The sequence below is a fragment of the Sarcophilus harrisii genome, chromosome 3 (genome assembly GCF_902635505.1).
Source record: "Sarcophilus harrisii chromosome 3, mSarHar1.11, whole genome shotgun sequence".
In the NCBI taxonomy this organism is placed as follows: Eukaryota; Metazoa; Chordata; class Mammalia; order Dasyuromorphia; family Dasyuridae; genus Sarcophilus; species Sarcophilus harrisii.
The window spans coordinates 65,371,988-65,516,166 of record NC_045428.1 but is presented as its reverse complement, the minus strand read 5'-3'; the positions used below and the strand labels follow the sequence as shown (position 1 = coordinate 65,516,166).

Genomic DNA, 144,179 nt, shown 5'->3' with positions numbered 1-144,179 from the left:
AATCCCCCTTTCCTTCTCCTCTTTCTTAATTTTCAGTACTTATAAAATGAATTTTCCACTAAAATTCTTTTGGTATCTTGTTAGGTTTTCAAATGGTTATATTGCTATAAATAGTGCAGAGCATCGAAGCAGTAGATGTCAGAGTGGGTACTGGCTAGAAATGGAACCCCTTGCAATGCCTGACATACCTGATGGACAAGAAATACCCATTTCTCACCTCATTCCCTCCTGAGAGAACTGCGGCCTACTTTATCTGGTTCAGTCTTTAGTAGGGGTTGAAAATCTGGCCACTACTTCAATAAATATTTTCAAAGCGTATGCTCTGGCTAAGGCACTGTGCTCAGCAAGCAAAGGCAGTACAGGGTATGGGAATAAGGGAATTGCACTCCCGAAGGCATAGGTTCAAACTATCCTTGATGCTCATCATTGGCAAGCTGCCCAACGTTTCTAAGTTTCAGTGTCTTTATTGGTAAAATGGCGATTACAATATGTACTTTACAGGATGATCACGATGTTCTGTCATGAAGTTTATCGGAGATTCTTGCAAAAGTTCAAGCTCTAGAAAATGTCATTTTTTGACTTTTTATAATTGACTTTATTTTGAACTTAAATAAAACGAGCATTTCTTTAGTAGAACAGGGGAAAAAGAGGATTACATATGAAATTGCAGCTCTATTATGCACACTTGCTATTCTTTTTAAGGATATAATAAAGTTGTTATGTAGCTTTTTAAAACTTCTTTCTCTTCCTCCTCACCATAAAGATGGTTACCATTAGCCACAGATATTTGTTTGTATATATGTATAAGTATATATGAATGTGTATATATGAGCTAAGCCTCAGACTCTCCTCAGTCCCCCTCCTCCTCCCCCAGATGTCACTTGCCGGAACAAGAGCAAGAAAGCCGGGGATTCTGAAGAGCCGCCGGGCCAGCGGCTCCTGGCGGTCCGGCCTTCTGGCGATCTCCCGCGGACCTCTCCGCGCTCAGCCTTCTCATCTTCTGCAGCCCAAGCAGCGAGTTCCGTGAAATTCCTTCCCTGCTGCCGGTGAGTCACTGGCCGAAGCCGGGGACCAGCCCAGGGGAGGACGTGGGCCTGCTGACAGGGAGAGAGCCCCGGGCCAAGTTCTTGAGGCACTCGCTCAGTCCCCGGCAGAGGGATGACATTTTCCCCGAGAGAAGAGCCAGGAACAGTGACAGGAGGGAGCATGGAGGTTAGTGAATTCCCAGTAAGGTAGATGCGGGCCACTCTGGGAGAAGCAACTGGAGGGAAATCCACGTCTCTTTTCTTAGCGATTCTCTCTCTATCTCTCTGTCTCTGTCTCTGTTTCTCTCTCTGTGTTTGTGTCTGTCTGTCTGTCTCTCTCTCTCCTTCTCTCTTCTCTCTTCTCTCTCTGTCTCTCTCCTACCCTCCCTCCCCCCACTGGAGACATGCTCGTGGACTGGGGAAAATTCAGTGTGGTATAATGCACAGGATTTGGGTGGAGAAAGACATGGCCTGGAGTCCAACTGGCAGTTCCTACTATTGACAACCCCCTGAATTTCCCCAACTGAAAAGTGAAGGTAATCATCCCTAGGCACCTGGCAAGATGTTGGCAGAACCAGCTTGGAAGATGTGTAAAGAGGGGTTTATAAATAATAATAGACCGCTTCTATTTTTTTAAAAAAAACATTTTCTTATTTCATAGGAACATAATTATAGAATTAAGGGATTGGGCCTGATAGTTGGCTTCTGAAGTCCCTTTAAACTCTGTCATCCGATAAAGACTGTGAAATTGGTGGGCTATTCCCATTTTACAGATGAGGAAGTACTATGGAGCAGGTATGTATGCATCTGGAAAGGAATCCAATTCCCTATCCCCTCCCCCCCACCTCTCTCCTCACACAATCCTTAGTCCTTTACTTTCCTTAAGGCCACCCCCATTTTCTCTCCCTTAGGGGCTGGTCTATTCTACTCTGGAGTCAGTGATATATTTTTGTCCCTATGATCCCCACCATGAAGGGGGGTAGAATTTATTCAATGTGTGAGAATGAAGAAAAAGAAGAAAAAAATGAATTAATTGGGTTACTCCAGGCCTGCTGGCGATGATACTTAGGGTTCCATTTCCTGGGATAAGAAAGTCCACTATTTTTTCCATAATACAATGATGCCTTAAAGCACTGTATTGCCAACTCTCATTCTTATTCAGCACAAAGGAAAGGTAAATCAATTCAATTCAAATCAACAATGTTCGTTGGGTATCCATCATATAGCAAACACTGTGCTAAGGATTGTGTGTGAATGTGTGGGAGGTGGACAAGGAGAGCAATCAGGAAAGGTAGGAAGGGTCTTGTCCTTTAGGGACTAAAAATCTAATTGAGGAGATAGTATTTACACTCATGAAATAGAGGATTTAAAGTAGTTCTGAGATTTGATGATTCTCAAGAACGGTATGGGCAGAAAGAGGGTAATATTCAAATCTTTTGTGTGTGGGGAAAAAGAACTGATGGAGATAGAATGGGATGGAATTAGTTTAGGACCCCCATAACTGATTTAGTGCTGTAGAGGAAACAGATTATATTTGATAGAAATCTGATAATGGGCCTGATAAGAATTCATCCAATTATCACCTTGTTTTTCCTTTGCTTTTGGTATTATTATTATTGTTATTAATTTTTCTTGGCTAATAGTAGAGGTTTGGAGAAATAGGATGAAATCAAGGACAACTGGTACAGGTAGCATGCAAAAACTGTCCTACTTGATAGTGGTTCTATCCCTCTTGGAGTCCTGATGCCATTTTCTAAAGAGATATCATTGAAAGGATGGTAGAGACTATCTAGTCCAACAACCTCATTTTATATATGAGGACAGTGAGAGCCAGAGAGGGAAGTAATTTTTTTCTGATTCATAGCACTAATAATAGCTGAAGTGGGACCAGAACATGAGTCTTTTGATAATCAACTCAAAGATTAACAAACTTGATTGAGGTACACTACATATTTACTTCTATTTGTTTCCCTCCTTCCTCTCCTTTTACATTTTCCAATTCTGTAATTGGGTCACACATTTCTCCCCAACTGAAAAAAGTTCATTCACCTATATGAAAGGTATGCAGGGGTCCTCAAACTATGGCCTGCGGCCACATGCAGCCGCTGAGGACATTTATCCCCCTCATCCAGGGTTATGAAGTTTCTTTATTAAAGGTCCACAAAACAAAGTTTTTGTTTTTACTATAGTCGGGCCCTCCAACAGTCTGAGGGACAGTGAACTGGCCCCCTATTTAAAAAGTTTGAGGACCCCTGGATAAAGTTTGGTCTATATTTCAGGCCTGTTTTTTCTATTGTCATTTTTTCCCATTTGATTTCTATTTTATTTTTTTTTATCATAACTTTTTATTTACAAAACATATGAGTAATTTTTCTTTTTTTTTAAAAATAACTTTTTATTGACAGAACCCATGCCAGGGTAATTTTTTACAACATTATCCCTTGCACTCACTTTTGCTCCATTTTTCCCCTCCCTCCCTCCACCCCCTCCCCCAGATGGCAAGCAGTCCTATACATGTTAAATAGGTTACAGTAGATCTTGGATACAATTTATGTGTGCAGAACCCAACAGTTCTCTTGTTGCTCAGGGAGAATTGGATTCAGAAGGTATAAATAACTCGGGAAGAAGAACAAAAATGCAAGCAGTTTACATTCATTTCCCAGTGTTCTTTCTTTGGGTGTAGCTGCTTCTGTCCATCCTTGATTAATTGAAACTGATCTAGATCTTCTCTTTGTCGAAGAAATTCACTTCCATCAGAATACATCCTCATACAGTACCGTTGTTGAGGTATATAATGATCTCCTGGTTCTCTTCATTTCACTCAGCATCAGTTCATGTAAGTCTCTCCAAGCCTCTCTGTATTCATCCTGCTGGTCATTTCTTACAGAACAATAATATTCCATAACATTCAGATACCACAATTTACCCAACCATTCTCCAATTGATGGGCATCCATTCATTTTCCAGCTTCTGGCCACTACAAGCAGAGCTGCCACAACCATTTTGGCACATACAGGTTCCTTTCCCTTCTTTAGTATCTCTTTGGGGTATAAGCCCAATAGAAACACTGCTGGATCAAAGGGTATGCACAGTTTGATAACTTTTTGAACATAGTTGATTTCTATTTTCACACTTATCTTCTTGTGTACTTTTAAAAAGAAATCTCTTGATAGTTTCTCTGTTGTTATTATCCTTGGCTGTTATATTTGTTCATTTTTTTGATATTTCTATTATCTGGGTGTTTGGAAGACAAATACTTTGGTCAGGTATGATTTTCTTTGTAGGACTGCCTTGGATGCTTCTTTTTTATTTTTTAATTGAACATCTGTCATTTTTTATTAATGCTTAGGTGCAGATCTCTAGATAAGTCATCTTGGGTTGCATCTTAAATTGTTTTACTTTTCAGAATACATATTTCCTTTCTTCTGGAAATTTCTGGTGGCTTCAAGATAGACTAGTTTTATTCAAATTTTCTTTCCTTTTTATTCAAAAGTCTATTCACTTTCTGAATTTATTGTTAATCATTGAAATTGTTAAATTTAAATGTTGTGTATTTTGGAATTTATAGCCTAGGTTTTTTTCTTTCCTTTTTCTTTCTGGAGACAATCTTGTCAATTACTTTGGTACTTTGTTTTCTGTATTTAGAAGTTCTAAAGAGTTTTCTTGTATTACTTTTTGCATTATTCAAGTTTTTTTTTTTACTTTTTATGTGCTTCTGGGAGATGTATAATTTCTAAATTGTCTCCAGGCATCTTGTATTACAAATCGATATGTTTTGTTTGTATGCACATCATATTTTCTTTTACTGTTATTGCTTTTTGCTTATCTTATTCTAAATTGTCTTTTATTTCTGTGCATTTCTATTCCTAATTAATTGTTTTCTAATTTTTTTCCTTTGGTGAAGCTTACATTCTTAGAGTTAGGTTTTTCTATTTTGACAATTATTTCTGCTGTGTAGCTCAAAAATTCTTTCACAATTTTAATTTCACCTTCAAACTACTCAGAAGCATTCTTTGTGGTTCCAGATCTTTCATATCTTTTAGGAATACACAATGTCCTTTGCCTCATCAAGTGATGACTCAATTTCCTTTGTTTTATAACATTTATTCATAGCTGTCTGTATTATTTTTACATAATTTGGAGGGCATATGTTTTTTCTGTTTTTAATATCTTCCCGTTAGTTTAGCTACCTCTAGGTCTCTGAGTATCCATTCTCTTGAAATCTTTGATAATTTCATTCTTTTCCCTTAAATTTCCATATTGTTCATTTTCTGACCCCTTCCCCTTTGATGGAAGTTACCCTAGGGGATGGATCTTAAAGCTTCCTCCCCCACTGGGAAATTTGTTTTTTTTTTTCCAGGCTTGGCCTTTAAGTAAGTAATTTCTGGGAACACAGCTGGATCCTGGGCCTCAGGCTTAGTAGGCCACCACACACACTTGTTTCCTGCTCCAGTTCTTTCTGTTCCTCACTTCCTTGGCTGTGCTTCTGTCTTTTAATTTTCTGTGGCACTGGGGGTGGGAAAAGAAAGTTTAGCTCTGTTTTAAGTCCATGGGCTAGTTGAACATGCCCTAAGAGCCTGTAGAGGCTGGTGGGAGAGAGAGGGGATGCTCAGTGAGCAAGTTAGGGATTAAGTTTTAGCCTTCTCCGTTTATAGTCATCTCATTAGGGTTCTTGGTTGCCTAGTGGAGCAGTGGAAATAGTCAAACTTGCTTTAATTGTCATGCATAATTCTTTGTTTGGAGGGATTTGAAAAGATTTAAAATATCAAGTACTCTATTTTAACAATCTTACGACTTCTTCTCTCCCTTCCAAATTTTCATTTCCTAGGCTCCTTTTTTTCCCCCCTCTATATATTCAAAATCTAGAATGCCTCTGGCCCTGTGAAAGGTCTGGAGTGAAATCAGTAATTACCTTAGAATTTAGTATCCAGTCCCTGATTAGAGGTAATAGTGAAATTCTTTAGACTGCAGAAGGCCAGGCTCAAGACCAATCAGGGAGTCAGGGACAGGGATGTATTTATTAAATAATTAGTATCAATTTAGAAAGCTTAGTTCATTTGGGTGGATGACTTTTTCTAACAGCTATTTATTCCATTCTTTCTGTTATCTAGAAATTTGCTGTATTCTAATTCTATCCCTGTGGTTACATGGCTAATGATTTGATTAGTTGAGATTGAACACTTTGGCTCAATTCAGTGCTCATTCCAGTGTATTCCCAGGGTTTTTAACTTGGCATTTGTCATTGATGGATTTTTTGGGGACTTGTGAATTTGGATGAGAAAAAATACATTTTTGTTTACATAATTTTTAACTGAAATTTAAATTTCCTTCAGTTGTGAATTTTAAAAATCCCATTAGTTGGGGCAATTAGGTGGCACAGTGGATAGAGCACTGTCCTTGGGGTGAGGAGGACTTGAATTCAAATCCATTCTTAGACAATTAACTCTTACTAGCTGTGTGACCCTGGTCAAGTCATTTAACTCCTATTTCTACACACACACACACACACACACACACACACACACACACATCCTAATAGGTTGAGAAAAGGTGCCTAAGTTTTACCACACTTTCAAAAAGGTCTATGATATATAAAAAGCTAAGAATCCTTGCTTGATTATTTTATGTCCTTAACAATAGAAAATTACAGATGGATTTGAAGCCCTTTTTTTGTTTGTGAGGCTAAAATGAGACGATGTGTGTATGTATGTACATATACATGGAAAGGGAGAGAGGAAGAGAGAGAGAGGGAGAGAAGGAAAAAGGGAGAAGGAGAGAGAGAGGGAGAAAACTTTGTAAACACTTGTCAGTTATTATGTTAAATATAGTCCTATTCAGATGTGGAGATGGATAAGTGACACTTAGATATCCCTTCCTATCCAAAAATGATGAAAGTCATTGAGAAAAAAGTTCCCTATTCAAAAGTAAAGAATTTTAAAATGTCAGTTCACTTCATAAAGTAGTATGGGAGATCCCTGATCAAATGGATGAATTTGGGTGCCTTTGTGTAGGATTTTGTTTGCTTCTTGTTCATTTACAATTGGCTCAGATTATTGTGAGACCAAGCTGTTCCTTCATTCAGAGACTAAAACAGAGAGTCTTCATAGTAAACTTGGTCCTTTTTGGCTCTTTTCTCGTTTAGAACTATCTTGAGAGATCAGCAGAGTTAATTTTGGGCCTGGATTCTAGGTGCATGTGCATTTCATCCTAATTTTGCTCCAAATCCTCAACAACTACCTGGAATCTCTCACCCCCACCCCATGGAAGCTGCACCAGGGTAGAGGGTCTTTGCAGTTGCATGGTGTTTGTCTCTAAAGGAGAAATCTTGAAGTTTTAATTTCCTGGATAGAGGAGGATAAAAAGATTTCTTTGACAATTTTGAGTTGCTGGAAAATTCCTGACCTCTAGTCTACTAGATAGGAGGGATACTATTTTCTGGTAGTGCCAGGCTATCAGAGAGAAGACATTCTATTAGCCTCATCTTCTAGAAAGAGAAAGAGAAGTTCCTGATTAGTTTTAGTCTCAGAATCACCTATTTAGCAGCCCCAAGTTTCAGAGTCTCAGGAAAAAGTCTTGTAGAGAAAATAGCCTAACTACCCAAGAGTTAATTAAATAAGAAAGAGTGAAAAAAGAGCTGCTTCCACAGATTTCCTCTTATAGAACCAGTAGGATGGAATGGACCTGATCTATAGCAACATGAGTCAACAGTTTATCACTGGGGAACCAGACCATTCAATTTCTTCCTAAATCATGATTTGGCCCCAAATCTCACCATCTTAGTAAACTCACTCAATTTCTACTCTAACTGATCCACTTTGATTTTTCTTGTACCATTGTTTGTGCTTGATCCTTCCCTGCTACTTCACTGATTAACATGTAGCTGTAATGGAATAGTATTGTAATGAGCAGTTTTCCTGAAGGAATAGTAGCAGTTGATGAAGAATTAAATAATGCACTTGATAAAGATTGGGTCCCTAAGAGATGAGCTTCAAGTGACAGGCTTGGGGTTACTTGAACCATGTGGATTCCAACAGGGACAGGTGTTAGGCTGTTGTTAATTAGGAGATACTCTTCACCAACCTGAACTCTGAAGGCAGGATAGAAGAATACAAGTTTTATGAAAATGTGACCTATTAGTAAAAGGGACTTTTCAGATGATTTTGAAGTTGGTCCCTGACTTTGTATTCCCAAACACCAGAGTATTCTCAAACAAAGCAACCTTTATATTTCAACAAAGCCATTCAAGTGATGGTTTAAAATTTTAAATTTTTATGGGTTGATTCTATACCTGGCTCAAGAGAATATTCTCATATTCATTCATTCTCTCTCTCTCTCTCTCTCTCTCTCTCTCTCTCTCTCTCTCTCAGAAAAAGCCTAATACCCCAGAATGAGCCAGGCTAAAGGTTAGTGAAGGAGAAAAGATATCAAGTTTCTGTATTTTCTGTTTCACTGAGCCATGATTCCACAGCTATTTGTAAAATCCGATGTCTTACATTGTATTTCTTTGCTTAAGACCTTACTATATCTCAGGGACTCAACTCTTGTTTTCTGAGTCAGTTTAACTCTTCACAGCCCCAATTCTGGCTCCTAGGTGTTTCTACTAGTCCCTTCAATTCATTTTTCTGGCCCCTCAGATTTTCCTCTATCTTTAAAATTTTCCTGGCACCTCCCCCTCCCTCACCAGTGACTCAGTGCTCAAAATCTGTCTTTTGAGAATACTTATTCTCATCAGACCTTACTCTAGCATGGAAATCTCCACTTTCCCCAGATCCACCCATTTCTCAAAATCTCCATTTTCACTTTCTTCTTCATTAAATCTCCCCTTTCCCGAAACTTTTCTCTCAATTCTCATAATTTCTTTTTTTATCTCAATACTTTACCACCTCTTTCCAATATAGTGTGATTTTTTTCTTCAGCTGGATAGTTGTCATTAAAGGGTATGGTAGAAACAGCCAAATCAGAACAAGACAAGACCAGACTAAGGGGAAAATGTAAAGTAGGGAACATTTTTCTACTCTTGTTTTTTTTTTTTTTTTTTTTTTTTTTTTTTGGCTTTTGTTTTGTTTTCTTTCCTGCCTCATGGATATTCTACACTCTTAGTTTACCCAGGTCTCTCTAACCTTTTCTTATCTCCCCCAGGAAGATCATACAAAGCTCATTCATATTTTGATACTTTAAGATTTTGTGATTTTTATTGATGTGGGCATTTTTTCCAATGGATCATGTAGCACAGCTGAAGGTGAACCTCTCAGAAATAAACTAGGGTCTTTTATGGCTGAAAGAGCTACTATAGGATCCATACTAAAAATCTTACTTGTAAAAGTAAGAAATAGTATTCTTACTTCTACAAATTTCTGCTAGAAATTGGATTTCATTGACAAAACCTTCAAGGATATAAAATTGCCTCTCTTCTTTGATATAAATAACTGGAAAAACTTAGTGTCTTATCCCAGTATTCATGAGGTCAAAACAATTTCCATAATGATATTGACATTTTAACTTTTTAAAAAATTTATTTGTAAAGCTTTTCATTTTCAAAACATATGCACAGATAATTTTCAACAATACCCTTGCATAGCCTTGTGTTTCAGATTTTCTCCTCCTTCCCCCCACCCCCTCCATAGATGGCAGGTAATCCAATATATGTTATACATGTTAAATTTATATTAAATCCAATATATGTATACATATTTCCACATTTATCATGCTGCACAAGAAAAAATCAGATCAAAGAGAAAAGAAAATGAGTAAGAAAACAAAATGCAAGCGAACAACAACAAAAAAAGTGAGAATGTTATGTTGTGATCCACACTCAGTCCCCAAATTTTTCCCTCTGGGTATAGATGGCTCTCTCCATCACAAGATCATTGGGACTGGCATCAATCATCTCGTTGTTGAAGAGGGCCACGGCCATCAGAATTGATCATCATATAATCTTGTTGCAGTGTATAATGATCTCCTGGTTCTGCTCATTTCACTCAGCATCAGTTCATGCAAGTCTCTCCACGCCTTTCTGAAGTCATCCTGCTGCTCATTTCTTATAGAATAATAATATTCTATAATATTCATATACCACGATTTATTCAGCCATTCTCCAACTGATGGACATCCACTCAGTTTCCAGTTTCTGGCCACTACAAAAAGAGCTCCCACAAACATTTTTGCACATGTGGGTCCCTTTCCCTCCTTTAAGATCTCTTTGGGATATAAATGCCCAGTAGAAACACTGCTAGATCAAAGGGTATGCACAGTCTGAGCATAGTTTCAAATTGCTCTCGAGAATGGCTGAATCTGTTCACAGTTCTATCAACAATGCATCAGTGTCCTACTTTTCCCACATCCTCGCCAACATTCCTTATTATCTTTTCCTGTTTTCTTAGTCAATCTGAGAGGACACTAATTTCTAATACAGTTACTATCAATAGATCTAAATCATATAGATAAGCATTCTTTGTGGGTCTTCAGAAACTTTTAAGATAGTCAAAGGGTCCTAATATCAAAAGGTCTGAGAATCACTGATCTATTCTAACTCTCATTTTAAAGATTTGGAAATATCTGAAGTAATTGGTTCTCTCTCATCTTTTTCATTCTTTCTCTGCCTCTCTCTGTCTCTGTTTCTGTCTCTCTCTGTGTCTCTGTCTCTGTCTCCCCACTCTCTTTTTCTCTCTTCCTCCATGTCTCTTTCTCTTTCTGTCTCTTTCTTTGTCTTTTTGTCTTCCAGGAGAGTTTGCATTTTAATTTAATAAATCTATATTTATTTATTAAGTGTTTACTCTGTGCCATTAGAGTGTAAGCTCTTTGAGGACAGGGACTGTCTTTTGCCTCTTTTTTGGGTCCCTAGATCTCAGTACAATGCTTACCAAAGAGTATGATCTTAATAAATTTTTGATTGATTGATTGATTGCCAGGCATTTTACTTGGCTCTGAGTATACAAATACAATCAGAAACAAAGAATTTAAGGAACTTTAAGGAACATTTAAAAGAGGGACAACAATACATAAAAGGGACCTAAAAAGCAGGGAGAGGAATTCCTGCTGGAGTTCAGTAGTAAAATCTTGAGAGTCAAGAGGGGAATGGAAATAGGATGATTGTCCTGGATCCTTCTTCCAAAGTGAGGCTCCAGGAAGAGCTCATTAACAGGAGAGGAGGAATAGAGGGTCAGAAGAATCTTCCGGGTTGAGGCCATAGCGTGGGGAGAAGGAAGGTGAGACTTGGTGGCGAAGTCCAGGGAGTCAGAAGCAGAGTTGGGAGAGGAATAATGTAATTTAAAATACCTTAAGCTAAATGAACAAATCACAAAAAGGTGGACTTCAGGGCCCAACTGTCTGTTGGAATAGGCTTTGTTTGTTTGTTTGTTTACTGTTTGGTTTTTGGTGATAGTGTTGGTGGTGGGAGATCCTGTGATCTCTCCTCCAGAATTAGATTTGAAATGCAAAATTTGCAGTCTTGCTTCTGATGCTTACTTCAGAACCATCTCTAGAGACATGAGGGACAGGCCCACATCATACTGCATTCTTCCATATATACATCCTGAGGAATGCTGCTGAAAAAAAAAATCCAGTAACAGGAGTCAGGACATTCTATTGGGTGGAAGGAAAACCAAGGGGTGACTGGAAGAGATACACGGAGTGTGGAGAAGGCTGCTGTTGTTGATTCCTAGAGCAAGAAGAGTGTGTGTGTGTGTGTGTGTGTGTGTGTGTGTGTGTGTGTGTGTGAGAGAGAGAGAGAGAGAGAGACAGACAGACAGACAGACAGAAAATTCAGAGAAAGAAACAGAGACAAAGAGAGAAGACAGAGAGACAGAGATAGACTCAAATATGAAGAGATGAAGAGAGACAGAGAGAATGAAAGAAATTGAGAGAGAACAAGTCACTTCAGAGGTTTGCAAATCTTTAAAATGAAGGAGTTAGAATATATCAGTGATTCTCAAACCTTCTGGTATTAGGACCCCCTGACTGTCTTAAAAAATTTCTGAAGATTGTCCAAAGGGTGCTTGTCTATATAGTTTAGATCTATTGATATTTACTGTATTAGAAATTAATGGGTTTCTTTCTTAGTGTCATTAAAGAAATTGTTTTGACCTCATGAATGCTAGTAGTTTTAGGGCTCCTTAGGAATTCTTGGATCATACTTTGAGGACTGCTGGATAAAATGATTTCTGATTCTCTCCAGTTTTGACATACATGTGTTTTATATATTTGTATGCACAAAGACTATGCCCATAGGTAGATGACTCTATCTCTTGTGATTCTTTAGAATCCAAGGAAAATGAAACAAGGGGAGCAAAATAAATCCAGATGGAGGTTGGAACAAATAGGAGAGATTAGATGAACTTAAATGCTTATTGAGTTGAATCGAAAAGATCATGGGACTGATCGGGTGCGTGTTGTAAAAAGTTTGGGAAGGCTGTAAAAACAAATCAATAACAAAAAAAAAATCAACTTTTTGGGCAGGAAAAGCATGGATGTTGAAATATACCCAAAGGAGAGGCTAAACAATGGGATTCCCAAATAGAGGTAAGATCTGTAATAGCAAAATCCTACAAACTGTCTCAGTATATTTTGCTTTTGAGTGTTCTGAATTTCTGTGCTCTTGGCTTATTTAGGAAACCCATGCCTTAGCTCCCATGTCCCAAATGGATCCAGTCATTCCTATCCTCTTCTTTAAGAGAAAATGACCTCTCTTCAGGGGCAGGCTGAACTTTGCAGCTTATGGGAAGGGGAGGGAGATGCCAGGAGATGGGTTCACTTAGGTTTCCCCCAGAGAGATAGGGAAGTCACTTGCCCAAATCAGAATTGTCCTAGAAAAACTAAGGACAGCTGGTGCTTCTGTCATCCAGGGAAGGATCTGAACAGCTGTGGGGCCAGGAAAGTTCAGTGCCTGAGATTGGTTTCAGAGGAGAGGGATCAATGATAAAGACTTGGAAATGGGCCCAGTGAAGAAAACTTCAAGACTCTGAGATTATTTAGTTTAGAGAATAGAAGACTGAGAGATGAACTTAATAGTCTGCCAGTTGTTGAAGGGTTGTTGTGTAAGGAACAGAAGCAGCTGCTTACCATTACCAATGTCAGAATGAGAGAGGCTTCCCAGTTTACTGACAAGCTCACTTGGCAGAAAGGGAACATGGGTTCTAGTCTGTATGACCTTTGATAAGCCATTCTGAACCTCATTTTTCTCACCTATAAAAGGGGATCACAAATTTGCAGGAATTCTAATCTCTCTGCCTCGTTACTTCTCTGAGCATCACAAACAGGACAAGGGAAGGATGATAATGAAAGCTAATGTATGTCAGAACACTTGCAAAAAGGTTCACATTAATTTACAAATTATTTAGAGGGAATGGACTTAAAAGATGGGCTTCCTTTTAAACAGAGGAAGAACTTTCAAAGGGGAAGAATTATCCAGCTCAAGGGACGACTATAGGATATTTCTCAGTCTCCTTTTATGGAGATTCTTAGAGAAAGTATGGATTGCTCACTCTTTCTGGATTAGGATGATCCAATAAAGAAGACGTATAATATAGTAGATAGAAGACAGAATTGGTAATCATAATAATATATAAAACATTTATGTAGGTCTTTAAGTTTGTAAAACTTTTTTATGCTTTTTAATTTATCAAAATTTAAGATGGCACTGAGATTTTTGGGGATACTGTGGATAGTTGTATTCATATAGTATCCAGGACCTTTCTCTTGTCCTGGAATGATGGCTTTTGTATGAGGCTTCTGGGCCCTAAAACTAGAAGCCAGAAGCTGTCTTTGGATCACAGAAACCCTGTTTTAACCCTGGTATGTCCCTTATTCTACTCCCCACCTCCCATGCTTTTCTCCTTTTAGGAGGCATTTGGCTGGCCTCCTAAGTGGGGTATATCTGGCTAGTTTTCTCAGCAGAGCCAAGACACATGCTTTTTCTGCTGAGAAATGACTAAGTGGTTTTTTTCTCCCTGCCCTTGACTGGCAGCCAGGCCAAGAAAATGCCTCAGTAAGCTTATATCTATGGTGATTGGGAAAGTAGGGGTTGCCGGTATAGGAGGGGAGTGCCTTTCAAATGAGATCTTTTAGTTTTTCCCTGCCCTTATTTATTATTCGTTAAAAATCAAGCAGACACCACCATCATTATCATCTTCATTTTATTCAGTGCTTGTTGTCTTGCTCTGGGAAGGGTTGGTGACAAGGGTGTCCTCCTGCCAACAGGAGGTTTGCCAGATCATTCAGGCAATGCTGTTGCAGGTGGGCTAAGAGAGCATGTATGAATGACACAATCAAAGCAATAAACTGATATTCTTTCAATGGCTTTTAAGGTGAGGAACTCACTTTCCTGTTTCTCTGACCATTGCTTTCTTTGAACCTTTTGGCGGAGTCAAAGCATCTAGTCATTGTTTTTCTGCACATCCCTCTGAATTCACCAAGCATTTATTAATTGCCTACTACTACTATATAAATGCCTACTACCATTGGGAATAAAAAAGACAGATCAAATAGATGTATTAAGTGGTGTAATGGAAAAACCACTGCATCTGGAGTTCAAATGCAGTTGCAGACACTTACTAGCTGTGTGATACTTGCATTGTCATTTAATTTGTCTCCCTCAGTTTCTCCATTTGCAAAATGGGAATCATGTAAACATGAACCTGGACAGACTTTGGGAGATAGCGGGACAGCTGGTGTGCAATGGTCCATGGGGTCATGACAATTTGTATATGAGTTTCAACAACAACAATGTGGGAATATAAATACCACCCACCTCCCAGAGTTGTTGTGAGGAATGAATGAGAGGATATTTATAAAGACCTTTATGCACTATATAAATGTTAGTTGTTATTTTTGTTGTTATTCCTCTCTCTATATCATTGTTTAAGCTGAGACCATGGAATAACATATCCACCTTTCCTTTGTTTATAATAAAATCCTACTCATCCTCTAAGCTCTGACTCAGTCCTACTGGTTTCCCTGGCTTTCTTTAACTCCCAATTGAAATCTAGTCTTTTACAGGAAGTTTTTCCCAATTCCTTTTAATTCAAACGTCTTCTTTCTATTAATTTTCCCAACTTATACACATACATAAATATATATAGGTATATGTATATATGCAGACATGTATATTTATATCTTTATACTATATATACTTACCTACATATCCTTATATATGTTTTCTTGTCTCACCCAGTAGATTATGAGCTTCTTAAGTGTAGGGGCTGTCTTTTACCTTTTTTTTTTTTTTTTTTTTTTGCATCCTCAGTGCTTAGGACATAGTAGCTGCTTATGAAATGTTCATTGACTGACTGAATGAAAGTTCTACATTCTCCATGAAGCCTTCCCAAATACTCAGGGGTATTGTGAGAATAAAAGGAAATAACATTATATAAAGCACTTTGCAAACCTCAAGGTGCTATATAAATGCCATTTATTGTTATTGTTATTATTAATATTAACCAATAGTCACCAGATCTTCAGTTTGGTAATGGCTTCATTTCCTGAGCCTTCCACTGTGGTTCTGTTGAACTCAAGAAATTTTTATAGAGTAATAGAGGGGTATGTACTAAATGTTTAACAAGGAGGTTCTTCATGCTCTTATAAGCTTCATTTGCATTATTAATGCTTTTTAAAGGCTAATCAGCAAAACAATAAATCAAGACCAGATTTACTGATGACACAGTGGTTAGAGTGATGATCCTGGAGTCAGGAAGACCCATCTTTATGACTTCAAATCTGGCTTCAGACACTTACTGGTATAACAAAGGGAAGTCAGTTGATCCTGTTTGCCTCAGTTTCTTCATTTATAAGATGAGTTAGAGAAGGCAATATTAAACTACTTCAGTATTTTTGCCAAGAGAACCCCAAGCAGCATCACAAAGAGCGGGACACAACTGAAATGACTTGGCAACAATTACAAAATAACATGACACTGAAAGTTTGACCATTATTTTCAGGCCAGCTGAATTAGGCTCTAATTAGAGCTGCTTCCAGTATCCTCTGCAAACATCTCTATTCAAACTTCTCTTTTCTACTTTTGTACCCATATAAGCTCTTATTGCCTATTATGTAGGAGATAATGGTTAGCCATTGGAAATGAATTCCCAGAATTCATGAAATGTGAGATCTGGGAAGGATTTTAAAGTTAATTTAATATACCCCATTTATTTTATAGATGAATTCCAGAGAGTTGAAGGGAGGTGTTGTCATAAGTAATTAGTGACAGAGTTTAGATTAGATTGCACTTTTAATTTGGTTTTTACCATTTTACCATTACTATTACCTTTTAATACATCTTAGACTTGGTTTTCCAAGTAAATTATTAACTTCTTGTGGTTAGGAACTATGTCTTTCATTTATTTTTAATCCTTCAAAGTGCCTAGCATAATGTTTTGTACAAAACAAGTAACTTACTGAGTGTAGTGGACTGACCTAAGGTTTGTAAGGTGTATTGAAAATCATAGTTGCTATGGAAGAAAATTTGATTCCTGACATTACTATCAGCCCTATGATAGTAGGTTAGTTACATAACTATTAGCCCTATGATCCTAGATAAGTTACATCAACTCTAATTCCTTATCTATAAAATGGTACTGATAATATTTATGCTACCTATTTAATGTAATTGCTCTAGAAATGTGTCATATTATTATTATGTGTATATGTGTAATATGTAACACATATTATTATGTGTAATAATACACATTATTTTGTGTATTATTATGTATACAAAAGGTAAGCTTCATTTTGTAGTGGAGAGAGGAGAACTTGTCAAGGAAGTTCCCTGGTCATATGTTTCATGGTTCGTGGGAATCCTGTAATGCCCCATTGCCAGTTGGACCATTGAATTTAGAGCCAGATTATTTTATTCATTTTACTCATTTCACAGATTAAGAGACTGAAGCTATTACAGGGAATCTGAGTTAGTTTTAGTCCATATGTTTTGATTCTCTGTTAGGTAGAGAAATGAGAACATATTAGAAATCATCTAGCTCTGATTTTTCATTTTACAAAGAAGACAACTGAGACCCTAAGACAAGGGACTTGCTTCAGGCCATATTTGTTGCTGTCATTTTTCAGTCATGTACAAACCTTTGTGACCCCATTTGGGGTTTTCTTGGCAGAGGCACTGGAGTGGTTTGCCATTTCCTTCTTCAGCTCATTTTACAGATAAGGAAACTGTGACAAATAGAGTGAAATGAATTGCCCAGAGTCACATGGTTAAGTAAGTGTCTGAGATAGGATTTGAATTTGGGAAAATGAGCTTTCCTGACTCCAGAACCAGCACTCTAGCCACTAAACTTTCCTTTCCAAAGCATATAGTTAATATCAATGCAAGGACTAGAACCTAGACCTGCTGACCCTTAGCCCAATACTCTTGTGCCATTCTGTCTCCCTAAATATAGGGGATGTTGAAGCCATTGCTATTAACATTGGAAGCTGTAGAAGCTAGGTCTTCCAGCTCCAGAGAGAGCCGAGCCCAGACCTGTTCTCTTGGGAGTAGTCTGGAAGGTCAGCCTTACTGGCCCATGGGCTCAAGACCTAAAATAAATCAAACAACAGGTCTAATGGAAACCAGGCATGGTGCCCAAAAGAAATCAAATAGTCTTCCTACAGCCAGAGGGGCAAATCACAAGCAAAGAACTCTCAGTGTCTTTTGGTAGAGTGCCTAGTATGGTGTCACATGAAATTAGGGGCTTAAATGCTTTTTTTGAAGATGATGAGTTTCTGTCACTCTGTTTATAGACTTGCAGGCTGGCAGAAACCAGAGCTGACACAAATCCTACAGACCCTTTTGCTTGCAGACAGTAACTCATGATCTGTAAGGCATCATTCTTCAATGCTGTCTGGGTTTGCTGGACCAATTGATTCTCATATATTGACCCCTAACCTCATCTAGAGTCTCCACTCTTTATGACATTTTTCTTTGGAACATTCAGAGTCTTTCAAATCTATTTTTTAAACAAAATGTAACTTATAAATTATGGTTAAAAATTTAAATTTTATTTAAATGGAAATAAAATGTTAATATTTTAAATTTTATTTACATTTAAATAAAATGTTAAGATTTGTTAAATGAAAACCTATCATAACAAGGTGACGTTAGAAAAAAATCACTTTTAAATTCTTTTTAAAAACGTATTTTCTGTTGAAATTAAGATATATTATGAGATTTTGGCTTTGTTAATTAATAGTTACATGTCTTTAAGGAAGTGATTTTTGCTATTTGGGAACTTAGTTTTCTTATTTGTAAAATGAAAATATTGGAAAGAGAAGATTTCTGAGGTCCCTTATAGTTTGATAGTTTTGAAGTGTTTGGCTTTAGTATATAGTTACCATTTCTTTTAGATGTTAGTTCTAGGGAATTCTCTTTATTAAGCAGTTTGTAACCAAGGCAATCTGGAAAAGTTACAGGTTGCCAAGAGTAACCTCAGCTGCCAAAATCTGTTCTATTGTTTACATTTCATGTGATATCTTTGTTAGCATTCCCTGGGAAAGAAAGTATCTGCCTTTGTCAGAAATGTTAGAAAGTTACCTTCTTCTGAGTAGGGATATATACATGTGTGTTTAAAATAAGTCATGGCCTCATGTTGGAATGACTTACATTTTCAGTTCCTTAGTATGTAGAGAAAGAATGAAGAGTCAAATGAAATTGTAGACTTGTCTAGTCCATGAGAAGGCGAGAAAGGCAAGCTAAGTAAAACCAATCTAAGCAGGTGGCATATATTGCTTGTGATGAAAACAGACCAAACTTCTTGGCAGTTTCGAAAAGTAAGGACTCAGAGATGGAAGAGACATGAGAGATATCACACATTAGAGAATGACCCACAGAGATTTTAATTGTCCACTGACTGCCTGGGGATACTTCTGCTAATGTCCTTAAAAGAAACTGAAATGGGAATTTTTTGGGTGCTGGGGGATTCATGGAAGATTAGCATTAATGTCTTTTTAAAAATGAAAGCTTTTTATTTTTCAAAACATATGCATGTACAATTCTTCAATATTAGTCCTTGCAAAACCCTGCGTTCCAATTTCCCTTCTCCTTCCCCCACGCCCTCCCTTAGAGGGCAAGCAGTCCAATATATGTTAAACATTGTAGAAATATATGTTAAATATAATATATATATATACATATTTATACAATTATCGTGCTGCACAAGAAAAAAAAAGAAGCAAAATAAAATGCAAGCAAACAAAAAGAGTGAAAATTCTATGTTGTGAACCATACTCAGTTCCCACAGTCCTCTCTCTGAACAACTGGAACTGGTCATTAATGTCGTTTAAAAGCTTTTGTTCATAACTTTTGTTTATTACATTGTAGTAATGTTCTGACGTATTTTCTCCTCACCATTAATGACGTTGCTGAATCAAAGAGTATGCACAGTCTGGTAGTCTTTTAGACATAGTTCCAAATTACTCTCCAGAATAATTATATCAGTTCTGAATTCTTTTTAAAGATTGTATTAATGTCAGTGGCCACAAGGACTCTGACATTAAATTGAATAATGTTATTATGAGAACTGAAGTCTAGAGTATGTGTTTTATTATTTACCATGACTTTAATCACTAATAACTCCATACCTGTGTGCTTTATGAATCTGGTTTTATATACATGTTTGATGTGGACAGAGCTAAGCTATGATCTACAGACTCTCTTCCCTTTTTTCCCTCACCCTACCTACAATGTACACATCTCTTATACCTTTGGAAATTTCCTTGGAGAACTGGAGTCTTGTGATTTTCCAACTAAAGGACTAGCTAGGGGTGGGGAAGGGGAAGCATCAAATTCAAGACTTTTTGGGTCCATGTGCTTTGGCAAAGCTTTTAAGTGGGATTCTGGGATCTTTGTCAAGTGTTTCAGCTTCTCTTGGCTTTCCCATGGCCTATTCCAAGACAACCACTGCTTTGCAGATGTTTCCCACATAACTGAGAATGTGGGGGAGCCCCACTGCAACAGCTGTGGCTGCTGCCACAACTAAGACTGCTAAGAGGTCAGCTTTTAAGTCAGTCCCAGTGACATGCCTCCTATTCCCAGGCAGGTTATTGAGAAATCCTTCCAGTTAGTTTCCTTCTTTGCCTTTTCTTGGACACAGAAGTGTGAGCTCCTTCATGGAGTGGGGGCAGATAATCTCAACTGAGTCATAGAAGATGAATGGTTAAGTCAGTGTAATGGATTGGTAAAGTAGGTTGGGATCATTTTGTCAATATTTGACTACTAATTAATCAATCTTTAACCAAAAACCATGTACCAACTATGGATTTATCTCTATTCCAGTCATTAAGACAAGAAGTAGGCAATAACAAAAAAGTATGAGCTTTGATCTCTGCTATGATTTAGCTGGAGAGATAGAATATATTTATGTATGTATGTTTATATCCATGTGTACACACATTAATTTATACATATGTACATAATTATATATAGAATATTTGAGATGTGCATATATATCTAAATATCAATTATTGAATATAAGAAAACCCTCAAAACTCTGTTCATATTCCATCTTCCCTAACTTGTGTATCACCCCATTCTGTACCAATTCTGTATTTTTCTTCCTTTATTTCCATTCCCTTTATTCAGCTCAGGGACACTCAGTATTTACTTATAGCCCACTCATTATGAGTGACCTCTTAGTCACTGAAATCCAGGAAAACTCAGGATGGTTCCATGAATTTTTATTAAAACTCTTAACTAGCAGAAGCTTAATAAATTATTGTGGACTTGCCTTGATAATTCAAAATCCTCTCCCAGGTATACATACTCTATACAGAATTCTGAATAGTGAGAAATATAAATCAACTATATTGACTTATATTGTCTTTGACATATTTATTATATCTCAACTGTTAGATATATAAAGAAAAGCTGAAAAATTCTTTGTCCTTAAGTAGCTTATTTTACTATCTACTGGGAGGCAACAACAACCCAAGTAACACTCTTTGATTCTTGTTCATATCTTTCCATAATTCAACAAATGCTTGTTAAATCCCTCCTATGTATAAACTACCATCCTAGGCCATGAGGTATACGCAACAATTTGCACAGTACTTGTAATCAAGGGTATATGGGTCATAAGCACATCACTATGATTCATAAATACACTATGCAAGATTTATATAGATGCAAAGTGTTCTGTGACATCTAAGTAGGGAAAAAAAAGGTTTGATAGCAATTAAGGACTTCCAGGAAAGACTTCCTGAAGGAAATTGCATCTGGTTCTTGTTGTTTGTCCTTTGTTCTGGAAGAGGACCATGATATCAGGGAGGTGGTGCCATGACACATACTTTAAAGGGTGTGTTGGAATTTAACAGGTAAAAATGGGAAGAGAGGATATCCAAATATCTAAGGAGGCAGAGAATAGTTTGGTCACAATGTAGAATCTGTGGAGGTAGTATGTGATTAAGTAGCTTAGTAGTAGAAAGTAGTATGGAAAGCTTTCAATTCCAGGCTAAGAAATTTGGACGTTACTCAGTAGGCAGGAGGAAGTCAGAACAAAGGTTTGTTTTATCTATTTCTTTATTTATAATTAATTAATTTTTTAAAGCAGGGGAATGATATATCTATGTATGATAAAGATATCCATAGCAATAGCTTGAAGGATGGATTATAGGGCTAAATTACCTGTTAGACTATTATAATATACTGATGGACAACAATGATGGCTTAGGCTATAGAAATAATAGTATGCAATAAATGATACATTTAAGCACTATTGCTAAGGTACAATTTATAGAATTTTAATGACTGACCAAAATAACCAAATTTATGTCATAGCAACAGATTTAGCATCAGTTTTCAGAGATTATTCAGTTCAGTTCTTTCATTTTCAACTGAGAACCAGAAATAAAGTGAAAAAGAGATAAAGTAGATTGCTCAATATCACATATATAGGAAGTGGGACAAGCCTGGGGTAGGAAACCAGATCATCTGCTTTTCTTATTCTACTATACTGCAGGTATTATTATTTTTATAAAGAAAGCAATCTGCATTTGAAAAGATTAAATAACATGGCCACCTAGATGGACATTTATTACAGAACTCTTCCCACGACCTAAGACATTCTATTAAGTCGTTGGTGAGAGGGGAGGGAGAGAGAAGAGTTAAAAGAGTTAAAGTTAAAATGTGAATGAAGCAAGACAATGAAGTAAATGGCTATTGCACAGTCAGAAGGTGAAGCAGGTTTAAGGGATAATGAGCAAACTCAAAAATGTATCAATACAATGCCATATTTAAAAAAAAACAAAACAATGATTTTAACCAGAATATGGGTCAGTGACCTCACATGAAGGTGCTGATTTGCTGATTTCTTGCATGTTTTGACTGTTGGCCTTGTGAGTGAAAAGTAAGAAGCAGGATTCATTTCAGCAAGTTCAGACACATATTTTCTTTCCTTTTACTTGGCTACAAAGCATGGTGCAGTAGGAAGTACATGAGGCTCTGGAGTCAGAGATCCTGGATCCATAATCTGTCTCTATGTGACACAAGGTTCCAACCCACCTGAGATTCTGTTTTCTCACCTGCAGAATGAGAGCATCCCCCTGGATGGGCTCTGAGGTCCCTCTTGGTCTTAGATCTAGGACTATAACTCTTTCACTGGAGGTTCCTTTTCTGCCATCTGTACCAATTCCTTTGGATGATGAGCAAATCTAAATAGAGAGTCAGCTTGACGTCACTGGTGTGATGAGGCTGTTTGTTGTGCATGTCTGAAATGTCAGTTGTGAATTTCATCCAGTATTTGTACTGGATCACACTTGTGAGCTCACAGATGTGGACACTTCCTTCCTTCACTGGTACACTTTCAACAAGTATTTATTCAGTGTCTATCATTGAACGCCAAATACTAGAAAAATAACCCTAAGAAAAATGTAGTCCCCTTCCTTAAGAAGTTTACTTTCCACTGTGGGAAGCTTGCAAATCTGTTCATACTTTGTGCTTCCAGTTCATGGTTTTCCACAAATGCACCAAAGAAGTCCATCTGATATATTGGATGCTGGCCTTTGGTTCTTTTAATATTCAGTATTGTTATTGTCTAGTTGTTTCAATTGCATTCAATTCTTCATAACCCCATTTGGGATTTTCTTGGCAAAGATATTGGAGTGGTTTGTTGTTTCCTTTTCAAGCTCATTTTACAGATGAGGAAACTGAGGTAAACAAGTCTTGCTCAGGGTCACACAGCTAATAAGTGCCTGAGGTTGGATTCGAATTCGCTTTCTGATTCCTTGTCTACTACTCTATGCACTACACCAGTCAGTCAATTAACATTTAGTAAGCACCTGACTATGTACTAGAGACTGTGCTTAATGTTGGCAATATAAAGAGAAGCAAAAGATAGTTCCTGCCCTTGTGGAGGTTACAGTCTAATGAGGGACACAGCAAGTAAACAAATATATACAAAAAGCTATATATGGTATAATAAGAGAGGAGGCACTAGAATTAAGAGGGATTAGAAAGGAATTTTTGGAGAAGATAAAATTTTTGTTGGGATATAAAGGAAGCCAGGGAATCCAGGAAGTGGAGAGGAGATCTGGGGACAGTCAGTGAAAATCCATGCCTCTTCTTTAGTTCATTAGTATAGTCTTCTATTTTGGGGATGCTTCCAGGTCAATTATCATTTAAATTTATTCTAATCCTGGTTGTGCTTCTGGTTCTCTGGCTCTGTCATCAAACACCCATTGTGGTCCCCTCTCTTTCCTACTGCCACCCCTTCTTTTTAAGCTCTTTTTTGGCGTGTTTTCCCCATTAGAATGTAAGCTCCTTGAGGGAAGGATCTGTTTTTATTTGTTAATTCCCCAGAGTTGGTCACAGTGCCTAGCACATGGCAAATTCTTAATAAATGCTTGTTTTCCTTTCGTGTCAATAGTAGCAAATATTTCATTAGAAGGGGAAAGTTCCAAACACAATATATTATGTCATGCATTACTTAACTTGCAATGTTTATGTTAGTAGGGTTTATGATGGCTACCAATTAATACTCTGAAGATTATTATCTAGCATGTGGACGACTAGCTCATTTTAACCTCTCTTTCTTGCTTCTTGCCCTTGGAATATTTCTTGGTTCACTAATCCCTTTTCTTATGGTCACCTCTGAATGAGCAGAGGCAATTTTTCAAATATTAAGTTCATAGGAACCCATTGTAATAATGGAAAATAGCTTTGATTTAAGAATGACTAAGGCAATATGTAGTTCAGAGTACTGGACTGGTCACAGACTTATCTTCTCCAAGCTGATTATTCACATTAACAAAAGTGGTAGCCCACAAGGCAAAAAAACTACTAGAAGAATTAATGTCAAAAGATTAGAGTGCTTCTCTGAGAGGGAACAGTTTCTTGCCAACTTGGATAGTAAGTTGAGCCAACAAACAATTGGCAACAATGGAGCAGAAAAGGAGTGGGAAGCTTTCAGAAATTTGGTGTACAGCACTGCATTTGCTTATCTGGGTCAGAACACTTCCATACATCAAGATGGGTTTGATGAAAATAATGGGGAAATTCAGAAACTGCTCTATGGAAAAACAAGAACTCTGCAGCCATACCAACAAGATAGTACATCTATCTCTCACTGCAGGTGAGAAAACAATCCCAGGTGAGTTGGGACCTTGTGTCACAGAGGCCCTGGGTGTCAGAGACAGATTATGAACCCAGAATCTTTGACTCCAGAGCCTTGTGCACTTCCTACTGCACCATACTTTGTAACCAGGTCAAAGGAAAGAAAATATGTGTTTGAACTTGCTGAAATGTGTCCTGCTTCTCACTTTTCACTCACAAATCAATTCCATTAAAGGTAAAGTATAATCAAAACTTAGAGACATACAGGATTCTTGGTACAGATGAAATTAAGTTTTATATTGATAGTAATAATCCAAAGTGTTTTTTTATAATGCACCAAAGGCTATTTTTGGGTCAAAGATCCCTCGTGCATCTCAACTACTTAATGCTATAGTGCCATACTGCTTAGGGATAAGGACATGGTCCTGGAAAGATGACTGAACACTTCCATAGCACTTTCAACAGACTATCATCAATCAAGCTGAAGCTTTTGACCATTTACTTCAAGTTGAAATCATTCACTTCCTAGCTGAAGTTCCAACTGAAGAAGTTTTGAATGCTATTAGGCCACTTTCATGTAGTAAAACACCTGGTGCTGATTCTATTCCAGCTGATAACAAAAGTAACTGAAATTTCCCACATTATATGGCAAGAAGAAATTATGTCCCAGGAGTTCAAGGATGCCTCCATTGACCATTTTTATAAAGGTAAAAGGAATAGCTTGTCCTGTGACAATCACAGGGTAGGAGTCTTTCTCTTAACTATTGTTGGCAAAATTCTTGCCAGAGTCCTCCTTAAGAGACTGGCTCTACACCTAGAAAAAGACCATCTACTTGAGGGCCAGTGTGGCTTCAGAAGGGGCCAAGGAACAATTGATTTGGTGTTTACTGCCTGACAATATCAGGAAAAATTCCAGGAGCAGAACAGAGGTCTGTTTATAGCATCTATAGATCTGACTAAGGTCTTTGATACTCTCCATTTTGAGGGCTTATAGAAAATTATGTCAAAATTTGGTTGTCCAGAGAATTCATCAGTATAGATCATCAATTCCATTGCTTGAACAATGGGCAAGGCTCTTGAGCTTTTCCAGTCACCAATGGAGTGAAACCAGGCTGTGGGCTTGCTCCCATGCTTTTTAGCATGATGGTTTCAAATGCCTTCATGGAATCAGTCAGCTACTTCACTGATGGTAAATTCTTCAACCTGAAAAGGCTACAAGCTAAAACCTAAGTGGAGGGAGTGTTAGTGCATGATTTTTTGTTCTCAAGTAATTGTGTATTCAGTGGAGCCTCCAAAGATGCAACAAAAACAATTAACACCAAGAAAACAGAGGTCCTCCATCAGCCATGTCATCCACATGTGAAAGCATCAGTTACAGTAAATAGTGAGCCATATTGTTCGAATGCCAAATGTATGATTTTTTGTGCACATAGGGCAAGTGCTCACAAGGTGGTCAGAAAAGTAATACAAGGACACTCTCATAGTATCTCTTAAGAATTTTAGAACTAATTGGATGACATGAGAGACACTGGCACAGGACTGCCCCGCATGGCGTGCCCTCAAGGGAAGGGACTGGGCTCTATGAGCAAAGCAGAATTCAATTAGCCCAAAGAAAATGTGAAACATGCAAAATTAGAGAAGCTACCCCAAATGTTCATAGGGACTATTTGTATCCGATTTGTGGCAGAGCCTTCTGAGCTCGTGTTGGTCTGATCAGCCACAGTCAGACGCATCATAATTCGATTCTAACATAGTGATGTCATTTTGGTCCTTTTTGAAAATGAAGAACAACAATAGTTAATGACCTCCTACCATGTATAAGGACCTAATTTAGTGTGATATGGGGATGCAAAGAATAATGATGGAGAAATATAGTTAAATGAGAAATAGGATCCAGAACTCAAAGGGAGGTTGATTCATTTTAGACTTTAGGAAATAGGACCTGAGAGGTTAAGACAACTTAGGTAGAAAGTAGCCAAAAGGGGACTGGACTGAGGTCCTGAGTTCCTGTTCTTTGGAAGGCTCCTAGTCTAGCATTTTCCTGGATTTGGAGCACTCCAATCCTGCAGCCTTTTCTGCGGTTTCCAGCAGCCTGTGTCTCCAGGAGCCCAGGCAGGCTTAGCTCCCTCAGGGGTGCTGCTCACTGGTTCCCAGGCAGCAGCCCAGCCCCTACACTGTAGAGGAATATCTACAGAAGGACAAGAGGTTCAGATTCTACAGTCTTCTCTGGCCAGTTCTGCAGCTGCCCCAAGCCTGTTTTCCTTGGCAGGAACAAACTCTCTAAGTCACTGCTTCGTCTCCCATTTATAGGCATATATGTATTGGGTTGTTCTTTTAAAAACTCAACTAGTGATCCCAGCTTAGGATAGAGTAAAAGAAGAGGGAAGCTGAACCCATGGGAAGCTAGGAAGCTGACTGGAAGCCTCCAGTCTTCAGAATACTCTCTGACCATCAACAAGTCAGGAATAAAGGGCTCTTTCTTCCCAGAAATGGTTTCTACAGCCAGTATCAGGTATTCTGTAGCATCTTCAGCCATAAAGCGTGGGGCAAGTCCCAAAGGATGCTGTAATTTGCAGCAAATACAAGCACCATCCCTAAAAGGTACACAGTCTTCCATTTGAAAGGCACCTCCAAAACCATGTGGGCTGACCCATAACAGAACAAGAATTCCCTGTACAGAACATCCAGCCAGGGCTCATCCAGCCTTCTTGGCTTGGAATTTTCCACCAAGAGGGGACCTGCTTCCATTCCCTTTCTAAAAAGCACTAATTGTTAGGGAACCTAAATTTGCTGCTTTGCAAATCCCACTTGCTGTTCCTAGTTCTGCCCTTTAGGACCAAGCTGAATAAATCAAATTCCTCTTCCAATTCAATCCATTGTTTTTGGTGTTTATCAGGTGGAGGGCATTCTGCCAGAGATACAAAGACTACATGAAGAAAAGTCCCTTCCTTTAGAGAGGATTCATACTCTTCTACATGGCAGCCTTTCAGATACTTGAAGGATGTTATAATTTGCTGCTTCCAGTCCCTCCCAAGCTTTTATTCTCTAAGTTAAATGTTGACTTGCTTAAATTAATCTCATATAACACCTTCCTTCACCATCCTGATCGACATCATTTGGAAATGTTTTGAGTTTATTGTTGTCTTGTCTAACTTATGATGTGTAGAAGTGAATGTAGGTGCCCTGGACCTGATTTTCCCCATCATAAAATAAAGGGCTCAAACTAGATTAGTTGATCTCTAAGGCAGTTAGATTGTATAGCTGCTAGAGGGTGGAACCTGCCATATTCAGGAATATGAGTACAAATCCAACTTCAGATACTTAGTACCTGTGAGATCCTGGGTGAGTCACTTAACCCCCTTTGTCTCAGTTTCCTGATCTGTAAAATGGAGATAATGATTATATTATCCCAAGTTATTGTGAGGATATTGTCTCCTTTGAAGGCCAGGACATTCAAATCCTCAAGTGGAACTGTGTTTATATCCATCCAGAAATATGGATCATAACCTAAGTGGTCAGTTTGGTCAATCTGCCTTCTATTACAGTCATATAAACATCTCTAAGAAATGATTCCATTATTACAAACAAATAGGGATAATCTGTTGTTATAAAATATCTGTAAAGTGCTTTGTAAATCTTAAAAGGACTATTTAGGGGTTCTCAAACTTTTAAAATAGGGGGCCAGTTCACTGTCCCTCAGACTGTTGGAGGGCCAGACTATAGTAAAAACAAAAACTTTGTTTTGTGGGCCTTTAAATAAACTTCATAGCCCTGGGTGAGAGGGATAATTGTCCTCAGCTGCCGCATCTGGCCCGCGGGCTTTAGTTTGAGGACCCCTGATATAAGTACTAGTTATTGTTCCTATTAGTAGCTAAGGAAGATCTCTAAATTCTGAATTTTTATACTTCTGAGTTTATAGTAGCAAGAATCAGGAGGAAAACAAAACTAGGGTCAGAAGCAAGAGTAGAATGGCAAAAATACCCCTATTGGTTCCAATTCAGAATTTCCCAAAGGCTGATTTCTTGGATATTTCAGGCTTCTGTCTCATTTTTAAGGTAGATTTAACAAGCAGATTTGCTGATCTCCACAGGTCACTTATGACCAGGAGCATCCTGATTCCCTATACCTCAGACTGAATCTGGACATTCCATAATGCATTGAGAGTCCATATATCTCAGACATTTTCCAAGTTTGTTCCAATACCAATCCTTCCTAGTCTTACTTCTCCAACACACACACACACACACACACACACACACCTAACATACAAAATTCCAAGTGTATTACCTATACTATTTCTTGTGGAAAGTATAATAGCCAAAAGTGCTTGTTCTTCAAACCAATGATATATAATCCAGGGATTGGAGTTGTGGTATTTGTATTATGTGTATATGAGTATTTCCATTTAGGTTCATATGTGAAACAACTCATGTGCATGTGAAGTCCTAAACAAGAATAAATGTAGAGGGATTTATCTGTCTGTCTGTCTGTCTGCCTATTTGTGTCATCTATTTATTTCTGTTTGTAGCCATAGAATCACATCTTAGAGATGTTTATATGGCTTTTTTAGAAGATCGATACAAGGCAGATTGATTAGACTGACGATTCAGGTTATGATCCATATCTCTGGATGGATATGAACATAGCTTGATGATTTGAATGTCCTAGCCTTCAAAGGATTCAAATATATATTACCATGCCCCCAGGTCACCATAGAAGTGAAACAGATGCTAGGGCTAGGACATGGAGGGACTCCCTTAGGTTATTTTTCAGTGTATCAGTCCTACACCTCCAACATTTAGTCATCTCAAGAAAACAGTAATGTCTTTATTATTCTGGCAAATTCAAAAGAGTCTAAGGAATAAGGTCATCATGACTGTCAAGCCATCAGAAGAACTGAAATAAATTTCATAGACACAAATCTTCCAAAGCCTGGGCAAAGCAGAACCATGATTTATTTTATTTTCCCTGCTTCATTCCTTTTAGATCTTGTTGACTTTTAAAAATTACTATAGCTAATGGGGTTATAATGATCATTTTAAAAAAAATTCTAGCCTACAGTGGCAAGCAGGAGGAGGATCTTTTATTCCCTAGAAGTTGAGACCCAGAAAGAATAAGAGTTATTTTACTTGATATATTCAATCCAGTGGTACTTTCCAGGTAATGACCTGGAAGTCTTGATTCCCTGATTCCACAATCTTCCTTCTTCATTTGAGGCAGCCAGGAAGCCTTGAATTCAAATGTGACCTCAGACACTTGCCAGCTGTGTGATCCTGGGCAGTCTGCCTCAGTTTCCTCATCTATAAAATGTGGACAATAGTAGCACCTAACTTCCAAGGTTGTCACAGGAATTAAATGAGATAATACTTGTATGAAGCACTTTGCAAGCCTCAAAGTGCTCCATAAATACTAGCTACTATTATTATTCTAATTGATCAATCCATGTCTCTGTGCAAGTCTGTTGGGCCACCTTTTCCTCTTTTCAACAAAACCAGATGTTGCTCAAAAAGTATTATGTCAACATTTTAGACAGAAGGAATTAAACTGCTGAGCCTCAGGAGGCCGTATTAGCTGGACGAGTTGTGGGGCCCCCAGCCTTGGTCCAGATGCTCTCCTTCTAAATCAGGTGATAGGTTCTGAGGGGCCTCTCAGAGCCACCCCAGTGGGGTAGCAGAGGAGAAACAGGAAACAGATGTTGGGCAGGTCTGATGGAAACCAAAAGAGGAGACCATGAGGGGGTGGTGGTGGTCAGGCGGCAGCAGCAACCTGGACCATACAATGGAAGCAATTAACCAGGGGAAACCTAAGCTTCCCTCCCCACCTCCTCAATCCCTTCTCAGCCAGGGTTCAGTATGGGGAGTGACAGCTGTCATCTGGTTCCTCTAGGTTGATTGAATTCAGGCTATGGCCCTTAATCCAGTAAAGATATTTTTTCCTTCTCAGGAGGAGCTGATGTGGGGGATACTGGCAGAACTGCCTGAGAAGCTCAACGGACCAGATTTGGTTGTGCATTCCTGCAGCTCCAACTGCGGGAGGAGGCTGAGACTTGAACATCCCTTAAGATCAGGGGCTCTGAGATGCAGGAGCATGGAAACGTGTGGGGTGTACACACTGTTTGGCACTAACATGGTGATCCGTGAAGAGGGAGAGGGTACCAGACTGCCTATAGAGGAACAAAGTGACCCAGGTCAGAAGATGGAAGAAGAATGAGCTTTTGAGCTAGTCAGGCTGAGTCCTGGAGTATTGGCCACACTGTCAAGTTGGGAAGCCTGGTTTTGAAAATAGGAAAGAAGGAAGAAGGGAGGGATAAAGGATGGAAGAAGGGAAGGAAGACAGGAGTGAGGAAAGGAATGGGAGAGAAAGAAGAAAGAAAAAGAAGAATGGAAGAAAGGGAAAAGGGAGAGAGGAAAGGAAAGAAGGAAAGGAAGAGACAAAAAGGAAAGAGAGAAGGAATGAGAGAGAAGGAAGAAAGGAAAAGAAAAGAATAGGAAGGAAGAAGGAGGGAGGAAAGGAATTGGAGAGAAGGAAGAAAGGAAAAGAAGGATGGAAGAAAAGGAAAAAGGAGGGAGGGAAAGAAAGAAGAAAAGGAAGAGAGACAAAAAGGAATGAGTGAAGGAATGAGAGAGAAGGAAGAAAGGAAAGGAAAAGAAAGATGGGAAGGAAAAAGAAGGGAGGAGGGAGGGAAGGAAATAAGATGTGAAGGAAGGAAGGAAAGAAAGAAAAAATGAGTGAGAAGCAAGGAAGGAATAAAGGGAAGAAGGAAAACTCAACTACCTTTTATATAGTGTCCTTTAGATCTAGGACCTATTATACTGCCCTTGTGATTTTCTTTTTTATGGTGGTCTTTTTCATCATTACATGGATTATAGGGGAGGACTTGACCATAAATTTTGGGGGCAATAGTGGAGTGCAAGATTTAGGGATATAAAATTTCCCCTTATTACTGTTTTGGCTGCATCTCACAAATGTCATGGATGAAATTATTGTGTCTATGATTTGTTGTTTCACCCATTCATTCTTTATGATTATTTAGTTTTCAATTACTTTTTGGTCTATTTTTGAGTGCAGGACTTAGGGAGGTAGAACCATCTCTTTAGGAGATATTTAGGAACTGAGGACCCCTTCCACATATTTGCCTACACTTCTACCCAATTCCACTCTCTACAGCATGGTTTTAGATTGGGTTCTGGGCAGTAGTAAACAACTCTTGGCTGCAATCTTGTGCATGGATCCCACTTTACCTCCTTCTGCTCATCCGCTGTAGCATGGCATGGAGGGCTTAGCTGAGGGCCTCCTTTGCTGCTGCTACCCTTCATATTGAGGTCCTAGGCCCTTCTCCATCAGATAAGTGCCGTTACCCAGAACCCTCAACCACATGCGAAGGCCCACTGGCTCATCTTCACCAACTTGCCCAGCAGATCAGGTAGCATCTAAAATTTTATTGACTCATATTCTCAAGGAAAAGTCTTCCTGGCCATCTCTCACAGCCATGTCACCTGCACTCCAGTCTCTGCTCTGAAACTTCACAAGAGAACTTTATGCCTGAACCCAGACTTGTTTACCATTTCCAACCATCTCCATGCCTTTCACCACTTCTCTTCCCCCCTTTTCCTCTCCCCAAATTTTCAACTCTGTCTCTGAAAGTAGAGCTAAAATCACATTATATTCCTGGAAGGGGGCATGTTCATTAATTGCTCTATGAATCCAAATACCATTCTGATTTCTCTATGTAAAATGTTTCTCTCTAGGGCAGTGCAAACCAGCTCTGGAGAGAGATTGAGCCAATTCTTAATTTTCAATGTGAATTTATATCTCATAAATTTCAATTTATTATTTTGTTTATATTATTTTTCTGATTGTCTATACTTAAAACGATGGAGTTAATAATGCAATTACTTAAAAATGTGCTATGTATATATTCATTTTTTTCTTTTAGACAACTGATTTATATATATATATATATATATATATATATATATATAATAAATGTTTATACATGTAGCAATATAACTCTGCTTCACTCCTTTTATGTTTGTATCTTTCCCTTTAGTTCCTTAAGGTTGAATACAGAACCTGATACATATTTTTTTCTTTTATTTATAGTAAAGTCCCCGGATACTTCACTCTTAGCTGGATTGGGTTTCATGGCTTCCTCACCTGAGTAGTTGCTCCCCTTTTTCATCTCCCAAATACCCAACTTCTTTCTTCCAATCCTGGACCATGCACATTGTCTTGCAGGTTGAATAAGAATGGGGAGGGGCACGATCTGTCAGACTCTGCCAGCAGCTTCTCAGGCAAAGCGCCTTGTGCCATTTGGATGGAGGGACAATCTCCCCCAGGCAGTCACTGCCCTGTTCAGTGAAATATAAGCCCCTCAAAGACAGGGCCTGTTTAAGTTTTGTCTTTGTATATTCAGTGCCCGGCACAGTGCCTCAAAGTTTGTCAAAATTGTTGAAGTGATACCCTCTAGACCATCTGAGAGATAACCCTAAGCATCTCTGGAGCTCCTGTTTATGTTGCTAGCTCCAGTGTTCCAATCCTTTGCAGAGTAAACATAAACAAGACCTTCATAGACTTCTACCTTCCTTACCTTCCAATCTAAATTTCTCTGTCCCCTTTTCCAGGTTTAAATCCATAATCCTGCTGATAACTAGGTGATAAGGACAAAAGACAGATCCAGACAAAATGCTCTAATAAAAAAGTCAAGCAGGGATAAGATTACTTTTGTCAGGAGCCTGGGACTGAGGTGGGGAGAAGTATTGGGCAAGACTGAGAGGTGGTAAATGACAGTTAAGAGAATCTAATTTAACATAATTTCCGTAACTTTTTTTCCAAGCTCCATTGTCCTCTCAAACAAAATATGATTTTCCCCCTGGGGTTTAAAGGTTTCTCTCTGAATGGTATCTATATCCTCCCCTTCCTCTGGTGCTCCTCGCCCTACCCCCACACGTCCCAGATTTTTTAGGATATTCCCACTCTACCTTCTAGCTTCTTGCCCCACCCAGTACCCACATCTGGGCATTTGTCCAGCAATTCCTAGATGAAATTGAGGCTGCCAGGATGCTCCACCCAGACTATTCCCTCCATCCTATTCCCCATGGCCCCCACCTTCTCTCCAGGGAAAAACAATGGGTCTGTTGTGACCCACAATACCACAATCCTCCTCTTCTCTTTTCTTTTACATTAGACACAAAGAGGGGCTGGAGGACTGGAAAAGCTTAACCACACAGTAACTAACCCTTTCTTGTCCTTACAGAGTATAAAGAATCCTGTATTTATAGAGTCAAGGAGACAGCTGAGTAAGATTACTTCACCTCACATGGGGTCCCCAAATTTTTTCATCTTGAAATTTCATGTATTTCATCAATGTATTTCATCTTTTTGGATTTGGAATATAGCAATGAAAAACTTCGATTTATTTGTAGTTCTATGACCCAGAGATACTGTATTTAGAGTCAAGGAGTAGTTGAATAAGGTCACTTCACCTTTCATGGGCTCCCCAATTTTTTTCATCTTGAAAGTCACCCTCAATGTATTTCATCTTTTTGGGTTTGGAATATAGCAGAGAAACTTGCTTTATTTGTAGTTGTATGGGCCAGAAATACTGTATTTAGCATCAAGGAGACAGTTGAGTAAGGTTACTTTATCTTATATGGGGTTCCCAATATTTTTCACCTTGAAAGAAATCTCAATATATTCCATCTTCTTGGGTTTGGAATATAGCAATGACTTTAGATTGGTAATTATAAAATGGATTTGGATTTGATTCACTTTCATAGAGAAGCACGGCACAGGACAAGTCAAGAAGATCTGGTTCCGATAAATAACTATTTGGATATAATGTGTAAACTTGGTCTCTTTAGGCCTTCATTTCTTCATCTGTAAAAATGAGGGAGTTGTACAAAAATGCCCCTGTGAAGTTTTTTTTTTTTTCACTTTGAATCTGATCTTGTAAAAGATCAATAAAGTTCCTTCCATTTTATAAGTTATTTCTGTCAAACCATGAAAAACCCTTTTCAAGACTTAATTTCTTCTGTGATCTATTTATAATCATATGTCGTCCTGTCCTTGAGTCCAAATTCAAAGAAAGTTTTTTTTTTTTTTTTCAGGGAGGCATCTTGATGCATTTAGGAAACAAAATATTTATATGTTCCTGGCACAATGCTGGGTATATATATTTATTGTTTGTTTTTTTTAAGATGACCATGACAAATAGGGAATTGATACCATGACATGCAAATAAATTGGATTTAAGTGAGAGGGGGCTGTGCAAGGTCACCTGCCTCAATTTCCCCTCCAGACACATCTGGGTTCCCGTGGCCAGATACAGATCAGGACGACTGGAGATGACCTTGGCTGGTGTGGGAGACCAAGGTCTTTAACAGGTCTCAATTTGACTGAGGCTGTACCCATTCAGTGACTAAAGCTTTAAGATATGAGTGGGACACATTTGTACAAGCAAAAAGACAGGCAAAGTGCTGGGATGAGGGTGATGAAGTGAAGGATGAAGGTACATGGTTTTAAGGGCAGAAAGTTAGGAACAAAACCAAGAGTTGAAGGCAGGCAAATTGGCTTGGATGCTTCCACAAAATGGAGGCTCGAGGGTTATTCAGTAGGGAAGAAAGGAGGTGGGCTTTGGGCATGTTCTAAGAGTCAAGAAACCTGGGTTCTATAGTTGAGATTTTGCCATTTTTGACCCCCCCCTTCAGGTAACACATTATTGAACCTCTTTTGAGAAAGAGTTTGTATAAGGGTATAATTAGGGATTTTATTTCTGATTCACAGTAGGAATCGATGACCCCCTTTGTCTCCCAACCAGTGGAGTTGTCCAAGAAATCTTTGGCATCGTTCCCCCTTTTGGGTTGTTGGCTCAGCATCCTGGGTTTCTTTCTCTCTCCTTTTCAATTTTTAATAAAGGTGCTGCTAGGTAGGATGTTGGAGGGTGGAGAATGGCCTCTAGCCCGGTGGTGATATGTGATGAATAATAACCCTCCCTAACTGTATGTCTAGCAGAATGTCTTCCCTTCCCTCCCTATTCCCCGCTCCCCATTCCCCCTCTTTTGCTACAGACAAGAACCATCTCTAACGTAGCTTAACAAAGGGGCTTTGTCAGTGTTAAGTTGTCTGAGCGGAAACAGAGGATTCTTATACAATACACGAAAACCTTTGGGCCCAGACATCCAGGGAGGAGAAGTCTGAGTAACAAGGAACAATAAAGGATTAAATCAGTCAAGAAAAAAATTGAGAGAGCTGTTTGGGAAGGGGAAAGATCCCTGAGAAGAGACTGCTGAGAGGATCTGGGAAGAGTGTGTGTGAGAGAGTCAGAGAGACAGAGACAGAGATAGGACAGAGAGAGAGACACACACACACACAGAGAAGCAGAGCGATAGAGACAGACACAGAGATAGAGTCAGAGAGACAGAGACAAAGAGAGAGACAGAGAGATATAGAGAGGGACAGAGAGAGAAACAGAGAGAAGCAGAGAGATAGAGACAGACACAGAGACAGAGTCAGAGAGACAGAGACAAAGAGAAAGAGAGACAGATATAGAGAGGGACAGAGAGAAACAGAGAAAAGCAGAGAGATAGAGAGGGAGTCAGAGAGACAGAGACAAAGAGAAAGAGAAACAGAGATAGAGAGGGACAGAGACAGAGAGAAGCAGAGAGACAGAGATACAGAGACAGAGAAAAACAAAGATAGAGAGACAGAGGAGATAGAGACAGAGACAAAGAGATGTAGAGACAGAGACAGAGATATAGAGACAGAGACATAGAGACACAGACAAGAGACAGAAACACAGATACAGAGACAGAGACACATATAGCTATAGAGATAGAGAGACACAGAGAGATAGAGGCAGACAGACAGAAACAGACATAGACACAGGGAGAGACAGAGAGACAAAGACATATACAGAAGAGACAGAAACAGACACACAGAGAGAGACCAAGATAGAGACACAGAGAAAAATCTGTGGTTGGGATTGTAGGTATCACACTCAAGAGTTTAACATACCATTTCAGGCTTTGAAGGATTCCTGATAGTCAGCTAAGGCCTTAATCCCTCAGGTTACCAAGCAGTTGAGATAGAAAGTCTTAACAGGCCTTGGAGTAATAGAGCTAGGAAAGGAAGCCAGACATCTCAGGGAGCCAGGAAGGAGAAAGTACCCCAGTTTAGCAGGGACTTGGCCTGCTTTAAACTATGAGCTATTTCTCTAATATAATATTGCCTTTTACGTGTGGTTTATCCCAAGGGTCAGCACATTACATATTTTAAAACTTTTTTTTTTTACTCTAAATAGCAGGCTACGAGTGATGTGAATCACAGAATGTTACTCCTGAGAAAGGCACAGTAGAAGAGATTTTAATTTAAAGGAGGAAGAAATTCCTTTCATAAATAGGTGGATGGAAAAGTGGTCAGTGGTGGTGTTTTCTCTGCCAGTTTTGTAATTTTATGTAACTTTTATTGCCTTTCTTAAAATTAACTTTTACTTTATCTCTTTTCCAGCTCCCCCTCACATTTGAAAAAAAGTTAAAACCATTGTGACAATTTTTAGTCAAGCAAAGCAAATTTCCACATTGTCTACTATCCCAAAGAATGAGTCACCTCTTTTGTCAGGAGGCGAATAGAATAAATCATTAGTCCTCTAGAATCATAGCTGGTACCATTGCATTGATCAGAGTTCTTAATTAAGTTTTTCAAACTTATCTTTACAATGTCATTTTATACATATATTTTTCCTGTGCTGACTTTTACTCATCAGAATTCTTAACTTTTTAGATTTCAATCAAACAATTTTTACAGCCTAATACTCTATTCATATAATTCATTTGCTATATTTATATAATACATATATTCAGCCATACTCTAAATTGTCCTGGTTTTGTTTTGCCATTGTAGGAGAGAACAGGGTTGACTGACTGGGGTGATACTGACCCACCTGGAAGGGATTTTAGTTGCTTCATCTGTTTAGTGACCATTGTTAAAAGGTTGGACTTTGCTTCATCTGTTCAGTGACCACTGTTAAAAGGTTGGACTTTTCTAATCTAGCCTTCAGATGTTGGACTAGATTTATGCTCCAAGTTTCTATTTTGTTGAAAGGAACCAATTCCTATAAGGGTCAAATGATTTTGTAGTAGCAGCAGCTCAGCCCTAGAGATAAAATTTGCCTTTTTAAGTGACAGGTAAAGTATGTTGGCCATTCAGATGGCTGTGATATCTCCTTGGCTCCCCAGTAATCTTTTTAATCGATAAAGCCTCAAAGATAATTCATTAATAGAACTTTTTTTTTTAAATTTTTATGTGGCAATATGTGTTCCTCTCTCCAGGAAATGTTTTGCAGTTCTTTTTGGAAGAAATATTGTAATAAACTAAACCAAGAGGAAGTCATAGAAGCCATCCCCCTTCATTTTACTTGAATTGTATGTTTTATTTATAGAAAAATTCAGCTCTCTAACTTCAGAGCTGCCTTTACCATGGTTTTTCCCATTTTTATGGTCTCTGTCTTATTTGATAGATAACACTATCATTGAAGCAGTCCATACAAATCAGCTGTCCAAATGTTTATTGATTAAATGTTGTAAAAGTTTAGAGATCCCTGATGCCTGGACTCACATGTTTGGAAAAGAAAAGAGCAACTAAATAAGCTGTTGCCACATAGATCATTGTCCCGAGGTAGGAAAATGCAAGATGCTACCCTCCACCCTCCCCCAGCCCTAAACAAGCCCAGAGCTGCTCCCTTTTTCTGGTTGCTGTTTCTCCCCCACTCTCTCTCTCTCTCTCTCTCTCTCTCTCTCTCTCACACACACACACACACACACACACACACACACACACAGACAAAGAGAGAGGGGGAGAGGAGAGATAGAGACACAGAGAGAGAATGAGAAAGAGAGAGAGGGAGGGAAAGAGACAAACAGAGACACAGAGAGACAGAGATACATGCATACAGAGAAAAACAGAGAGACATGGAAAGAGAGACAGAGGGAGAGAGAGAGAGAAAAGGGGAGAAAGAGGGGAGAAGAGTGGGAGAGAGGGAGAGAGAGAGAGAGACAGAGAGATACAGAGACACAAAAGAGAGAAAGAGAGATAGAGACAGAGACTGAGAGAGTGATACAGAGAGACAAAGACAAAGAGAGCAGAGTATGTGTTTGTACATGTTTTCTCTTCTCCTGTTTGTTGGGTTTTCTGGACTGCATTAAAAAAAAAAAACTTTTTCCCCTCTGGTTACCTTGCCTAGCAGAAAATGGGGAATGGGGGTCGGAATCAAGAAGATGTGCCCAAACGTGATCTTCACTCTCTGAACCAAACACTCACCCATGGGTTCCAGCTGGATTCACTAAACCTTTATCAGCATTCTTTGTTTAGCCCTGGAAATGGAATGATAAAATCCCAAATCCTAGCAAGGAGGTCAAGGTGACCTAGAATATACAGTTTGTGGGCCAAGATTATCATTGCTTTTAACTTAAAATCACTTTGAAAGAGGCCAAATGAGGCTTCAGGACACACCACTGCATTCAGAGAAAATGCAAGTTGGAAATAAAATCATTAGTTTAGCTAGATAGGGGAAGGAAATCTAACAAGAGACTCAAAGCTTAAGTCCTTTAGAGTTTTACTTTGATCCCATTCATTCAGAGGGCTCTAATTCTTGCTTATACATGAATATCCTTCTCCCTGGGCTTTTAATTTCATTTGTAAAATGAATGATGGGGAGGGAGGTTGGTCTATGAACCACTATTACTCATTCCTATTTATTCTGAAAAGAGGGTCTAAAAGTTACCCAATCCCATTTGTGCCATCTATATTAAAAAGCAAAGACTAGTGGGCCTGAAAGGACCCTTCCCCAATTCCTTCTCTCCCTGCTTCCCTCTCTCCTTTCCCCCATCTTCCATATATATATATATATATATATATATATATATATATATATATATATATATTTATTTAATAGCCTTTTATTTACAGGTTATATGTATGGGTAACTTTACAGCATTGACAATTGCCAAACCTCTTGTTCCAATTTTTCCCCTCTTTCCCCCCCCCCCTCCCCCAGATGGCAAGATGACCAGTACATGTTAAATATATTAAAATATAAATTAGATACACAATAAGTATACATGACCAAAACGTTATTTTGCTGTACAAAAAGAATCAGACTCTGAAATATTGTACAATTAGCCTGTGAAGGAAATAAAAAATGCAGGCGGGCAAAAATATGGGGATTGGGGATTCAATGTAATGGTTCTTAGTCATCTCCCAGAGTTCTTTTGCTGGGCGTAGCTGGTTCAGTTCATTACTGTTCCATCCCCCTATATTTCTTACTCCTCTCCTTTATCCCCTTTCTTTCTTACACACATGCATGTACATTATATATACATATATGTATGTGTATATAATTATAAACACATGCTATCTATCTATCTATCTATCTATATATATGAAGTAAGTCCATAAAACTGGTTTGAGAACAGTCCACCATTATAGCTCAACAACACAGGGATTTAACACAGCATAACAAATGGAGCTATAAACATATATAACAGAAAATCACACAATACATATAAATACACACATAAATATATGTATAGCATATATAATCATTAATATTAGAATTTTATAACTAGAAAATGCTCTAATATTTTATGAGGAAAGCAGAACTTTTCTCAGTCTATCAGAGATAAAGATAGAGAGGCTAAGAGAGTGAGTTGGGAGTTCCAAACTGGAGTCGGTTGCTAATGAATTGTATTTGAGCTTAATTCATCTGATTTCAGTAACATCTTTAACTTTTTTCAATTCAATGCACTTGCATTTAGAATGCCCACATACTGGATGTATTTATAGAATGTGAATGTCTCTATAAGATGAAATTCTTCTCTTTTGGATGAATCAAAAATAGTTATTTCATATAGCTGGCCATTGGACCCAGATGTCCCTGGAGAGGAAAGTGAGGCAGGTGACCTTGCCCAGCCCTCCCTCACTTAAATCTAATTCACTCGCATCTCATGGTATCACTTCTCTGATGTCATGGTCCTCTTGAAAAAAGGAAGAACTACAATAATAGTTATTTTAGCTAAAGTGAATCCTCCAATTCAATCAGGTGAGTAGCAAAATGCCTTATTCCCTAAACATAAGCCACATATCCTTAAAACTGTACAAAATAAGCCTGCTCAGTAATTGGTGGTGGTCCACAGTGACTGAGGAAAGAGGAATTCTTCAAAGTGATATGTTAATTAGCCTTTAAAATAGAATAAACTGTGTGCTGTATAGGGATTGTAGAGATGTATCATTCTAACAATTAAATTTCTTAGTGTTCTGTCAAAATAAGTGTTTCTTTTATAGATTGATCAATTAGAAGGCTCTGTGGAAACTTAGTTTTTGCTAAAGCTGCTTCCATAGTCCTAGAATTTCATGAGAAGAGAATAGCTTTGATCCTGATGGGTGATTAGGTTGATTACATCATTCTCATGACAGAAGAACTAGTGAAAATTTGATTGTGTTTTAATTATACTCTTGTTAACAACAAAGAACAAAGATATAACATATCTACCTACAATTCTGCTAACAATCTTAAAAAATGATCATGTGTTTTCTTAGAAAAGGATTTTTTAAATTTGTAAAATACAGTGGGCAAATATGATATAAAAAGGCCACAGATATAGCCAGTGTCAATGGAAATATATGCATCTAATTTTACTTCCTATATATTCAAGAAAGAGTTCCTTCTAAAGAAAAAAAAAACAATCTAAACTTACTTCTTAGATTGCAAGATTGAAATCAAAGCAAAGTTAAGTTTTAAATATTATGTTTGAAACAGAGACCTAAATGTGTGAGAATATTGATTCCAATTAAGTCATTCAGAATTGTCTCCAAATTTTGGTCATTATTTCCAGTCAAGTTATTACAATAGATGAATTTTGGAGTGGATCTCTCTCCATTTAGGAAAACTATTATTAATCACACAAGGAATGGAACAATAATCTGTATGTATAACAAAAAGGGTGTGTTTTGATATTCAAACTACCTCAGTATCAAGTTCCATAAGGAACTGGTATTTCCAAATACAGTGATAAAAATACGATATATAAATAGTAAAAAAAATTACAACAAGCACTTCAGAATTCAAGAGAATTTTTTTGATTAAGCTTTTTGTCCAAGTGTCGCTGGACTATTTAAATCAGCCAATAGTTGTTTTTTCCCTTGGCTGGCTGTCTGTACACCTCCTCCTGGGGGGTGGGGGTGGGGAGAAAGAATAGAAAAAGAATTTTAGAGAATTAAAAAAGTATATCTGAGAACAATTTCATCTGTTTCTAACCTTTTCCCACTGTCTGAATTCAATTCTTTTTAAGTTTAAGCTTTGTGTCTTTGTACACAAAGAATAAAACTGGTTCTAATTTAAGATGGAAATCCCCTTTAGCTTTCTGACAATATGTGTGCCATTATGAAGTGGTGCCTCAGTTTCTCCAGATGTAATTTATAGGGGATATTTTCTAAAGAACTTGGACACAAGTGCTTTGTTTCTAGAGAGAGAAACCAGTCTTTTGGTGGGTTATCCTCAAGTGGATGAAGTTGACACAAACCAACCCCCCCATCCCCCTTCACTGGATTCTCCTTGTGTAAAGAAGGGTTCAATGAAGGTTAGACATTTAGAATAACTTTCCTTTAATAAAGGAAGTATTGAGAATATGGGAGAGAATTAAAATTTGCTGATTGTGGGTGTCTCAGGATGCAAGAGTTTCTCCTTGAAATTCTCATAACATTATAAAGGAATGGGATTGTGGATTTGAAAACTGCTGAATCAAGTTTTACACACATGTCCAATGGCAGCAAAAGGCTATCAAAATCACTTTCTCAAACTTTTTTGTTGAGAAATATGTCCCGTGGGAACAAATGGGAGATATTGACCTGAATTGGGCAAGGACTTTTTAGGAATGGTTTCAGTTCCTGAAACTAGTGAAACTTTTATATTCCTATACACTCATGATCACTATTTCAATAGTGTAGGGAGGGTGCACTGGAGTGGTAAGGGGGTGTCCCAAGATAACTGGAAGGTATAAAGATTAAGATTAGTCCTCCCCCAACCCACAGGAGGTTCATATCAGAGCAAAGAAAAATCATCATGGCCTTTTTCTTTTTTTACCAGGTTTCTAAATTTTATTGAGATGTTGGGGGGGAAAAAATGCCATCATATACATTCCTCACTTCCTCAAGCTTGGATTTTCCCCACATTGAATATGTTTCCTTTTTTCCTTCTCTGATCGAACCTCTGGTTGCCCTGGCAGACCCCCTGTCCTTCTTTTTCACTGCGGACTGATGTTGCTAAGAAGTCCAGCAGCTCTGAGCTCTTGGTGGTATCACAAGTTGGAACGGTAAGTCCTGTGAGCTGTGAGGAAGGACAGAGATAGGACAGGGGTGGGTTTGGGTTCCTACTTAAAAAGCCTGTGCCCTAACTATACCTTTCTACTATGATTATGTCAGCTGCGGGGAGTATTTTTGGGGGAAGTGGGTATGAGATAGACATATTATAAAGCTCTCAGAGTCAGATGCAGGGAAATAGGAAAAAATAAAGGGGGAAGCCTAAATTCAAGTCAATGACAACTCCAAAATCTTGTCTGGAAAGCTTTATAAAGTTAACAAAAGCACTATCCCCTCAATAAGAACCCCTTGCAAGGGAGGTTATTATTTAATTTACAGATGAGGAAACTGAGGCAAATAGAAGGTTTACCTTTTCTAGATCATACACATCTTGATAAGTGGCTGAGTCTGGACTCAAGACTTGGGGGGTTGTTTTCCTGACCCCCCCATGGATCCAGAGCTCTTCCTACTATACTACCCTGTTTCTCCAATGCCCACACCTGGATCAGGTATGCCTTGTGTAGAAGGGATTTTCCTGCACTGGTTAAGGGATGGACTGAATCTAGATGTGGCCACTGAAGTCCCTTTTTACTCAAGATTTTGGGATAGCTCTGGGAACTCTTCAAATCCCCCCATACTCACCTTCCTCACTTCTTTTTCTGCTCTTCAGCCCAGCCTTCCGATATTTCCTTTTAGCTCCAGCTCTTTTGACCCCCTTATGGGGAGATCTGCTCTTGTTTCTCCTCCCGCTTTGGCTCTTCATTCTCCTGTTGGTAGACATGTTGCTAGCTGCCAGAGTCCGGGGGCTTTGAAAAGCCCGAGGGCCAGGGGCTCATCTATTTAACCCTTTAGCCATTGTGAGGTGGAAGGGGCAGGACTTAGCAAGTGGGTGTGGCTCCATTGTGAGACCCTACCTTTATGGCCTTTGGACCATATATGGAAAAGAGAGTGGAGCTTTATTTTTTTCATTATCACAACCCAGGACCTCTCTAGATAACGAAGTCGTTTTTGTATAAGTGATAAAGTTAAATCAATTATTTATTATTTAGCAGATCCCTAATTTCTCAGGAGATACAAGAGAAATTATATTTTGATTGGAAAGATGGACAAAGTAGAATATGGGTCAGAAGGAAACTAGAAAGGACTTCCTATATCTCTAAAAACAGGAATTCTTCATTTTTTGCTTGTTGTGGACATCTTTGTCAGTCTAGTGGAGCCTATAAAGAAATAAGTTTTCAAAAATGTAAGATGAAATACAAAGGAAACCAATTATTTTGTAATGCAATTCTGAAAATAAATTTTAAAATGTTCATCTTAAATGGTCAGGTTACATACACATGAAAAAAAGATCTCAAACTCCTTACAAAGCATTTCTACTTTAATGTTTTTTTCTTTTTTCAAACTGAATAGGGCTTAAAATGAACAAATTTTCCTTCTGATCCTCATTTCTTTCCAGTCTTCTTCTCTGAATTTGAAATCTTTCTCCTTATTCCTAATTCTATTGATTATTACATTCAAATGTTTCCTTTAGTAGAAGTCCTTAATTTTCTTAATCCTTATTTTTTTGTTGTTGTTGTGGAATTTTTTCAGTCATATTGACTCTTCTTGATCCCATTTGGGATTTTCTTGGCAAAGATACTGGAGTGATTTACCATTTCTTTCTCTAGCTAATTCCTACTATCACCACCCTAGTCCAGACTAATGGTCTCACCTCTAAATCAAGATTGTTTCTTCCTGGCTTCCTGGAACATTAACTTGTTCATCCAAAGTGTGTCTGCTTGCTAATCTGACCCATTTATTATTTTTTTTACCAGATTAATCTAAAATGTTGTTTTTATCTGGTTATTGACTAGCCATAAAGATTAATAGCTCTCTACTGCCTCAAGAATAATACTCAAAGTAGAATTGAAGTAGCTCAGCAGAAACTCAAAATGAACAAAGTTAGAGAATTCACCCCAAATGTTCATATGGACTATTTGTGCCTAATCTGTGACAAAGCACTCTGAGCTCCTGATGGTCTGATTAGCCACATACAGAAACACTTTAACTTGACTCTAACAAAGATAATGATGTCATTTTGGTCCTCTTTGAGACTGAAGGACAGCAGTCAACCAACCAACCAACTCAATCTATAATATTACTCTCAAACTCCTCTGATTTAGAAAACTTTTCTTTCTTTTCCCTTCATTCCTAGTGGAAAACCAGGTGCTGAATTGACTTTAGATGTGAAAGAAATCAATCTTCTCAAATATCATTTTCACAGACTTTGGTATAAACATTCAATGACCCTCTCCATTCTCTCAAGGATGATACTCAATCCTACTTGATTGATCAAGATCAATCCTACAATGAAAGATCACACCTACTTTAGTCTTTAGAAGGTCCTTCATTCACTATATATTTCATGTACATTATTTTATCTCATGGAACCACAAAGTGTCAGAATTTAAGGGGATTGCAGAGACAATGAAATCCAATGTTCTCATTTCATAAAGGAGGTAGCTGAGACCTGTAGAAATAAAAGAATTCACTCAAAGTCATAAAAATACTAATAACAGCAGAGATAAGAATAATATTTGGATCTCTTAAATATGTCTTTTATTCCTGCTCATTACATCATGCTGCTTTTTTTCTTCTCAGTGTAGTACCTATAGTATTAAACCCATAGGGCATCCCTAAGGTATAACTTGTTGATGATTAATAAACTTATCTGTTGCTTTCAATCTGAAATTAAAATTTCTTTTCCTTCTTCAAATTTTTCTAAAGAGATCTTTGAATATTTTCTTTGCTTTTACCATCCCCATTCTCTCTCCCCCTCCCCCTTTTTACCTCCCCCCTCCCTTTCCCTCTCTCTCTCCCCTCCCTCTTTATCTCCCATTCCTTCCTTCTCTTTCCCTCTTCCTCCCTCCCTCTCTTTTTCTGCTTCTCTGTCTCTCTCCCTTCCTTCCTCTCCTCCTTCTCTCTCTCTTTCTCCCCCCTCCTTCTCCTTTCCCTCCCTCTCCCTATATCACTCCCTTCCCCCTATCCATTTCCCCCCTTTGTCCCCCCTTCTCTCCTTTGCTCTCCCCCTCTCTTCTTTTCTCCCTCCCTCTTCTCCTCTCCTGTCCTGTTCTCTCTTTTCCTCTGCTCTCTCTTTCTCTCTTGGTCATATATATATATATATATATATATATACACATACATACATATATGTATATATATATACACACATCTACACATATGTCTCATGTACACATATATGTATATATAATTTCATATATATTATATAGATATTTTCATGTACTAATCCTCATCCTATCCCATTCCATTGTAGAATATAATTTTTTTGAGAGCAGAAAACATGATTTAAAAAAATACAAAAATATTTCCAGTATTCCAGGGCTAGAGCTTGATGCTTTGTACATAGTAATAGCTAATAAAAGAATGAATAAACCAACTACTAGATGAGGGAATTCATATCTTAAAGATGTATATAAATGCATTTTAATTAGTATTAAAAGTTCAAAGATGAAAGAGATCAATATAGAGTGGATTAATCATAGAATTAACATTGTCTTGAACTTAAGTAGCCCAGTTGGGCTGTATTATTGGTGGGTTATGTGATGTAAAACCAGGAAAGTAGATTGGAACCAGATAATAGAGAACCTTCAATGTCAGGTCTTTATTTAATAGGTAGTTGGAATCAAGTGAAAGCTTTTGGGTGAAAGAATAATAACATTAGTGAGGATGACAAGCACAAAAAGGGAACTGTTGGAGATGATAATGATGATGATGATGATAAAGTAAATTGACCAAGCAGATAAAAAGTCTTGAAGGCTAGATAAATTCGCGCTTTCCTTTGCATCTTTATGCACTCCTAAACCCCTCTGTGTCATCTGAACTAAATCCTGGGACTTCCAGCTTTTCTCAGGTACTGATTTTAACCGAAACCTTTTTGTTTCAGTGATGATACAAGAAAGCATTTTGGACAGGTATTTGCCACCAGTGTCCTATCCTTACTGTTTTAGGATTGCAATTTTTTTAGAGGGAAGAATATGATTTCTATTTTTCCACCAGTACCTTCATAGTGCTTAAAGACCTGTGTAAACATATTAACTGATTCTCAGGGAAAAAAAAACTCCATTGATTGTTCTGTCTACAGATGTGTTAAGGCAGAAAGATTTTTGTATTCAATATTAGGTCTCTCACAAGCCATTTAGAAACATGTCACATTTTCCTCGATTGTTTTGCTCACTAAAAGATGGCTGTTCTCAGGACTAGGTTCTTTGTGACAAGGATAGAGCCATTCAGATTTTCTCAGAGAATTAATCAGTTTGGTTCCCTAAATCAATCACATACATAGACTATGTGAGAAAAGAAGTGTCATTTTCCCTTTTCAACCCTTTGTTCTGACTTTATGCAGTCATAACTAGAAACAGGATTGTGAAATGAAAAATCCCTGGCTGTCATTAAAATTGATTAGCCTTTCGACTGAACATTCCTGGTCATAGATATTGGAGCAAGATTCTGGGTCACACCCTCTTCTTGAAGTCAGAATTGAGAATGAAGAGTTGGGATGGAAGAAGTAGTTTTAGATTAAGTTGGGGGTTAGGTGACATTCTTTCGAATGGAGGCCAGCCTAACTTGGAGTAATATACTTTTCTCTTCCTGGTGGCTCTCCTTCCTACAAACCCTCAGAGGAATTCATTTTGAAGGATTAAAAGGCCTTCATTTTCTCTGATGGCCACAGAGGCAGGATGATATTTCTTTCCCCCACCATGACCCCTCCTACCCCCAATGGATTGATCTTGCCAAGGAGAAGCTGAGATCATCTGGGGGAAAAAAGCCAGGCCCAGGAAACTGGTTGGGAAAAAAAAACACAAAGAAAAAAGAAAAGTCCCCTTTGCATAGTCTGGGAGCATAACCCCTCCTCAACCCTAAAACAAGAAATTTGAGTAGACAGAAAGCCCAATGGGGGTGTGTGTGAGTCAGAATCAAAGGGTGCGGTCAAGAGGGGTGTTTAGGTTGGACAAAGTGACTGGACTCATGGGGTTGGGAAGGATCAGATGCCCAATGATCAGACCTGTTCCTTTCTTTGACTAACTCTACCATAGTATAGATAAAGTCAGGGATAAGTTAGCCTGGTTTGGGGAGGCCACATGTAATCCTGAGAAGGCCTGAGGGTATCTCTATCCATGGAGCACAGCCAACTCTGAGTTCATTATCCTTTCTTGGGGTCAGATCATTACCCCACCAATCAAAAACTCTCCCTTCTCATTTTTTTTAGATGAAAAAAAATTGTGATGTACATGGTACTGATGCTGCTCAAAGGTCACTACGATCAGGGATGAAATGAACCCCCCCATTTTCTCTCCTATCTTAACTGTCCCCATGAAGCCCACATGACCCTAACGCAGCCCCCAGTTGGCTATTTCTTATTTGCTGTTGGGACATAGAAATGACTGGATTTCTGAAGAACTTGAAGACCAGAAATCAAATGTGGTTATTTTCTCCCATCACTCTGGATTGGGTTTGGTTTCATCTTAAGAGACAGAAGGATGGCTTTTGTCAGTTCCTTCCTGCTTCAGAAATTTGAGAATCAGAAAATATTGTCTTGAATCTTTTGACTGTCCCATGGATTACTTCAGGTGAGAAAGGAGGCAGGGGATGGAGTATATATAGTATGTTGTTTTGGAGATTTCCTATATCTTGGGATCCTTCTCACTTCACTATTTCAAGATTACTCTATTAATTTTCCCAGGGAACCCAGCCCTTGTCTTCACTGGGCTGGTTCCTCCCAGCAGGATGGGGATTGGGGCTTATTAAGATGGAGTATTGTGAAGCTGCTGACAGTCCTTACATATGTTGATGACTCAGTATAAATCCCTCTCTGAAACTTAAGTTTCTCCAGATGTTGACCTTAGCAAAGAAGAAGGGGCTCCTTCCATTGTGTTCTGCTCTCATGTCCTGCCTACTGTGCTGCTGCATCTCCCTGCTACTGGCTGGGAGGGAGAGGGGCAGAGGGACTTGAAAGGACCAGAATGGGGTGGGGGTGATGTTGGAGAGCTCTGTGACAGGAGGAAGGGATGGTTTCTTATGTCAAACCTGTTCTACATTCTAAAGTGGAAGCAACAGAGACTAAATCTGGAAAGATAAGGGGAAAAGGTTGTTCTCAGTTCAACCCATCTGGGAAGACTAGAGAGGGCTGCTAAAGTAATACCGGATCCCAAGGTGGATCTCCTTGGAAGCTAACAAATTCATTTTAGAAACTTCTTTTTTCTGCTTGTTTGTCTGCTCCCACCAATCCTGAATCCATCCCTAGAGTTTTTTTCTCCATGGTTAATCCTTTTCAGTAGCAACTCACAAGAATCTGATGATAGAGGCTGTAGAGTTAAAGAGCCTAGGGATAGTTTCATACATTTGAAAATATCTTTTAGGGTAATAAAATTCAATTTGTCAAGACACTTGTTTTACCCACTAAGGTGCATGGAAGGCAGTATCCTAGGTTGCTGGAGTTATAAAGATAAAAACCAAAATAGTACTGTCTTTAGAGTAATATTAGAAATATGTACAGTGGAAAAACATTGATATATTGAGTATGGAAAAGACATTAATACTAGAAAGGGCCTTGAAAGGATTCCTGGAGGAGATGAAAAAATTTGAAAGATTCTAAAGGTAATTCCTTCCATAGGGGATAATTTATGATTGTAGGGAGATGGGAGTTGAAATTTCAAGGTCAAGGAATAGCATACATAACCTGCTATTAGAATACATGAGGTAAGGTGAAAAAAGAACCTGGAAGTTTGTTAATCCAGGTATGTTAAAACACTCACAATTCCTGATACCTGAGAAAACAATCTAACAACAGCTCCTTGAGTCTGGGAATTTTGAGCTGCAGTGGACATCAATATATTAGGTCTATTAACTCTATCACTAATATAGTACTAAGTCTTGGAGAATAGGGCTTGGGTATTGGGGGAAGATGGAGGCAGAAACAAAGAATTTACAGGGAGTGGAAGTCTAGGATTGAACAGGTCAAAATCACCAAGCTGGTCATGGATGAGATTGAACCGTGAGCAATTGCTGCCCTTCCAGACTGGGCAAGGTATAGAATACCAAGTCTCAAAAGATAAAACCAAATAATAACATTAAAATCTCCAGAATTGAAAATGGTAAAACTGAAATGTTAAGTTGGAGTCAAATGATGAGGACTTTAAAAACTTTAGGCTTAGGAAATTTGTATGTTAACTTAGAGGCAACTGAGTTAAAGCTTTTGGGCAGGGAAAATGATCAGACATTATGCCTTAGGAAGCTTATTTTGGTAGCTGTGATGGAGAGGAGTGTAGAGCCAGAAAATCAATTAGGAAATTATTAGAATATAATTTTTGAGTTAAAAGTTGACTTTTATAATAATCAACCTATTCACATGAGGAGAAACTAAAATCAAGAAATGTGAGATGACATAGACAATCCAACCAAAGCTGTGAAAGGAGCCAGGTTAACTTGATTGTTTCTGCTTATCCCTCACCCAGGGTCAGAGCTCTAATTAGCTCCACTGCCTTTCTATTCTCTCATTGCATTCCAAAAAAAAAAAAAACTTGTTAAGTTGATAGATTCTAGCATTGGAGGGAGAAAAGGAATTCTGGCATCTTCATTCTGTTCTCATAGATCTTTGAGGACATTTCTGAGAGGTAGGACAGTTAGGGGTGATCCTTGAAGGTGGGGAGCTTGGGTCATCTCCAAAGATGCTACCATCTCATCAGAAGCACATTTCTGAGCTTCCCATAGATGTGACTCTGTGCTTCAAATTACTAATATAGTTCAGGGGTTTTAGAGGAAATTATAAAGAAAAGAAATGAACCTACACACAATCGTAAAAGCTTTTTACCTGAGACTTTCAGGAAATGGAAGCAAAATTGTTTCGCTTTTTTATTTTTTATTTCTTTGCTTCCTTTTGTATGGGGATATATTAGCATCAGATTAAATTTATGGCAAAAGAGGGGTGTGGAAAAGAGCATTTTATCTTTCTTATTTCCAAAAAAAATTTATATTAAACAACCCCCCCCCGATCTTTCTTTTCCCCCAAATGCTTATAATTATTAATACAGTCCTATTCTGTTGGCAAATAGACACAAGGCTCCTCCATTCATATGGGAATTGAACTCAAAATCTGCCTTGCCTTTAAGTAGGTCATTGCTACATAGAAGCAAACCTCTCTATAAGTAAATTTGGATATTTATTGAATTGATTTGAATTCCTTTAGGACAGAGGACCTAGAAAACAATTGAATTTTTCCCTCTCTCTTCTCATTGGAGCTGAATGACCTAATTGGACAAATTCATTTAACCAATATGGACCTCATTTTCTTTTTCTGTAAATTCTGTAAAAGCTGAGCCTCTGGAAGGTGAGATTTCACTTCTTACAGGTCCTACTGGAGAGGGAACAGTATGGGGCAACAGATCACTTCAATGCTTCAAGATAACTATATAATTTATTACAATATAGTTTCTGGCCTGCATTTGGTGGAGAAAGAATTTTCCCAAGTGAGACATTCTGCTCTCTATACCAAGGAAATCACATCTATATACCCCAAATAATATTTATAATTGATTTTGAAATAAATTTCACTCCTATCTTCCTATATTGCATATTTTTTGAAGCCCTAGGTATCACAACTGAATGAAGAATTGTACTCATGGGTACTTTTATTAGGCTCCCTTTCTGCTCTAAATTAGTGATCAAAACTAAGTGCTTGAGGTCTTACTTCTAGAAGGTATGATTCCCATGGGGTGAGTTAAAGATTATGGTATGAAATATGTGTGCATTTTTACTATCTAAAATATCACTCTTAAGAGTTCTCAGAACTAAGTTGTCAACAAATATATGACTTGCCACAGTCTCTTCCTCCTGAATAGGAGAAAGGGAGAAAGGATGCAATTTGCACTATATAGAATGGTTAAATGATCTTCAAAAGCTCCCATGTAATCTGCTCTCTTTTGTTGGAAAATATTTCTACCTCTGAAAGTCTTAAAATTGGGAACATGTTGGCTTGCTTAATTTTAGAAGCACCTATGACTGGAGCTTCTAGGTCAAAGAGGTTTCCTAGTTTTGGGTTTCAATGAAATGGCTTTGAAACTCATACAAACTCAAGGACTGTCAGAGCTAAAAGGAAACTCTGACTTTATATAGAATAGGGATTCTTCAACTTTTTTTTATCAATTTGGTAGTCTGAGGAATTTGTCCAAATAATGCTTTATAAATGCATAAAATAAAATACAATGGATTATAGAAACAAGCAGTTACTTTGAAATAATGTGATCCTTCCACCCCAAGTTCATGTATCAGACTGATTTCTTTGCCCTTCTGGATTATCTCCATGGATTTTAGGCTAATACAATATAGAGAAACTAGTTTTAATAGAATCCCTCATCTTAAAGCTTGAAATGAAACTCGTCACTATGAAAGCTTGAAATGAAACTCGTCACTTTGAACATATCCCTAGTATTTGATAAAGATTTTGTGTACAAAGAAACATTTGTTTTCATGTTCTCTTCTAACTCAAGATATAAAGAGAAAAAGACAACTCCCACAGTTTTTCTTGTGTGCTGCAAGTGATCAGATTTTATTGACCAAAAGTTCCCAATATTGGGTGGGCTTGGGGGGGCTCATGGGACTTAATGTTGCAGAGATGTTCTGGATGATCCTGTCCCTTCAGAGTTGTAGGTAGAAAGCAGGGGGGCAGTGGCACCTTAGAGAAACATGGGCCTCCTCAGCAAACCACATTCTTGCGGTAGTAATAATAGGAATTCACTGTGAGGAAACAGAGGCAAAGTCAAGGTTAAGGGGGGAGGGGTCCCTGGGAATTTGGAGACCCTTTGAGAAGATTAAACTCTTATTATAACCTTGTAAGTCCTTTACTATTTGCTATAGAATTTCAGATCATAACATGTTTCTGGACATCATTTGACAAAGGGGGAAAGAGAATAGATAGTGAATGCATAGTGAATGCATAGAAGAAAAGTGGAAGAGGAATGGGTTGTTTTTAAAGGTACCAGCTGGGATCCCCATCAAGAGTCAAGATTATAAGGGAGAAAAAAGGGGCATGAGAATTCTACTTTGGCAAAGGTAAAAAGCTTTATTTCACATAGGGAAAATGAGGTCAGCTGAAGAGATGACTTGAAAGTTTTGTATTCAGAAAAATATAGAATAATAAAAAAGGAAAAAAAAAAGAAAGTACCTCTGTCTCTAGAAATAGTGACTGGGATTCTTCTCCAATAAATTAAGGCAAACAGGGTAAAGTGACTTGCCCAGGGTCATATAGCTAGTAAGATTCTGAGGCCAGATTTGAATTCTCAGGTCTACCTGACTCCAAGCTCAATGCTTTATCTACTGTGCTACCTAATTGCCTCCAGACAGGAGGGCAGTGAAGTGGATTTGGGTGGGAGTACAGAAAACAATGATTAAAAGAAATTGGAAAAAAGAAGGTCCATGTTAAGAGTTAAGAGCTTTACCTTTGACAAAGTTGAAACCACCCTTCCCTTATTATATCTTGAATCATGATGAAGAAAATGACAATCCAACTCTCCAGGATCTTTGCCAAGAAAACCACATGGATAATATTAAGAGTACTATAGTTTATAGTCAGAGTTGGACGCAACCAAAGAACAATACAACCCTTTCTACCATCCTGTTTCTATTTTAATGGTTTCTCTTCATCTTGGTCCCTAAGACTCCCAAACCCATGGGGATTTACCACTCCTTTTCTGGTTTTCTCTCCTCTGTGGACATTGCTTCCTCCTTTTCTCAGAAAGTCGATTTTTGCACTGGTACCATCTGCACTGAACCATGATGGATGTTGTCCAAGAGCCCAACACCTGAATCCTAAAGCAGCTTACTTGACGATGACAACCTGAACTCCAAGCCAGAGAGCTTTCCCTATAAACAGTTTCAGTACATTGTGACCCAGGACATCCTTTGTCCTAATCTCACAATGACCCTATAAGGTCAATAATCTCAGGAGTAAGCATAGAGCAAGGGACATAGGTTGAATTATATGGGCAAATATAGTAAGAAATTCACTCAATCACTGATGGAAGAATTTATTTGAATCATAAAATTAAGAGCAAGAAAATATTTGAGAAATTATCTACAATCCCTGATTTTACACATGAGAAAACAGAGAGACACTGACATTCAAATCCATGGCTTCTGCTATTTATATTCAAATCAGCAGACAAAGTGGACTAAATCGGTCAATATGAATTAAGGACCCACTATGTCCTGAGCACTGGTTTAGATTAAGGTGTTGTGGAGAATGTCAAATAAGAAGGGAGCAGCCTCTATGAGCTGGAAGTTAGCAATCTGATTAGGAATATAGCAAATATGAATGAAACAAAATTTTGAAAATCTAAATCAACTTAGAGGGAAGTGCAAATGAAAATTATTTAAATCGAATTTATATGTCCCAAGGGTTGTGAGTTTGGAGGGACCCATCTGTAATTTCTTGAAGGATCTGAGTTTTGAACTGAATTTTCCAGGGATAAAAGATCCCTTATTTGTGAAGAGGAATGAGGAAAAAGTGTACCAAGTTGGAGAGAGGATGATTTCTCTAAAGGCACAGAGGAAAGAAGCAACGAGTTCTGGGTGAGTCAATATTCATATTGACATGACTGAAAAATAAGTCTGGAATTGCAGGGAGGGGATGTCACAAGAGAAAGATGCATTGGCAGACTTTGATATCTGCAGAAATTTATTTTGACATGTCTAATGTGGAACTCATCTTACCCGGGAACTCCTTGGAAATAATCAAAAAGAAGGGTAGGATGGGGAATTAAGAGAAAGAAAACAGGTTAACATGAGGAAGCAAAAAAGAGCATGGGTCTGAGATTCAGATAGACCAAGGGTTAAGAATTTAGTTCTGAGTTTTGTATTACTTACGACAAATTACCAAACTCCTCTGAACCTTAGTTTTCTCACCAAGAAAATGGAGGATAATATTTGTACTATCTATATCACAAGATTGTTTGTTATGAATCTCACAGAATCAAAGACTTAGAGCTGTAATCATTATTAAAGGTAACTGAAGTTCAACCTTTTCATTATGATAGAGAAAACTGATGACTAGCAAGATTAGGTAAATAGTCCAAATTGTAAATTTATGTTTAAAATCTAAGTTATCTGACTCCCATTAAAGGAGTTGGTAGCTATGAAAGCATTTGAAACAATAAAAGCACTATGGAAGTGTGAAGATTATCATTCTTTCTCCAAATTCTAGGGTCCATGAGGCTGAAGGACCAGGATTTGGAAACAGGTAGCCCTTGCTATATGTCTACCCCCATCATGGACATAGCCATAAGAATGATAAAATCCATGAAGACCCTCTGGTCTCTTATAGGCAGATACAAAAAAAAGAACATTTGTTAGTCTATCTTTCAGGGCTCTGGTGATTTAAATATTTTTTGTCTAAGAGACATCAAATAAGCTGGCTGCTCCCAAGTGTATAGAACCAAATTAAAATATTTAACCAAAATAAATAAAATATTTATAATTTATTTTATATTTTAAAATATTTTATTTTTAATTTAATTTAATTGTTAATTTATTTATATTTTAAAGTATTTAACCAAATAAATTAAAATTAAACATAAAATATGTTAATATATTGTTTTCTAAGTCAATACATGCTTACAGGAATCATTATGTGTTGGTCTAAATCAAACCAATAGATAGTTAAGAAGTGTAGTGGATAGCATGCCAGGCCTTGAATCAGTAGGAACTGAATTCAAATCTGTCCTCTGACACTTACTAGTTGTGTGACCCTGGACAAGAGTCTCTGGGTCTGTTTGCCTGCTTCAGTTTTGTCAGTTGTAAAATGAAGTGAAGAAAAATAGGACAAATCACTCCAGTACCTTTGCCAAGAAAAGCCCAAATGGAGTCATGGGGAGTTGGGCGTGAGTCAACTGAAATGATGAACCAAATCACCATAAGTTGAGGTAAAAGAGAGGAACAGCAAGATTTAGAGATATTTAAGACAAAATGGTGGTCAGTCTAGTCTCCTCATTCCTTTCCCTTGCCCCAACCATTGCTCCAAGCCTCCCATACCAGGGTCTTTTTTCCTATGGAAGCTGACACCGAGAAAAAAATCTGCATGAAGTCATTCACACAGTTGTTCCTGGGTGTGCTACGTATGGAAGGGTGATCTCTCCCAGAATGTTTGCATTTTAAGAAGGGATAATTAATTCCTGAGGCTAAAGGAATTGGTCTATCATTGGGGAGTTTTAGGTGCCTTCATGCAGAGGGATCCAGGCAAGGAGGATATTTCTCTGGCCTGAAATTACACTCTTAAAAGCAGCAGCCTAACCTGCCAGGGCAAATGAATGCTATATATATATATTGCTATCTTACGAATTATCATGTTAGAGATCAGTTAGGAATCAGGTGTTAAAGCTGGAGGGAGAAGAGCCACATAGGTAGAAATCAGAATCATGGGCTCTAAGAGCTGGAAGGGACCTCAGAAGTCAACCACTCCACTATATATGAGTAGAAACCCTGGATCTCTAACAATCTAACAAGATCCATCTTCTATTTTGGAGACCTTCAGGAATGATCTCTTGCTATTCCTTGCTGGTCCTTTTGTCCCTGGTCCTTTTTTCTGACTCTCTCCCATACCTGGAATGTTTTTCTCATCTCAGCTTCCTACCTTTCCTGGTTCCCTTCAAGTCTCATTGAAAGGATTCTTAAGTCTTTCTCAGAACTCCTTAATTTTAATATCTAAGATTGTTACTAATTTAATTAACTGTATTTTATTTGTACATAGTATATATGTTTGTTTGTACATTGTCTCTTTCCCTCTCCCATTAAACTATAAGCTCCTTGAGATCAGGGACCTTTTTTGGAGTCTTTTTTTTTGTATAGCCAGATCTTAGCATAGTTTTTGGCTAACAGTAGATGCTTTACAGATACTAGTTGACTAACTGTTGGGGAGATCACTACTTTTTGCAAATGTCTTTTTCTCCCTTTATTTCTTTTGTCTTCTAAGCTTTTCCTTCCTCCTAAGCTTCTGAGTTTTCCTCCACTATCCAACTTTTCGCATTTTCTCATAATCTGTGATCTATACTCAGAATCTTATAGACCAATTCATTATTAATTTTCTATTATTTATAACACAAAAATACCTCTGACACTGCACTGGGCAAGTTAACTAATTTTATCATTGCCCCAGATAACTCTCTAAGACTTTCGTTTTCTATTGATGTGATCCTGGTCAAGTCAGTTTAATCCCCTTTGGGGACGGTCAGTTTCCTCAAAAATTTCTTCCAAATTAAGGAATTTAACTCTTCTAACCCTATATCTCTGAGCTTGAGTTGTAAAAATAGGTCATGATCTGGTTCTTGTGTATGGCAGTGATAGGCAGGTTCTCTTTGTCTTTGTCTCTGTTTATCTTTTTCTCTGAATTTGTATCTTTTTTCTCTTTTTCTTTGTCTCTGCCTCTCTTTCTCTGTCTCTGTTTCTCTTATACACACACACACATACACACACACAGACTATACTGAGCACTCGAGGTCCTAGGAAAATAAAAATAGTAGCATATAATATATAGTAACTTGAGAGGGAGAGAGTACGAAGCCTTGGTAAAGAGGATCAAGAAAGATCTAGCATGAAGTTAGAACCAGAGTTATGGATCTAGGGAATCAGAATCATGAGGCTGAAAGGAACTTGGGAGTTGCTTTTGTTGCTTTAGATTAAGATAGTTCTTAATAATTCTAGACAGGTGAAATCTCTTTACATGCTCATTATGAACTGTTTTCCAGAAGTTAAAAAAATGAAATGCACTTCTACTCCTGTACAGCATCCTGGGCTACATACTTTCCCCCTTTCCCCTCTGCTGTCTTTAGCTGCTTCTTCTGTCAAATGAGGTTTTGGAATCACTAGTCTCTAAAATCCTCTAGATTTAGAAAGGACCTCAACCCAAGCTGCAGAAGAGATTTTTAAAAAGTCGCATAAAAAGGAAATGATGGAAGTTGGAGTTGAATATGGCTCCTCTGGCTTTTAAGCCAGTGGGAAGATTACCAACCCAAGAATCATGTATCCTGAAGGCTTTGCCCACTGAACTGTGAAAACACAACTTTGCTTTTAAACTCTGCTGGAGCTCATGGCTTATGTTTTCTGTTTTCAGTTTTGGGAAAGGTAGTTCCTTAGCCACAGAGTCCTAAGAAATGATTTTTCCAATTTCTATAGCATTTTTAAATGTTTCTGCCTCTCCATAACTTCCCTCTCAAAGGACAGCTCCCTCTTACCACCTCAGCTGTCATGTCCTTGGAGTCATTATGACAAAGCTAAAGGAGCTCCCAAATCATAGCAGCCAGCCATATATAAAGGGAGAGCCTGTCAGATTGGGCTGCTCTACACCAACAAATTTGTGAGGGGTGGTAAGGAAAACTGGGGCAGCAGAGGAAGCCTCCCCTTCGACAAGGACTTCATCACAAAACAATGAAGTAAAGATGCCAAGTTTCAGAGACTACATGTTCGGCTATCCCTCTAACAATGAGAACTCTACTCAGGAAAAACAGTTACCTCTCTGGGGGGGGAAAGCTAAAAGACATCGGAAAAGAAAAATAGGAAGGCAAGGTATTGACTACAGTTTTTGACTAAAGAGAGGATCTCAGGAAAGAGAGGGTGCTGAACCTTTGTTTGGTAAAATTAGTTGGTTGCCAATATTTGGCCCCATCTGGCAGCATCCAGTGTTTATTGGAAGATGATACCCTCTCTACCTGTACATCCTTTCACCCCTTCCTGGAAAGGGAATTGGATAGCTTACTTTCCTTTCATTTAACCCTCTTTTTCCATTCCACAAACCCTCCACTACCAAACTACTGGCTCACAATATAAACTTTGCTCAATGTTTTATTAATTAGAAATGAATAATTTTCCTAATTATAAGAAAACTTTTTCCAAAGTCATTCCATTGCAATATAAAATAAGAATTAAGAATATTGTTTTACCTTTATAGGTATTTATAGGATCAAATGATATGATATATATAAAGTATTTTGTAAATGGCCATCTGAAATATGTGAGCTTTGATCAGATTCCGTGAGAGAGGTTTGTATCCTTCCTCCATCTAGTTTTAGACTGCAGACTGTGATAACTGACTTTAAAAGGGAAGCTTATTTTTGAATCCGTATATGGAACAGAATTATGTAGGTGATGGTGATAAGTGTAGGTTTCATTTCTGAGAAGAATGAGTGTTCTGAGATGTCCTGATGACTGACTGGGCTGACTTGGAAGCTCATAAGTTGGACAGATTAATTTATCAGGTCTATCACAAATTTTCTTAAATTTTCTTTTTTTCTTTTTGAATCCTCAGTATGAACTTAAGAGTCTCTAAGAAGTCCTTCAATAGCAACCTGTTAGAATCTGCTCTTCTCCATATGTTGTTTTCTTCAGGTGTCTACAAACAACCGGAAACCACCATGATCATCTGCTTTCCACCTTACCATTTTCTGTAAATAAACTTGCCTTCCCCTCCCTGTCTTTGTGTGTCAAGTTGTGGATTATTTGGAGGGGTTGGAGTGGGACAAATGGTTTTTCAGAGTCAGAATGACTTTTTCATCCTCAGTTTAACTTGAATAGTAGTAGTAGGATATTTCACTCATATTTTATGTCATATGAAAAAAAAATCATGATACACATACATCATAATGATGAGTTTTCAAAACCATAGTCTTTAATTTCATTTGATCTTAGAGAATCTCTTGAGAGTAAAATGGTGTGGTACAAGTTTATTCTTATTCCCATTTAACTGAATATGTAAGCGACATACAAGCTCACATATCCAGCAAAGTGGTGTCAAAGGAGTGGAAAAAACTGGCTGCTTCAACCCCTGCTTATTTCCACTACTGTTACTTGTGCCCATGAAAGGATCAGCAGAAGGATTTGAATCTAAGTCAACATCAGTCCAGGTGGTGGCCACTCTCACTATATCACATCCCAACGGCCTTATGGTCATTAAACACTACTTTTAAGTCAAAAATAAAGATAATTTTTACTAAAACAATTAGTCTCCTGTGTGCTAGTGGTTTTATGGGGAAATTAATCTAACGATGAATAATGAACAAGATCTTACCTGCCTGGAATGAAACTTTACAGCCTAGTGGAAAATGGGAAGATAAAAGAAAGGGTTAGGTTGGGGCAAGATGATAGAAGCTTTACTTGAATGTACTACATAAGGAATTTGGACTTAAACAATTTGGTGGCAAGATTTTTGTAAGGAAGGGTGTGGAGGAAATGACAGGACTTCAGTGTTATTGATATTTATTAGTACAATGGCTAAAAAGTCACAAGTCCCTATCAAAATTTGTCTTTAAACAGAAGAAAGAATTCAAAGCAAATTTTAACAAAATGGAACATTATAAGAAAGATAAAGCCTAGATAACCCGAGATAAGCTTCCGAAAATCTGAGATATAGTCTTATAGTCATATATTAATAGTAGAATAGTGGACAAACTTGGAGAATGTGGGTGGAAAGGCATATGCATGAAGGGAAACACCTTTAAAGTGTGTGTATATGCATGTATTTATATATTATACATATATGTACACAACATATGTATAAACACATTACACACATGTAGTATGTACATGTTTATAGGACTGCTGCAGGATGCTGCTGATTCTAATGTGATTTGATTCTCAGTGAATCAAAGCAGAGTCTGTCTGCTCCTTCCTATTCTCATAATCTATGCTACATATGCTATTTGACTTGGCTAGATGTAACATTTAAAGTCAAGTCTGCCATGTCAATATTGAATATCAGAATAATTAACTAATTTATATGGATTGCTCTATTATTAATAAACTTGCCTCACTAAGGCATGTCATTTTGATTGTAGACTATTATTGAACATTTTTGGTAAATGAGATTAAATCTCTTTTCTTTTTGAAAGGTTTATCCTTATCTCTCATTTTTACATCACAGTTATTTCCTAATATTACTACCTCAGCTCTTCCTGAACAGATATTCATAGAACAATCTCCTTTATAACAAAAAAGCAGTTTAAACAAAATCAACAGGCACAGTGTGTATTTAATAGCATATGAAATATTTCTCAGCTATATACCATAGGTATCCCCCAATCTTCCCATGGAAATACATTATTTTCTTTTTAAAATAACTTCTATTGATATCTTTTATTTTTTACATCACCAGAATTTCTCCCAGTATTCCTTCTCCTTCCTCAGGGAGCTATCTCATATAACAAATATTATTTTTAAAAGGAAAAAAAATCCAGCAAAACTAATCATTGAATTTGAAAAAATACATTTAGTATACTGTAAAACTCATGAACTTCCTCTCCCACATCTGTAAAGGACTGTTTTCTCATTTCTTTTCCCTAGGAACACACTTGTTCTTTACAGTTTTCCAACACTTTTGAGTTTTTAAACAATATTTTTTTTTACATTTACTTTGTTGTAAGTTATTTTGAAAATTATTTTCTCAGCTCTGCTTGCTTCATTATTTTCAGATCATTATAATATCTTTCATCAAATTTACTCATTGAATTTATTGTTTTATAGGAAAGTGAGTTTTCTTGAAGTTTGTAATCAAAAGTTTTATGACCACTGTTTGTTCTCCATTTGATGGACATCCATTTTGTTTCCAATTCTTTGTTACAACAAAAGTTCTGCTGTAACTATTTTGGTGTGTTTATGAGACTTTCTTCTTATCAATGAACTCTTTGGGATATAAGCCTACTAATAGAATTTCTGGGTCAAAGGTAATAGAGAAGTGGGGAGAAGAGCAGATTCTAACAGCTTATTACTGCAGGACTTCTTAAAGAATGAAGTGTTATCTTGGATGTACCTACTTAATTACCTATTGTCTCCTCCATTAAAATGTGAGTTCCTGGAGGACATTCACCCATTTTTGTCTGTCCTTGTCCCACACTTGGTATCAATATATCTGGCACATTAGTAAGTAAGCACTTAATAAAGAAGTGGTTTTGACTTAAATATTCTTAGCTAACAAGAACTTGAGTCTTTTCACTCAACAAAGGTTTTCTTAACAGAGAAGGTTTGATTTGCCATTTTCTTCTCCAGCTCATTTTACCAATGAGGAAACTGAGACAAACAGGATTAAGTGACTCTCTCAGGAGCATACAGGTAACTAATGTGTCTGAAGCCAGATTTAAATTTAGAGTTTTTCTGATTTCCAAGCCTTGCTGCTCATTTATTATACTACCTACCTGCCTTCATCTTTTTTAGCTTTCCATCCTCGACTAGAAAGTCTCTTCAGCTCTTCTCAATCCTTCTTTTTAGTCAATAATTGTGACTGACACTCTTTTCTTAGTCTAACTGCTGTACCAATATGGGATCATCTCCTGAGAGACAAGCCTTCAAGCTCTTAGAACTTCTCTATTAACTACTAAACTCTGAACTCAACTGAAATTTTCTTTTACAGCTGTTGCTATCTACCCTGAGTTCTCAGTTCAACTGTCACTTTCACATGTTCAGAAATACATTTTATTTCTTTGTTTATTCTCCAGAACTCTTATTTCCTCATCTGGAGAAGGAGTTCAGTGACAACCATAAGTAAAGACATGGTTTATTAATCATCTCCTCCCATTAACCTCTCTCTTCTATCAAAATTTAACCCATAAACTCTCTGCTGGTTAAAAAATCTGAAAGACAACAATAATGAAAAATATCATGTCTTCTAAGACTCTGCTATAGATTTCTCTATAAGAAAACTAGTGAAAATGACATGCTTTAGACTACTCTCTACAATGCCTTTCTGAGAAGTCTGTCAGAAGTGGATGAATAGGAAATATATACTATTTATAATGAATGGGAAGTCAATTCTATCTGGTAAATTTCTAAGAAAGTTCACCTGTTTTAGTGGATTCCGTTCAAAACGATCTTGTAAATTAATGAAAATAACTCGGATCTCAAGTTCAATGTTTAAAAATAAAATCATGCTAGCAAATGAAATGGGGCAGCCACCTAGTTGCCCCAAACTTGGAGATCTTTAAACAGAAATTAGGTAACTATTTGTGAGGTACAGAATTCTTTTTTATGTAATAATGGTTGTTATAGATGATTGCCCTGAAGTTTACTTTTGACTCTCAAAGTCTATGATTCTGTGATAAATTAAAACCATCAAAATCTGCCATATCTATAATTTAAAAAAATTAATTTTGATCACAGATTTCAAGAACATATGCTTATATATGCAAAGTAATATATGTATATATTTATTCCTACATATGAATATATTCTAATATAAAATTATAACAAGCAATGGATTTCTATTATGCCCAACTTATTAAAAAAAAAAACTGTAGTAAATTTAACATAGCATACTGTCCTGTTCATCTATTCACTGCCTTTTTTTTTTTTTGCTAGATATTATACTTGATTCACTGCTTTCTACTCTGTCAGGGTTAAAACATCAATCATTCCCAGGTGTTTTACATATCACCTTTTCTCTACCTGAGATCCCCTTACTGTTGATCCTTATTACCTCACATCTGGTCTTGTTGGTCAGGCAGCACTTATTAGACCTAAGTTAGGAGGACTTGAATTCAAATCCAACTTTAGACCACGGGCTTCATGCTTTATGCTGCTTATCTTCTGTTTGTCTCAATTATCTCCACAGTAAAATGGGAATAATAATAGCACCCATCTCTCTTATTTTTGTAAGGCTTAAGTGAAATAACATCCATAAAGGGCTTAGTGTATAGCACTTGGTACATAGATGTTTATTCCTTTCCCTCCACCTCTCTTCTTCAAGTCCCTCCACCCCTTTGAAGTTCCTCTTCCATTAAACTGCCAAGTTGATCTAAGTTTGACCATATCATACCCAGTTTCTCTCAATCTCCTATCCCCCATTCAATAAATTCCAGGGACTCTTTTTGTTACTTCTAAGATCAAATACATAAATCTACTTTAGGGCTTTTAAAGCTGACTCATTCCTATCTTCCCAGTCTTTTTTATACCTATCTATACCTTTCCTTTCCTTCTTTTCCTTCTTTCCTTTATTCTTCCTTCACTTTCTCTTTTCCTTCCTTCCACATACTCTCCCAACCTAGTGTGACTCTGGGCTTTATTTTGATTTTGATTTTTTTGTTATTCTTGACACAAGACACTCTATATCCCAAGATTCTGTGCCTTCTCAGTGTCCTGCTATCCCTTTTCCTCTTCATATCTGAATCTCTCTCCCTTTATATCTTTCTCTCCTTGCCTCTGCCCACTTGACTTCCCTGGATTTCTTTTAAGTCTCAGCTAATATCTGACCTTCTATTTCTTGAAGCTTCTTCCTTCCCTTTGAGATAACTTCCAATTTATCCTGTATATACAGGATCACACACATATACATAATGTATATGCACATATACAAATACTATATACATACACACACATATATATACATAGACAAATATGTAGATATGGAGGTATATATCTATATCTATTTATATGTATATTTGCATGCTATATTTCTCCAATTAGAATAAGAGTTCCTTAAAGTCAGGGAGGTTTTTTTTTGGCTTGTTTTATATTCCCAGTGGCTTAGTAGAAGCCTGACTACCTAAATAAATGCTTTGTTGATGTGCTCTATTCTATATATTAGTAAAATGTTTTATTAATCCATTTTTCTTTTTGCTTTTGTATCATTATCACCACCCACTATTTATCCCTCCCTCTTCCTTACAAGAAAACCTCCCCTTTTCAAATAAAAGTAGTCCCCTTTTATGAACTAAGTAGCTTAGCAAAATCCTCCTCCTCCTTCTCCATCTCAAAAGCCTTTGCTGTGTCTGAAAATGCATGTCTCATTAAAGATCTTTTCATAGTCTCTCCTAAGAAAGGAAGATGATGTCTACTTGAGGTAGACATCCCCAACAACTGCAGGGATATTATACTGAACAGTGGTTAGAGCACAGGGGTCTAGTGTTGGGAAGGCTCATCTTCCTGAATTCAAATCTAGCCCCAGACTCTACTAGCTGCCTGACATGGGGCAAGTCACTTAATCCTGTTTGTCTGTTTCATCTGTAAAATGAATTGGAGAAGGAAATGGAAAAATCACTTCATCTTTGCCAACAAAACCATCAAAAGGGTCACAATGAGTGGGAACACGACAACAATGAGGTTAATTAATCGATCAAATTCTCAAATTTTTAAAAGTTATTTTCATGAATTGCACATATTTGACCTATTAGATTGCTGCTGTCTTGGGGAGGGGGTAAGGAGGGAGAAAAATTTGGACACAAGATTCTCCAAAAGTGAATGTTGAAAACTATCTTTGCATGTATTTAGAAAAATAAAAAAAAACTATTTACAAAGTTGATTATTTACATTATTGTTATTTATATAAAAAAGAAATTATCCTGTGATTCTGCTCACTGCAGTCTGCCTATTTATACAAGTCTTCTTGAGTTTCTCAGAAACTGTCACTTTCTTCATTTCTTATGGTACAATAATTGCATACATGTCATAATTTGGTCAGCCATGTTCCCCGGTTGATGACACTATTTTTTCTAGTTCTTTATAGTTATAAAATACCATTTTAAGTACTTTTTATATGTTTGCATTTTTTTCCTTCTGATTTTTATTCTTTTGTGGTATATATGTTTAGTAGTGGTGTAGTTGCTGGGTTATAAGGTACCATTTCTCATAACCTTTGAAGGTAAAAAGCTTCTCCTCTATCATCTCCTCTCATCAACATCACTTATTTGACCCATGGTAGAATTATGTTTTTAGGGAGATTTTGTTCTGGCCAAATCCAACATAAGACACAAATATTGTTTTGCTCACAGACATGATATTATAATACGTATACTCACATGTGTAAATATATAGGCATATATACACATATTATGTATAGGAGTGTGTATGTGTGTTTGTATAAATTACGCTCACGAATGTCTATCAGAGGGATTCTTTTTGGTGATTTGACCTTCCCTGAATTTACCCTTAATCTTAGAGGAATTTTTGGGAATAGGGAAAGAAACAATAAACACTAGTCTTCACATAAATGCTCCTGTGAGTTTTTTGGAGCATAGGATACCATCGGGGTTAATAGGAGTTACAAGAAATTTTAAAATCTTAATTCAAGATAATATCTGGGACCACAGACTTCGAATTAGCACCAAACACACAAGCAAGTCAAAAGAATAAAACACTTTTAATTAATCTAGCTTGGAGGCATTCTGGCTGGTTTTAAATTGGCTCCTTCTTAATAGTAGTTAGGTGTGTTGACTCATGCCTTTTGCTATTGGACTAAAGGAAGAGCTGTCACAGCGTGCCCTTGTTAAAGGAGGTAGTTGTCATCCTTCAGCTTGTTTTTAAAAACTGGACTAAGGTTGTCATAATAGTCAATGTTTATGAGACAGGAAACAGAGATACAGTGAAAAAAGGTAGTGGGACCCCAGTTTTCCTCATCTGTAAAACAGGGGGTGGGAAATAAGACTTATTTTGAGCTATCTTTTTTTTAAAAAATAATTTGTAATCCTGGTGTGTTCCCCACAGTTGCAATGCGCAAGTTATATCAATGATATCACTTGAAATGTTTGAGTCTTTCAGCACTGATTCTGAGGATGTTAGTTACTACATGTTCAAAAATCCTGCTGGCCAATCAACATATATTCTATGTTCCTCTTTTCTCCTCATTGGCAAGTATGATATTTATTCCCCATTTTGTCCATGGGATTGGGGGGAAGGATAAGGAGAATCCTTTGTCATTTTACTATGTTAGTTGATGTTTTAAAAATTATTTTCTATTTCCATCCTTAAACAGTTTGTTTTGTATGCACATTTGTTTGCTTGCTCTCTTCCCCTATTAGATTGTAAGCTCCTTAAAGGCAAGGATTTTTCTCTCTGCCTCAATGCTTGGCAAGTGTGCTTTGTATATATATAGTAGGCATTTAATTAATGTTTACTGAATTGAATAAAATTAGTGCATGTCAGATTTTGGGTCCCATTGTACAAAATGGATATGAATGCTTACATGGACCTGTCCATGATGCAGAAGCAGCCTAAAGGGAAGTATGGGCCTCTTACTCTCAGTAAAACTAAACTCAGAAGCCAGTTTTTGTATCTCCACAAGGTTCTAGAGACTTAAAAGGGTTGGGAGATTCTTTACACAGGTTGGTTTTTAGTTATGAGACAATTCCTTTATGTGGAAGCATTTACCCTGGCTGTGAGTAATCTTATAATCTGGAATTCTCCTTTTCTCTTTTATCAGAAGGTTGCTAAATTGGAAGAAATCAGTAAAACAAGAGGCAGAGAGAGTATTAATTTTTATGTATTTATTAGTAAGCTGACTGAACTCTAATGTAGGCGGCTCCAGGGTCTTTTTTTTTTTGTCACCTTTCTATTGGTTGGCTTCTTTTATCTTGTTTCTGGTGGAACTTGAATTTCTTGATGGTCGTTTTTGGTCTTTGAATTGGATGATCTTTCAACATGATGGGGACTGGGGAGTTGAGCTCTTTTTTCGTGATGTTCATGGTGGTAAATGAAGGTGACATTCAAAAAGTTCCTGGGCCCAAAGAATAGGTGGATAGATGAAAGCGTTTATACTACTGCGGTAATGTAGATGGTGCAGACACAGACATAGCCTGAAAAAAGAAATATGGAGAGCAAAGTTTGTCCACCATGATATTCAGTTTACCTTCTTAGATGGAAAAGACCTTCCCAGAAGGAGAATGGGTGAGGTCATACCTTTCTATCAGATCTATCTATCTATCAATCATCTATCTACTTATCTATTTATCCTACTATCTTACTTATCTATGTCTATCTATATTTCCCATAATACAATCAATGTGGAGAACCTCATGTAAAGTGCTTTACCAATGTACATCTGAATTCTCTGCAATTTATATGCTATTACAGCAACAACTTACAAGACAGAACTGATCCTTTCATATTTACCCCTTTACTCAACATATTGAACAGAATAATTTGTAATATAGAGGATGAGGGCAAGCAGAATATGGCTTCCCCTCTACTTTCCATATTAAAAATGTGCTAATCTAACCCCCATCTAACCCAATCTCATTTTATTTTTCAAACTGATACCCCTATTAGATCAAAGTATGCTTTGATTTAGAGGAAACAGGGGAGATGGTTATTCCTTAGATAGTTCACTTGATTTTGCAAACTTACCCCTCCACTTCATAAGTCGGTTTCAATTCTTCTTCCTGATGTTCCTTGTTCAAGGTTACTTTCTTTGCTTTTTAATGTATCCTCTTGGGCATTGTGCCATGTTTTCTCATGATTTGTTGTTTGACTTATTAAACCAGCAGTAGGCTCATTATCTTAGGGGAAAGGGGGAGCCAAACCTACAGGGGTACTAAACCTGATGTTACTGAGTCAGTGAATCAGGGAGGTCTCTCTCTAGCTATTTATAGGGCAAAGTTATTGCCCTGCCCAGTGATGGTTATGTTGTCATAGTACATCCCCCATTGTCCTGAATTTCTCATTTTTCCTGTTGTCTTGCCACTTAACCCTCTAGGTCAATATTCATATGGTGTGAGATGAAGTTTTAAATTGCCTTGAAAATCCTGTAATATCATGAGTAACACTGATATTAATAATAACGATAATAATAATCACTTCAATTTTATATCACTTTAAGACTTACGTAAGGCTTTCACATTCATTATTTTACTTGATATACAATAAATCTGTTGAAGTAGGTTGTATAGAGATGAGGTTTAAACAAATAATGTGATTATCATCACACAGTAAATATTAGTGATAGAACCAAGATGTCAATCTAGATGATTATGAGGTCTGTAAAAATGAAATACTCTGTAGTTTCAAAGATCTCTTCTGGTTCTTCTATCTTCTAGGACATATATAGTCTTCCATGTATTTCTTGTGTTTCTGTCTGTTTTTGTCTCTATTTCTGTCTCTTGTCTTTTTCTCTCAACCCCTGGCACATGGTTCTTTACACAAAGTTTTTTTTTTTTTAACAATCTTTTTTCTTACTTTAAATTTATCAACATTTTGATAAATTTACTGGCTAGGTGCCACAGTGGATAAAGAATTTTTGACTTTATTTTTGATACCATAAATCCTCAAGAGTCAGACAAGCTGTTTTTTCAAAGAGAAAATAGCTTAACTATTGTAATAAATAGAGCATTGTGACCTTTAATTTTGGCATATGTTAATAAAAATTGATTGGATATTATAATTACCTAGAGTCATATTGCCTCTTTATGATGACTTTATTTACTTTGATGCAGTCATTGTGTTTATTATTTCTTTGACTCTACTTCCCATATTTCTCTTAATTCTTCACATTTGTCATTTTATCTAGTCCAGTTTTAGTCCATTATACTTATATGTTATATAATGTGATCATTTTCCTATCACTGGGCACAGTTTTGGTTTTCAGAGATGTTCATGATCCCTGTTCTCATGAATAATGCTTCCATGAGCATCTTTGTACTTTTTTCCCTTGTTTTCATTCACTTCCTTGGAGTATATTCTCCAGTATCCCAGTACTTAACACATTGCCTGACATAGTAGGTGCTTAAAAATGTTTATTGAATTGTGCTCTTGTGAGGAATTTATAGAAGGACTTTTTCTTGTCATTATACTATTGGTGCCTCTCTACCTCCTTGATCTATATAAAGTAGGAGAGATTCAAGTTGAATATTCAAAATGTATAAATGGTTTCCAGCCAATTGAGGATCTTGCCAATCTAAGAGTCAAAATCTTGGGGCCAGAAATGCATCAGACTTCATTTTATCCCCTTCCCTTGCTCAAGGTGGGTATTTCTGATGATAGAAATTTGTTTTCAGTCCACTGCCTCTTTATTTTCAGTCAAGTATTTATAAAGTGACTCCTATAAAGTGGCAAACTTTCCTTTCAGTATTGGCAATACCAGAACTAATGATGAAGCAATTCCTGCTCACAAGGGGAATACATGCCTTTCTTCCAGCTGGTGGGGTCCTTCTGTTGAGTTCCAATACCCCTATTTTGGTAATATGGCTATTCCTGCATATTGCTCTTGGACAAGGGATTCTCAACCCATTTTGTGTATTGTATTATATACTGTATACTCCTTAGTCTAGTGAAACCTATGGACTAGCTAGTGCCACAGTGGATAAAGGATTGGGTCTGGAATCAGAAAGATCTGGATTCAGATATAACTTTTCTAGTTGTTTACTGTCCTCTTCAACTATAAAATGTAAGTAACAAATCCACCTAAGGTCCAAAGTTTTTGTGAGGATTGAATGAGACAGTATTTGTAAAGTGCTTGACACATAGTATCCTCTTAATAAATAACTGTCCTCCCTCACCCCATGATATTTTTAATGCATAAAATAAAGTACATTATAAAGGATTATAAAATAAAAATATAAAAAATTATAAAGGAAACTAATATATTGAAATATAGTTATATATTATATATATTAATGTCATGTTTATGTATACATGTATACTTTTATATATATACAAATCATGTTTTATATATAAAATCCATTTTATATGTATAAATCATGTTATATATGTTTTTATCATATTTAAATAGATATTTACATAAGTATTCATATGTATATACATGAATATTTATATACATAATATATAACTGCATATATATTTATATTTATTTATACATGCATGCATATTTATATTTATATTATATATATTTATTTTATACATTTATATATATTTATATTATACATGCGTGTATGTATGTGTAATTCATAGACCACCTACAACTTAAGCTCTTTATTCATTCTATGACTTTAAACATTAACCTTCTCAAGGATATTTGCAGCTCAAAAGAGGTGAACATTTTAGGCTAAAGGAGTCAAGCTCTAAGAATTTTTCTGGTTGTTGGACATGGGGAAAATCCAGGGGCTACTAGAATTACATCTCTAAGGTAACAGTTTTCTTTCTATGTAAAGGCTGATTTAGGGGATGGAACAAAACCCTTTTCAGAGATGTGTTTAGCTACTCACTCTCTGTCCTGCTCATGCTTTTTATGGGAGCTGAATGTCTTTTAGGAGCCCAAAATATCTTAGAAACAGTGCAGAGAACCCTGAAATGTGACTCAAGAGACTTTGCTTCTCCATGCTGACTTTATTTACTTTGCTACAGTCATTGTGTATATTATTTCCTTAGCTCTACTTTCCTCAGATTGCATCCCTTCCCGTATTTCTCTTAATTCTTCCCATTTGTCATTTTACCCAGCCCAGTTTTAGTCCATCATGCTTATATGCTATATAATTTGTTCATTTTCCAATCGCTGGGCACATTTTTGGTTTCCAGACTCAGACTTGTGCTGCTAATAAGCTGTATGGCTTGGCAGACAGGACCTAAGAAGTCACTTCCTTCCCTATAGTCATGTGTAAAATGAGAACCTTATTCTAGATAGCCATTAAGGTCCCCTCCGGCTCTGACCCTAGAGGAGAATATTACTGATTTCCATTCCAGGGGATAATGTGCTTACCAGAGTCCTCAGGAGTAATCGGGACTTCTCTGCTCTTCATGATCCTGGTCCACCATGATCAGCGTCTTGGGCTCTGTGGCCCTTTTGATCTGCACATGTCTAGACCAGTGCCAATTGATGCCAGTTTTGTTAGTGGATGCTTGGTTTGATACCCGAGGCACATCTTTTTGCTCCTGGAATAGAATTGGCAACATGACTTTTAGTTTGATTAATGATATACCTGCCTCTTCTAAAACATGTGTCTACATGCATGTGCAGAGACAAAGCTTGGGAAAAGTGGCCAAGGTCTCATTCTGCAGTACTGAAATGAAAGTAGATAGATAGAACTTTGTGGCCTTTTGGCAGCATAGAAACAACAGAGCTTATGATCTAGTTAGAACATCCAGAGATTTCTCCTTTGTCTCTCCTTCCTCGGTTGTGCTGTTTGCGGCAAGTGCAAAAATCTCTGGTTTTGGGGTATGTTTGTATATACATGCAAGCACTCAAAACCTTTTTTCATGCTAACTGCACCCTAGTGCTCTTGCCTATAAAATTTAGAAAATATCTGCCTCTTGGGAGTCACCATTTCTTCCACTGCAAGTGGAATCAATTGGAGGAAAACAATCTTGGCTGGAATGGGGACCCCTCGAGAAAAGGGGTCTTCCTCCCCTGCCTCTCTGCCCCAAATAGTGCCTAAAATAGGTCTGGGCTCACAATTTACCTTTAAAGGAAGAAAGGGAAAGGTATAGGTTCTCTTATAATGGAATAGAGTTTAATCAGGGACAATTTAGATATCTTAACCACTGCAGGAGTTCAGTGATGAGAATGGTGGAGACCTCAGTGATTGAGAAGAGGCTTAGGAGATATGGGATCTTAACATAATATTCATACTCCATATTGGGAAGATACTCAAAAGTTTGTAGAAATTAACTGGCTTGAATTGCACTGAACTAAATATAGAGGGAAGCTTCTTAATTTATGGTCCATGAACCTGAATGAGAAAAATACTTCAGTAAATATGTATCAGTAAAATTGGTTTTCTTTATGTAACATGTATTTTATGTTATGCACTTAAATGCATTATTCTGAGATAGGACCTATAGGTGATTTTACCAACTGCAAAGAGGGCACCATACAAAAAGTTGTGAAGAACTCCCTTTCAAAGGGATTTAGGAGGATCTTGTCAGGAACTTCTTGGACATATGTGCTATGGAAATCCATGTGTGATATTCCATAGAAGAATATTTGGAACATTGTCTATTAAAAGTTAAAGAGTTCCAAGCCTGTGTGAATGGATGAGCCTTGATGAAGAGATGGACCTCTTTTACATAAACATAGACTGGTATAAAGCATAGGAGAATGGGGGTGAGGTGGGTTTATATAAAAGAATTTTGAAATAAAAAAGGGGATTTTCCACAGATGATGATAGTGAGTCAAGGAGGAAAGACTCAGAGATGTAAATGAAAAATAATTTGGGGATAAGGGGAAAGACAAATCAATAACAACTTGAGGAATCAATAAAAGTCTTTTGTAGGAAGGAAGCAGTCTTTGAATTGAGATTAAGAAGGAAGTAGAGAGAAGCAGAAGTAAGGAGGGGGAGCTTTCCAGGCATATGTGGGGACACTGGACATGGAATGTTGGGTATGGGCAACACAAAATTGGAATATAGAGCATGAGGTAAAAACAATGTAGAATCACATCCAGTGTTTACTTCTATTGAGGAGGCCCTGCTACTTCATCCTGGAATGGTTCTAATCATTAGGAAGCTTTTCAATCTATTGAGCTGAAATGGTCCAATGTGATGGTAAATATTTAACAACTGGGGGGTGTGAAATGTAAATAGCACATGCCTTTAAGTTTAATCTGAGTTATTCACATTTTCTCTATCACTTTATTAAGCCTATATAATGAACAACATAATAAATCAGGTCCCGATTTGTAGCATTTGCCCATTTCTGAGATATAAATGTCACACTAAAAATTTAACAGTCTCTTTCTAGACCTGATAGGAGCTGCCTCCAGCACAACCCTGATTGAAATCTACTTTACAATTTGTCAGAGATTAGAGAGGTAATTGGCTTCAAATCAGAGGAATGTATGAAATGGCTTTTGTAGAAACATACCCTCATGTGGACACACACATGCACACCCCACTGAGACTTCTCTGCCACCCAAGCCTGTCCCCAACTTTCTGGCTTCCTAGGGAGAAGACTCAGTTCTTAGCAACTTGAGACTCTAAGTGTAGAAGGTTCTTTTACCAGGCTCTGATTCCAACTTGGCTCTCATTCAGGGGAACAGCCTCATGCATTTGCTGCCATGTGTTCATCTTTTGATTTTCCATGGCTAAGGGGCAAAGGGATAGCTGAGGGAGTTGAAATTCACAGAGAATCAAAAAACTTCACTTTAGCCAATAGCTTAATCCTCTTCTGACATCAGCCTGACGTTCACCAGAATAGTTGGTGGGGCAGAATTGAGAAAGAAGTGGATTTCCCTTCCTAAACTCATCTTCATCTCTAAACCCCCCCCCCCTTTATTTCTCCAGAGAGGAACTAGCAATCAGGACAATAGCCAATGAGGAGGGAGGGAAAGGGAGAAGGAGAAGGGTCTGGATGATCCATACACTAGTTTCACCCTGAGATAATTGAGGATTATCCAAAATGCCTTGTTTGGCTCTACCACCCCTTTTCAGTTGGGTTCCAAACATCTCTGCAACTGACAACATTTTTACCACACCACAAAACTTTTTCCTACTGACATTTCCCAATGCTTTATTTCCCAGCCATTCCTTCCTCCTCCTTCTCGAACTCTCTATTTCGTAAAGCTTAGGAAAAACCTTATCTGTCACTAGCAAAAATGAATTCTTTTGCCTCACCCTGTATCAATCCAGAATCCTATGGAAGACCAACATAGAGAGGATAAGGAGGATAAACAAAGTTTATCTCATTTACATTTGATGTCTGACTTTTTTTTTCCTCAAGCATAGAAAACTTTGTTAATTTTCATGGGCTAATTGAACAAGGAGAAAGTCATTATCAATGTTGTGACATGTAGTTTGAGGGACAGTCTATTGAGATAAATGGAAAATCTTGCATGTAGATACCAAAAAAAATCAACTTTATAAATAGAAGATGGTGGGAGAATAGACAAAAATTCTTTTTAAAAGATTAGGGGTTTTTATTGTATTGTAAGCTCAATGTGAGTCAATCAAAAAAGAAAAAAAATCTAGTGTGATTTTGGGCTGCATTATGGGAGGCTTAACTTCCAGAAATAGGGAAGTGTGCCATTGTGCTTTGTTCTCACCAGATATATTCTGCAATAAGTTCAGTTTTAGACCCCACAATATATGAAGAGCCAATTTATGAAGAATCGAGAAAGGGGCTGGAATTAATGCTATATGAGAATCAGTTGGGAAAAAAAAAACTAGCAAAAACTTGGGTATGAAAACAAAACTAAAGGCTTGGGAGAAGAGAAAACTAAGGGGAAACATGATAACTGACTTCAAGTAGAAGGAGGATCTGATTTGCTACAAGGAACATTTAGTGCAAGGTGCCAAGAGTCCAATTTTGGCTTGATGTTGGGAAAAACTTTCTAATAATTAGAGCTATTACAAAATGTAACAAAATGCCAGGAGAAGTTTTAGGTTCTCCTTTTTGGAAGTCCCCAAGTAGAGGTTGGAGGTTATTTGATTGGTACATTATAGTGTTTCTGTTTGTGTATCGGTTGGACTAGATAAAGTGCTTTCAAATTTTCAAATTCTACAATGCTCTGATTTTGGATTAGTATGTCACTACAAATATATATTTTTTATTTAATAACCTTTTATTTACAGGATATATGCATGGGTAACTTTACAGCATTAACAATTGACAAACCTCTTGTTCCAATTTTTCACCTCTTACCTCCTCCCTAGATGGAGGATGACATGTAGTATGTTAAATATATTAAAATATAAATTAGATTACTAACTTATAAGTATAATGACAAAATGTTATTTTGCTGTACAAAAATTAGACTCTGAAATATTGTATAATTAGCTTATGAGAGGAAATAAAAATGCAGATGTCATAAATATATGGATTAGAATTCAATGTAATGGTTTTAGTCATCTCCCAGAGTTCTTTTCTGAAGCATAGCTCTGTTCAGTTCATTACTTCCACTGGAAATGAATTTGGATTGATTCGTTATGTAGAGAGATGGCCTTTAGTCCATCAGAACTGAGTCATCATATAGTATTGTTGTTGAAGTATATAATGATCTCCTGGTCCTGCTCATTTCACTCAGCATCAGTTCGTGTAAGTCTCTCCGGGCCTTCTGAAATCATCCTGTTGGTCATTTCTTACAGAACAGTAATATTCCATAATATTCTATACCACAATTTATTCAGCCATTCTCCAACTGATGGACATCCATTCAGTTTCCAGTTTCTAGCTACTACAAAAAGGGCTGCCACAAACATTCGTGCACATAGGTCCCTTTCCTTCTTTATAATCTCTTTGGGATATAATCCAGTAGTAACACTGCTGGATCAAAGGGTATGCACAGTTTGATAACTTTTGAGCATAGTTCCAAACTACTCTCTCAAAATGGTTGGATTTGTTCACAACTCCACCAACAATGCATCAATGTCCCAATTTTCCCACATCCTCCTAACAATCATCATTATTTTTCCTGTCATCTTAGCCAATCTGACAGGTGTGTAGTGGTATCTTAGAGTGTTCTTAATTTGCATTTCTCTGATTAATAATGACTTGGAGCATCTTTTCATATGACTAGAAACAATTTCTTCATCTGAGAATTGTCTGTTCATATCCTTTGACCATTTTTCAATTGGAGAATGGCTTGATTTTTTATAAATTAGAGTTAATTCTCTATATATTTTGGAAATGAGGCCTTTATCAGAACCTTTGACTGTAAAAATATTTTCCCAGTTTATTGCTTCGCTTCTAATCTTGTCTGCATTAGTTTTGTTTGTACAAAAACTTTTCAGTTTGGTATAATCGAAATTTTCTATTTTGTGATCAGTAATGATCTCTAGTTCTGCTTTGGTCATAAAGACCTTCCCCTTCCACAGGTCTGAGAGGTAAACTATCCTGTGTTCCTCTAATTTATTAATAATTTATTCTTTATGCCTAGGTCATGAACCCATTTTGACCTTATCTTGGTGTACGGCGTTAAGTATGGATCAATGCCTATTTTCTGCCATATTAGTTTCCAATTTTCCCAGCAATTTTTATCAAACAGTAAGTTCTTATCCCAAAAGCTGGGATCTTTGGGTTTGTCAAAGACTAGGTTGCTATATTTGTTGACTGTTTTATCCCTTGAACCTAATCTATTCCACTGATCAACTAATCTATTCCTTAGCCAATACCAAATAGTTTTGGTAACTGCTGCTCTATAATATAATTTTAGATCTGGTACAGCTAAGCCACCATCATTTGATTTTTTTTCATTAATTCCCTTGAAATTCTTGACCTTTTGTTTTTCCATATGAACTTTGTTGTTATTTTTTCTAGGTCATTAAAATAGTTTTTTGGGACTCTGATTGGTATAGCGCTAAATAAATAGATTAGTTTAGGTAATATTGTCATCTTTATTATATTTGCTCGCCCTATCCAAGAGCATTTAATATTTTTCCAGTTGATTAGATCAGACTGAATTTGTGTGAAAAGTGGTTTGTAATTTTGCTCATAAAGTTTCTGATTTTCCCTTGGCAGATAGATTCCTAAATATTTTATATTATCAGTAGTTACTTTAAATGGAATTTCTCTTTGTAACTCTGACTGTTGGATTTTGTTAGTGATATAAGAATCTGATGACTTATGTGGGTTTATTTTATAACCAGCAACTTTGCTAAAGTTGTGGATTATTTCTAATAACTTTTTAGTAGAATCGCTGGGGTTCTCTAAGTATACCATCATGTCATCGGCAAAGAGTGATAATTTGGTTTCCTCATTGACTATTCTTATTCCTTTAATCTCTTTCTCAGCTCTTATTGCTAAAGCTACAAATATTTTTGATAGTCTCTGTTGATGGACAATTAATCTATAGATAATCTATAGATAATGGAATGTTGTGATCTCAGAAGAATCAAAAGGGCAGGTGAAACAAAGCTCAGGAGGAAAGAAAGCATGATGCATATAAATGGGTTGTAGTGTCAATACATCATTCAGACCTTACATGATCAGTAATGAGATAGACTAGAGTGATGAGAATGAAGGATAAACGGATTGATAGCTCTAATTGCATTGGTAGCCTCGGGTCTTTAGCATATTGGGTAGACCCTCTGGAAAATTTGTAGACAGATAAAGACATAAACCACATAGGGTAAAAAGGTTTGGATGAGATATAATCAAAATCATTGGTAGGAGTTCCCTTATGTATCCATCTAAGTAGTTAAGGGTACTCATGATTCCTTATACCTACATGTGTAAGATTCTCCCATCAATTGACTTTTGATGCAATAAAATAAAGAATAGGCCATCATTTCAGATCCCACAATGATGTTAAACAATGTGGCCTAAGCATTATTCAAGTACTAAGCTTAGTACTTTGTCCAATTTATTTGGTATCTTGATTCTGTTGTGGAACCATGTCAATACTGTCTTAGAGTGGAAGTCCTTATGGAAAACACTGTGCACTTGTCTCACTTTGTGTAAAGCTATCCACAGTAGGAGCTTAATAATAAAGTAACAAAGGCTTTCATCAGTTGGAGGATCAATTTCCTCCTAATTATTGATATCTAGGAAGCATTAAGAGGGCTGAGAAGGGCTCAGGAGACATTAGGAGGCTCAGGAGAGAGAAATATGAACCTGAAGGTCTTCCCCTCTCAGATTCATTTATTTAGGGTTTTTTTGGACTAGGTAAAAGGAGAGATTTTTTGCCTCAATTGCTACCTATCCTTAATCATGGAATGAGTGAGACCTCAGTCAAACTGAATCCTGTTAAAGATTTTAACTTAAAAAAGCTAAGGTCTCCCACTGCATCTAGGGCCATCTCCATTCATTTTTGATCTGTATCTGGACCCAAATGGTTCTGGAGGGAAAGTGGGCAGGTGACCTTGTCCATCCCTCCATCACTTAAATCCAATTCACTTGCATATCATGGCTTTACTTCCCTGATGTTATGGTCCTCTTCAAGAATGAGGGACAAACAGTATTTTATCAATATAGACTAATACCAGATTATCTCCATGCTTATGGGAAGAGACCAATTCACAGGAGGCATGTGTGTGTGTGTGGGGGTGTATGTGTGTGTGTGTGTGTGTGTGTAAGGACAAAATTTTGACTTTTTTACTTTCTTGATTTTTCACTTTTTCACAGCTCTTATTTTCTAATTTCCTGGGTCTCTATTCAAGTTGCTCTTCCTAAGTACTTGATATGTGCTAGAAGTAAGATGGGCAAACTTAAGTGCCAGTACTTGAAAAAATGAAATGGAGCCTGCTAAAAATTACCAGACTGCCACTTCACCAGCCTTAGCTCAAAGAACCCCAGAGCCTCATCGAGGCCATCTGTACCCAAGCAAAAATTTCTCCAGTAATAAACCCAACAAGTGATCATTTGCCTCTTCTTAAAGGATTCTTATGATACACAACTTTCTCCCAAGGGAGTCAATTCTACTTTTAGAATCCCTGATTGTTAGAAAGTTTTCCCTTATATTTAACCAGAATCTGCCTTTAATGTTCCCAGTTCTAGCCTCTGGGATCAAACAGAAAAAATCTAATCCCTGTACCTCATGGCAGCCTTCTGAACACTTCAGGATGGCTGTCGTATTACCCTTAAGTTTTTCTCCTCCCACAGGTGATCTGTCCCCAATTCTTTAACATGTTTTAGTACAGCATCATAGGCTCCAGTCTTCCCATTATCAAACATCTAGTCTATTAGCAAATATACATCCATTAAACAATGACTATGTTTGTTGATGTCTGATAATGTATCTAGAGATGCATGAAAATGCATAAAACACCCTAGATGAGGTCTGACCAGGGCAAAATAATTACAAGACTATCTATCACCTGCCTGGTGCTGGACACTCCAATGCTTTTGAGGAATAGTTCTGGATACTCTATTTCTATTAACACAGCCTGAGATTGAATTAGTTCTTTGGCTGCTGTGTCAGGTTGGTGACTCATAGTAAGCTTGCATTCCACTGAAACCCACAGATCTTTTTTTCACACAAACTGGCTGTCTGGCCATTTCTTCTTCATTCTGTACTTGTGTAATATTAAAAAAAACCAACTCAAGTGTAGGAACTTTACATTTATACACACTGTTTCATTTTTATTAGATTCAGTCCATCTGTTCAGCCTTTCGCAATTCTTTCGGATTCTAATTCTGTCATCCAACATTTTATCTTTCTCTTCCAGTTTCATATAATTTGCAAATTTGATAAGTACACAGATCTAGTCTTTCAACCAAGTCATTGACAAAAATGTTGATCAGCCTGGACCCAAGGAAAAGATCCTTGGGATGCTATCAGAGATTTGTTTCCCAGTTGACATCAATTCATTGATGATTTCATTCATTGTGATCAAGTCATTCATGTAGGTCTGAATCTATCTAAAGTTATCTAGTTTATAATCTGAAGTTATCTAGTTATAGACTTTATGATCATGTGGTCCATGTCTCCCTATCTTGACTAAGGATTATGATAGATTGTCAATTGCTTTGTTGAAATTCAGATATATCTCTAGCACCTATTGGCCAACTAGTCCATCAACCCCATTGGAGAAGGAAAGAAAGTTAGTCTAGCATTATCTGTTATTGATGTGACCATTGATGGCTTTGTGTGATAAATGCTTCTCTTTCTAAATGGTCACAAATCATTCCTTTATGAACTCAGTGCTGTTGGAAAGTATAGGACAAGAAATAGATTCAATGCAAAGTGCATGTGGAACACCTTGAGAGACTAGTGTTCTTTTGATCAATGATTCTTTGACTCTTCTTTCTCCCTGATTTTTTCTGTCTATTACACTATCCTCATCTACCCAACAACTTAGAGAGACAATGAAGAAAGACACAAAGTGCATTTTTCCCTACCTGAAAAACAAGAACTGAAAAATTAAATTTTTTTTTATTATTTTCAAGGTTCAAATCCGTGAGTGGACAACAGTTAGGGTGCTGGAGGAAGCGTGCTTTGGTTGATCCCCAAATTGTTCAGTTTTAGAACCATAAAATTCAGAGAGAAAGAAAAGTGAAGAAACTATGATGAGAAAAAATGAGAGGAAAATAGAATGGGGTTAGAGCCTATGCCTGACACTAAACAAATACTTGTTGGTTGATTGGTAATTACACTGGAAGTAACACTGGGCTGGAAATCTTGTAAGAAACCTAGGTTCTAAATCTGGCTTTAACCCCTATAGCTAGCTGTGTCCACTTGGAGAGGTTATTTCATTTTTATGGGCTTCAGTTCTCTCCAGTGACCAGAGCTGGAATAAGTGGGGACTAAGTTAAAAAAGAAAAAAGTTGGAAAGAGAGGAGGGAGAGCAGATGAACTCATAGGATCAAGATCTGGAAGACACTAAATAATCTGTTTTTAGACCCCATTTTTCAGATGGGAAAACTGAAGGATAGGAAGAGAAGGGCAGAGGGAGAATTCTCTTCCCCCTTCGCTCTTCTCTGGTAGACTTGATGGGTGTGTGATGTGTGTATGTTGGAAAGGGGGCAGTCAGTGTTCTAATTGGCCAGATTCTGCTAGTGCAGCAGTTTTTTATTATTCCTTTCTCTTCCTCCCCTCTCTCCCCCTTGAGGGGTAGTGCTGGTGGTGGGGAATTGATGAGTAGTGCAGGAGCTGTCCCCAGCTGGACTTCCTTCTTACCTCTGGGAGCCTTGTCCTGCCAACATGACTTCTGTTCCATGTGAGTTGGGTTCCTCTCTCCTTCCCAGCACACCCACACCCACATGTCACTCTGTCTTTTTTTTTTTTTTTTTGCTTTCCCTTTTTCCCCCCTCTCCATTCCTCCCCTTTTCTCCCCTCCCCCCCAATTCTCAGAACTTGCTCCCATTGGATTCCAGGAAATGGCTGGTGCAACTTTGAAACCAAATCCCCTTGGAATCCTGGTTGTATATAGTTTATTTCTTCCCTCCCCTCCTCATGGTGTCCTTGACAGGCTGGGTCTAGTTTCTGTGGAACGTGACCTGGCCTGGCCTGCCATGGGCCACACGGATGTGGACCTCTGTACTTTGGCAAGCAATTTGCCTGCTCTCCCCTCCCTGTCCTCAATCTCAAAAGGGGAATTCTGGCTCCTTCAGGCTCTCCTCCCCATCCCGGCTCACACCCCCAAGTGACCCTGGTCTCATAAACTCTGTTGTTTCTGGGCAAGGCTGGGCTGGGCAGGGCTGCTGAACTGCTGCTTTCCAGACCAAATTAGAATCTCCTTTATTATCACTAAGGAGATTGAGAGGCAGTTACATCCATTCTCTTTTCCAGGTACCATATTACACCCTACCTATCACTGAAGGATCTCCAGGGAAGGGAATAGAGTAATATTTCTGACAGCATACTCCGGGGGAGGGAGAGGAGGTAATAAGCAGATATTTTTCAAGTGCCTAATATGTGCCAGGGGGCGACAGTCAGATGGCACAGTGGGTAGAGTGTCACGTTGTGAGTGAGAAAGACTCATCTTCCTGGGTTTCAAATCCAGCCTCAGCTATGTGGCCCCAAGCAAATAAATCACTGAACTCTGCTTTAGTTTTCTCATCAGTAAAATGAACTGGAGAGAACAGTGGCAAAACTACTTCAGCATTTTTGCCAAGAAAACCCCAAATGGGGTCATGAAGAGTCAAACATGACAAAAATGACTGAACAACAGCAGCAATGTGCCAGGCACTGTGCTAAGTCCTTTACACATGGAGCCTCATTTATTTGTGTTCCTGGCCTTCCAGGGAATTTCTTTTTGCTTTCTAACTCAGAGGAACTAATCAAGCTTATGCTGTTTGTTCGTCAATAGTCAGAAACCTTCCTACTGGTTATGTAGTGTACTTTAGGTGCACTTCCTGGAGGAAAGAAGAACCAGATATTCTGCAGTACCATATAGCTTCTTACAGAGGTTGACAAATAGAAGATAGATAGATAGATAGATAGGTAGATTGAGGCAGAGATAAATAGATAACAGAGATAGATGATAGATATATGATCAATGATAGAGACAGATGATACATGATAGGTGATAGAGATAGATACATGATAGATACATAGATATAGATAGATGATAAATAGATATGTGATAGACAGATGATAGATTGAGAAAGATAAATGACAGAAAGGCTAGAGATAGATGGCAGAGATAAATATAGATGATAAATGCATATGTTATAGAGGATAGAGATAGATGATACATGATAGATAATAGAGATAGAGGTAGATATATGATAGATACATAAGATATAGATAGATGACAAATAGATATGAGGCAAATGATAGATTGAGGCAGAGATAAATGATAGCTAGATAGAGAGGCTAGAGATAAAATGACAGAATCATTTTATCTATATATATCTAAATATAATAGATAATAATAGAGACATGATAGATGATAGATAAATAGATGGATGATAGATAAAAGATATAGATGATAGATATGTGATAAGACAGATGAAAGATAAAGAGATGGATGATAGATATGTAATAGATGGATGATAGATGTAGATGATAGATATGATAGATAATAAATAAATAGAGGGATAGGTGATAGAGGTAGATGATAATCCTATATATAATTTGAAAGAGAGATAGATGATAAATTCATATGATTGATAGATGAAAGATAGACAGATATATATATATATATAATAAATAGCTGAGTGATAGATGGGTAGATGGATAGATGGATGGATAGATAGATGACAGTGAAACATCATGCTAAGAACTTTTGAATATAAAGAAATCCTAGGACCTTGGACATGAGGTAATTTGTCCAGGACCACATGGCTAGTCAACAGAGAAGTTGGGATTTGCCTTTGGGTTTCTTGATTCATAATCTAATTCTCCTGCCCTGCCTGACATAGTCAATTCTCATCTAAACATTGAATTCTAAACTTTGTTCTTCTTGAACATTTTTAAAGGAAGTGCATTTCTGCCAGGGAGTTTTCTGGAAAACAAATAACAGGTATACCAGCCTAATCATTAAGTTAATAGGTCTCCTTCTGATCCTTAGCTTGTGTTATTTTTGGATTGGATTTATAATTGTATTTATGTGTAGGAGAGCTTTGGTGAGGGACATCTTTTCTTCAAGAAAGAATGATATGTGCTATACAACCTAGAAACTTAAGAGTTAATGGAGAAACCAGGAGTTAAAAAATGTTGTCCAGAGTCTCATAGCCAGAAGACGCCAGGAGCGGAACTTGAATCCAAAGCTTCTTGGTTTTAAGATCAGCTTTCTTTCCTCTAGCTCATATGTGCTAAAGTCCAAGTCCCCCTGGAGTTTGGGCCACTTATATTGGGCCAAATCATATTAGAAGTATGGTATAGTGGACAAAGCACTAGACAAGGAATCAGAAAGACTGATATACTTACCTCAGATATTTACTAGCTGTGTGATCCTGAGTAAGTTACTTTCCTTACTTAGCTTCAGTTTTCTCATCTGTCAAATGAGGAGGTTTAGGCTCAAAGTCCCTGTCAGTTCTGTAGCTATAAATTATGATCTGGGTCAAGTAATTTCATCTTACTGGACCTGATGTGTCAAACAAGTTAAACTCAGTAACCCCTAGGACCGCTAAGGTGCTCTCCAGGCATGGATCTTTAGCAAAGAGTTTTTGTACTTAAGGAAAATGTCCCAAACCGTGGTACTGAGGCAAACATGAATAGGAGCACCTTGAGATGAATGGGTGCGGAGAGGAAGGAGGAAGGGAAGGATACCAATAGGAAGACTCTAATAGTGGGAAGAAGAAAGAAGGAGAGTGAGAGGAAAGTAGGAGAATTTATCTATCTTGCTCCTATTTAGTAGCTTCCTAATTTAACTAATCATTTTTACTAACTAGCTGGGTTGCCATCTGCCAAATAGTTGCAAACACTCCCAGAGTCCTTAAAATTTAATGCCTGGGGGTAGGGGGGAGAACCTCAGTCTCTATAGTCTAGTTAAGGCTCTAGAATGTGTTTTCTCCAGGATGTCCTCCTCATGCTCTCTGCTTTCCTACACTAATGAAGAGTCTAGAGGAATAGCTCTTAGGTGCCTATTGGGATAACTGTAAAATGCTAGAAAAACTTCTGCTTGTTCTGTCTTCCCAGAAGTTACCTAGGGTGTGGCTATCTCATCAATGAATAACCCTTCAGCATCCCCATTCCTGGCCACTCAGTCAACACCTGGACACACTGCAAAGAGACAGAAGAGCAGGGATCCCTCCAGAAGGTCACCACTACCCTCCTGGACAACATCTGCCCAATGAAGACAGTTTCACAGTCTGTGTGTTTATCTGGTCAAGGAACTATTGTTTATAGATACATAGAATTATGGAGGACCTTTAAAGATCATCTAGTCCAAGGGTCCTTAATTTAGGACTTTTGAATACAGTTTTAAAAATTCTAAATATTTTTATGACTTTCTGCATAATTCCATGCATTTATGCATTTAATGTCATTTTTCTGAGGATTGCATTGACTTCTCTAGGCTGACGAAGGGGTGATGACACAAAAATGATCAAGAAACATCCCAGTTGTTGGGACAAGTACTGATGATACCTGACTTTCTGTCTAGAGTTTTAGGGTTTCAAAGATGAGAAATGTGGCCATACGGATCGTGATTTGCTTAATGTTATAGCCCTGTACACACTGTGGGGAAATGTAGGAAGACTTTAATTTATCAGAACCCAAATGCCCGGAATCTTCAGTAACTATTTCTAAAAATTACCTTTTGATTCTATATTAAAGAAGTAAATTATAAGAAAAGAAGTAGATAGCAAAGATTTCTTTAAGAAAAAAACCCAAAACAAAACACAACATTTAGTAAGTGATATGTTATGGTATAGAGAGCAATGGATTTGACCTCAGAGACCCTGGTTTTGAATCCAAACTCTGTCATTTGTGAGTTTTGTGATTTTTGGCAAGTTACTTACCCTAACTAGACCTCAGCTTCCTTTTCTGTAAAATGAGGGGTTTCAGCAATTCAGTTCAACAAACCTTAATCAGTGCCTGCTACTTCCTGACCATTGGTGCTAGATCATGGTAACTTAAATTTCATTTTAGGAACCACTCCAGATTTTGGTATGTGAGCTTTCACCTTACCTTCTTCCAAGGCAAATCTCTACTTCACCTTTTTGGCTGCTTCCCTTTAACCTATATACATCCTCAATATCTCTTATTCCTTCTATTCCCATTTCCATCCAAAATTTCTACTACCCTTTGTGGTTAACCACTTTGAGAAGATTGCTTTCAGTAGATGCTTCCATTATTTTCCCTCTCACTCTCATCTCCTTCTCATTTAGCTTTTGACTTCATTATTCACCTTAAACTATTCTTTCCAAAGTTACCAGTGATCACCAAATTCAATGGCGGGTTTTTTTTATCCTTATTCTTTTTGACCTCTGTAAGTTTTGAACCCATCAATCACCTACTTCTTAATACTTTCTCCTCTAGATAGTATTGTCTTCTGATTTTCCTCTTACTATCTGACTGTTCATTCTTAATCTCCTTTTACTGGTTCCTCATCAAGTCACACCCTCCAACTATAGATATCCCATAGGATGCTTTCCTGGTCCTCTTCTCCCTCTGACATCTGATCTTGGATGTAATTATTATCTCTATGCAGATAATTTTCTTTTAAAAATTATTTAATATTTTCCCCAGTTACATTCAAAACAAAATTTTTACATTTTTTAAAAAGATTTTTGAGTTCTAGGTTCTCTCCCTTATCCCTCCACAATTAAGAAACCACGTGTGAAATTATATGTGGATAATTTTCAAACCTATTTATTGAGACCTAACTACTCTGCTGACCTCCAATTTCTCATCTCTGAATATCTTTCAGTTATCTCAAACTTCCAATCCAGTAGACATCTTAAAATTAATATATCAAAAACTGCTCTTATTATCTTTCCCCCTAAACTTTCCTCTTCTCCTAACTTTACATTGTTAAGGGAACTACCATGTTCTCAGTCTTCTAGGCTTATAACTCAGGTATCATTTTCAACTCCTTATTAATCTTTTATATGCACATACACTCACTCACACACACACCATATCTAATCTGTTGCTGTCAATTTTACCTTTGAAATGTCTCTTGAATATGCTTCAAAATCACCCTATGCTTGGGATATTGGAATAGCCTAATTAATAATCTACCTCTCTTCACAAACCAATTCAACTCTACTAGGTAGGTAGTGCAAGCATTATTGTTATTTATGCATTTACAAATAAGAAAACTGAAGTCTTCCAGGAGATATTTACTCTAAGGGATCAGAGCTAGTAAGTGACAAAACTTGATTTCGAAGTCAGATCTTCTTGTTTCAAATTTGATGCCCTGAGTCTAATTTAATGATAGTTTGTTTTCCCAATCCTACTACTACTACTACTACTACTAGTAATCTACTAAGTACCTGATATATTCAAGGAATTTTAATAAATCCTGGGATACAGAAGCAAAAAATAATAATAATTTCCACCCCCAAGAAGTCTTCTTCTCTCTGTCACCATATTTCTTTCTCTCTTTTTCCTCTTCTTCTGCCTCAATTAAAAATCTGGAAGATAATTTCAGGAAGGAGGAATCACAACTGAAGTGGGAGAGATCTGAAAAGGCATTTTATGGGAAAAGCTGTTAACTGAATTTTAAATGAAACTAAGAATTTTAAGAGGGAGAAAATGAAAAGAGAACATACATTAAACATAATGGACATTTTATAGAAAGATACAAGAATGATTGGAGTGGACTAGAAAACTTGGGAACAGATAATAATTCAATTTCCCTGGAACATAGAATGCAAGGCATCAGGGGAGTATTATGAAATGACTCTAAAAAGGTGGCTTAGAGTCTAACCCTAAATTTGTGGCTAATTTTAAATACTAGGCAGAGGAGTTTTCTTTTTAGCCTAAAGGGAATTGAAGATTTTGAGAAGAGTCATATGGTTAAGACAGTGCCTTTAGAAGAATTATTTTGGCAGTCATGTGGAAGACAGATTGAAGAGGGAACAAACTGGAAACAGTCACTTGGAGACTTTTGCAATAGAGATGTTAGCAGGCTTGAATTGGGGTTGCAGAGAGAGGAAGATGGATGGGAGTGAGAATTGTGAAAGTAGAGCAAACAAAACTTGGCTACTGATGAGATATGGCAGAAGCAAGGAGAGAGTGGAAGGAAGAGAATGATGCAATGATTTGAAAGTAATAACCAGAATGATGGTGGTACTCTCCATAGAAAAAAGATATTGGGGGAAGAGCTAAAGGGCAACATTCCACTTTAGTTGATCATGAGTTGAGATACTGAAGTTTATTTAGATATAAATGTTCAAGAGTCTCTTGCTTATATGGAATTGCCATAGGAAAAACATCTGGGACAGTTCATACAGATTTGGGAGCCATCTGCTTAGACATGATAATTGGATCCATAGGAATGGATTGTCACCAAGGAAGAAAATATAGAGAAAGAATAAAAGTCCAGTGTCTTGGGGTACAGTGAAATGGAGGGGAATGCACACATTGAAGTGTGAAAGATGAATGAAAATCCAACAAGGTATAGGACATATAGATTTGGGAGCCATATGCTTAGACTTGATAATTGGATCCATAGGAATGGAATGAATTTTCACCAAGGAAGAAAGTATAGAGAAAGAATAAAATAAGGTCCAGTGCCTTGGGGTGCAGTGAAATGGAGAGGAATACACACATTGAAGTGTGAGAGATGAATGAAAATCCAACAAGAAGGACCAGGAATGAGTGATCAGATAGGTAGGAAGAAAAGAAAAGTGTCTTTTCATGGAAGTTAAGGGGGCAGTTTTCCAGAGTAGATGATAAGTGATCGTGTAAAAAAACTTCAGAGAACAAGTGGATGTAACATTGGATTTAACTGGAGATTGTTGTCTGACTATAGGCAACTCTCAATAAAGGGGCTGTTAAGTAGATTGCAAGGCATTGAGATTTGAGTGGGTGGTGATAAAGCAGGTGGAGGTAGCCAACATAGATGAGCAATTGAAAATGGGAAAGAGATAAAGAGGGGAAAAAGAGGAAAGATCCTAGAGAAGGGGATAAGTGGCCTTGCAAGAACTACATTTCTTTCTCAGAGATTGGAGGAAAAGAATGAGAGAATGGGGTAACAACGTAGAGGAGTTTTAAGATTTGGAGTAGGTGGGAAAAGAGGAACCTACCAGGGATTTTTTGAAATAAAAATCAAAGGCAATATCTTCTGATGAATATGTTTCATGGTGGTTTAAGGGGACGCAGAGGAAAGGACAAAGAATTCTTGTAGTGAGGAGTATGACCAAAAATCAATTAGGATTTTTTTTAAGAAAGAGAACTATGGAGATTGAATGTGGATCAAAGCATAGCATTTTCACTTGTTGTTGTTTATTTGCTTGTTTTTTTTCCTCTTCTTTTTTTCTTTCACTATTTGATTGGATTTTTCTTTTGCAGTATGATGAATCTGGAAAGATGTTTAGAAGTTTTGCACATGGTAAGCCTATAATGGATTTCTTGTTGTCTATAGCGGGGATAGAAGAGGGAGGGAGAAAAATTTGGAACACAGGGTTCTGCAAAGGTGAATGTTGAAAACTATCTTTGTATATATTTGAAAAATTAAAAAAATTAGAATCTTCTAAAATAAATAAATATGAACTGAAATGAACAGGAGAGCTAAACAAAAAAAAATAAAATTGGTTGCCATACTGCAATGAAAGTCTAATAGAGCTAATCTAATATAAATCTGTAGCAAACTTACTTGGCACATGTAGAATCTTGGGTACAGATGGAATTCCACAAAGACTGAATAGTGGGATTGGAGTTTAGAAAGGCATAAATAATTTAATGTCCCCAGTGGGATAAGGGTTTCAAGGGGAAAGGACAATATATTGTTCAAATATAGGTTTGAAATTGTGAAGGATGAAAATTGAAGTCAGATCAGGAGGGATGTACTGGGTAGGAAGATTAGGATGAAGTAGTAGTTAAGCAACATATTGTCATCAGAAAGGGGATGAAGATTACAGTTATGGGTGATGGAGAAATCTAAGACCTGGTCATCCCTCTGGGTGACCAAGATGCATTGAATATAGAGATCATGGTAGTTGATTATCCAGGATGTTTGAGGGGATATCAATGTCTATCTTGTTCTTTATGAGGTCAGGTTCTGGGATATTTAGGAAGTCTGTGAATCAGGTACACTAGATTTCTTGAAATAGGAGGGTGAGAAAACTGGAGGTCTGGAGACTAGGTGAAACAGAAAGATGAAGTGAACCTGTAGGGAGAAGTTTGAAGTGAGAGTGGCAGAGCAAGATTCTGGAAGGGTCATTCTAAAGAAAAAAGTAAATGAGTTGTTTCATTGGCCCAGAGAACTGGTGGACATGAGTAAAGGAGAAATCTCACTCAAGGTGGCCAGGGTCGGGCTGACTTCTGATGAAATCCAGGTTTCTGTGAGCTCAACATGGTGGAAAGAGTGTATATAAGGAGAGAGGAAGATTATTGTGGGATTGGAGAGGAAAAGTGTAAAGTGCAAGCAAGGCAAAGAAGGCTAGAACCTGGGGAGGGAGGCGGCTCAACTGGCTAGTGATGAGAGAGGAAATAAAGGGGTAAGTGGCTTTTTCCCTTGGCAGGCTTAACTCTTAATCATAGGGATTAGAGGAGGAGGAAATGGGAATTTGCAAGGCCTAATATTTTAACTTTTAAGACCCTTTCCAGCTATAACAGTCTATTTTCTGTATCCTTCAACCTTTAACATTTTAATATCTATAAAAGTATGGTTAAGAAAACTAGGGATAAGGAGATCTAGGTTCTGAGCTTGGTATATGCAGGTTGTTCTAGGAAGAGGATGGGGCAGGGGGAGAAAGACTCAGTTTTCCTTCCCCACCTGGAAACTATCTGAAATCTTATTAATCAAGAGATTTAATTTTTTAAAAATTTGTGTCTTTAGTCATTAGTCTAGGCCATTCTTTCTGCTCCCAGTTGCACCATCTCCTCCCCCAACCCTCCTCCCTACCACTATGCATTCTGCAATCAGCCTTCTCAGCCTCCCAGTGTTATCTGTCGCTGAACAGATAGCAAATTAATTGGTCTAATCAGCTAGACAGGACTAGCTGGCTCCAAGGAGGTCTGCCCATGGTGCCAACTTACATGGCTGTCCCTTTTCTCTTGGCTCCCATCTCCATCCATATCTTTTCAGTAGCTCCTCTCCTCTCCTCTCTTGAAAAGCTCAATTCCTTTCCTGCAAAAAAGAAAAAAAAAACGCCCTAAAAATCACTTTCTCCTTCCTTTTCAGCCCTGAGTTCCTTTATCCTAGCAAAGAGATAAGAAGAGAATTTCGAAGCCTTCTGGGAAAACCAGAATGGTCAAGTGGGTCTGTATCAAGGTCACAAGGACAAAATTGGACCTGAATTATCAGAGGCACTCTATAACAATATGTCTTTGTATTTATCAACAGCAATCATGAGAATGAAGATACTTTGTGTTATTATAGATACCTTTTCTTTGGATTTTTTTGAAATCATTTTTAAAGGCTATTGTTTTGTGTTTTCACAAGGACCCTTTGTGGTTCATTGTGTGTGGGGGACTGGCAGAGAGGAGTCTTCCCATTATATTGAGGGGATAACTGAGTTAAAGAAGAATAGAATTCACTGATTTTCCCGAGGGTACTCAGTGAATCTTTAGATTGAGTAGAGATTAAAACTCCTAAAGCTGGGAACAATATATGAGAAACCATATTGTGCAATAACTATCAGAGGACTATTGGGCTATTGGGCCAGATGTGCCTGTCAGTTGTTCTTTCTGGGTTTAGTGAGACTAGATCAGCTAAGATTTTTTTTCCTTCCTTGGGAACTGATCATTATTTAGCCCAGACATGACAACTGGCTTTTGAGGACATGAGAGAAATCAAGAATCATTCTCTAAAACAAGTGGATTTTCTTTCCCCTGCCTTTTATGTTTGCTTTGCAAGGGATTTGCATGGGACTATGTGTCTGTGTGGTAAACTCTCTCTATGCTGTAGACCAGAATTAAGGGAACCTGAACAAAGGGAGATGGGAAATAAGAAAAGGAGGTGAGGATGAAGTGAAGAAGAAGGTACTTCTGATCTTTGAAAATTATCTGCTTGAGTTATTTGGAAAATTTCCCCTAAGTCATTCCTTCAACCAGTCAACAAGTATTTGTTATGCAACTATTACATGCTAGGTTCTGTGCCATTAATGAGAATAAAAAAGTCCTTCCTTTCAAGGAGCATATATTCTAGTGGAAGAGACAACATATACATATTTGAGTATAGTTTTTGCTCCCTAATATTATCATTTCAGTTCATCTCTTTTCCTATATCTAGATTACACTTCCTCCTCTTTACCTATTTAAATAAAAAATCCAATTCAGATGCTCAGCCCCCAAATCTTCCCTATCCCTCTGGCTACCTACTAAGAATATCCCTTTTGGATCTCACATAACAATTAATTCTGCAATTTAAGCTAAATTCAGTATCTTTTCTATCTCTTAGCACAATACTCAGTACCCAGTATGTACTTGATAAAGTCTTTTTCAAATGAACAAATTTCTGAAAGGGATTTGGTGGAGTTTTCACCAAACTAGGCAACAGCAACTCTGGCTCCAGTCTACTTTTCTGGGCTTATTTTACATGTCTTTTTCAGACATGTCTGACTTTGTGACACCATTTGGGAAGATTACTGGAGTGTTTTGCCGTTTCCTTCTCCAGATCATTTTACTGATGAAGAAACTGAGACAAACAGGATGAAGTGACTTGTCCAGGAGTGTCTAAGGCCATATTTGAATTCTGGAAATTGAGTTTTCCAGACTCCATTCCTGACACTCTATCTATTGTGCCATCTATCTACCCTAAATCTACGTTAGAATTAGGAGATTTCACAGATTCCCTGTCTTATACTTTACAGTAGCCCTGTCTACCTGATGTTCCCTGTACTCAGAATTCCACTCCTGCTACCATCTCTATGCTTTTTCTAAGCTGTTTGTCCCCTTCCTTTCCAAACACTTCTTGGAATCCTTAGCTTCTACAAGCCTCATCTCAGCTCTTTCCTTCTATGGGAAGCCTTTTCTCACTCTCCTAATCACCAGTGCTCGCTTCCTCCTCTTGCCATTTTATGTGGACTTTTTGTGTATTTAGAGTATCCCATCTCCACCCCCACCTACAAGCCTCAGATGAATGTAAGGTCCCTAAGTATTGAATTATTTTTATTTTTTAATCTAAGCTCAGCTATTTACTGTAACTGTGTTCTTGGTGCCTCTTGATCTCTACCTTTCAGTTTGTGAGAAGTGATCATTGTAAGGAAAGCACCATATCATAGTAAGCCTTTGTGATTTTTTTACAAGAGTCGTAGGATGCTGAGATGAAGGATGCTGAGATGCAGTCCTTTGGGATAACGACTCTGTGGCTTTCTGGACTTCATCCTAGAACAGATGGGCTCCCCGTGGGCCACAGCCTCTAGCTGAGGCTGGCAGGTGTACAATGTGTCCATTTGGGCATTACAAAAAATGCCCAAGCTGTTAAATTCAAGTAGCAGTATGTCATTGGCATATGTATTCCATCCAATTTGCAGATAATTGCTGCCTTAATTGATGTATGTAGACCCATCCATCCTACCTCTTACTTGTCTCCCTGGTGAAGCAAGTTGAGGTTCATGAATGAAGTTCTGGCACTTAGTGTAATGACCAGCCTGACGCTCCAATTCCAGTTCTGGAGCCAAAGCGTCGGGACACTTTGCTGCAATCCTATTGCTGTTCCAAGGAAGTAGAACATCAGAAGGAGGGAGGGAAGGGTGGGAAGCAATGCTTGAGCAGTGCTGTGGGAGCAGATCAGGTTGTCACAATGTTCACCCACTTAACCATCCTTTCCAATACACATTTGTCACCAAGCTCAAGTTGGGGTGGAACATGGCAGCTGTTTCTTCCTCTGTGGGGATCCCCTTTTCAGGAAGGGCCAGTCACTTTCAGAGACACTTTCCAACACTTTCCAAAACTGTTAGGATATTTCCATATTTCCAAAATAAGTTAAGGAACATATTCTCCAATGTGATATTTCTCTTTTTTAGGTTGAGGAGTCCAAGAGACAGTATGGTCTAATGGAGAGACACCTGACTCCTGATTCTATTACTTAATGCATAAATACTTAATAAATACTTAAATACAAAAACAAAACCTCTATGAACCTCAGTTTTCTCATCATAAAATGAAGGTTTGGGACTAGATTGTCTCAGATTCCTTCTATTTCTCAGCCTAATAATCCTATTCTCCTTCACTTCACAAGGAATGAATTTCTGTATCTGAAAAATAAAGCCCTAAATGCCATTAAATGTAACATACCCCAAAAGAGAAACTATTGCTTTCCCCAATAAATCCCATCTTCCTCTTCCCTCTTTTATTTCTGTTGAGGGCACAATTATTATTTCAGTCACCCAGAGTCACACTTTCCTTTTCAATTTCTCTGACTATCCACAATCAATCCATTGTTGGGTAGATTGGCTGACTGCAGATTCCACCTTCACTCACATCACTTTGTTTCCGTCTCTTTTTTCTCTCAATTCATCATGTTGCCTCTGAATAATGGGCATGGTCTCCCATTTGGTCTCATCTCATTCTCCTTCAATCCATCTCTCATTAGGGGCCAAATTCATATTTCTAAAAGTCTGATTGTACCATTCCTCTGCTCAAGAAGTCAAGGTGGCTATCTATTACCTCCAGAATAAAATACACATCTTTTTGGCCTTTAAAACTCATTACAGAGCCTGGCTCCAATCCATCTGTCCAAACTGATTTCACATTGCTCTATATTATACATTTCATGTTCCCAAACATGCTGACTTACTAGCTGTTCCCTGCATGCATATTCTAATTGTTTTTGTCTCTGAATCTTTATACAGACTGCTCTGGGATCATCAGCTCTCTTTAAGGCTCGTCTAAGGTACCCCTTCTTCCTACAAGAAACTTGTCCTGATCCCATGAGTTTCCCCACACACCATCCTTTGGCCCCGGTTAACTGATCTATATTTTTTGTTTAACAGGCTTGAAGTCAGAAGACCTGACTGTGATTCTGGGCAATTCACTTAACTTCTGTCTGCATCAGTTTTTTCCTCTGTAAAATGTTAATAATAGTCCATTCTTATCAAGTTATTGTGAAAATAAAATGAGATATTACTTTAAAAACAATTTATAAATCTTAAAATACTACATAAGGTGCTAGTTGCTATCACCACCACTACCATCATCAATCACCATTATCATCTGTGTCCATGTTATTTTGTCACAGGAGAAATAGCAGCTTCTTGACGTGGGGGCCATTTTGTTTTTATCTTAACACTTAGTATGTAGTAGGTATTTAATAAATGCTTGCTGAATTGAATTCAATTCAGCCTTGTGATATCTCTACAAGCAGGGACATAATTAGAAGGCACTGGAGGAATGAAAGGGTAATTTGCTTGGAATACAAGTCTGATGGAAGGAGAATGCAGGGACAGAGTGGGAAACAAAAAAGTGAGGTATTTTGCACAATTTCTCTCATATCAGCCAGGATCATCTGAAACCACATAATGGACCTACCAGGCTCCTAGCCTTCCATCCCTTCTCTTCCATCAAACTTCATCTTTTCTGTCCAGAGCAAAATAATTCCCCTGTTCCCAATAATACAAGATTGATGTTCAGAGGCAGTCTTGATGCTTTTCCTTTCTCATTTCCCCTCTATATTTAATTAATTGATAATTTTACACACACAGTATCTCTTTTTTTACTTAGCCACTAAACTATTTAAAATTCTCATCACCTTCTCTATCGGATTTGGGTAGAAGATTAGGGCTTGTATCTGTGATTTTATTGGTGGAGGGAGTTCTGGGGATGAAGTTCTATCAATACAGGTAAACACATTCTCTACAATGTATGTTGTTGATGGTCAGTAGTTTTGCCATGTCTGGCTCTTTGTGACTTCATTTGGGGTTTTCTTGGCAGAGATACTGGAGTGGTTTATCACTTTCTTCTCCAGTTCAGATGAGGAAACTGAAGCAAACAGGGTTAAGTGATTTGTCCTGGGTTACCCAGCTAGTACCTGAAATGTATAGTCTTGCAGAATTGCCTAGAACTGCAGTTCTCATGGACTCTTGGGGGCTCCCAAAACTTTTTCATAAGGTCACAAAGTCAAAACTATTTTCAGAATAAAACTGAGAAATTATTTGCCTTTTAAAGTACTCACTTTTGTAAATAAAAAAAGCTACAATAATAAAACACTCACTTTCCAACTACATATCTCTGTAAGAATGGATTTTCTTTATATAGTTCAACCAAAACAAAATTGGACACAGAAGCAGATATGAAAATCTGTTTATCTCCTATTAAGCCAGGCATTAAAGAGATTTGCAAAAGCATGTAAAATATTTTACCCTGTTCTCACTAATTTTGTTGTTTTGGAAAAGTTATTTTCATTAAAATATTTTTTCATTTCATATTTATAATGCTTTATTATTGATTTTAAAACAAATAACTTAAAAACATTTATCCATTTTAGTTTTTAAGATGACAAAGATATAACAAATATGAACAAAAGTTCCTTGATGTCTTCAACAATCTTTGGGAGTTTAAAAGGGTCTTTAGGACCTGTTGACATGAGTACTAAGAGATTAAGTGACTTGCCCATAGCTACACAGCCAGTGTGTATCAGAGAAACAATTTGAACCCATGTCTCCCTGGCTTCAAGGCCAACTCTAGGCTCCTAATTTATTTCCCCCAATTCCACTCTTTCTTTTCTCTAAACTATCTAACATATACCCACCAAACCGATTTTCCTATGTGACCACATTACTCTGTTCTTCCCAGTATTGTACTGATTCCATTTCTTCTAGTTAAAGCTCAAACTTCCAAATAAAGTTTGGAAAGTTTCAAAAGTCTTGAAAGTCCTATTCTCCACATCTGAATTCCAACTGACATTTCTCACCTCCTTCTATAGTCCCTCCTGTGTTTTGCTTTCCAGACAAATGATCTTTTAAGTGGTTCCCTGAAGATGACACTTTATCTTTAGTCTTTACTTAGGGGCAAGCCATTCCCCATATCTTGGAAAGCACTGTACCATGCTCTCTGCTTCCCAGAAGAGCCCTGTTATCTGACAAAGCTTCTCTGTTGTGAACAAGCCTTTACTGATTTCCTTAGTTACAAATCTCTCTCTCTCTCTCTTTCTCTCTCTCTCTCTCTCTCTCTCCCTTCCTTCTCCCCTCCTCTCTCCCTTTTTCTTTTTTCTTGCTCTTTCTTTCTCTCTTTCCACCCTCTATTATCTCATTCTACCTCTCTCTTCTCTCATTCCCTTTGTCTCCATCATCATCATCATCATCATCATCATGACCAACACCCCATCACAATGTAATTTACTCATGTGGGTGTATCCTGTAGAATGCAAGCCTCTTGAGAGCAGGAGCTATTTCACTGTTTATGTGTTCACACATGTAGCATAGATCATTGTACATACAAATAGAAAGTGCTTAATAAATGATTGTGGAATTAATCAATTCTAAAATCATTTTCTTTTTTGAATTGTATAATTCTGTAATCCCAACAATACATTGAGGGCTGGGAGCAGTCTCTATTCAGAGTCTGGAAGGGTCTGCCTTTCTATTTAGGTATGGTTTTAAAAAATTCTTTGGTGTGTCTAATAATCATTTATTAAGTTCCTCAGGGATTCAAGGCACTCTCCTAGGCAGACAAAAAAATGAATTTTAAAAAGTCCATGTACTAGGGAGCTTATTTTCTCTCACCTAGCTGAGGCTACTTCTTATCTTCTGGTTCCAGGAGCCATACTGTCTTTGGTATCTATCCCAGTCCATCATACACATGAATACAAAACTTAAGAATTAGTGTCTTTTTCTTTTGATTTTTAAAATTTAATTTTTCACCCTTGAAAAACCTTATATTCTAGAATTTTCTCCCTTCCTTGTCCCCTAGACAGAAAGCAATCCACTATAGGTTAACCATGTACAAGTTTTCTAAACTTATTTCCATATTTGACATGCTGTACAAGAAAATTTAGTTCAAAAAAGGGAAAAATATGAGGAAGAAAAACAATGACATCATCAAGAAAAGGTGAAAATATTATGCTTTGATCCTTATTCAGTCTCCAAATTTCTCTCTCTGTATGTAGATGGCTCTTTCTATCACAAGTCTATTGGAATTGTCTTGAACCACCTCATTGTTGAAAAGAGCCAAGCCCTAATGTTCTCTTGTTCTACTCCCTTCACTTAGCATCAGTTCTTGTAGGTCTTTCCAGGCTTTTCTGAAATCAGATTACTCATGATTTCTTAATAGAAAAATAATATTCCATAACATTCATATATCAGAACTTGTTCAGCCATTCCCCAAATGATAGGCATCCATTCAATTTCCAGTTCCTTGCCACTACAAATATTTTTGCACATGTGGACTCTTTCCCTTCTTTTATGATTTCTTTGGGATACAGACCCAGTAGAGATACTAGATTAAAGGGTATGCACAGTTTGATAACACTTTGGGCAAAAAATAATGAATTGCTATAATTATGAAGTCAGAAATTCAAATCCAGCCTCATATACCTACTGGGGGGAGAGTCAGTGAGGGGCATAGTAGATTGAGCATCAATCCTTGAGTAAGGAGGACCTGAGTTCAAATCTGCCTCAGACACTTGACACTTACTAGCTATGTGATTCTGGCAAGTCAAGTATTCTTGATTGTCTTGCAGAAACATCATTCTCCTAGGTTATTATGAGGATCATTTGGGATAATATTTGAAAAACTTTTAGTACAGTGCCTGGCTCATAATAGGTGTTATATAAACATTAGCTATTGTTGATGGTTATCATTATTATGTTTATAAAGTTTTTCCCCAAGATTTGTATAGCATTTGTTAACCCACTAGATCCTCATAAGAATCTTATGAAATGTGAGTTAATGGTATTGATCTCCATTTTACAGATGAGGAAAATGAGGCTCTTGGCAGAGTAGGTAAGGATTTTCAAGTGGACAATCAATTCTCATCCTCAAATAAATGGATTCTAGGAAAGGTAAGTAATTTGTCCAGGATCATAAGACTAATGGCCTAATCAGTGCCAGAAGCCAGGTCACCCTGACCGTTGTTCTTTTAACTGTAATGTGACAGTCACTTTCTCCTGCTTCCTAGACACTCTCCCCACTCTCTTCCTCCAACTCCAGAACAGGGCACCTTGTTCTTTCTCATCCTGATGGATTGCACAGATGTGGCCAGGCTATCATGATCTCTTTCCCAAAACAGGGAAGGGAGGAGGTCAGGGGACTGGGGCAGGGGAAAGGTGCGTGTGAACCAGAGAGGGCATTCCAAAGCAACATCTGCCACAGCTGGGCTCTTGACTGGCGAGACACCCTTCAGTCACGCTCCAACAGATGCTTCCAAATAAATCAGCGTCAGAGTGGGATGAGTCTTGTGGATTGTCCAAGTTCAGGGAAACCAGATCTAGGTTGGAGAGGTAGAGAAATACTGTTTTCTGTGGGAACCAGCCAGGACTCTTTAGGATCATTGATTTTAGTGTTGGAAGGGACCTTGGAGATTATATAGTTCAAACTCATTTTACTAATGAGAAAACTGGTCTAAAAAAGAAATGTTTTGCTCAAGATTGCAGTAGTAGTAAGAGAGAATTCAAACCCAAGTTTCCTCCTCAACATCTTAAACATCACTTAAAAATGAGAAAACTTTGAAGAAAAGGATTTGAAAGGAAACTGGAGATGCAATGTCCTATACAAATGGCATCATCTTCTCTAATACTTCCTGCCATGGACCCTCTCTTTCCATCATTTTTTCCCCATTTTTCCATCATTGATTCAGTTCCAGATTTTATTGCACATATGGGAAGAGGTCAAGTGAAAGGCATTCAATCTGCTTCTCTCCTTCCTTCTACTTCACTGAGGGAAATTAACTTAATTGATTTGTAGAGTGAGGGGAAATGTGGACTTATGGACAGTGTGTGGGGAGTCAGAATGCCTGGAATCTAGTCTTGGGTCTCTTGTAAACTAGCTGGGGGAATTTGAGGCTCAACTAAGATATATACTTGGATTTCTGATTCATAATATAACAAAGGATTAGAATAGGGAGAAGCTTTAAGGGTCATTAGGGCAAGCCCATCCTCTAATTTTTATACATGGGAGGAGATGGAGAAAAGTTAATTGACTTGACCAACTTCATGCAGAAGTTTTTGTTGTGCCTCTGGGTATAGAGGCCTTATTATTTTTTAACTTGAATTTAATTGGTATCTCTTTTTTAAAATCTCTGAATATATCTCTCTTCCTTTGCAACAATTTTTTTAATAAAGGGAAGAGAAAAAAAGGCAAAAATAACAATCATTATCAACTGACCTTGACTATATAATGAAGTAAAGGAGGTTCATTTTCTTATCTCTTCTTTGGGGCCAAGCTTGGTCATAATGAAGTGTTTAATTTCATCATTGGTTGTTTTTCTTTCTACTTATATTGTTTTCAATCATTGAATATAATTTCCCTGGTTTTGCTCACATCATTTTGTATCAGTTCATATGTCTCCCCATGCTTCTCTATATTATTTCTCTATATTATTTCTTTTAATAGAGTAGCATTCCATTATATTTCTGTACCATAATTTATTTAGCCTTTCTTCAACAGATGCTCATCTACTTTGTTTCCAATTCTTTGCTAGGTAGTTTTATTACAAGCTGAGATTTGTCTTCATTGTATCATACAACCAACCAACCAACAAATATTTAAGTGCTATGCTAAATACTGGAACTACAAAGAAAAGAAAAATTAAAAATAGTTTCTGCTTCAAAGAGCTTATATCTGAATACATTGCATTAATCTTAAGAGTACTTATTTCTGCTTCTTGCTCCCTTTTGTCTTGGTTTGGGGTAATTGTGATTGAATATGAAGTATAGAAATGAATCCTTGAATGATCTCATTTCCTTTCTTCTTCCATCACAATCATGACATCTCAGATGTGGAAGGGCTTTAGAATGATCTCATTTCCTTTCTTCTTCCATCACAATCATGACATCTCAGATGTGGAAGGGCTTTTGGATTTATATGATCCGAACTATGCATGAGAGATAAATTGTATTCACAATGTGCCCAGCAAATGATTTTCTAACTTTTTCCTGTGACAATTCCATTCAAATCTTAGTCTAAAATCTTGATTTACCATATTTCCTTATCTTACTTGAGAAAAAGCCCTCATCTGCTTGCTTTTTAGATCACAAAAGATTCCCAACACATTCTTTACTCCTAATGTGTATGTAAGATTTTATTTAGAAGTCCTCTTGTGATATGGGGTATAGATGATGAAAGGATACAGGTGGTCAAGAGAAGCCAGTATGGGAGTCCAGGTTGTCAGGTTGAGTAGATGTTCAAGCTGTAACCTGGAAAATGGGTCAGATCCAGAGAGAAAAGCTAAAACATTGAAGAGTGAGTACTTATTGTAGTTTGGTAAAAGCAAGATCCAGAATCTCAGTGCTAAGACTGTGAATTTCTATTCCTAGGTGGAGTAGAGATCATTTGTTGCAAGACCTATTTTTGAAGGGATGAAATCGAGAGATGGATTCCACAGGTCACAAGCCCAAACTACCTTTATTACTTTAAAGTCCATGTCTTGAGAGCTACCATTTACTGTTTATCAGATAGACATGGAAAACTTTGGATCCACGATGGCTTTCAGAGTAAGAAACCTCCAAGTGAGCCCTATCCCTGGATGAAGCAAGGGCAATTGGGCAGATTTACCTCACAGCCCAGGAACTGAGGCTGAATCAGAAAGCAAGGTCCTGAACCTATTGCTTCCTGAATTTGCCTTGGCCACTTTCTTCCATTTTCTCCAGCTGCCCCTCCAAAACATTTGAGGACAGAATATACTGAGATTCTCCCTACTTATGTACTAGGATATATTTATGCCTGGATAGGATAATTTTTGTTGACAAATCAAACATTTCCAAATCCATTAGATAAGTAGGAGTAATGAATAGTTTTTAGGCAGTAGATACTGCTATTATGGAGAATAGAAGAACCTAGGCAAAGTCATGAGGAAACGTAAAGTTCATCTCAAATACTTCTCTATTTCCCCTGTCTGTGCCCAGGGAACCAATGCCCTCCTGGAGCCCTTGGCTGTCTTTTACTGGCATACTCTATCAGAGCTGCCTTTCTAAGCCATCCTGCAGAACTTTAATAACTTTTCCTCCTCCTTAACCATTAGCCATCAAAAAGTATCTTCAAGGGCCATATATCAGCAAGTATCCAATTCCCCTCAGAGCCAGGGCTAGCCCATCTGATAAAATAATTTATGCCAAAATGTTAATAAGAGATGGGGCTTAATGTGTTTCTCTCTCCCAGATTTAATAGGAATGTCAATAGAGCCTCCCAGATAGTAAGCTTTGACTCAATAGGATCTGTAGTGGTGTAACTTCAGGAACCATGGCAGGAGGCCATTGGGGGAAGCAGTTTTTGTAGGATCCTTTAGATCGTACCGCTAAGCTTAGACTGACTAACATAGATCTTGTCTTATGTTCCTGAGTATTTCTAAAGAAAAATATGTGCTCTGAGGACTTTATAGACATTTTTGTGCCTCTTTTTCTGGCATGCTTTGAGGCGAGGATGCTGCCTGAAGGAAACAGAGCTGACAGGTTCGGGAAACTTTCCTAGATCCTTTCTAGCCTAAGAATCCAGTTCAATTCTAACCACGAAACTTTAAAAAGAGATCAAATCTCTAGTGTGGAATGACATGGTGACAGAATGGGTTTAGAGTAGACATCACAACAGCATGGTAAAGTTGTGGAATAACTGACTTAGATTTGGAAGGACATAAAGGACCATCTCATCTAGACCTCTCATTTTTTAGTAAAGAAATTGTGACTTACTCAAGAGTAAAAGAAATTATTGAACTGGAAGTCTTGAGTTTTTGTCCTGGCTTTGTTCCCAATGAGCTGAGGGACCTTGAGAAGTCACTTCAGTTTGGGCTATAGTTTCTGCATCTGTAAAATGAAGGTTTGGACTAGGGGTCCCCAAGTAGGCTCTCACTTGAAAACACTATAAAAACGAAGGAAGTGGAATTCCTAGCTAGGCTGGTGACCGGAGGTCATGAGGTCTTTAAAAATGGAAAGGATTCTTCTGCAATGGTTTAGGTAGACTTGTGCTTGGAGATAAAGGACTGGATATGTTGATCTCTTATAGCACTTCTAGTAAGGGGAAATTTATACAGTGAATTTTCCCTTGGTCGGTTCCCTGGGTGCAGGTTTCTACTTTCTAAATACAAATGACAAAAGATGAAGGAGGGGCCCTTTTTCTGTTCTCAAAAGCTCCAGGGCAGATCCTGAATAGGAAACTTGGCAAAGCTCTATACCTTAATACAAAGCTAATTAGGCCAAGGAACAAAAGTCCTATAAATAGTCATAATAATCACCTTTCTATAACACATTAAAGTTTACAAAGCTCTTTCCTCACAATCCTACAAGTTGGTTAGTGAAAGTGTCTTTATTCCTCTTTTATGGATGAGGAAACTGAGTCTCAGAGATGTCATATGACTTGTTCAATCAAGTACCTACTATTTGCCAGAAAAGTGTGCTAGACACACAATTAATTAGTGTTGGAGGTAAGATTCCAGCACACTGTAGATTTCTCTGACTCTGGGTCCAGCATGCTATTCTTTGTACTAGTGGTCCTCCCAAGTGTGGTCCAAGGACTTCCTAAATAATATAATCCAACCAGGAGCAGCAGCAGAATCAGCAGTTGCCTGTCTTGTCGAGTCTCTTTGTCTGTGATCTCTAGAGATTCAGCCAGTCACTCAGGCAATTACTTGTCCAGAGGTCTCATCAGTTTGAAGTCAAAGGTTTGAGTGTCCAGGTGCATAGGCCACGCCAGCACTTAACTCTAGCCCCTTATGATTTTAGACATCATAGCTCTATAATTCCTTCTTAAGAGAGACTGGAACCAGGGAGGAATTTTCCAACTTGTTTATTTTAGGAAGGGGGGTGGGAAGAAAGGAAAGATATATTCACCTAGCCAGACACACTGGGGGACTGTTTTTAATTATGTTTGTTTGTAAGAGACGAAGGTAGGATTATTTCTGCAAGATTGTGTATAATCTGTAAGATTATAAAAGAAATTCATCATATTGAAATATTAAAACACATACATTCAAGTTCAGAGACCCCAGGTTAAGAACTCTTGAAGAGTCACTTGAAAATTGGATTTGGATCCTGCTTTAAACACTTACCAGCTATGTTACTCTATATAGACACAAGTCATTTAATCCCTGAGAGCCTCAGTTTCTTAATTTGAAAAATGGGAATGCTTTGTTGCTTCCTTCACAGGGCTGTTGTAAAAAAAGTGCTTTGCAAAATTTTAAAGAGAGAATTATCATTATTTCTTCAAGGGGTTAATAGAAACTCAGGTATAGGCACCTTCTGAAATTTTCCACCCTTACCAACTAAGGTTCACCCTGTTTCAAGGTCTCTGAAGGTCAGTTATCCTGATATTGGGGGTGGAGTGTGAGAACTGCTTTTCCCAAAGCAGACGGGGTTTAATGTTGTAACTTTATCTGAAAGCAGCAAAATGCACTTTTGAACTTTTAGAAGACAGATTTTCCTTCTAATCCTAAAGCCACTGAGATGGGAATAATTGGGTAAAGCTTTGCACAAATCACAGCCCTCCTACCTTGGTCTGAAAGCCCTAGATCCTTTCCTCCTTTTCTATGAAAAATGGGGTCCTTTTAAAAATAACTCTCCCAGAATACATTTCCCCTATTCAGTGATAATACTGTAGATATTTGGTACTGAAAATTCAAATACATAACTAAGAAAAGTAAAGGACCCCCCTTTGTAGAGAACTTTAAAAGCAGGATAGAATTCCTGGGTGATTTGTTGTCTCTTCTAACTTTGGGGGATGGATGAAATGACCCCCAAAGATCCCTTTCAGTATCAGGAGCCTCTGTTTCTGATCGTCCTAATGTTTTTACCTTTCATTGTGCTCACTTATATATCATGGCTTTCACCTCCCTGATTCCATGATCCTCTTCGAGATCGAAGGGCAAACAACAACAACATGAACTATGTTCCCAGTGCTTAGCACAGTGACTGGCACATAATAAGCACTGATTAAACATTTCTTGACTGACAGAACAGTGACATACGAAGCTGTGTTCAATCCTCTCACCCAGAGTTTTTGATTCATCCTCTGCCACTCCTTTTATCCTGACTTTCAGCTTCTCCTTGAACCTTTCTGTGGGGCCAGTTTCCTTTAATAGAAAGTGGTAAGTGAGATAATTACTATTCCTCTTTGCAAAAGAATATTGGAGTTACAAAGAACAAAGCCCTGGGTTCCACAAGAAACAACGGGAAGAACCAGTTTCTCCACTTGCTGAGTGTGCTGCTCTTGGGGGGATGGAGAAGATAAGATTGGAAAGTTCCCCAGAGGAGCCAGGAAGAAAAGGGAGGGTAGACGTCTATAAATAGACATCAATTCTATTTTTAAAATGGAGAAAGAGCCAAAATAAGAAAGCTAGATCAATTTGCCTTCTGAGACATCTCCTTGATTTTTCATGGCTCACCTCCTATGATGGCACTAAGAATGTTCTCAAAAATATTACCTCTTTCACCAATTTTTTTTTTTGCTTGATTTTAAGCCTTCATGATAAATAAGCATTCTTCACACCTGAGGTATCTCCTTGGCTTTCCAAGGATCGCTTCCTGTGACGCTACTAAGAATGTTCTCCAAGAAGTCACCTCTTTCATCATTTTAGCCTTCACAATAAGAATTCTCCCCATTCATGTGTGTACTCTAGAACCATGGGTAGAAGGGAGCTGAGAGAGTATCTGGTTCCAAACTGTGTTCTGTAGTTACATGCAGTGTATGGAGAAAGATTCCATGGTACAATGGACAACTTAGGTTAGTTTAGCTGGTTCCCAGTAATTAGGGATATTATATCTCCCCTAGCATGTGATGGTAAGCTTTACAAAGAGAAGGTGTTTATGTAATTCTTAGTGAATTGAACTGAACTGAGGTAGAGACAGTTCTAGCCTGGGAGTCAGAAGAATTAAGTCCTAGCTTTACTTACTACTAATTAATTAGATGCTTAACCTCAAAGAATTTTCTCACCCGTATGTAGCAACTGTCCTGACTGCTTCACCCCAGCTACCTCCAGGTTCATTCAGCTTCAGGGGCTTCTTTATATTCATCATGTCTTGTGTCCATATTTATTTCTTTTATTGCTTATTTGTATTGAACTTTGATTTTATGATTATAACTCGATTTTCTAGATCTGAAATATAGTAAATTTTAATACATTTTCTCATTTTAAATTTATATGTATCTTTTTCTCATGATTTTTTGAAAATACTTTTTGGATACTTTTTAAAGATGTGAAAATCATTTTCTTAAATATAATTATATTTGATTTTTCCTTTATCATAGTCTATTATAGTCTTTGATCTGTCAAAAAGGAATATGATATGACTTGTTTCACTCAGACTGACAGTATGTTAATCTTTTCCTGCGTACATATTGATACTAAACATATCATATAAAATTTTTACTATTACCCCTGGGATCCCAAGACTCTGGTAAATACTCCACATGTGGACCATTACTTCAGGCCAGCTGCTCCAGGCATGGTTCACTTTACTCTCTCACCATTTTACCATCAACCACCTTGATATTATATGCATACTTTCCATCCTCCTCCCTTACTTTCCAGCTTTGGAATAAAATTAATACTGCTTTCTAATGCTTCAAAGGACATAACAATATACTCTATATGTTTCTACTCACCATCCCTGTAAACTTTCACAACAAGATATTCTTCCTAGCCACCATTACTTTTTTGTATTGTTTTCCCTTTTGAGAATGTAAACTCCTTTTTGAACAGGGGACTGGTTTTACTTTTATTATTTTTTCTCTGTGGTTTTATTCCGGTACTTAATACAATTCTTAGCACATAGGAAGGGTTTAATAATTTTGTTACTTCTATTTTTGGAGAATTTAGTTGCATACTGTCTTTAGCAAACAATTCGATTAGGTTATAAATGTCCAGTCATGAAAAACATTTCCATATTAGTCATGTTATGAAAGAAAAGACAGCCAAAAAAATAAAAACAAGAAAAATAAAAAATTGTAAAGTATGCTTCAAAATGCATTCAGACTTTCCCAGTTCTTTTTCTGGAAGTCTATAGCATTTTTTTCATCATGAATCCTTTGGAATCTAAGGCAATTAGATCTGTATATTCCTGAGAATAGCTGTCATTCACAGTTGATCATTGTAGAATATTATTTTAGCTGTGTGCAATGTTCTCTCACTTCTGTTCAGTTTGCATCAGTTCATATAAGTCTCCTAGATTTTTCTAAAAGCATCATGCTAATCATTTCTTATAAATGTTTAATACTTTTTGAAAAAAACAAGATTTACCTATATATCTTCTTAGATAAGAATATGATTTTGAAATTATCTATGCTTCCTTCTCTTTTCTCCTACTTTAGTCTTCATTTTTCATATTAATAATCAAATGGTTTCTTTCTATTATTTTACTTTTAAACATACTTTACAATTATTTATTTTTTCTCTTTCCTAGTTTATTTTTGTCCACTAACATTCATTTTTTACTTCCACAGGGGCTTAAAATAAAAAAAAAAACTATTAAATAGTAAAAGTGTAATACAATACTACTGATAAGTAATTTTAAAAAGCCTTCTGATTAAGATAAAAACTATTGTTATTTTGATGTCCCTCATATTTGCTATGTATAGATAGATGCTAACGATGCTGTGTTTTGAGATTCCTATTTAGAAATTAAGTTGAGGCAATAATTAGTAATTCATAGTTGCAAAATTTCTTCAATACCTTAATGATTTACCTTACCTCTGTTCTTTGCTTGTTTTTAAATCAAAGCTTGAAATTTTTGGATCTTTGAGGCATACTAAATAACCATATTTTAAATTTGAAAATTATATTAGCAAATTTTTGGAATGAATCCTAATTGTCTTTATTTTCAATAGTGTATTCCAGTTTTTTCTGTTATTGTCTTGGATAGATATTTGAATGAATGTTCTTCAATATGTGGATTTTTCTTTTTGCCTTATTTATTTATAAAATAAATCTCCTTGCCATTATAGTATTAGAATATGATGATAGTGAATCTGAGTGAGTTAAATTTGGAATTTAACTCTGTTGGTATTTTGTGAAGTCTCTTAAGTTTCCATCTGTTCATCAGTTTCTATAATTCTGAGAAATTTTGTTATGCAATTAACTGAAATATGTTGGTCAGGTTACTTATTTCTTATTTTAGGGAGAGAAGTAATTATTAGGTTATTTCTTCAAACCCTGTTTTCTAGTTCCATCACTTTATTTTAAAGTTTTTAATCATTCTTCTTATGTAAATTAAAAAAATGTTTTAAAATTTGTTCTGGTTCCTTCTATTAAATAATTCCATTCTTTACTGAATACATTGTTTTATTTATATTTTCCATAAATATATTTAAATGGTTGAGTTTTAATATCATCTTATCTTGTTCCTTCTTTAATACAAGTAGTTATTCCTTGATTTCCTTCAATGTATTTATCCTCATAAGTGTTATTTCTTTTTGTCTCTGACTCTGTCTGTCTGTCTGTCTCTCACCCACCCACACACCCACATACCACCCACACACCCCATCCTCATTTATGAGGTTGGAAGGCATAATATATAGGGTAGTGGACTTGGAATCAGAAAGACTTGGGTTCAAATACTGCCTCTATGACTTGCTAGCTGGGTAATCATAGGCAAATTATTTTATCTCTCTGAATATCAGTTTTACTGACTTTTATATAAAAGTGCTGAACTAGATGCCCTTCTAAGATGTTTTTCCACTCTAGATTTCTAATTCTTTTAATAAAAGATAATATTAGCAAAAATGAATGCATTTAAAATAAGTGTTGTCAAAATTAATGAGAAGATGGTTTTTATGTGACCTTTATGCTATAAAAGAAAACTACCATTCCCATAGCACATCTTTTGGGACTTCTGCTAACTATGAAATCCTATACTGGATAGATATTTAAAGCCTCTTTTTCCTTGAAGAGCAAGACTTTATAATCCAAGACAAGATGAGAATTTTCAAGCAATTCAAAGCATGAATCAAGACATTTTCAATCCTGGATTTCCCTTTGGAGTGCGACAGAGAATGATTTGAATAATTTTCCTTTGTTTTCTCTCTACCAACCAGTAAACAGATGTAGCTCACTGGTGTGACAGCAAGCACTTGTATCTTAGCTCAACTTCTTTTCTGATATTAAAGTTATATACAAATACAAGGCCAACACTAATTGTCATCACACAATTGATAATCTCAAGTAATGCATAGAGATGGGAAGATACCTCTAAGCTGGATAAATCTGAAATGGCTACTTCCTCACCCAACCCCTTACATTACCTTTTTTTCCTCCATTGACTTCTTTATAATGCTATAATGAAAATACAGTGGCTTTAGTGTTAGAGGATCTATGGTTAGGATTATTTTGACCTAATCTCAGTTTTTATAATGTCTTTCTAATTAAATTGCAAAATGTTTTACATGCTTCTAAAATAATTTTAAAATTCTGAACTTAACATTAATAATCATGAATATGTATACAAAGAACAAAAATAGAATTATATATAAATAAGAATTTATTTAAAAACATACATTTATCTAATTTGATTCTTACAGTAGCCCTTTAAAATTGATAGTATAAACATAATTATCTTCATTTTAGAAATGAAGAAATTAATGTCTAGATTATCACTTGTTTAAAAATGACTCTCATCTGTCTGAGAGTTCCTATCACTGATGCATACTACCATCTATAGCAATGCTTGACCATTCCATGGTATTCTTGTCTTTGTTCTTCTTTCAGTTTTCCATAGGGAGAACCATATGTTATAAACTTCCTTGCTTTCTTCTGGCATTGTGAGAACATTATTGACCTGATGTACCTATAGTCACCATCTTTTGCCATTACTAAGTGACCAGCCCACCATCTCTTTCTTCTTATCCAAATAGCTAACAATGCTGGAGTTGGGGTCCAAAATTCTTGATTCCATGAAGATTAAAAAAAAGAAAGCCAATCAGATGGAGACTTCTGTCTACATGTTGTCTTTCATTTACAGGAAGTAGCATTTGAAACAGGAAAGAAAAAGGTTAAAAAGAGGCTAGTTTCATAATTGACCTCTTCAGCATTATCCTAGCTGGACCAGAACTATATAATCAAATAAGCATTGTGAGAGAAATGATGGCATATTGGATGGAGTGGATCTTGTCCTGGAAATTATTGGTGGCCAATCTGCTTTGGCCAGAAACCTTCCATGTCTTCCCCTCCCAAATTTATTTTTTATTTTTTGGCTGGGTGAAAGAGGAAATTCTTTGTCTCAGTGGCTACCTAGTCTTAATTACTGAATAGGTGCAGCCTCTGACAAACTGAGATCTGTTGAAGACCTTAGCTTAAAGAGCCAAAGTCTTCTGTTTCATTCAGGGCCATCTCCAGTCATCTTGATTTATATCTTACCACTGGACCCAAATGGTTGTGGAGGAAAAGTGAAGCAGATGACCTTGTGCAATCCTTCCTTAATGAAATCCAATTCACTTGCATGTCATGGCATCATCTCTCTGATGTCATAATTCTCTTTGAGAATGAAGGAAAAACAGCTGGTTACTGGAAAGATAAAAGGACATAATGACAAGTATTTTTACATTGCTTGTATCTACCTCACATATTAATGTTTTAGTAAGCATCTTATGAAGATGAAATAAGATGTATTTGCACATGGGAAAATATAACTACTACACATATGTATGGGATTACTTTTAAGTTTGTGTTACAGTTATGTTTCTGTTTATACTTCTTGGCATATATTCTTATGATATGTGTGTATGTGTGTTTGGGTGACTGGAAGAAGGGGCATTTATTCTTTGTGCCATAAGCTCTTTTTGAGAGCAAATGCCTTCTCTGACTTTCTATCTTTTTCAGTATTTACATATGATGTCTTAAACATTTCATTATAAATAATAAAATCCAATATGAACAGAGAAAAAGTAGTTGCTAAAATGGCTTAAAGTAAAAATGGGGAAAAAACGGTACCAGTAAAATAATTAAACCTTTGGTAAAGATTAATTTAAAAAATTTGCAATTCCTCTAGAAAATGAATAAATTCTATTTCCCCAGGGGCCAGAAATGAATTTGTCCTTTTCCTAAAGCTTAAATTTGAAATTAATTAGCAATAGCTTAGAAGCAAGAAACAGGGAGTATTAATAACATGACAGCTTATAAGGGTCAAACAAATTATTTTGAAATACACAAAAAGAAATACATATAATATTACTCAGATCCAAAGAGCAACAGTAAGACTCATGGGTTAGAATCAGAGGGCAGTCATGCCATGAAGTAAAGAGAAACCTAATCCTGCTCTCTGATTATACCAACCACAAGGTAGAGTTGAAGGAAAGTTGAGTAGTGGGATTTTGGTAGTAGACTTTGTGAGTTGAGCTGCTGGTGAGTGGGTTGAATCCTAGGACCTAGGATATCTGAATAATCATTTTTATTATTCTTAGCCAGGAACTTCTGGGGCAGTAGAATGAGCTCAGTCAGGCCCTGGAAGTCAGCCATACTCCGGAAGGTTTAGGGACTAGAGCCATGACAAAGCCTCATGAACAGGTACCTTGGAGAGCTCCCAGTTCTTTTGACCATTGGGATGTAGGTCACCAGTGAGACTAGTGTCTGTCAACACTAGCATGGTAAATGGTAACCCCAGCAAGGTGAAGAAAATGGAGAAGGTCTTGCCTGAATCCAACAGGGGTGTGGTATAGTCATAACCAATGGTGCTGATCAGTCTGCTGACAGAGAACATTCTGAAGTTCCAGATGGAGGAATCCATGAATTACAAAGTGCCAAACAGCATCCTCTCCTGGAAATACTTTAGCTTCTCTGCCAAGCTTGAGCATTCCAGGAGCATCAGTGCTCACAGCTTGGCCTGTAGCCTGATGGGACTTTTACACAGTCAATTCCATGAGTACTTCTAGTGCCAGGGGTCCATCTATACCAGCAACACTGGGATCAGGAGCACCCCTATCCATTGTCCCCATCACAGTTTCCCGACTTTGATTTGGGGTAAAGCAGGGGATGTAATTACATGAATTAATTCAGTTTTCAATGAAAGTGATACAAACAACATTTGTAAAAGGTTTTTTTTTTAATTATAGTATTCACTAAATAGTTAAAAGATTTGAATTTTAAAATTACAATAAGTAAATCAGGTTAATATAATTTGGTTTCTGTATGGACTGTTTATCATCCACAGCCAAAGGGTGTAAAGGTCCATTTGGAACTAAGAAAGAGACATGGTTCATGCAAGTTTGAAACTTACCTATGTATGATTTAGTTATATCAAAATTAAAACTACAGTAAATACATGCTATTTTATGATATATCCATTCCCAACCTCCTGGAGGCTCCTTCCCTTATAGCTTTAATGCAATGAGAGAGGAACACGGGTAGTTTCACTTATGGGAAAATCAGTATCCACAGGAAAATCTGTTAGATACCTATCTTTATATGTCTCTTGTTTTTCTGTGTTTCCTTCATGAGACATTGTAGGCTAGAGAAAGGGAATGTTGTTAGAAACTTTAACACAATAGTATGCAGAGTAGGAGAAATTATGAAATATAATTGAAAGCTCTGTTGTTTTCTCTCAAAAACTGAGGATTAATGGGAGGAAGTTTTTTACAACTACTTTTATCATGGAGGACAAACTTGGCAATCTCTAGATACAGCTTCCATTTCTTTCTCCTGTTGCTCAGGCTCAGTGAACAGGTTTCTATCCTGTATATCATTCTAAGTAAAATTTTCATTGTAGTTTTAAAATCAAACATTCACAAAGCATGCCTACCTAATGAATCCTTATTAAGTCAATAATCTCACTTATTTAATTCTTTTTTTAAAAATTCAATATTCACTACTCAAAAAAGGGTAATGAATGAAAATCTGTGAATCTACTCTCCCTCAACTCCAACTCCAACATTTTAAAAATAATTTAAAAAGAGCATACATAATTTCATTCATGTATGACTGTATTAGAGAGATTAGTGTCTGTTGGCACTGTTGGGTCACTTCCTGTCACTCTTTTATGTTCACTTATTTTATTGGTTTGTCTCTGACACTTCAGGTTAAGGATTGAAAGGGGTTCTCAGGACTAGACAATCACCTGAATTCTGAAGTCTCAATGTTCCAAGACACCTCTTTTCGGCATAAGTATGCTAAAACCTTGGTGTCTTAAAGTCTGAATCCTGACAGAGGAATTGAAGAACATTGTAGAGAACCCTTACTTTCTATCAGAACTTCTGGTATGGGGATAAAGTCTTCTGCAACACTTCTACTAGAGACAGTTTAGATACAGCTCCAACTTTCTTTTCCATTTCTCTGAATTAACCACTCTGACCTCTAGTCCGTGTCTTATTTCATGTTTTTATTATAGTTTTAAAACTTGGTATACTGAAACTGAATCCATCCAATCACGTTCTATGTGAGGTCAACATCATTACTTTCTAAAGTTACACAAAGACTGCTGGGGATGTAGTTTCCACAGAATATATGATTTTTGTGTTCCCTGGAATACCTTTTCCTTATATGTTCATACTATATCCCTCCAATAGAATTTAAATTCCTTGAGGGTAAAAGCTGATTTTTCATTTCTGGTCTTTGTATTCCAAGCATGTAGCATAGTTCCTTAATTTTGTTCATTTTTTTGTTGAATTCTAAGTAAACTAAGAATACACAAAGTTAATATTTTTTTTTTTGGTGTTCAGCACCAACTTGTAAATTGGTCAGCATTTTCTATCTACTTTTCTTTAAGTATTTCCTTTTCCTTCCCACTGCCTTCTGCCCCTGGAATAAAATGTTTGTTTAACCAGACTTTTTAAGACGTTTCTACAATAATTGGTAAGTCTTCATAGAAAGATTCCATTATTATCTTAAGTAACAGTAATGTTGGTTAGGGAAAATTAATATATACTAAAGACTGAAATTCAAACCAGGAACCACGTCACTATAAACCAAAACACTAGAATTGGTCGAGATCATGGTTTCTTAAGTGTCAAAATCCAGAGGCGGTGCCACAATGATGGAGTAAAGGCAGGATTTGCTTGAACTCTCCCCACAAACTCCTCAAAATATTTTAATATAATGATTCTAAAAAAATTTTAGCACAGCAGAATCCACAAAAAGGTGGAGCAAAACAATTTCCCAGCCCAAGACAATTTAGAAAGTCGGCAGGAAAGGTCTTGTTGCACCAGGGTGAGAGAGGAATACAGTCCAGTGCAGGCTGTACCAGCTCAGACTGGTTCCCAACAAACCAGAAGTAATCCTCAGGGCAACTAAATCAGTGACAGCAGTGACAATTTCCAGGCTTTTCAGCCCACAGACAATAAGGAAACTGGACAATGGGTCAGAAGGGGATTTCCAGGGATCCCTTTGCTGGCACTGGGGACATTGTTGCATTGTTTAGGCTTGGTTCTGAGTCACTGCCTTAGTCCCCAGTACAAGGAGGAGCTCTAACACAACAAACAACACATTAGGGACCATAGTCACAGTTCCAGTGTTGAAAAGAGTACTTGTGGTTATTCACAAACTAGTGTACAGTACAGAAAAGTAGTAAACATACATCTCCCTACATCATACCACCTTGGAAAAGCCAAAAACTACACAGGTTCCCAGAATTACATCTGAAAAAATGTTCCAAAAAATTGAAACTTAGGACAGTGCCCCCCCTTCACTTGAAAAGCAGAAGCCTACTTTACTATAGTTAAAAGTTAAATAGTTAAAAGTCAAGAAATTGGTTGGAAAATGAGAAAACTACAGGAACAAAAGCCTGATCATAGAAAGTTATAATGGTGATAGAGAAGATCAAAACACACTATCAGAAGATAACAAAGTAAAAAGCTTCTTTATCCAAAGCCTCCAAGGAAAATATGAATTGGTTCCAAATTATGGAAAAGCTGAAAAAAGAATTTTGAAAATCAAGTAAGAGATGTAGAAGAGAAACAAAAGTGATGCAATAAAATCATGAAAAAGAAATCAACAATTTGGTAAAAGAGGCACAAAAATACTGAATAAAATAACACCTTAAAAACAGAATAAGCTAAAATTTAAAAGAGGTACAAAAATCTAAAGAAGAGAAGAGTGCCTTGAAAAGCAAAATTGACTAAATGGAAAAAAGATATACAAAAGTTCACTGAAGAGAATTCTTTAAAATGTAGCAATTGGCCAAATGGAAAAAGAGGTACAAAAATGAACTGAAGAAAATAGTTCTTTAAAAGTTAGAATTGGGAATGTGGAAGCTAATGACTTTATGAGACATCAAGAAACAAACAAACAAAATCAAAAGAATGAAAAAATAGAAGACAATGTGAAATATCTCATTGGGAAAACAACTGACCTGAAAAATAGAGCCCTGATAAATAATTTTAAAATGTTTGGACCACCTGAAAGTCATGATAAAAAAGAACTCAGATATTATCTTTGAAGAAATTATCAAGGAAATTTGCCCTGATATTCTAGAACCAGAGAGTGAAATAGAAACTGAAACAATTTAGCAGAGGGTAAAATAGAAATTGAAACAATCTACCAATCACCTCCTGAAAGAAATCTCAAATGAAACTTCCAGGAATATTATAGCCAAATTCCAGACCTCCCAAATAAAGCAGAAAGGTACTGCAAACCATAAAAAAAGAAAATTCAAATATCTTAAGTCCACAGGCAAGATAACACAAGATTCAGCAACTTCTTTAAAGGATCAGAGAACATAGAATACAGTATTCAGGAGGGCAAAAGAACTAAGCTTACAACCAAGTATCATCTATAATATTGTAGGGATAATCTACTATGAATATTTTACCTATTCTGTATAATCCAATGATCTGAGACAATTCTGTGTGTCACAGGATGAAAGATTCTGACCATCTCCAGAGAAAGAACTGGTAGATCCTGAATGCAGATCAAAAATACCTTCATTTTTCTTATTTTGTTTTGTTTGTATTTTCTTTCATAGAATGACTTACATGGAAATTATTTTGCTTGACTACACATGTAAAATTTATGTAGAATTGTTTGCCTTCTCAATGAAGGGAGAAGGGGAAGAAGACAGAATTTGGAACTCAAAATCTGAAAAAAAAACCAGTAAAATTTTTACATGTAACTGGGGAAAAATAATTAAACAAGAAAAAATACAAAGAGCTGAGATATGCAAGAAACTTATTGTAAGAGTTAAGATTCAGATTTCAAGGTCAATCTAAGATCGAGGTAAGAAAAAAAAGAGTTAGTGAGATAGCTGTTTGTATGGCTCAAGTTTTCTCCTCAGAACTTTGGTCTCTTAAAGACCAAGATCTTCAGTCCCTGACCTGTTAGGGATAGGAAACTTCCTCCTGACTCAGCTTTCTCATCAAAGCTATAGGTCTTAGGTCCTTTCTCGTCTCTCACAGTGTCAACTCAAGGCTTTAATGCCATAACTTTCTTTTTGGTGTCCAGCTGTGATCTATATTACTCTAGTATGAATTTATGCAATTTCATATCATTTTTGTTAAAAAAAAGAGAGAGAATTCACCACTGCCTATAGATTAACTATATAGAAACATCAAATCTGTTATTAAATTCCTCTCTTTAAAGAAAATTTTCTCCACTAGGCTAATAAGCCCTTTGGATCCCTCACATTGGCTGTTTTAACACCAGTATTAGTTACTGTAGCTTTTTCAAATCGATGAGCCAGCCAAAGGAAGCTCTGCAATGAGGAAAAGGGATAAAATGATTTCTGAAGTCTTTTCCACTTCTGGCATTTCTGAGACTATCCGATTCTAAAGCTCTTTAATTCTTCTGTTCCTTTCCTTCTCCTTTAGTGATGGTGTTTGTTACAATTGGGGGCTGGGGGCCCTGGTAGTCCAGAACCAGAGTAGGACCAGGGGCAGATTTTGCATTTTTACTCCATTCCTCATTTGCCTTCTGCTGATTTCCCTACATGCCCTGTGCCCCTTTGCTTGGCTTCCGAGAAGGCACGATTTCCCAAACCTGCATCATTTATGCTATCTCACATCCTCATCATTTTGGCTGTGGGCCTCTGGGAGCAGCTGCATCCCAGGCTGGAGTTGCTAATGCTTCTAAGCTGACACATGACAACTTCTATTAGGCTGAGGTCTCCCTTGGCTTATAGACTCTGGTTACTTCTCATCTCCCTTCTGTATCCCCATCTGCCAGCTCCCAGGGAGGTGGGGGTAGAGTAGGGGGTGTAAGGAGCATCCAGAGAGTAGCAAAGCGGGGGAGGCTGTTAGCAAGAAGAGATCTTTTTTCTTTGGCAGAAACTGACTGGCCCAGGGAGAATCCGGTCACTTTGGAAAAGAGTAAAAGAAAAAAAAAACTTTGGGTATTTCTCTTCCCCAAATCACCCTGGTCCCTGCCAAAGTTGTACACCCTCCACTAAGTCCCACCACATGGAAATATTATTTGTGGCTTTGGTTAAATAGGACCAGGTGGTTTGATGGAAAGACTGGATTTGATGCCAGGAGATTCTTGCTGTATGTTTTATAATTGTTTGAAGGTTGTGGTTTTGAACATTCATTTTGATTCAGGATTGTGTGTGTGTGTGTGTGTGTGTGTGTGTGATGAGCACACATGTTCATGTGCCTGCATTTTTTCCTTATTCTTTCCTGATCTGTCTCTCCACATCAGGCCTTCAGGAAGGCAATTAAAAAGTATGTGTTAAGTCAAACAAGAAAGGCACGGAGGATTGTGGGAGGGAGGAAGGGGTACCTCAAAAGGGTGGAAGGGCACTGAACAAATCAGTCCATGTGGTCTGCTGGTGAATGCCTTTGGTAGAGCAGGGGCAGCAAACTGTGTTACTCTACCTTTCACTTATTTCGTCTCTTGCTGTCAGACTCGGAGGACCACAAAAATTCAGCATCACCTCATTTTTTCAGATTGTTTCTTGCCCAGTCTTGGGCACCAACGATTACCTGCAGACCCACTAGCCCATGATTTTGTGGCATAATTATGAGGGAGTCTGGATAAAATGAGGAGGCAATAAATATAAGTGGCCAGTGAGGGAATTAATTAGGGATTTAATTCAGTCTTTCAAATAGTTTTCAAAAGTTACCCTGCCATAGACATTCTTGTTGATGTCTAAATCATGCATGAATCCTGTTCCCAATCCATCACCCTCCCACTAGATCCACCCTCTCACACATCAAATATCCACTAGAGCTCAGCAATTCCTTTGCTCAGGCTTCCTTACTCTTAAATTATTTCTCATGTCTGCTCCACCTTTATAGACCCCATCTGTCCTTTGTTGGTGGTCGGTTACTTTGCAGTCATATCTAACTCTTCGTTTGGGGGGTTTTCTTGGCAAAGATACTGGAGTGATTTGCCATTTCGATTTCATTTTACCAATGAGAAAATGGAGACAAACAGGATTAGGTGATTTGCTGAGAGTTGCACAGCTAAGTGTCTGAGGCTGTATTTAAATCAGGTCTTCTTGACTCCTGGCTTGGAATTCTATCCATTATGACATCTACCTGGCCCTATTCTTTAGGATTCAGTATCTCTCCACCTATTCTCCTACATTCCCAGTACACACACATCCATCATCTCCAATTTCCCCTATTCCACTAGCTAGGTGCAACTAAATGGTCTGAGGCTAGAGTCAAATTTGACTGCAGATTCTGGCTATGTGAGAGTGAGCAAATCACATCCTCTGCTTGCCTCAGTTTTTTCAAATAGGAATAATAATAACACCTCCCACAGTTGTGAGGATCAAATAAAATAATTTGTATATTTCTTAATACAGTGTCTAGGCAATAGTAGGTGCTTAATAAATGCTTATTTCCTTTCCTTCTTCTCCCTCCATAATCTGTCCAGTTTCCAAAGTTCACAATTTTTCTGATTCTTCTTTTTCCTATCTTCATGCGCAATTACTTTCCAAGTCAGTTTTACCTCTTTAAGAACTTTCAAATTTGACCTTTTTTCTCTATACTATTTGAGAAATAGTCTGGCATAGCATTGTAAAAAGTATCACATTCTGCTTTAGAAATTAGTTGTAAGTCCATTCACAATCTTTTAGCCTTAATTTTCCCAACTATACAGTGACCATAATGGCTATTTTCTTAGGTTGTTGTAGAGATGAAATGAGACAATATAGTACTTTGCAAATTACTACTCACTATAGTCTCCATGATAGTACACTTCCGCATCACTTTTCACCTGAAATATTGCAATTGCTTTCTAATTAGACTCCTTGCTTCCATTTTCAACCCCTTCCCATCTGTCTTCCACATACATGTGCCAAATTAATGCTCTTCAAGTAAACTTCTCTTCTTTCAAAGGGTTAATGGTTCCTGATTGTTATTTTAATGAATAATTTAACAATTACATTATAATAACATATAATGTGATCTTTTCATTTATAAGAATTAAAATTAAATATCAATTTAATTGAATTAATATTGTTTCTTGTCTGTTGCTCTGTATTCTAGATAAAATAGAAGCTACTTCCCTTGTCATTTAAAGTACTCAATAGTGTGGCTTACTTTATATTATTTCCCTGCACTCACTGTTTTCCAAACATTTCCCTGAACTCAGCATTTGGGCTCCTGTTTCCTTGCATTTAAAAGGTTATTACCTACCTCCCAATCTGGTCAAAATGGTCCTTATAACCTCTACCTCTTAGAATTTTCTCTTTCTTCAATTTCTATGATTGTCTTTTTTTTACCTCAGCTTCCTATGATTAGTCCTTACTCTTTCCTTAAATAATTTTGTTTTTATTATTGGTTTATATATTCTGTTTTATGCTCTAAAACACTTTCCTTTCCTGGCAAAAAAGGACTCAATTTGTGGCCATTTCAGATTTATCTCATGTTAATTCTCTTTGAGTACTCAAGTTTCTATACAATCCAATCCTTTTATTTTACAGATGAGAAGTCTGAAGCTTAGAGATGAAATGAACCTGTCCAAAATTAGTAAGTAGCAGAAATCTTAAGAGTAAGAATATGAACCCAGGACCAAATCTAGTGCTCTTTAGACAGCTTCATTCTGCCATACTTTCTCACATCTGTGCCTTTGCTGATGATGTTCTTGTGTCTGGAATACTCTCCCTAGCTTTGTCTCTTCAATTCCTAACTCTCTTTTAATGCCTTTTCCTGCATGTAGTCTTCCCTTATCTCTCCACCACTCCCTTCTTTCCTCCTCCCTGGAAGCATATAACATTTTGTTTGCAATTGTTAGACACTTATGTACTAATTTGTCTTTTCACTGCATGTGCATACATTGTTTCATTCCCCTAGACTATAAGCTTTGTGCGGGTAGAGACTGTGCTTCGGTTTTATATCTCTGAAAGCAACCAGCCCAGTGCATATTGTAGGAAATCAAGAAATAGTTGTAGAGTTGGCCTGGATTGCCTTTGGAGGCAGTTTAGGAAGCAGAGAAGAAAACCAGTGCCCTGACTGATATAATCACACCTAGTTTTTGAGCCTAAAGCTATTACTCAAAGGGATCACTCACCTTATTTACCAGACTTGGCTCAGAATAACTTTTGACTGCTCCAGAACATCAAAACCTTAGGCAAAGAATAAAAATTTGCCATGACTGAGGATTGTAAGAAAAATGTGCCCCAGGCTCTGAAGGCAGTTTCTAAGAAGAGTCCCTTAAGTGTGTGAACAAAGATGACATTGTTGGAATGAGTATTTATTTAGCTTCCCAAGGGGACTATTTTGAAGAGGACAGTATTTATTTTGTTTTTTTCATTTTTTATTTTGGTTTTTATTTGTTTCATATATATATATATATATATATATATATATATATATATATAAATACACACACATATTCTGAGTTATTCTGAGCCTTAGGTGAGTGCATTATAATAATAAGGTGCTGCAGTATTTTTTAATGTTATCTACAGCTTATGGGAAGGGAAATCCCTTAGAGACTTGACTTCATGGAGCCAGAGAGCTCTCCATAGCCAACAGAGTAGAAATGCACACCTCTGCACTTGAAGGCAACTGTCCCTGAAAGAGTGTAACGGTGCTGTTAATACTGAAAGAGCTTAAAATTGCTTCCATGATCCAGAGTAGCAGAGAAGTGACTTCATCTGGCAGGGGACTGGAGAGTCTCAGAAGAGAAATGTTCTCTTCAAGTGAGTAATATGTGATGCAGACTGTTCCCTAAAAAAGATCAGGGATGTCAAGGCTTTCACTTTGGAGTTTTGAGTTGCTCCAGATTTTCCCTCGTCATGTAGGTCACTTTTAGGTTTCTTTAAGTTTGTGCCCACTTTCTCTCCACCCAGTCTCAATGTTGATACAGTGTGCATTGATGAGAAAGTGTGGTCTAAGTTGACAATTATTGCTCCATTATTCTTGCTTTTGCCTTCTATTGAGTAAATGTCATATTGTGATTATTCTTGCTGTTGCCTTCTCATTTACCAAATGTTTCCTGTTTAATGATACCACTTTGATTTATTTGTGTAAATGGCAAGAACACCAGTGGAACTACAGTTAGGAGTGTTTATTTGTAATTCCTGCCTTTCATGGTTACCTCTAGGATTCTGAGAGTGAATTGTAGCAGCATAATCACCCATCTCTCCCCCCAGGACCCCAAAACTGTCCAGACCACCTTGGGGAAGAATAGTCAGCCCAGAGAGAAAGTGAGCATGAACGACAGGCCATAGTGCTACAGTCTCTTTATATATAATACACAGACATGTGAAATATATGACACATATACATGCATACATACACAGGCACACATACATGTGTTTATATTAATGTACATACATATAATATGCTTATATAAGTATGAACATACATATAAGCTTTGTCAAAAGTCCTACTTGCATGCTTCCTATCACAGAAGGAAACTTTCTTCAAATAAATAATTGGCAATGAACTGTGTATTGCTTCTCCAAGGACCATTGGAACCAAGTTTGGAAAGAAAGTTGTCAAAAAATAAATAAAAATTTTAAAAAAAGAAAAAAAGAAAGTTGTTTATCAGGCAATAAACTTTTTGGCCTTGACAACTCACTTGAGAAGGACAATGATCCGCATCAGGATAGGAATGTCCATGTGAGAGAGATTTAAAAATATTTAAGTGAAGCTGAAGCTCAAAGTGGAAACTAAGGCTGATGACTGCTCAGCTCCCTTCCTATGACAAAATTGCCATGGCTTTTCTGTGATTCATAACACCTTATTGCTGGATTGCTCTAATCCATCATGTGGGTCTCAGCAGGCAGGAGCCAGCACTGAGGGGTGTCATGGGTGGATGATGAGTGATCTCTGTAGCCAGCCATAAAGCTGTCTATCTCAATAATGAGTCATGCTTCTAATAGACTATGGGAGGCCTTGGAGTTTGGGGAGGGAGCCCCAAGTGAACTTGGCGTTGTCAGAAGTTCACAGCTTGCCCTGACACTAGGACTAACAGAACTGGAGAGACTTGAGGGGTGGGAGAAGGCTACCAAGCAGTTATTATTCTAATTATATATGAGAGTAAATAAAATTCATAGGTTTTTATGAGACTTGCCACCCAGTCTCCCACAGCTGGTCTTTTTTAGCCATGCTGTATATTGTCCAGAAAAAAGTCTGCAAAAGAAAAGCCTTTTTTTTCTTTTCCAAACTTCTTATGGCTCCTTGAGGAAGATGGAAAGAGAAGGAAAAGGAGAACCAACCCCAGTGTTTGAATTTGGAGTAAGATTGACATTTATTCTGCTTGCTTGCCATCTCCCTCTGTTCTTTGTGAAAAACAATAAATTAACTTTATTTCTTGGTAACCTGCTCCTTTGGTGCAGAGGGAATGGTGAACTCACCAATAATGGTGATCTAGAATTAGATCAGTTTGATTAAATAAACATTAAGTGCTTGCTGGTGCAGAGTACTGTATGAGGCTCTGAGGAGTGATGGTACAAAATTTGTCTAAGACAGATGCTCCTCTCATGGAACTTACAGATAGGACATATAAAGTATTTACTCTGGTCCTTCAAGGGTCCATCTTTGGGTTATCTTGAATTGTACCCTCCAGCAATATGGATTGTAACTCATCTATAAGAAGACATTTCCTGTAGTTTCTTTGACACTATTCTGACTTCAACCTCCCTGACTTCTTTAAAGTCCCAACTAAAATCCCACCTTCTACAGAAAGCTTTCCACACCCTCCCTTAATTCCAGTACCTTCTCCCTGTTAATTATGTCCTATTTGTCTTGAATATAGCTTTGCTTTGTATAAATTTGTCTGTATGTTGTCTCCTCCATTAGAATGTAAGCTCCTTGAAGACAGAAATAGTCTTTCTTCTCTTTTTGGATTCTCAGCACTTAGTGCAGCTCCTGGCACATAGCAGTCACTTATAATAAATGTTTAATGATTGATTTAAAAAAAGAAGTTTGGTGCAACATAATAACAATGAGTAGAAACTTCTCAAGTCCTCCTCTTGTGTGGTGTGGAAGTGTCTCTAAGGTTTGCGAGGCTGTGTTGCGCAGAGCAAAAACTCAAAGCAATTCTTATAACAGCAAAGGTTTTTGCATATGGTCCCCTTGATAGATTGGGTCTGGTATCTAAGGCTCAACCCAATTTAATGAGGAAAGGCTCATCACAAGAGGGTTGGTCAACAGGAAATGATTTTTTCCCCTAAGTACGTAAAAATTTCATGTTTCTATAACACTTAAAGGTTAACAAAACACTTTCCTCATAACATTCCTGTGAGGTACATAGTATAAGTTTTATTATTCCCACTTGAGAGATGAGGAGCCAATATGCAGAGATTCTAGTTGTCCAAGGTGGTCAGTCCTGATTTTCCTGAACTCGGATTGTGTTATATAGGCATTTTTGGTTTAGTTGGGGAGAATCCTTTTTATTTGTTCATGCTGAAACTTAGGACCAAATTCCACTTCTTGCCATGTCTTTCTCTATGATACACTAAATCAGAGATTTTGCTTTTTGGGTCTAGACAGAATTAGGATTAAATGTGGGCAGAACTAAAGTGCCAGATGAGATGAGGCTACTTGGAGGGCCCTTCCAAGCAGTCCAAGACTATTTGTCTATAGAAAACAATGATTCTCCCTTTATCCCAAATTAGGGAAATAGGATTTGACCAATGAATGAATACAAAGATAGAATTCTTCCTTTCAGCTTAATTAAATTTAATAACCATGTTAGGTATCTACTGTGTATAACTGTTTACAGCTCTGGAGATATAAAGACTAGCTTTCTGACCTCCAGAAATTAATGGTTTAATAGAAGAGGTAATACTATGGTACAATAATACTATGGTACAAATTAAAATCAAAATAATTAATGGAGAGAAGGGAGGGGATGCTTATATTGGGAATGAGGGGGGGACTTGATTCAATATAATAAACATTTATTAAATACCTAAGCCGTGAAAGGTACTGCAGCAATTATGAAGAATACAGACAAAATTGAAACAATCATTGATCTCAAGTAATTTATCTTCTACTGAGGGATAGGGTATAACATGTAAGGTTAGAGCATCTCAATTAGTGAGTGAATAATCAATTTCAGGAAATGGTTAAATGTATTCTAAATCTTATACTATTTGAAATTATAATTGTGTAAAATGAAGTGGGCAAATGTATTTTAATTCACACTATTTCAAACTATAATTATATAAAACATGGTAATTAATTCCAACCCAAAGGAAATGGAAGTATAGATTCAATTAATACGACCACTTTCCAGGATTCATTATTGTGTTAGTTGAATCCTCTCTGTGACTACATGATCATTTGAAGAACCAAAGAACCATGGGGATGAGAGAATTCATCTCATAGGTAAATGGTTCCATGAACTGAACCTTGAGAAAAATCAAAGGATTATAGAATGAGATGAAGAGGGACTGGCTTGCTTTTTTATTTGTATTCTTTAATATTTAGTATAGTGTTTAGCACATATTAAGTACTTAATTAATACCTTTCTATTCATTAAAGAGGGAATGCATACCAGATTTTAGAGACAGGTTATGCAAAAGCAAGGAGGTAGGAAATGGAAGGCTGAATTTGGGAAACAGCAAAAAGGCTTGTTTGTTTGGAATGCAGAGGGTGCAAAAGGGAATAACATGAGGCAACCCTGGAAAGGTAGACTGGAGGTGAGTTATGAAGGAATTTAAAAGCTTTTATTTTATTTGTTTGTTAATTTAAAGGCTGTTTATTTTTTCTTAGACAAAAGTAGTAAGTTATTAATCAAGGAAATGGCATGCTGGATGTGCTTACCTTCTCATATTCTATAGTGAAAAGAAATGGTACTCTCGTTAAAAATTGTATATATATATATATTTAAAACAGACAAGTTTTTAGGAGGGGGAAAAAGGCAGTAATCTGACAAAATGGATTCTGGGCTCTTAAGGATCAATGAAAAGACAGAGCACATCCAGAGGAAGGGAAATCAGGATGGCAAAGGTTCTCTAAAATATAATCACAGGAGGATTCCTTGAAAAAAAGGTGGTTATTTAGCTTACAAAAGGAGGATATTTAGAGATGTGAAAGGCCTCGTTTCATCTCAGACATCAGAACTAAAATTAAGGGGTAGAAATCACGAGGCTGATTTGGACTTTATATAATAAAATAATTATTCCTAACAATCAGAGTTGCCTTATTCAAATGGAATAGGCTGACTTGGAGAAAGAGTATGTGATGAATTTCTCACATCACTTTAGGGGTTTTTAAAGTCAGGTTAGATAATCTTTTGGGAGAATGCTACAAAGGGAATTCCCATTTAGTCTGCATGATGTTTGAGGACTTTTCTTGTTAGGAAGGAACAAAGGAAAGGAAGCAAACTAGATGTTCCTGTCTCCAGTCCCAATTTCTATCTATTGCACCACCTAGATTTGAAATTTTAAAGTATCTGAGAGTTATATACAGAAGAGGTTGAACCAGTATTTTCTAATCCTTCTAAGGACAGAATCAGAATAGATAGTACAGATTGGAAAGTAGAAATCAGAAAAAAATGCTAAATGGAGTGGGATGCAACTAAGTATTGGAGTAGATAAGCATAGAATGGAAGAGGGAGAGAGGTGAGACACTAAGTGTCAAATGAGGAATAAGATATTTTCTATACATATGTCAGAATGCAAGGGAGCCCTACCTGTTTAGGCTGGGGAGAATATACTTTGTTAGCAGGTAGGAAATTATTATCTGTGTGTCCTTCCTTAATTACTTAAGGAGTTTCTCTCTCTTTTTGTCTTGATCAATGTTTTGTTGTCTCTCTTCAGAAGTTTCTACACTGTGATATTGTTTTTTTTTAATTAATTTTTTTTAATTTTTAAAATTCATGTTCTACTAGAAGACTTTCCACAGTCTGACTTTATCAGTTGTTTTGGCTTATATATAATTCATGAATTATTTTAATATTGTTGCCTTATTCAATCTTTTCTGCTAAATTTTCATCCACTTTTTTGTATTCTGAATTTCTTAGTCTCTTTGTTACTGCTTTTGAGGGATTCTCTTTTATGGAGTCAATTTTCCTAATTTCCTAATTGTATTCTTCAATTCTTCATGGAGAGCTCTAATTTTGGATCTATAATTATTAGTAGCTTTTTGTTTTATGGGTTTTATTTTTCTCTTGAACTAACCTCCCTCCCTCTCTTCCTTCCTTCCTTCCTTCCATTTCTGTCTCTTTTTTTCTGTGTGTGAGTGTGTGTATCTCTATTTCTGTCTCTATCTCTTTTGTTCCATGCTCTCTGTGGAGTCCTAACAGTTCTGTGTTGAAGGAGATAAACTCTAAGGAACCTTGACAGCTTTCATATTACAATTCTGCCTCCCCTCCCCCCACTACATGTACAACTAAGAAAAGAAAAAGTTGGAATATAGGTCAATGTATTTTTGTTTCGGTCTAACTGCTTAATTGCTTGCTAAGAACAATTAGCACATATATAGAACTGAACATAAATTCTGATCCTCACCTGGGGGATAGGTGCCCATTTTACAGAGATTAATTGACTTCCCCAGTATTTTTCAATTAGAAGTGTCTGAAGTAGAATTCAAACTCACATCTTCCTGACTCCAAGTCTTGTACTCTGTATATCATACTACTCAGCTGCCTCTAAAATTTCAGGACCTGTGTGATTACATAAAATTGTTCTCCATGTCCTGTCCATTTTCTTGGCAGTGCCCTTAGACATCTACATCTGAGTTAGAGCTTCTACCTTTCCTGACCTTCAGTCAGGTAGGTACACTTGCCACTTTGGGGGTTCTTTCTAAGTCTTCTTTCCTATCTTCTTGTCTTCCCATACCTTCCCCATTGGATTCTAGGAAGTAAAGAGAGACACCAGCAAGTTTGTTCCCCATAGTAGGATCAATGATAAATAATAACAACAACAACAGCCCTTCTATACTTGAAAGTTGGAAGCAGGATGAAATATAAAGCAGTCTTCATCAGAAAACCCTGAAATCTTTACTATGGGGCTGTGCATAGATCCCTAAAGGCCAGAGCACAGATGGGAGGCAGAAAATTACAGTAAAGAGGAACAATCCCTATAGACTCAGAGCTCTTGGCTAGGAGTCCAAAAGCCTCAGTTTTGGTCCTGACCTGGCTGCACACTCATATGGGATTCTAGGCAAGTCATTTCCCATCGAGGTGAAACTTTTGGTGAATTGGACTAAATTGGTCTCGAAGTTTCCTCTTCACTCTCACATTCTATGATGCTGCAAGATTGTTGTTTCTTAAAGAAAGAAAAAAATAGGGATATAGACACACTTTTTCTTTTATTGGCTTGGCTCTTAAGATTTCAAGAAGCATCTTGTTCTGCTTTCCCATACATCTAGCTGGAGGGGGCAATTTCCTTAGGTAAAATTCATGGACCTCAGTTCCCTAGCTGTTAAATGAATGAGTTGGAAAATATGGCTTCTCAATTTCCTCCTGATTCTAGATTGATGTTTGTATGGTTTCTATGTCTGAAAATCCAATTATCCATACTGTGTTCTTCTAGATTATTGTCTTTTTCCTTCTCTGAGGAAATACTTTAACTCATGATGATCAGATGCCTTCACCAGCCAGTTTCCCATAACAGTGACAAATAGGACTCAGAAAATTCTACACTGATACATCTGCCCAAGATAGATTGTCTGGAGATGTAGAGTGGAATAGACAACTTAACTTTTTATAATGCTTCTAGTCAAGTTGTCTGTGATAGTAACATTTCCCATCTGCACTTGATATTTTTTATGTGTTATTATATTGTTCTCTGTTGTTCTCATTCATGTCTTTCCAGTTGGACTAGGAGCTCTAGAAAAACAAAGGTTTTTTATTCCTTCAGAATCTCACTCAATATAGAGTAGAGCAGATTCTCATGTAGCTCTACTGGCTGCATCCAGTGTATCCAGTACCAATGCATTGTCATCAAAACTTGTACAAAAAGATCTGGGCACCTGGGATTTATTATGTCCCCACCTTGTACCTAGATTCAGACCTTGCTCCTGTCACTTTCCCTGTGGCTCTAGGAAAGACCTTATCAATTAAATCAGAGGCTCTTGCTGCTGTTCCATTTTCAGCCCAGGAGCCAGAGCCATGAACACCTGAAGCCTGGACAGTGGACAGCCTTTCAGTGGGTCTGCTTGTAATGAATAAATGAGAATATTACAGAGGCTGGATTCACCAGCTGGGAAAACCTAGTTATTCTACTCTGTCCTCACCCTGGAGTGACATAGGCTAAACAGCTGAGGGTCAAACTCTGGGGCACTGGAGGCATTTGACCTTTTTGCTCCCTGAGAGCCTACAGTCTACAATGATATAACTGCTTTCTGTTGTTGGTGGACTCAGCTGTTTGAGACTTAATTAACTTCATAATCAAAAAATTCCTGGGCTGAGTAAGGATGTTTTGGAACTCAGTTATTCCATCTTATTATTGTATGGAGTAGCATCTCTTCCAGTCCATCGTGGGAGTGGGATATTATCTCTTAGCTTCTCATAGTTTTCTATGTGAGATCTCATCTTCCTATTAGAACAGAAATTTTTCTTGTGTCTAATCTTGGCTAGATATTTCAGTGGATAGAGTGCTGGACCTAAATTCAGTAAAACTTGAGTTAAAATCTGGCCTCAAACACTCAATAGTTGTGTGACCTTGGCTAAGAAACTTAATCTGTTTGCCTCAATTTCCCCAACTGCAAAAAAGGGGTTCCTACCTCCTAGATAGGATCGAATGGGATCATATTTATAAAACACTTGTCATAAGGCCTTAAGCACAGTTGTTCATAACAAATGCTTATTTCTTTTTTCTTGCTGTTATCTTAACTCATTGTTCTGGACATAATTGAGCTAGAGTATAGATAATATAAGTAGAGGGCTTTGCAAACTATATAAATGTTAGCTTGTTTTAATTCTTCTTTCTGCCACCTTCCTTACCTCAGTTTGATCTCCTTTAATCACTTTGAAATGTTTCAATGTTTACCTTTCCATAAATGTAAAGCTTCTTCAGATCTACTTAAATTGATAAATGGAATGAAGGGTATAGCAGAGAGTTGAGGGTTGAACTCCAGGTGGGGAACCAGAAAGCACAGAGGGTGAGAGCAGGCAAGGTTTTTAGAACTTAGAATGTTGGAATAAATAAGATATGGAATGATTAACTTGGAAGTGACCCAGAACAGAGAATTTAGAGCTAGAGGGAAGCTACAGTCTAATGACCGTAGAATGAAACAGCTGGGAAAATCATTAAAATATAAAATGCTAGAGAAGGGATCCATAGAGATCTGCTAGTTCAGACCCCTCATTTTACAAATGAGGAAACCCAGGACCCTCAGAGAAGTTTTACATGGACCCACAGGGGGTCAATGGCAGAACTAGAACACAAACCTCCTGTCTTTCAGCCCAGTATGCTTTCTAATCAAATATGAATTCATAGGCCTGGTTCTAATTCAAGATGTGACTTGCTTTTCTGGAGTAAGAAAGGGAAAACTTAAAAAAAAACAAGAAAGAAAGAATGCATCCTTGAAAATAAAAAAAGAACAACAACAAAAAACCATGCAAAAAAACCAGGGAGGAAAGTAATTCCTTATATGAAATAGGCTTATAATAGGCCTTTTGGATTTCAAATAGCTCTCACCAAATAACATTTTGATGAGTTAAGTGTAAATGAATCAGAAACATATGGATGAAATTTCCCTGGAAATCCACATGGGTTTGAAAATCAAGGAGAACCCCCGGGCTTGATCATGGCCTGGGTGTCAAGATCTTACTATTGACTGGGCTTGCTTTGGTTTGGAGGCTGAAGGGCAGCCAAAAAGTGAGCAGTTTTCCCCTGACTCTTTCCTCCCTTGTGGCTTGGATTTTGAAGGAGCTTTAAGGGATAAAGTGCTGGCTGGAGAGGTGAGAGTCGGTCATTGAGGAAAAGAAGGGAAGGAGGGTATGAACAGAGACAGGGGGACCCTCAGAGAACCATCCTTATTCTAACTGCTGATGGACCAAATATGTGAAGGAGCTGGTTTCAGGTTTGTCCTTTCTAGAAAATGGCAAACATCTCCCCCTTGCCCCAAGTTGTACAGAGTTCTTCTATTTGGTACATACCGATATTGGGTAGTTTCTAGGTTGCCAGGCTGTTCCCAATTGTCAGCCTTCAACATTTAAAATCTTTTGTTAGATCAGATCATTATCCTTAGTTTAAATGAATCTCAAAGGCATCAGGTCCAATTTTGTCATTTCTCAGAGGAAAAAAAAACAACATTGGAGGAGTCTGGGCTCAGTCAGTCAGACCCGCTGCATCATCATACCTGCTCTTGCTTCTCTCTGTCCCAGACCTGGCAGAGTCATGGTGACATTGGATTTCGAACATTTTCTCCTTTTCTCCTCCCTGTTACCTCTTCTAGTCTCCCTTCTCTCTTTCATTTCCCCTGAGTATCTATGTCAGGAGACTTTTTCAGATTGGGGAGGGATGGGGAGGAAGAAGACATTAATATAGAAATTCTGAGGAGTAGAAGTATGTGTGGGGAGGGTCAGTGGAAGACTGGAGTGTCCTTCCTGTTTCTAAAGGGATAATTATTATGCAGAGGACAATAACGTTTTTTATATTCACAGTGGACTTGATTGAGGGGCTCGATGAGCTGAGGTTAGGGAATGGGCACAGAAGTCATGACATACACAGACACACAGACACATACCCAACTCTGGGTTACCTAAAAGAGATTAGCCTCCTTGCTCCTCCCAGGATTTTAGAACCCATTTACTAGAATTGATCAGGGAGGGAATTGAAGCCAGTTTACAAAGGAATGAATCTGAGTGAAAAGTATTTTGGTAATAAAGGGACAGAGCAGATCTTCTCCCTGCAACAGATCCTTCAATAGAACATGTACTGGGCTATTGGATACCTATAGGTAAGGGAAAGAATTGGCAAAATCTGGAAAGTCTCTTTGTGAACCATTGATCACAGCATTCTATAACTTTCTGACACCTTATAAAAGCTCCCCATCTTGCTTCCCATGCTCAGGAGAGATGAAGGTGATATAAGGGATGGAGTCCAGTTGCCACTTAAAGTTTGGAGCAAATCTATGATTGTAGGTGTCTCTAAGATATCAGAATTATCTGTTGCCTCTTTGTGACTGTCTAACATCATTCAGAATCTCTTTGCTCCATCTTTACTTCTATAGCTTAGGTTCACTGTCATTATATGATAATAACTGATACTTATATACCATATAATATATTTCTATTAACTACATATATAATATATATGAAATATATAAAATATCACATAACATACATATATGTTTGTATATATATACATGTGTATAAAATTTTGTTTCACCCTCATAGCAACTCTTGAAGAAGGGGTTCTTAACCATTTTTATGTTATGAACCCCTTCAGCAATTTGTGTGATCTCCTTCTTGGAATAATTTATTAAGCACACATAAAATACAGGAATATAAAAGAAGCCAATCCTATTGAAATGGTTAGCAAACATAATGTGTGTGTGTGTATATATATATATATATATATATATATATATATATATATATATATTTATATATATTAGCTTCTGGATCCCATTTTAAGAACCTCTGCCCTAGAGGTACATTCTTCTGGCATGAATATCTTCACATTACAGATAAGGAAACTGAGACCTGGAAAGTTTAAGTGATTTGTCAGTGGTCTGTAGCTAGAAAGCATCAAAAATTGTATCCTGAGCCTAGATTTTACCGATTCCAAGTTTAGAACTTTATTCATCATATTATGTGTAAGTTGCATAAAACATAGAACCATAGAACCTTAGGTGATGAGACACTACTTAATGAGAAATCAACTCATACTTTATTCTCTGATGTTTGAACTGCCTTGCTTTACTAGAGAGTCATAGTGGGAAGAAGGCACAGGAGATGAAAGAGTTGATGGATACTGTATCAGTAGCTGGGATGGAAAAGTCACAGTAAAAAGGAGTTAGATGAGAAGCACAAACAGACTAGGGACACAAGGGACTGGGCAGGAAAGTGTGTGGGGGTGGGGAAGGAAAGAATGAAATTATGGGGGGCCTTTGGGGTGGAGGAGAGAAGAGGGAAAATTCACGCCTTTGTCTTCTTCAATTCTCTCTCTTTCCCAAATGATTCATGCCTTCATCACTTCCCATCTCCACTCCCTCTTCTCTTGATCTTCCAAAACCTTTTCTGCCTCAACGTCATTGGGAACAGATGCAAGCTGACAGATGCCTTCTTCAGGAACTGGGACCTTCTCACACCCATCCCTTGAGGCCGTCACTCCCTTCTCAGGCCTTGGACAGGATGCAAGCACATGGCCCTCCCATGATCCCAAATCCCCCATGGATGTGGCCCTCCGACCACCACAACTTTTGCCTGTTTCCTTCCAGCTTTCTATTTTATTCCCATCTCCCCACCCGGCTGCCCCTCACCCATATCCCTCCCATATGGACTCTTGAACTCTCTGTTTAATTGGTCTCTTTTCCTGCTTTCCTTAGCAGCTCCACTTGTTGCCTCCCAATATCTCCAACTGTGTCCATCTCAACCATCCCTCCAGTCTTTCCCCCCCTTAACCTCTCTGACAGTATTTTTAGTCAAAACCTCCCACTGTCCCCATCATCTGTCCTGGATCCCATCTTCTATCTCTGCATCTGTGACTCTGCAGATGTGTTTGTGTGTATATGTACATGGAGGTGAAGTGATGTGTCCCCTTTGTCTTTATTCTCATCAGCACCCAACTTTCTTATTTCCCATACTTCTTGTGCTCCTTTTTTTTAAAATTCAGACTTCCCTCCATACACACCCTATGATTTACCACTGACTCTATGATATGGTAATAAACTCACCATAGATACTCCTCAGTTGGAATGTGAGGGAGGTGAGGGAGCCTTAGACAACTGATTCATATGATGGAATCTCAGGGAAGATGGGATATTACATTTATGACCCAGACACCTCTGGCATCATCTCACAAGTCTGAGACTGGGCTAATTTGGTTTGGAAATACTTAAGTGAAGTGATGAGAAACAGACTACTAACTATGGACATGTGGAACAGAGTGAAGGAAGAAAGGAAAGAGAGAAGGAAGGAAAGAGGGAAGAAAGGAGGAAGGGAGGGGGCAAGGGAGGAAGGGAGGAGGAAAGGAAGGAAGGAAGGAGGGAAGGAAGAAAATAATGGAAGGAAGGAAAGAAAGAAGGAAGGAAGGAAGGAAGGAAGGGAAGGAAGGAAAGAAGGGGGAAGGAAGGAAGGAAGGAAGGAAGGGAAGGAAGGAAAGAAGGGGGAAGGAAGGAAAGAAGGGGGAAGGAAGGAAGGAAAAATGAAAGGGGGTACTTCTGAGACTTGGATCAGCTCCTGTCTTCCTTTGATTCCTTCCCCATTTCGGGGGTCTACCTTGGGGTCTAGGTACTCTGCAACTTTGAAATTCAGTTTTGAAGGGTGGCAGACAGCAGTCCTTCTGCTACAAACCATAAGAACTCTGCAGGGATCACTCTGGGAACTCAGGGCAGAAGATGGCCACATCTCTTCCTCTTTCTGTCAACTGCTTCTCTCACAGACGATAATACTGGAGGCAGTCTTCTCGGGCTGCCAGAGACAGACACACAGCTACAAAGCTCCTAGGTCGGGCAGCATGGTAGGATTCAAGCTTCCCTTTGAAACTAGTCCAAACTCCTCCCTCTCCAAGGACGTAGGAAGATGGAGTTCCAAAAACAGGGACAACTTTCATGATGATGCAGCATGACACCGGAGAGCCTGAGACCTGTTTTTAAACGCTGCCTCGGATGCTGGCTAAGGGGTGGTGGGTGAGTCACTTACCCCTCTGAGCTTCAGCTGCCCCCCCCCCAATAGTAAGACAATAATATCTTTCCTATAACCTACAAAGTTGGTGAGAGGTTCAAATAAATTAATAGAAGCCAAATGCTTTGCAGACTTGAAAGCTATATGAATACAAATGGCACAATGCCATACAAATGGCGGTTATGATTCTTGCCTGGCCACTCGCCGGTCCTTGGGCCAGTTGACAGAGGGAAGGTGTGTGCAGGAGGGGAGGGGAAGGAGGGTCTCGCTGGAGGCAGGAGGGGGATGGACAGGCAGCGAGGCCTGGAGAGTGCCGGGAGAAGGCCCGAGAGGTGAGAAGCGGAACTCTGGCTGCGGTTAAGAGAAATCAGGGAGGCCGCCTTGTTCACACATCTTTATGGCCCCGTCTGAGCTGCCCCCAGTTGCGCTTCCCGAAGCGGGCACTCGCCGCCGCGCTCCCTCTCAGTGCCAAGGCAAGGGCTGATCGGCAAACACCCCGCAGCCAGGTCCAATGTTTACTCAGCTGCGGAGCCTTTCCATCTCCTGACATCAGTACAAGCTCCCCGAGGGCAGGGCCCGGGTCCATCGGACTCCCTTTGTACCCCCGTCCAGCTCGGCAGGGGAGGCGGGGAGGACGAAGGGGGGGGCTTTAATAAAAGCTGTTGGGGGCGATGGCTGCGATGGCGATGATGAGAATTACAGAAACTTGTGCGGCAGCAAAGGCAAAGCTGATGGTGGAGAAAAGCCAGGGCACTGTGCAGAGGCCTGGAGGAGCGCCCAGCAGCTGGAGGACGGGGCGGAGAGAGACACCGAAGTTGAGAATGGACAGGAAAAAGCGGCGAGCTATCACCCTCGGGAGCTGGCTTAGGCCGGCAGTCCGGCAGGCAGGGGAGCAGATAGGTAGGGGGCCCAGGAGAGTGGGCAGGGGACCAGACAGGTAGGGGACCCAGGAGAACAGACAGGTAGGGACCCAGGAGAGCAGGCAGGGGAGCAGACAGGTAGGGACCCAGGAGAGCTGGCAGAGGACCAGACAGGTAGGAGAATGGGCAGGTAGGATGTCAAACTGCCAGGAGGAAAGGCAGGTAGAAACTGAGGGAGTTAAAGAGCAAGCACTGACTCAGCTTCCATTAAAGACTTGGGCATCTAGGAGATTCCAGGGGACTCAGAACTCGAAAAACCATCTAACAAATTTTTGATGAATGAACAAAAGGAATTCTTGTACAATTTGAAGCCCCAGGATCCCCAGGGTTAACCCTTCTCTGCACGTCTTACTGGGGTTGACTACTCTGCGTGGATCTCCCTTGAGAGCGAGGAAGGTGATGGATAACAACACATCTGGTTTCCTGCATTGTCCTCTTGTGCCAAAAAGCCTTTAAGAACAATCTGGGAATTATCCCAGCCATCTTTCCTGGAATGATTGCAGAGTTATGTGACCTTTGTTGTATTCTGCCTAGATTAAGTCTTAAAATATAGGGGAAGAGGATGGTGGGGTAAAATAGGAGAAAAACCAAATAAATTATAGAAAACCAGTCAACCCTTCCTTCCCATATAAAATAAGAGAGGGAGGCCAAATTAAAGCTGAGGGCTGCCCCCCTCTCTCTGTCTCTCTCTTCCTTCCTCCCTCTCTCCCTCCCTCCCTCCCTTTTCCTTCTTCTTCTCCCTCTCCTTCCCTCTGTATTTACAGAGATTTTCTCTCTGTCTCTTTTTCTTTTTCTCATTTTTATATGACTTTATATAACTTTGTATTCTTTGGGAAGAAAATTGACAAGCTGAATAGCATGCAGAATTAGACTACCAATATGGTGAAAGGCCTTGTTCATGCTATCCTGGAGAAGATAAGACTTAGGGAGGACAAGTGCCTTCACTTCAAGGAGTGAAGTATTGACTTTTTCAAGTATTAAAAAGGCTGTTATATGGAATATTAATAATATAATAATTCAAATTTATATATCATTTTAAGGTTTAAAAAGGATTTTGCATATACTTGCTCATTGTTAGCTCATTTTGATTTTGCAGTCTACGAAATTCTGAGGTGTTTTTCAGAGAAACTGCTGTTTAGCAATGTTTCTTTCGTCTTGCGTTTATGGAGTTGATTTTTGAACCCAAGTATGAGATTTTACATTTATCCCAATTAAATTTATTCTTGTTCAACTTGGCACAATGCTGCTATAATCTCTCAAGATCTTGTTACTTAGTATGTTAGCTAACCCCTTTAGTACTGCATTGCATAATTTTTAGTGTTGTTAAGAATAACATCAATATCTTATCCAAATATCTGTTCCAATGAAGGAGTTCCAATTCTGGATTTAAATGGACTAGGCTCAGTTCCGGGGGAATCTGACCCCAAAGTAAAGGGATCGGGCTCTTTTTGCCTGCTTTGATTCACTCCACTCAGTTATAGTAACCCAAAATAGCTCCTGTTCTATGTGTATTCCAGGTTCCAGGGGTGGGCTCCAAGATTACATTGTTTACAGGTAGATTGTAGATGATGGCCAGTGTGGCTGATGGATTGGTAATGATGATGATCATAATGGAATTCACAGAGGAGAATGTTTGGAAAGAGATAATAGGGTCAAATGTCCATAATTTTAGGTCTTTAAGCCTCAAGGTTTCAGGTATAGTCTATGTCATCTTCTTCACCTCACAACTCAGGTTTCTAAATCATTTTGAAAACATGATTCACATTTTCTGTGTATATACCACATCTAGAAATCATATTGGATTTCCTCGCATGTTTTTCTTTATATACCAGACATGCTATAGGTGGTAAATGTCTATACCAAGAACATAAGTACATAAGATTAACATTGAAGTCAAAAGTATTGGTTTTTCCTTCAAGAGAAATTGTTACCAGAGAATCACTGAATTTCTACCCTGAGAATAGATTTATTCCTGATGCCTTCACATGGGACATCTCCTCTCCCAGGTCAGATGGGTGGAAGCATTTATTCTTCTTTAAAAATCTAGGAGAGAGGGTGTTCTACTCTGACCCAGGGTTAATTACCTCCCATTTTCACTGTTAGTTCTATCCCCTAGATCCTCTGCTTCAATTTTAACCAATTTTCTTTTATTGTTTTCTCTCTAGAAAGGCATAATAGCAGTTCATCAATATTAGTTGAACCCATCATCAACTTGAAGACTGCAAATTAGAATTTCATTAAAAAAGGGAAGAAGTAGCAATTTATCTGGCAAGTCCAAATCAAAGGAATTAAAACCCCCTTGTCTAATGTGTCATAAAATATTATTATGTATTATAATTATATCACAATATTATGATATATGTTACTTATTTTTGTGTTTTAACACCTTTAAGACCTGCACAATGTCTTAGCTAAATTTTGTTTCTCTCCTGGCCCTAGTCTAACAAGGGCTATTTATTTGAATGAATGAATGAATGAATGACGTTCAACTTCTACTGTCCTGCCTTTTTTTTTGTCAGGTACACAGGGACTTTTCCTTGAATTTAATCTATCAATTCTTCCCAGAATTTTAGCAGCAGGGACATTTTTGATGCCTTTGTTCACAATGAGAATTTTGGGCTTTTGGAGTAAGAGAATGAAAAGAAGCTGCTGATTCTCTTTCCCTGCAAATTTTTAAGAAAAGGAAAAATTTCCTTCTGCCCATGCTTTAGGAGGAGGTAAAGAAGGAGGCAGGGGAATGGACAAATTGACTTACGGAAGCCAACACAGAAGCTATGGAAACCTCAGTGGAAGTCATCTCATTTGTGCAACAGGCTGAACATTTCCCTTTCAAATTCACTGTTACCTTCTGGGGTGATGTCTATAAGCTTGGTGCATGCTGTTTTCGTGGGGTCTTTCTCTACTGTGGCCAGGAGAAGGCGGCAGCAGAGGGACAGTGAGTGGGTCATAGAATAAGTATAGACACCTTAGAGCTGCCATTAATAAGCACCACAATTCCTTACACACATACATCCATATAAGTGCTCCTCATGCACTTTTGTTTCATGGAGAGAGGCAATGAGGAGTGATAAGTGAGCTGTGCTGGTCATTCATGATATTAAGGAAGGGGCCAGGAGAATCAGAAGACAGATAGATGGGGAAGAGGAACTGCTTACATGGGAAGAAAGTAACAAGAAAGAGACTGTGGGGTGGGGGTTACTCTCTATAAATACCTTCTGGGTTGTGTGATCCAGGGGGGAAGGAGGGAAGCACTGGGGAATTAGGAGAGCTGCAGGACCAGGAGTGATGAACTGAAGCTGAAGGATGTCTGAAAGCAAAGGGAAGTCTACCAGCATCAGGGCAGAGGGCAGAGCGGGATGCACCCTGATAAACAGTGATGGGAAAACTGCAGCTTCAGAGCTCACAACAAAGAAGATGAAGTGGTCCTGGGGAAGATTCAGGGATCACCTACTATTGCAGAGCAAAGGGAAGCTGGATGGTGTGGTTGCTGGGACACTGGGTCCCTAAGCTGTGACTTCCAGTCTTGACTGCACAGTCAGAGAATCAAAGATGTTCCTTACCTTGGGGGCCTTTGAGTCATCATGGAATGCTAGGAAAAAAAAACAATTTTAAGATCAGAAAACCTGGAGTGGAGTTCTAAACATCTCAAAGGCTTAGTTTTCTCATCTGTAAAGTGGGTGCAATAATAATGATCACCCTACTTATTTCAAAATGTTGATGTGAGGGACACATTATGGAAAAGTCAAGTGTTATTATTTTTAGGGCTGTTGGAGGCCAAGACCCCTTCCTAACACACCATGCTACTTCCTCCCTCTCATCCCTTTCTCTTTGCTCTGCTTTGGGCTATAGGTGGATGGGAGTCCCTCCTGGTGCTTCCAAAGGGAGGAATTCTGGGCTGCTTGCTTTCTTTTCTCAGGAAAGCTGATGAAATTTGTTTTAAGGCAAGCCGTACATCAGCAATACCGGCATCCTGCTTTCCACAGCTCAGTGGCTCCCTGGAGCCTTGTCGGATCACTCCAGGAACTGTTTGCCTATCTACCACCTTATTAAACTGGTTTCCAGATGCCTCAGTCTGAGGCTGAAGGGACAAGGAAAGCAAAATGAAGCCTGTAATGTCCATAATTAATAGCTGTCGGATAACAGAGCAGGTGACTCAGGAGATAGAGGAGGGTACAGAGGATGTCTTTGCTGAGTGTGTGTGTGTGTGTGTGTGTGTGTGCATATGTTTATATAAATAGAAAGGAAGGAGAAGAGAGACGAGACAGATGAGTAGAGATGGAATGCATGTGAGGGGAATAGTGTATGTGAGAAAGAGTGTGAGTGTGAGAGAAATGATGACTCGGGATTGTTGAATGACTGTGTTCTTTCCACCACATCATGCTTCAGTGAAATATGGGGTGAGTGTCTGTGTGAGAGTGTGTGTATGAGAGAGAGAAAGAGAGAGAGAGACAGAGACAGAAAGATAGAGATAGAGACAGACAGAAAGATAAAGAGATAGAGACAGACAGACAGAGATAGGGACAGACAGAAAGATAGACACACAGAGACACAAATATATAGAGACAGGAAGAGTATGAGACAGATATACAGAGAGAAAGAGAGAGAGACAAAGAGTCAGAGAGAGACAGACAGAAAGATAGAAACAGAAAGAGACATACAAAGAGACAGAGAGACAGACAGAGACAGAGAGATGGACAGACAGAAAGAGACAGAGAAACACATATAGAAAGAAAGAGAGAGACAGAGACACATACAAAGAAACAAAGACACACACAGAGAGAGACAGAGAGAGATGGACAGACAGATACAGAGAGATGGACAGACAGAAAGACAGAGACAGAGAAACACATATAATAAGAAAAAGAGAGACAGAGACAGACAGAGAGATGGACAGACAGAACGACAGAGATAGAGAAACATATAGAAAGAAAGAGAGAGACAGAGACAGAGAGAGAGAGAGAGAGAAACAGAGACAAAGAGTCAGAGAGAGACAGACAGAAAGATAGAAACAGAGAGACACATACAAAGAAACAAAGAAAGAGAGAGATAGAGACAGAGAGATAGACAGAACTGGGTCTCAGTTTGCTCATCTGCAAAATGGAGGGGGGAGTTGTTAATCAGAATGTATTGGAAGCCCCTTCCACTCTAGACTTTAGTGTCTGATCCTTTGGTTTTTTTCACATTTGTGATCTATGTGATCCCTCTATTTTCATCCCCTCTTGTACCACAGGACAAAGTGCAGCATTCTAAGGCATTTTGCATATACTTATGCCCTTGACTTTATTTCCCAAGCAATTCTTTAGGAAATGACCACATTACAAAATATTTGGAAAACCCTAATAAGATAATCACACACTGTGCAAATTATGCAGAATCACAAAACATTACAGCTAGAAGCAACCTTAAAGATTACTTTAGCCCATCCCTTTTATTTTACCGAATGGAGAAATGAGACCCAAGGGCAGGAAGGAAATTATCCTGGCTGCCTGGAGTCACACAGGTAGTAAGTTGCAGAGGTGGGATTTGGAACCAATCCCCAAACCCATCACTCTTTCCATTATAATGCAATGCCTCTGTTTTATACCTATAGATCACATGGTGGCCATGGGATTCTCTTGGTTCATGATTAGGATGTTTCTTTGAACACCCTGTTTGAAATGGAGCTCTACAGTCACAACACTGGAAACACTACTGATCTAAAGTTTTTCTTTTGCTGTAATTCGGACTTGTCATGTTTTGGAAAGTCCTCAGTGGAAGGTGAAAAAAGCAGGGCACTGGATTAAAAAGGAAAAACAAAAATACCTTCAAAGACTTATGTCCTCCCTTTCAGTTTCCCAAATTTCTCTTCTCTAGACCAAATTTCCTAATTTCCTCAGCACATTGTCAGCATCCCTCTCCATAGTCTATATCATGACCACCTCCACTGCCATTTGTAGGGGTCCTTCCCATGTTCTTTTTGAAAAAGCTTAGATGTGGATAGACCCTGTCATCTTTCCCTCTCTTACTGATTCTCCCCTAGAAATGTTGTGCAAATTCAATTTAATTTGACACATACACATTATACACATTTTTATATTAAAGTCCTACTCTATCAACTCTTTATTGCATAGAGACGATTTTGGATTCTTGATGATTGTATCAAATTCTGGAAGGCTTTACAAAACCGGAAAGTCTCAGTTTTAGATCCAGGCCAGCAAGCAGGACTTTTCAGAAGCATCTTTGAGTTTCAGAATCTTCATCTTTAAAACTCATGTTATCATAGTTGCACCACTTACCTCATAGTTCAGTTATGAGGAAAATGCTCTATAAACCTCAAGTCATGACATATATTAGAGCTATCATTATTTATAAACAATACATTGGCGGTAGAGAAGGTCATGGTATAGATTATGGAGAGGGATGCTGACAATGTGCTGGAGAAATTAGGAATTTATGTTTAAAAATAATTCTTTCCTTTACTACCCTGCATTCTTTCTATATTCTTGCCAAATGCAGATGTTTACCAAGTAAGTGGTGACATTTAATTGCTCTCCTTTTGTGAAACCATTGGGTGCTGATTGTTTCTTTTCATCATCATTGGGAGCAAGTCACTTTCTTTTTGCTTTCTGACCAGAGAAGATGTACCAAATCCACTCTTTGAGACACTGTGGTGCATTTCTAAATTTCCCTTACCTTCACTTCTCTTTCTTTATTCTCCATTCTTCTTTCCCTTTCTCCTTTGAGGGAAAGAGATCCCTGCAAAAGTTTTCTGAACATGGTGGTAGTAGGGGCAGGGGAGAGATACAATGTGCATCAATATTGTATGTCTTGGAGAAATTTAATCTGGGGAAAGGAAGGCCAAAAGTTAAAGGTTAGGGCATTTCACAGGAAGGACCCAACTGGCTGGGGTCACAGTTGGTTGAAGGTCTCAAACTCTTGAATAAACCTAAACAATCCAGTCTCCCTCCTGCTCCTTAGACTTAAAGAAAATAAAAATTCAAAGGAAAAATGAATTGTCTCCATTTCTACAGCATTTGGATCAATAGAACATTATCCCTTCAGTGCTATTTTAGAATTAAAATGCCAACTATACCTTTACGATGAACCTTAAATAAAGATCATAGGAACTTGAGTTAGTAAGTAGGAATCATAGAGATAATTTATTATAGACATCCGTAGTCTTTTTTTGTGTTATGGACCCATTTGACAGCCTTTGGTAAAGCCTATGGACCTCTTTACAAAATAAGCTCTTTAAATGAATAAAAGATAAAGAATTATAATATTTAATTTTATTTATGTTTATATGTTACAATATGATACACAAAGTATTCAATTATATCCAAACATAGTTGCAAAATTAGAAAAAAAAGGTCTTGGCTCCCAGATTATTAAACATAGTTTTGATAGCCTTTGGTAAAGCCTATGGACCTCTTTACAAAATAATGTCTTTAAATGCATAAAATAAAAGATAAAGAATTATAATATTTATATTTATCTATGTTTATATGTTATAATGTGATGTACAAGAAATTAAATTCAACTATATCCAAACATAGTTGTCAAAAGTTTAAAACAAGTTCTTGGACCCCAGCTTATTAAACATAGTTTGAAAATCCTTGACCAGGGTCATACAGGTAGCTTTAAGTGACAAAATCAGGACTGGAAATTTGATCATTTAACTTTAATCATAGTACTCTCTACTAAATCATCTTGACCTCCAACATACTTCTCTTGCCAGTAGACAATACACTTAAGATGTAGCGCATGATCATTTAACTTTAATTCTAATACTCTTTCTACTAAATCATCTTGACCTCCAACATACTCCTCTTGCCAGTAGAAAATGCATTTAAGCTGTAGCATGCCTCTATTACAGTCCATTTCTTCTTTCACAGCAAGAAGTGTTGATGTTTTAGCTTAGTGGGGAAGTAGGAAAGGAAGTGACAAAAGGAAGTGATAAGAGATGTGATCATAGCAGTTGTTCCATCCTTTAAGTTGTGGTTGAATGGCAGTGGTATCCCATGCCAGGGCCAGCTGCTGAATCTACCCACTCTGGTCTGAGATGGGCCAGCCAAGGCCAGAATCAGCCAGAGCAACTTACTAGGGAAATGACAGCCAGGACACAGAGGGGGAGAAAAAAAAGAAAACTAATAACGACAGCAACTAAAAATCCTGACCTTTCAGAATTCGCTTCCTAGTGAATCCAGAGTTTTATGCCTTGAACTGAGCTGAGATGTCAAGTCCAGAATTTTTACATCTTCATCTGAACCCTGGAACTACTGGAAACAGTCAGACATCATTAGGAACTGTGTTTTTTGCACCCCTGCTCACAGGGGAGAGACTTAGCATGGAAAACTAAACAACTGAAACTGTTCAAATCTTAGAGCTCCTAGGTTCTAATCAGTTTATATACTACCTGGGACTTCTTGGAGAGGCTACACAGACACAGCTGTTTGTTTAGGAAATGTTTTATTATGTATTTTTCATTGTTTTTATTGTAACTATGCTGGGAGTAAACACTGCCTATGAGATTCAAACACTCCTGTCAGTTCTGAGTTCTGAGTTCACTCCAGGATGCTAGGGTCATACAAATACGGCTCCCTGTAAGTTATCTAGTTCAAAGAGGAGGCAGGATTTTCCATTAGGTTTTTCATAGCTGGTTTCAGATTAGGAAAATCCACAAATTACACAGTTGTATAGAAAAGTCACTCCCAAGGGAGCTGAGTACAGAATCATAGAAAATACCACCCTCTTATCCCTCTCCAAACATCAGAAGTCACAGAGATCAAAATAGAGAGAAACAACTAAAACTATTCTAAATCATCTTTGAGGGGTCCCTGTGTTCATGAAGGCAAGTTACCTATGCAATATGACAGCATAATCGAGTGACAAATAACCTTACATTAATTCATTCGTTTCCTAACAAGTTAGGTATTAAAAAGTGGTAGTATTTCTTCTAGTAAAGTTCATCTCCGATGCTTTATTTTAATAAAATATTGTGTTGAAAGGTTTTCAGTTGTGTCTAATAGGTCAGGATCCTATTTGGGGTTTTCTTGGCAGATATACTGTAATGGTTTGCCATTTCCTTCTCCAGCTCATTTTACAGATGAGGAGACTGAGGCAGACAGGGTTAAGTGACTTAACCAGGAGCAATAGCTAGTAAATATCTGAAGATAGATGTGATCTCAGGAAGATGAACCTTCCTGATTCTAGGTCCGGTACTCTTTCAGAATCATCTGTTGTCCCAAAATATTTTATAAGTGACTCCTTTTTAAATATCACTTCCCAATGATCCCTGAATCAATAGAATTCTTCCTTGGCTATAACGTAAATTCAAGCAAAAAAGACATATCGACCATATCCAATTAATTGTCTCTTGGTCTACAAGCTCTCACCTGAGTGAAGTAGGTTGGTTTCATTTGAAGTCTTTTGGAGTTAAGCTTGATCACTACATTGGTTTGAATTATGATTTATTTTAATGTTATTTTTCTTTCCACATTCATTTATATTGCTGTCTTGGTTCTGTTTACTCTGCATCAGTTAACACAAGTCTTCACAAGTTTTTTCATATGCTATTTCTTATAGCACAATGATAATGTTCTACATTCAGAGATCATCA

The 144,179-nt window shown here is 37.7% G+C and overlaps 1 protein-coding gene and 4 long non-coding RNA genes across 6 annotated transcripts; 2 read left to right on the top strand and 3 right to left on the bottom strand.

The window, feature by feature from the left end:
- Window positions 1–41,694: 41,694 nt before the first annotated feature.
- TNP1 (transition protein 1) lies at window positions 41,695–62,326 on the bottom strand. 2 transcript variants are annotated; one of them, XR_004232795.1, is made up of 5 exons: window positions 62,121–62,326; window positions 60,002–60,025; window positions 45,264–45,406; window positions 43,540–44,114; window positions 41,695–41,768 (listed from the first exon to the last, which is right to left on the bottom strand). XR_004232795.1 is itself a non-coding variant. In XM_003765945.4 (5 exons), exons 4-5 carry the CDS (start codon window positions 43,676–43,678, stop codon window positions 42,897–42,899), a joined length of 168 nt encoding a protein of 55 aa, XP_003765993.3. In that variant the 5' UTR covers window positions 43,679–44,114; window positions 45,264–45,406; window positions 60,002–60,025; window positions 62,121–62,308; the 3' UTR covers window positions 42,681–42,896. The 2 variants fall into 2 exon arrangements, 1 of the variants encoding a protein (XP_003765993.3); XM_003765945.4 differs by lacking the exon at window positions 41,695–41,768 and adding an exon at window positions 42,681–42,925 and having other exon boundaries at window positions 62,121–62,308.
- LOC116422232 lies at window positions 58,258–59,409 on the top strand. The gene is made up of 2 exons (XR_004232796.1): window positions 58,258–58,503; window positions 59,243–59,409. It is a non-coding gene; the product is annotated as an uncharacterized LOC116422232 (long non-coding RNA).
- Window positions 62,327–67,163: 4,837 nt separating the features above from the next.
- LOC100923160 lies at window positions 67,164–68,270 on the bottom strand. Its single transcript, XR_001120850.3, has 2 exons — window positions 68,038–68,270; window positions 67,164–67,487 (listed from the first exon to the last, which is right to left on the bottom strand). It is a non-coding gene; the product is annotated as an uncharacterized LOC100923160 (long non-coding RNA).
- A 3,076-nt stretch (window positions 68,271–71,346) lies between these two features.
- Window positions 71,347–105,168, bottom strand: LOC116422230. Its single transcript, XR_004232793.1, has 4 exons — window positions 105,024–105,168; window positions 104,591–104,672; window positions 90,557–90,647; window positions 71,347–71,514 (listed from the first exon to the last, which is right to left on the bottom strand). It is a non-coding gene; the product is annotated as an uncharacterized LOC116422230 (long non-coding RNA).
- LOC116422231 lies at window positions 98,297–136,916 on the top strand. Its single transcript, XR_004232794.1, has 3 exons — window positions 98,297–98,460; window positions 119,386–119,431; window positions 136,747–136,916. It is a non-coding gene; the product is annotated as an uncharacterized LOC116422231 (long non-coding RNA).
- The last annotated feature ends 7,263 nt before the right edge of the window (window positions 136,917–144,179 follow it).

Bases quoted from the DNA above. Each gene is read 5' to 3' on its own strand.
- TNP1 (XM_003765945.4), bottom strand. From the start codon at position 43,678: ATGTCTACCAACAGGAGAATGAAGAGCCAAAGCGGGAGGAGAAACAAG. The intron at 42,926-43,539 runs GTGAGTATGGGG...CCTTCCTCACAG, and splicing joins CAGAAAAAGAAGTGAGGAAG to CTCACAGGACTTACCGTTCC.